General features: G+C 40.4%; 5 protein-coding genes across 6 annotated transcripts; 1 reads left to right on the top strand and 4 right to left on the bottom strand.

Annotated features, from left to right (window-relative positions):
- Nucleotides 1–9725: 9725 nt before the first annotated feature.
- On the bottom strand, nucleotides 9726–33671 carry LOC124147284 (mRNA (2'-O-methyladenosine-N(6)-)-methyltransferase-like). The gene is made up of 14 exons (XM_048380416.1): nucleotides 33488–33671; nucleotides 32067–32420; nucleotides 30014–30261; nucleotides 29322–29476; nucleotides 27742–27973; nucleotides 24927–25026; nucleotides 23652–23814; nucleotides 22601–22776; nucleotides 21946–22032; nucleotides 20495–20679; nucleotides 20050–20143; nucleotides 19193–19293; nucleotides 16496–16570; nucleotides 9726–15558 (listed from the first exon to the last, which is right to left on the bottom strand). Exons 2-14 carry the CDS (start codon nucleotides 32361–32363, stop codon nucleotides 15420–15422), a joined length of 2052 nt encoding a protein of 683 aa, XP_048236373.1. The 5' UTR covers nucleotides 32364–32420; nucleotides 33488–33671; the 3' UTR covers nucleotides 9726–15419.
- Nucleotides 33672–36112: 2441 nt separating this feature from the next.
- LOC124147283 (AN1-type zinc finger protein 1-like) lies at nucleotides 36113–57097 on the top strand. The gene is made up of 8 exons (XM_046517959.2): nucleotides 36113–36214; nucleotides 40537–40579; nucleotides 46606–46645; nucleotides 48606–48733; nucleotides 53251–53339; nucleotides 55042–55232; nucleotides 55853–55933; nucleotides 56888–57097. Exons 1-8 carry the CDS (start codon nucleotides 36157–36159, stop codon nucleotides 57044–57046), a joined length of 789 nt encoding a protein of 262 aa, XP_046373915.2. The 5' UTR covers nucleotides 36113–36156; the 3' UTR covers nucleotides 57047–57097.
- Nucleotides 57098–57919: 822 nt separating this feature from the next.
- On the bottom strand, nucleotides 57920–66724 carry LOC124147280 (gamma-glutamylcyclotransferase-like). Its single transcript, XM_046517956.2, has 3 exons — nucleotides 66570–66724; nucleotides 60498–60643; nucleotides 57920–59928 (listed from the first exon to the last, which is right to left on the bottom strand). Exons 1-3 carry the CDS (start codon nucleotides 66672–66674, stop codon nucleotides 59658–59660), a joined length of 522 nt encoding a protein of 173 aa, XP_046373912.2. The 5' UTR covers nucleotides 66675–66724; the 3' UTR covers nucleotides 57920–59657.
- A 3363-nt stretch (nucleotides 66725–70087) lies between these two features.
- On the bottom strand, nucleotides 70088–86819 carry LOC124147279 (gamma-glutamylcyclotransferase-like). Of its 2 annotated transcripts, none has more exons than XM_048380411.1 (3): nucleotides 86617–86819; nucleotides 74242–74387; nucleotides 70088–70959 (listed from the first exon to the last, which is right to left on the bottom strand). In XM_048380411.1, the coding sequence occupies exons 1-3, from the start codon at nucleotides 86716–86718 to the stop codon at nucleotides 70689–70691; spliced, it is 519 nt and encodes a 172-aa protein (XP_048236368.1). In that variant the 5' UTR covers nucleotides 86719–86819; the 3' UTR covers nucleotides 70088–70688. The 2 variants fall into 2 exon arrangements, with proteins under 2 accessions (XP_048236368.1, XP_048236367.1); XM_048380410.1 differs by lacking the exon at nucleotides 86617–86819 and adding an exon at nucleotides 76323–76507.
- A 19318-nt stretch (nucleotides 86820–106137) lies between these two features.
- LOC124147247 (gamma-glutamylcyclotransferase-like) lies at nucleotides 106138–109555 on the bottom strand. The gene is made up of 3 exons (XM_046517901.2): nucleotides 109372–109555; nucleotides 108403–108545; nucleotides 106138–107111 (listed from the first exon to the last, which is right to left on the bottom strand). The coding sequence occupies exons 1-3, from the start codon at nucleotides 109483–109485 to the stop codon at nucleotides 106844–106846; spliced, it is 525 nt and encodes a 174-aa protein (XP_046373857.2). The 5' UTR covers nucleotides 109486–109555; the 3' UTR covers nucleotides 106138–106843.
- Nucleotides 109556–118484: the final 8929 nt, after the last annotated feature.

Consider the following 118484-nt stretch of genomic DNA (forward strand, 5'->3'; position numbering starts at 1 on the left):
AATAGATTATCCCTTTGAAAACATGAAACTTTATCTCTTTTACTTCTCTCTTGTTCACTATTCATAGTCCAGTGACTACTTTCGCGCGATCGTTCCCAACCCTGCTTTTGACCCATGTTCTCATTCACAGCATCAGTAGGTTACAAATTAATATTTTCGCGATATCGGACATATACCGTAGGAAAGAAAGTCACCTGCCCATTTGAATTAGACACGTTGAGTAAGAGTTATGACTACAATACATTGGCTTAAGCCGGGGGCAAATACATGTACGAGGTAATCCACTTCCATTGATACTATCAAAACTATTACAACAATCTTAAGCTCACAGATAACAACTGAACTCCTACATTATCTAAACCTATTTAATCTATCACTTCAGACAATGGGTTTCCTACTCCGTGGAAGGACCCCTCTGGAATAACCATCTACTAGTATATGGGAAAAGTCCAGTATTGGTTTTGAAGTTGGTTAAACAAAACTACGAATATAGCACGGGTGCCACCATTATCTTTGTTTGATAGTGATTTATAATCACGTGCTTATATTTTAGGTGGAATCGTATTGTGAAGTTCGCATTGAGCATATATTTCTTATGATGATGGAGTGAGTATGGTTTTACTCCGCTTTGAGAAATATTCCAGCAACATCACGACCGAGGACACAAGAAATAAATTTCACACTTTGTAACAATGTAAGGAGTTGAACTCGGGTCTTTGTCGTGACGAGCGAATGCTCTAACCACTAGGCTACCCTTATGATGATGGAAGGGTACTGTCGCTTTTATTTTGGGGGTTCTTTAAATTTTGGTCCAAAGTGAACTTTTAAAGGTTTTACTTTGATGAATGTTCAAAAGTACTTATATCTAGTTTGTATAATTTTAATTGATAAGACAACTATATTAAACATTCGTTTTAAGAATTAACATGATATGTAACATTATGTTGCTTTATGTCGACGGCCGGCAATGCCTGGACCAAAGCAATCAGAGAATGACAACAAGAAAGGTTTGATGGCCAGGACTTTAGAAGATGTGTCTCCATTGTCAATACCCATTTAAAAAGGGGTTGGGAGGGTGGGGAGGGGCGTAATTTACACCGACTTTTAGACGCAAAAGAATATGTCCATTGGCAGTTCTATTCTTTCAGGATTCACGCCGTGATATGACTGGAATACTGTTAAAAGCGGCGTTAAACCCAACTCACTCACTCTGACAGGATTCCAGTTATACCATGGCGTATCAGCTTTATGTGGGAGGAAAGCCCGAAGTGATGCAGGTATCAGACGTTAACACTTGGTTTCACGATTACGAGTACTGTGCTGAAAAATCTACAAACATGATTGGCGCAAACCAGGATTCGAACACATGATCATAGATGTCTGGGGAGCCCAAGGGACGCAACTCTGCACAGCGAATTGCGGCGCTTTAGACGACTGGGCCAGTATCTGTTCTGACAAGAAATACACTCGGATGTCAGAGTTTGTTTCGTTTTGTTTGTTGCTTAACGTCGCACTCGGCAATATTCAAGCGGTCTGTTAATAATTGAGTCTGGACCAGGCATTCCGCGATTGATATCTTGAGCATCGACCTACGCAATTGGGATACGATGACATGCATCAGCCAAGTCAGCGAGCCTGACTACCCGATCCCGCATGTCGCCTCTTCAGACAAGCATGGGTTGCTGAAGACCTATTGTGACCCGGATCTTCACGGGTACTTTAACATTCACCATCTTTAAAAGGCTTCTGAGCATGCGCAGTTATATTATGCATAAACATATTGGGACTCAAGTGAAGCGTGACACATGACACACCTTCGAACTCCACGTTCTTGCCTTGGATGCCTTCAGTTTATTACAGGGATTCCACTGGACTGGTAAATTGATGGGTGATCATCCAGGTGATATATTGTGTCAAGCTTACACCCATCTCGTGGGTTCCAGCGGTGAATACTGACGACCCGTCAGCACAAAGCTCCCCACAGGGCTTGTTATGAAGAGTATGTCGAGAGCTCGCATGATCTGACAAGTTCAGCGGTGTGGAGAATGGCATGCAGGTGTCACGTGCCAACACTGTCGATTAATCCATTACAGATATACAATGTATTATTTTAGTTCAAGGCATGTGGAATGTTTGAAGGCGTCAAGAAGATTGAATATATGTGTAAGGTATGGTTCATCCTGCATTAGACCGCCTCTGTGGTCTAGTGGTAGAGCGTCCGCCCGACGTCTCCAAAGACATTTTAAGATGGTACTTGTTATAACCCCGTCTGGCGCTCGACTGGGGCTAAGCACGTTGCTATGTAAGAGCAATAATCTTAGACGCGACGTTAAACCACATTTCACCTCACCCTGCATTTTATTCATGATTGTCAATCCTGATTCCTCTGCTACAACTCATCTATATGTGTGAATCTCTGTGGAGGCCCCCTTTGGAGGTCGTGAACCCGGAACTTTGACCGCACAATCTAAATGAAGGATACATGGGTTCTTGACCCAATCAGATGCCATCTTTTTAAAATGCTTCGGTCACATTTCTTTGCCACATCGATTCGGATCTTACCAACAGCGCGGCGTTATTCTTTCGACCGTATTTTTCCGAATATATTCGTTTTCGAGATGTAGATATCAGATATCATTGTCTGAATGCTTTGCTCAAGAATTCAAAATACCGATCAAAGGCGGATCCAGAATTTTTAAAAGGGAGTGGTGCAAAGTTTCAAAATCCTTTCTCAAGTATAACATACTACATTTGGTTGTCAAAAGGTGTGTGTAGGGTGGTGTGGGGTGGGGTGGGGGTGAGGGGAGCCTCGATGCTGGTCGGCTAATTAGACAGTTCACCTGACACGACCCCCTATGGAGGTGTCGTCAGATCTTAACGCTCAGGTGTCGCTTCAGATATAAGATTTGATTTTTTTTAAATTTTGCTGCAAGGTGTGTGATATACATTTACAACTGGTGAGTTAAAATTAACTCAGTATCATATTGGAGACCAAAGTAACATTCCAATACATTAATTACACTTTCTGAAAGACGACTCAACGCGTCTCTCGTATATACAATAAAAACGACAAAAATCTTTAACATTCATTAGAAATCTCTGGCAAAAGAAAAGTGTCAGTAAGTGATTCAGGTAACACCAGGAAGAGATGCTTGTTGTTTGAGGTTGGAATTAGGGTCTCTCCAAAAATTATACTTTTTACCAGAGACCACATAATAGATATTATATGGTCTCTGTTTGTACTTAACATTTTGCTTTTATGTTTTGCAGACACATTACAAATAAATACTCATCAACGGAGACCGAGTTACCATGGTTATTTCAACTTAACGTCATGGTGCAAGGTCTAGGTTTTGAAAGTTCTCGTTTCTTTTAATGTAATTTTTCAGGGCAGATGAAATAGGGTTATTGCACTTGAAAAGCGGCCTGCATGAGGGACGCCGACGTACATGTAGGTGGCGTGCGTGTGTGGGGGCGTGTGCGAGTACGCACTTCTTCCGGTTTTATAGTGCTAGTCCACTGAGATACCGTGCCGCATTGATACCAGCTACTCCAGAGATACCATGCCGCATGGATACCAGCTACTCCACTGAGATACAATGCCGCATGGATACCAGCTACTCCAGAGATACCATGCCGCATGGATACCAGCTACTCCACTGAGATACAATGCTGCATGGATACCAGCTACTCCACTGAGATACAATGCCGCATGGATACCAGCTACTCCAGAGATACCATGCCGCATGGATACCAGCTACTCCACAGAGATACAATGCCGCATGGATACCAGCTACTCCAGAGATACAATGCCGCATGGATACCAGCTACTCCACTGAGATACAATGCCGCATGGATACCAGCTACTCCAGAGATACCATGCCGCATGGATACCAGCTACTCCAGAGATACAATGCCGCATGGATACCAGCTACTCCACTGAGATACAATGCCGCATGGATACCAGCTACTCCAGAGATACCATGCCGCATGGATACCAGCTACTCCACTGAGATACAATGCCGCATGGATACCAGCTACTCCAGAGATACCATGCCGCATGGATACCAGCTACTCCACTGAGATACAATGCCGCATGGATACCAGCTACTCCAGAGATACCATGCCGCATGGATACCAGCTACTCCACTGAGATACCATGCCGCATGGATACCAGCTACTCCACTGAGATACCATGCCGCATGGATACCAGCTACTCCAGAGATACAATGCCGCATGGATACCAGCTACTCCACTGAGATACAATGCCGCATGGATACCAGCTACTCCAGAGATACCATGCCGCATGGATACCAGCTACTCCACTGAGATACAATGCCGCATGGATACCAGCTACTGCACTGAGATACAATGCCGCATGGATACCAGCTACTCCAGAGATACAATGCCGCATGGGTACCAGCTACTCCACAGAGATACAATGCCGCATGGATACCAGCTACTCCACTGAGATACAATGCCGCATGGATACCAGCTACTCCACTGAGATACCATGCCGCATGGATACCAGCTACTCCACAGAGATACAATGCCGCATGGATACCAGCTACTCCACAGAGATACAATGCCGCATGGATACCAGCTACTCCACAGAGATACAATGCCGCATGGATACCAGCTACTCCACAGAGATACAATGCCGCATGGATACCAGCTACTCCACTGAGATACCATGCCGCATGGATACCAGCTACTCCACTGAGATACAATGCCGCATGGATACCAGCTACTCCACTGAGATACAATGCCGCATGGATACCAGCTACTCCACTGAGATACCATGCCGCATGGATACCAGCTACTCCAGAGATACCATGCCGCATGGATACCAGCTACTCCAGAGATACCATGCCGCATGGATACCAGCTACTCCAGAGATACAATGCCGCATGGATACCAGCTACTCCAGAGATACCATGCCGCATGGATACCAGCTACTCCACTGAGATACAATGCCGCATGGATACCAGCTACTCCAGAGATACCATGCCGCATGGATACCAGCTACTCCACTGAGATACCATGCCGCATGGATACCAGCTACTCCACTGAGATACCATGCCGCATGGATACCAGCTACTCCAGAGATACAATGCCGCATGGATACCAGCTACTCCACTGAGATACAATGCCGCATGGATACCAGCTACTCCAGAGATACCATGCCGCATGGATACCAGCTACTCCACTGAGATACAATGCCGCATGGATACCAGCTACTGCACTGAGATACAATGCCGCATGGATACCAGCTACTCCAGAGATACAATGCCGCATGGATACCAGCTACTCCACTGAGATACAATGCCGCATGGATACCAGCTACTCCACTGAGATACCATGCCGCATGGATACCAGCTACTCCACAGAGATACAATGCCGCATGGATACCAGCTACTCCACAGAGATACAATGCCGCATGGATACCAGCTACTCCACAGAGATACAATGCCGCATGGATACCAGCTACTCCACAGAGATACAATGCCGCATGGATACCAGCTACTCCACTGAGATACCATGCCGCATGGATACCAGCTACTCCACTGAGATACAATGCCGCATGGATACCAGCTACTCCACAGAGATACAATGCCGCATGGATACCAGCTACTCCACTGAGATACCATGCCGCATGGATACCAGCTACTCCACTGAGATACAATGCCGCATGGATACCAGCTACTCCACTGAGATACAATGCCGCATGGATACCAGCTACTCCACTGAGATACCATGCCGCATGGATACCAGCTACTCCAGAGATACCATGCCGCATGGATACCAGCTACTCCAGAGATACCATGCCGCATGGATACCACACTCGCACACAGTATTCTGCCTCCGAGCCCACTAGTCCTTGTTTCATCCCTATAAAACCGAGCGCCAGGCAGGGTGACAAGTTCCATAGTTTAACGACTATTGGCATGACAAGGCCAATATACATTTTGATGAGTGAAAGCTGATCCTAAATTTTGGCATCTCGTACCAAAGACAGAGTCTTTAATAGACATGAAATTTTCGCCGATAGCTGAATATTTTCTTCAGTATGGATAAGCAAGAATCTCTTTCCACAGCCACAAACGTCACGCATACAAGAACTCCATCGCACGCTTTACCTGACGGCTAGGAGGGAAATATGGATACGATTATATTGTGCGCCTTCAAACCCACTTAAATCTGTGTCAGACCCATGAAGTTCCGGGGTAGAACAGGTTTTCAGCATCCCATCCTTGCCGTAAAAGGCGACTGTGCTGGTCGTAAGAGGCGACTAACGGGATCGGGTCGTCAAGCTTGCTGGTTGATGCATGTTATCGATCCCAATTGCGTGGATCGATGCTCATGATATTAATCACTGGATTGTCTGGTCCAGACTCAATTATTTACAGACCGCCGTCATATATGTGGAATATTGCTGAGTGCGGCGAACAAACAACTCTGTCGTTTAGGACACACAACAAACTAAGGATATTTCTGAAAATGTTTATTTGAAGGCTCCGTTGATAACAAGCCTCACTGACTCTGGGCACAGAGACAAAAAGGACAAATAAAAAGCATTTGATAACCCATTGTAAGAGTTAATATGAATGGAATTCCGGGATTTTTCACATGATTAAGAAATATAAATGGTCCAGATTTCCTTAAATTTTACAGGATATAAAACGAGGAATATGATAATTTTATTTGAGAACTGACACTTTCATTCAGGTTCTCGGTGTAAAAAATAACAAGAAGATAAAAAAGGTTTGTGTAAAGTTAGATGAACTCTAATATGTGTATGAAACTGGCAACAAGAAACTGCCATTTTAGAATCTATGTCACACATGGCAATGTCAAGGACAACTGAGAACATGGCGATATCTAGTAATGCAAGACCTGTGCAAGAGACGGACACAGGGCTCAACTTGATACAAGAGAAAGGTTATAGAAAAGACAGTCATGAATAAAATGTTGCATAAATTTTACAAGATGTCTGTGTGTGCTGTGATGAGCAATTCAAGTGAACACACAAAAAACGAAGCCATTAACACACAAGACATCAACATGTACAAATAACAGTACTTCAGAGCGTACACACAAAGTAACTTCAAGATAAGAGCAATTTTCATCTCCAATTGAAGCAACCATTGTGGGGATGAAGTCCTACATAAGATGGCTCTGAAACTGCATTGATCTTCAGCAGCCCCTAAAACAACTGGAACCTATTCATCAAAAGTCACAAATGTAAGAATTCTCAAATGCTTCTAAAAGTAGGCAAGTATTAAAACTGTTGAAAATTAATTATCTTCAAAAGACTGATGTCACAGGTTTGTTTTGTTTGTTTGTTGTTTAACGCCGCAATCAGCAATATTCCAGCTATATGACAGTGGTCTGTAAATAATCGAGTCTGGACCAGACAAGCCAGTTATTGACATGGTGAGCATCGCTCCACGCAACTGGGATACAATGACATGCATCAACCAAGTCACTAAGCCTGACCACCCGATCCCGTTAATCGCCTCTTATGACAAGCATCGTCGCCTTTTACCGCAAGCATGGGTTGCTGAAGACCTATTCTAACCCGGATTTTCATGGGTCGATGTCACAGGCCTAACACAGTAAGAAAGGTAGTTTAAGGCCCCTATGAACAGCAATGTAACAGCCTGTGGCAGAAAACTCAAAATGACATGGGCACAGGAGGTGTCTACCAAAAGGGTACACTGAAACCAACAGACTATGGTGTTGACAGACTATGAATTATCAGCATGTTCAAACTGGGATTCAAACCCACACGGCACAGTCAGCAGATCCTGGCACAGCTAATTATCAGAGACAAAGACAAACAGGATGATTAATGTAATTGTAACATGAAGATAATGTGATACCTGTTACAAGGCTATATTCAGATTGGTGGAGTTGAACTTCTTGAGATACACTGTCCTGTTGACCTTGCAGATGATGGCTAGTCCGGAGGCTTGACCACAGCAGGTAGCGGTCAGATCATGGCAATGAATCTATCAGAATGCGTCTGTATATACATGCAACAGGTCTTGTAACATTTCTTGGAGAACCAGGGGTCCGTATCACAAAGTAATCAGAGCGGAACGATTGTCGACACTCTTATAGTCCAACATAAACTAACAACAGTTGTAGCGCTACGACTGTTATCAGTCTAGCTTAAAGTATTACGTGAACAATCCTAACACTAAATGGCTTCCCATGCTCAACCAGCACTGCCACAGCACTGTGCACTGCAGTACATCAATGCATTTTATTTCAACCACTTTTGGGCAGCTCATCAATGCAGCAAACTTGTCAATGATCAGAAAAAGACAAAATCAAATCACAGTTTTCTTTTCATCCGGATATGACATCATAAAAAGGGAATTCCCAAAGCATCTTTTTTTGCGAAAGATTTCTTACTGCTGTTGCTGTGCTGTGTTACTTAAGATCGACTATCTCAAAACAACCAGATCAATTTTTCGTGTTGGGAGGGGTTTGAACCACTATGAGACTGGCCCTTGTTACAGGAAGCATTTGTGTCATTGCTGAAACTGTCTTTCAAATCCACAGGCATCACAGTCAACCCAAATAAAGCACTAAACACCACATCTAACAAAAGCCTCTTGGTTGAGAATGGTAGGAAGTTCCATGGCAAAGAAGTTCATCATTGTTCCTCAGTAATGAATAATGCAATGTCAACATACATCTACAAAGCACCTTGAAATCACTGACATATACACACTAACAATGAGTTGATTAGGCGATTAGTGTATGCCATCATTTAGTACTCAAGAAACGTTGAGGACCACTTGAATCTTTCATATAACATGTACTTTAGTTAATCTGTCTTGGCATGACAGATAACTAGAGTAATCCGAAACATCAGTTGGTGCTTAACTTTTATAGAGTAGTATAGTATGAAGGTCATTCTGTGTGTGTTTTCTTTCAAGATATTCCAAGAACCCACTGATTAATCCTAACCATTACTCTACCATATTAAAACTACTCACACTATGCAGTACTAACATCATGATTAATAAATTAAATTATCAAAAACGACGAAATATATTACGCTGAAAAAACCTCTTTCGAGCATTACACTGACAAACAAACCCCTACCCAGCTTGAGTTCAACAATACAATTAAACATTTAAAAAAACAAAACATATCTTGTGAAGTTAAGTATGTCCTTGACAAGCAACAATTACAGATAACCTTTCTCACTAAAAAACAAATTGTCTCCTCAAATAAACAATACCACAAAATACACAGATGCTGCTCTAAAATTGATTCATCAGGTGGCAACAAAATAATTATTTGTTCTTCAGAGCATTGTTTCAAAAATTGAGAATACAGAATAAAATTGAATTAGATATTTTGAAACTAAAATATTTCTTTGAAGACAAAAGACTTTGCTATATCTTATGAGCATCTTTCCAGTTCATAAACAGAAAGAACATTAACGATGAAATAGCAGTGAATCTGCCATGACAGATTAGTGAGTGAGTGAGTGAGTTGGGTTTTATGCTGCTTTTAACAGTATTCCAGTTATATCACGGCGTGTCAGCTTAATGTGTGCAGGTCTCAGACGTTTACCACTTCGGTGAAACCCACGAGCACGGGTATGGTGCTGACAAACCTAGAAACATAATCGGGGCGAACCGGGATTCGAACCCACAATCATAGGTTTCTGGTGTGCCCAAGGGACCGACTCTGCACAGCGAATCGTGGCGCCTTAGACGACTGGGCCACTCGTGCCCCCCCATGACAGATTAACCATAGCAATATAAAATAATTGTGCGCTCTTTAACTTCTTTTGAGTAGTATATTTGACATCAACGGGTACCAAGCAATGGTATGTAAACAAATGGCCCTGTTCTAGGGTTTATGATTGATACCAAAACCAAAAATATAATTTTCCTACTGAAGAACAAATAGATTTGTTGTTGCCATGTAGCCTTTCTGTCAGGTCTTATCCACTAGTGTCAAAATACCATTGAGGGTATTCCTGTTCCAAGAATTTCAACTAATGACACAAATCAGATCCACTCTGAAGCTAATCATCAAAGTAGTGGTCATATATTCTCAGCAAAGCCTTATTTGCATAAAATTCAACGTGTAGATGCTTCCCTCTCTGTTTAGGAGGGATCCTGGATAAACAGGAGATCTGTGCCACAGGAAATAATCAAATCATTAGTGTAGTACACTGAAATGAGTAGTGTTAACCTTAAATGACTTCCGCCAATATTTCTCAATGTACGGAACCCACAAAACCCTACTTCTAAAGGTTGATCAGCACAGAAGGCATGGTTCCATAAAAGATACTCTTCACATATTCTTCATAATAGAAGGAGAATTCAACAGTGAAATCTGTATGTAAATATCATTAAAAATGTAAAATATCATTAAGAACATTCATATCAGAGCCCTGTTCCTCAAAGCCATCTTAGCACTAAGATGATGTTAACTATACAACAGAGCCGTCAAAGTTGCACGACTCCTATCACTTTTAGGAGCAAGAACCTCAACGTCTCGGAAACGTTACGTTACAATGCTGTTCTATAGCTGAGACAACTACTTCCAAACATTGTGTAGACTAAAACCAAACTCAGTGCTAAGATCGCCTTGCACATGTAGGCCTAGTGCTGTAACCATCATAAGAATACAAGATTTTTTAAGCCTGTGTTTAAAATTAAGAACGAAAATGGAAGGTTGATGGTCCTGATGTCTTCCTTGATGAGGCAGAGGATCTCTGATACACGCTGTAAATCTCAAGGACACACAGTAAATTCAAACACTAAAGCGTCAGACTTCTCTGTTCAAAAGTAAATTTAGTTAAAATAATAAGGCCACACAATTGTAATTTTTGTTTCACGGCCCCACCTCCCCTACTGAAATGAAGCTGAAAAAGAATTGAAAGAAACAAGTATTTATTTTTAATCTGTCTCCGGCAAGTAACATAGTCCCTCTTAGACAATAAAAAATGTTATAAATAAATTCCATGTCTACATCACTATCAGTGATTCAAGAAGTCACCTGCAGTTTGAAATCCACAGAAGAATGACTTTATAAATAAATAAATAAATGATTGACATAGCTATTTACATTTATTTTTATTTCGACCGACCTTGTGTGGAAAAGCTGGAATAAATCCGTGAAACATAAAATCCAAAAAGTGTGGCCTACATTCCATATAATTTGGTACACAGTGGGAAAGGTTTCAGAGCGTAACATGACTTAACCAGAACAAACACTAACAAATACATACATAATCTATATATGCTGCCCTTCCAGAACGTTGTGACAATGATATCAGCACAGAGGGGAGGATGAGTGACATACGTCGATAACATATCAATAAACCTCTCACACTGTACAAAGCGTAACCCAGTATGGTAACAAACATGAAACAGACACTATGTACATTAACGACTCTAATTTCATCACACTCTACAATTACAACCACATCAACAGCGTCCTACTGAAGTCAACATGACTACATTTCATCACGGACACGGAAATCATTATTTTCATTTCATACAGTTTATTCAAAATTGATGATGGCAGCATAATGTATTATTTTTCATTTTTCTTAAAATTCATGCTGCTGTCTTCCAAGTTGGTATGAAAATCTCTTAATCAACTCCTTCTGGTCTTGTGAGTTGGGTTTGTCAGTCCATGCCATGAATAACATGAATAACATATGAACAAAGTGAATCTGTCCCTCTGCTGGTGGGACAGAGAGTGCAGTGATCTATCTTACACAAGGAATATTTACAAATGAGAAACAAAATAGATTAATAATTTATCAGGTTAACAAAAGCCAGTTGTCATCCATACATTGCACTTTTACAGTGACACATGATCTCATCTCCTACCCCTCTACCTTGCAGTTGGAAATACTTAACAATCCATTTCATACATACATTATCAAAAAGATAAATGTTATCCTTATAAATGTTAACAGCATGAAACAAAATCGGCAGGTTTGAGGCTACTGCTAAGGTCAAGGCATGTTGGCAAATGAATTGAAGTATCTCTTAAATTCAAAACAAACTACATTCCTTAAAACTGACCTCTCTTCCCTTAATCCTGTCTTTTCTTGGCATAGTGGACCATGAAATATGTAAAGTTTGTTTGTTTGTTTGTTGTTTAATGCAACATTCAGCAATATTCCAGATATATGACGGCGGTCTGTAAATAATCGAGTCTGGACCAGACAATCCAGTGATTAATATCATGAGCACTGATCCACGCAATTGGGATAGATGACATGTATCCTCTTACGACAAGCATACCCCGGTAGTCGAATATGTAAAACCGAAAGTCAAATTGGACTCCATACAGTCAACCACTTTTCTTGTCAATATGTTTTGACATTCCTTGGGATGTAAACTCGACAGCCAATTTCTCAGTATGAACATGAGAAAATGTTTTGAACCTCTTTTCAAAAGTCATAAAAAAGAGGAATTATTTTAGCTACTGGAATGAGGTCAAATCGACTGAAAGAATTTAAATTGCAATGCAGTGGGAAAGGGAATACCACATCCACCCATAGCATGTCTTAAGATTAAGGAAGCAATTAGTAGCATGACAATGTTCACAAGGTCCATGTGTCACATAAACAGAGAGAATAGTTCTGCTATGGGAAGCTCAAGAACGCCTGGTAAACTTCATGATCTTCAAATGATAAATACAAAAATAATTAACCAATGTATGGGGAGTTAGCAAAGGAAACACGGATACATGGTTCAACATGTGTCGCTGGGGCACCTATTGTCTTTTCATAGAATATTGACAGAAGTACACAAATACTGACTATTGCAATCTCACCTACATCTACACTATGAAATCCACTGCCAACAGCAACAGAAACCACTAAAGCAGTAGATTTGGGCTGTCAAATGACATTCACTGACATTCTATAGACATCATTACAGTAGTATCAGCGTAATGTACTCGGTACGCTATATATATTACCAGACACTACCAGCTAAAACACTCTACTATCTGCTACCCACGCTCTACATCCGTGGGGTTGTACTGCATAAATAAATAACATTCCATCATATATATACTGGAAGAGTTCCCTGGTCTGTACAACAGAGGAACCAGCTTCAAACTGTAACATAAATACAGGAGGGTCCATTCTATTTACATTGTGTGTGCAGGGTTCTACACTGCGGATACTGTAGGATTATTATGAGTGAGTGAGTGACTGACTGACTGACTGAGTGGACTGAACATGACTTCCATCAGTTTTTCAGTTAGATCCTGGGTACAACTTAAAGGAAGGAAGAGCCAGTGCATGTCAGACACTAGAATTGTGCAACCCGTGACCACAGGCACCACACACACCAAGGATCATGTGGAATCTCATCCCATTAACACTGGATCCTGTCAACAAAGGGGTGCAACTCTGCACAGCAAGTTGTGATGACATAGGTCACTCGGTCTTCCATAACCTCATTATGCCAGAGATCACCATTAACACGCTTCAGTGTGCAAAGACGTGTCCTGGGATCCTTTCCACATAGCGATCGTACCACTAAGACGATCATAACTCCTTCACTTTAACACAAGACTTACGACAGTTGTGGTGCTACGATTGTCTTGTAGAACGGGGCAGTGGGATCATTGAGGTCTGCTCTAGTATTTGAATCTTGGGACCCTAAATCCTTAACTTTTACAAGGGCAATAAATGACCCGTTGACTTTCATGCTTTATTTAAGCACTGTACTATATGACTCCACTTTTGATAAGGATCTCCTTATCTTTCATTGATACACAAAACTGATGCTGTCAATAAGTCCAGTGTATGTTTAAAACAATGACACATCTGAATATCCCTATCCTGAATGAAGTAGTACGTTATCAACCTAACGATCAAATGATGTTTGGGAGACCTAAGCAAACATGTACACCACAAAGTGATTTTCAAAATAGACATAATAAATACTTAACCTAGTGAAGGGCAAAGCTAAACTCTAGTTCCAGCTTACTTTCACATGGAATGGACAGTGCTTGCCAACCCACAGCAACTCACAGACTGTCATTTAACCAGTTAAAAAGAGCCTATCACTTGCCTTATTCGCACAGCAGTCAGTTCAGGAGCAATTATTTTATAATTCTATAAATCACTCTACTTATCACTGCTATCAGACAAACGTGCTGAGCACAGGATGAGGGAGGGTGAGCTACTAGTCCGGTTGATCATAATTGTGATAAGCTAGATATTCACAAGGTCAAGTCAACAAAGGGACACGACTCTGTACAGCCAGTTGGACCAGCTGGGCCATGGTGGTGAGATACACATGTTATTGTATGTACCATTCATCGTGAGTGGAGGAGGAGTGAGTGGTGGGGTATAATGATGCTTTCAGCAATATTCCAGCAATACAATGGCAGGGGCACCAGAAATGGACTCCACACATGTGGGGAATCATACTTGATCTTCAGTGACGAGCAAATGCATTAACCACTAGGCTATCCATTGCCAGGCAAGATGTTGCTTCAGTGAAATACACCATTATAATCAGCAGTCTATGCAAGGACTAGCAAGCAGCATTGTGTCCATTCTTACAATATGTGAAATTACAAAATATCTAGTAAACCTAGAAACAAAACACACTCTCTATCCTTGTCAGGTATTTCAGTTGGCTGCACTCAAGGAGTACTAAAATATTAAAATTACATTAAAAATAAATCTAACTTCATCCATGCAAATATATTTTGCTTAAAAATGACATTATGAACAAAATATGCGAAAATGATGTCTGCTCTTGTCTTGATATTCTGAGTCATTATATTATTTATATTTATCTAAAACGCAAATGGATGAATGCTACACTTCTAAATAGCAATATTGCACTTTGACCACATAAAATTTACATCATTAAAATCAGATCATAATGCATCACAAAGGACAACCCAGCACACATGAATCTACACGACATGTTAAGATGATTACCAAAAAATAAACATATTCTCTCTTAAACTCAAAAGCTGCAACAACTAAAACATTTCCTAACAAGTACAGTGTATTCCAAAAACAAGTGAACATTAACAAATACATGTAGTTGTGGTTGATTTTGAATGATATTTTAAAAGGGATGACTTATGAACATACAGGCAACATGCTTGGTATTTACAATGACCTGATGAACAGATGAAATTACAAATGAATTTAAAATACTTGAATTCAAGGCGAAGCCAAGATGACCCTCTTCATGAAGTAATATATACACCTCCTGCAAGAACATGGGACACGCTACACACAAGCATGTTTCTCTGTGTGAAGTGTTCGCAGGTCCAGCAAAGATGGAGTACTCTGAATCTCCTATTTACTCCATCTGTGCGTCACGTTACTGGTCAAGGGAAACACTGGCACTGACAAGTGTCACAGGTCCACAATCTCATGCAGTGTCCCTTGGCTTCGATGACAGCATGAGCTCCTTGATTCTCTCGGGTGTTGGACCCCACTTGGCAAATCCAGCCTCATTTTGCAAGAATATTACTAATGTTCCATGGGCTGACTTGTAGTTCATATCTTGCCTGAAAAAAAATAAATGTCAGTTGAAAAAATAGGGTTAAATTTAGATATCTACAAACAGTGTTCGAAATTAAGTCAAGGGGTCGCCGTCATAACTCTAAAGTGTGGAGGATTGAACTTACATTGCCAGCTCGAAGATAAGTGATGCTAATGAGTTAATCTAATTAGCCAACACCCTACCACAGGACCATGGGCGCTATCACAAATGATTAGTGTTTGTTTACCAAGCCATCATAAAGGGGTGCTTGATTGGAAAGGGGATCCAAGGGCCAAGTATAGAGATGGGGTAACCCAACCTCACCCTAACACAACTAACCCTAAGGATTGAAGAGGCAAGTGAGATATGTGAAGGGAGAGTCACAGTTGTCACAGAGTCAATTAGCGCTGTCTTAGGCTGCTCCCAGTGCTACCTATGTTTAAAGCCAGAGACAGCAATCTTCTAGCTATGTCAAATGAGTGTGTACAGAATCAAGTGTGTCACTATGATGATTAATCGGCTATGAGTGAGTGAGTGAGTTGGGTTTAACGCCGCTTTTAACACTATTCCAGTCATATCACGGCGTGTCAGCTTAATGTGGGAGGAAAGCCCGAAGTGATGCAGGTCTCAGACGTTTACCACTTCGGTGAAACCCACGAGCACAGGTATGGTGCTGACAAACCTAGAAACATAATCAGGGCGAACCGGGATTCGAAACCCACAATCATAGGTTTCTGGCGTGCCCAAGGGACGCAACTCTGCACAGCGAATCGCGGCGCCTTAGATGACTGGGCCACCCGTGCCCCCTAATCGGCTATGAAAATGATACTGATTCAGCCTAATCACCGAATGTGACCAAGTCAAACTACAGAAAGTGTTGGCCGTTGGGCCCTAATGGGTTTGTTCAACAATGAATTTTCCTTCTTCGTACTGAAATCCGACTATGTTTGCTAATTCCCTACTTTGGACAAACATGCTGAAATCCATCTCTGTACTGATGCTCAAATGCAGGAAATGTAATCTGACGCCTCTTGAATCTGAAAATAGACAATATATGTCACGTTAATGTTGCAGGTTGAATGATGACACAGAAACTTGATAATGTTAAGCACATTTTGGAAGAACAACCAGTCAATGTCCTAGAATGTAAACAAATCTGAAACCCTAGTTGGACAGTTAAAACAAGTCAAGATGGATACTTCGGTTCAAGAAGATGACAACTCACTGCAGTTTAGTTTAGGTGCAACTCAACTGAACATGAGGGCCCCATTCAACAAAGTGATCGTAGCCCTATGATGATCGTTACTCCTATAGTTTAACATAGATTTAAGACAGTTGTATCACTACGACCGTTTTGGGTCACTGACCCTGAAAGAGAACATGGAGGAACATGGGTCCCCTATTTCTTAAACATGGCCCATCATTTACACAGATGGATAGTTGAGAGGTGGTGGAATAGTACTTTCATCACCTCCACTAAGGTAACAATAATGTATCAGGGATATATCAAAGATTTAAAACTACGTGTCCATGACAGGAAAATTGTGACAAAAAAAACACCAAAATTTGAAAACTAAAATGTTATTTCCAGACACACAGTGTTCGGGGCTCATACGTTTTCTGGGTCATGGCTATCAAAACATCACCACATACTGTTATATGGCAGTGTTTTTTCTTGTTAAACAATGATTATAGCTGTTACATTGTTTCTGTTGAGCTTCAGTAGATGCTCATTGCATTGTATTTGGACAATAATTAATAGTCAGGAACGTAGTACTATTTATACTATTTTAACAGTTGTCAGGAAGGAGTGAGTGAGTATGGTTTTACGCCGCTTTTGGCAATATTCCAGCAATATCACAGCAGGGGACACCAGAAATGGGCTTCACACATTGTACCCATGTCGGGAATCGAACCCAGGTCTTCGGTGTGACAAGCGAACCATTTAACCACTAGGCTACCCCACCGCTCCTGTCAGGAAGGAACTATGTTTAGATGCTAGTGTGATATGTAAACTGATATGTGACTCATGCAGAAGATTCTGCAATGTTCTAGTGCTGCTACTGGTGAGGGCACTGTGTAGAATTTTCTAGTAGTGATTTAGTGGGACAAGAGCATGTTTAGGTATCTCTCACACATTTTCATCTGAGAATACATCAAGACCAGCTTCGTATGAAGATCACCCCGGAATCCCTGCTTAGGCCCATCTCGGAAGCTTGACGACTATTACCACTCACTTTTGCTGTCACCACTGTATTTTTGTTCTTGATACAGACAACTGCCATCATATTATATATTGCCATTGAATATTGTACTACCACTCTATTGTGTATCGATGTACTGCCATTGTAATTGCTGTGCAGTAATTTCTATTCATTTGCAAACCCACTGAATTTTTTAATACATTTTTTGATTGTATACCACTTATTGGTTGTTTGTTGGCTTCAGACTCAATTCTTTTCAAACAGATTTCTGTACTTATTATGCCTCAAAGTGAGATTGACCAATCAGAGAGCAGAACTACTAACGCCACATAAACCTGTATACCGCCAGTAGAAAATTAAGATTGTTGTTACTGACCTAATATGAGACCGTATAGTGTCAGTAAGAGCCATTTTGGATTTTCCAACACCCACCTCACATATTTCACATGGAAATTCTGGTACAGAAATTTGTTATTCGACACTATTTTGAGTTTTAATATCATGAATTATGATGAGCAAAGACATTATTCACTAAAGAAACCTTTACAAATTTTAGAGAAAAAAACTTACAAAGGAGGTCACTGAGTTACAAAGAGCACCGTCATAGAGCAGTGAGTGAGTGAGTGAGTGAGTGAGTGAGTGAGTGAGTGAGTGAGTGAGTGAGTGAGTGAGTGAGTGAGTGAGTTGGGTTTAACGCCGCTTTTAACAGTATTCCAGTTACAACATGGCGTGTCAGCTTAATGTGGGAGAAAAACCCGAAGTGACGTTTACCACTTTGGTGAAACCCATGAGCACGGGTATGGTGCAGACAAACCTAGAAACATAATCGGTGAGAACCGGGATTCAAACCCACAATCACAGGTTTCTGGCGTGCCAAGGGGACGCAACTCTGCACAGCATATTGCGGTGCCTTAGATAACTAGGCCGCCCGTGCCCCGCACCGTCATAGAACATACTATAGGATGACATCACAAACAAGAAATCAAAAGAATAGACAGTAGCCTGTCGTTAGCGGAAAGCGGACTGCTGTCAAGTTTCAGTGGCCTTTAGATTTGTTTACATGCGGGCATTTCTATGATAATTCTAATCATTTTAGCTACAATACTTTCAACGTTAACATTTAGTGCTTTATTCCATTTATAACGTTTATATTTACGTTAAAGTGTTGTATATCGGTAACATATGTAATGGTCCTGCCATCATACCACTTGTATGTGTCAAGTTTTCATTTTTACACGCCATGTGCGACAATGATACTAAATAGTGTAAACACTTCGGCATATTAAATTTGTAATGGTGTTTTTAGTTGCCGTATACAGTGTCATATTAGGTTAGAAAAATATTTTTCTGCTAACCTAATATGACATCATATACGGCAACTAAAGACACCATAACTAATAATATTGTTTCAAATTGGGAATGAACACGCAACAACAGATCCTGTAGAGGTTTTACCTGCTAGACTCTAGCCTCATGAGGGCCTCTGTTGGGGGGTCTCTCCATTCGGGGATGAAAATGATGAAAGACAGAGGCTCGTGAGATTCCATCAGGAGATTCTGAAAGGAAGACAGGAAATAGTATCAATGAATTCTGTACAATTATGTACTGCTAATGTCCTACCTACTGACCAAGACATGAACCATGTCAAACGGTTGCTTCAGCAGACACCAGGACATATAAAGACATTGTACTAATACACTTTTTGCAAAATAAAATTCCAGGCTGGTAAATAAACATTTTCAACTTATCCAGAACTACTAACTGATTATGAATAATTCGACAACAAATCCTTTGCATGATAATGATTTGACAGAAACATCTTGTTAAATCTCCTTTAAACTAATAAGTATTATGACAAAAGGGTCTTTGTTTTGTTTGTTTATTGCCACACACAGCAATATTGCAGCTATAAAATGGTAAATATGGTCAGTAAATATAATGAATCATACGATCCAGTGATTGACATTGAGAGCATCAATCAAGGCCATTAGGATAAGAAGACATGAATCAACAAGTCAGCGAACCTGACCATCCGATCCCAAGTCGCCTCTTACGACAAGCGTGGGTTGCTGAAGACCTATTCTACCCTGAATCTTCACTGGACTGACAAGACACTGGGTGAGAGTAGGCTCTATATTGGACAAGGTCACCAATTCCATAACACCACAATTTCATATCACACAAGCCTTCAAGTGCCTGTAGAAGCCTGTTCTGACTATTCCAAGCAAAGCATTTGTACAGGTCATCATCACATCCACTACTTTGTACATGTAACAATAAACCTGAACACACTCATCCCATGTTCCACCAACCTCAAAATGATCCACCATGGCTTCCATCAGTTCTTCACTGAACGGTGGATTCGCCTCAAATGAACCACTCAGTGGGTAAAAATTCAACACTGGGCTAGAAACATAATGGAAAAGAAATTCAAATTGCAAATATGACACGTTCATTTTTGGTTTAACACTGCACTCAGCATTATTGCAACTTTTATGACAACAGAATATAATCAAATATTGACAATATGGACCTCAAGTGATTGATAAAATGAAGAACGACCCAAGCTGAGTAATCAGTCAAGTAGTTGAGCCTGATCATTCAATGCGTTAAGTCGCCTATTACGACAAACATCGTAGGCTGGCATAATCAGTATCGATATTCAACTCCATATTCTATTTCGGAACAAGCTTGAGATTGGAAGGCTTCAGCCTGCCCTTCAAGAAAACTACAAATAGTAAATAAATCTTGTCTTACCCTCTTGACCCAAAATAGCCATCCGTATCGTAAAATGCTGAGCAATACTGGCGAAAATAACAGTTCAAAGGTGAGGCAAAACACTCAAATGTGACCCCAAACACGCGATGCAAACACTCAAACACAGACACAGGCAGCGCCCCCTGGAGACAAGCCCCCTCTTGAGAATGCAGGCCGAAACATGTCTGTAAAAGAAGGAACATCATTAGCCCAGGCACGGCCAACAGGGGATCACACAACCACACTGCAGATGAAAGTTTACTGAGGTGTTCAAAGCAAATGCTTCTTATAAAAACAATAATCAACAATTTCTTCAACAAACTAATCAGGAAAACAAACAACAAATTAAGTTGCAGCGTAAAAAGGGAAGTATCTGGTGAGTCCAGTATTTACTTTCTCAGGTGATTTCGGAATACAAAACAAACCTCCTGTCAAACATGCGCTACCCTACATCCCTCTACTTGTCTCTCACCATCAGTATCATTCTGAAAAACTCGAGTTCCAAATTTCTCAAGAAAATCATTACTTCCTCAAGTTACTGACATCCATCACCAAAGTCAAGTCACTGACATTCATCACCAAAGTCAAGTCATGATCATTCATCACCAAAGTCAAGTCACTGACATTCATCACCAAAGTCAAGTCATGATCATTCATCACCAAAGTCAAGTCACTGACATTCATTACCAAAGTCAAGTCACTGACATTCATCACCCAAGTCAAGTCATGATCATTCATCACCAACGTCAAGTCACTGACATTCATCACCAAAGTCAAGTCACTGACATTCATCACCAAAGTCAAGTCACTGACATTCATCACCAAAGTCAAGTCACTGTCATTCATCACCAAAGTCAAGTCATGATCATTCATAACCAAAGTCAAGTCACTGACATTCATCACAAAAGTCAAGTCATGATCATTCATCACCAAAGTCAAGTCACTGACATTCATCACCAAAGTCAAGTCATGATCATACATCACAAAAGTCAAGTCATGATCATTCATCACCAAAGTCAAGTCACTGACATTCATCACCAAAGTCAAGTCATGATCATTCATCACCAAAGTCAAGTCACTGACATTCATCACCAAAGTCAAGTCACTGACATTCATCACCAAAGTCAAGTCATGATCATTCATCACCAAAGTCAAGTCACTGACATTCATCACCAAAGTCAAGTCACTGACATTCATCACCAAAGTCAAGTCATGATCATTCATCACCAAAGTCAAGTCACTGACATTCTACAAGTGGAATTTCAAAATGTAAAGTCCATTTTATAATAGAAAACATACATAACACTGGACAAAACATTCATCATGAATTTGAAATAACCTACGAAGACTGACCCTTTGAAAAGCCTAAATAACTCCCCAATCAGAAAGAAACTAAGCATCATTGGTAGGAATTTACTGTCTCAAGATAGGACATGGTAACTCTTAGGTACCTGGTATCTCTTTATCAAACACCAAACACGGCCCAGGAAGTTATCAAACCGTATGTCATCCCGGCAGTTCAACTTGTACAGCTGCTCCTAGGAACACGTCACATAAACAATAATTAATTGTCATGTTAAATACACAAATGTCAACAAACCGCATTCTAACATCAACAGTAATCAGCATATCTAACTGTGTACAGTCCTGTCCTACAGAGCCTTTACTACTATACCTGGATATTTCCATCACCATAAATCCAAGATCTCATTAAAATACACTGCTTTCTCTGCAAGTTATGAAATCTATTTTAAAATGTTGTTTTAAAACTTTTAATATAATGATTTAACCTTGGCTGAAATAGATTGTGAATTTAAACAAACTTGTTATTTGGGGGCACTATCATGATAAATTGTTGACTGCTTTCATTTGACAATTCTTTGATTTTTCGCAATTAATTCATGCTCACATCAGAGGTTTTGTAAGTAATCACAGCTTTGCTTCAAACATGCCTTTGAACTACTGGAAATGTAAGAAAATTATAACTGTATAAAATCATTAGAACTGGGGTCACAGATTACATCATTGCCACATGCTACAATTATTCCCAGGAGGAGGACACTATTGGGTGAGTTGCCCGGAAATACCATACAAACATACACCTACCAGTTTGTGAAAATGTGAGCTGTTCAAATTCATAGTTTCTCCTTTATATCGGATAAATGTCATCTCATTTTCAGTTTGATGCTCAATCGGCTGTATCCGTGGTGATGGAATTGCCATTTGCACAGAGTAGCAGGGGACCTTCCGTGGGACAGGCAGTTCAGGGAAAGGATCTTTTTCTGAAAATAAATGACAAATTCCATACTTGACTACTTTGTCTGCTTGCAATTTTACAAATGACAATGCTATTGCCCAAGGCTGCCATTGTACAAAGCGATCTTAGCACTAGGGTGATCGTAACTCCCATACCTTAACATAGACTTACGACAGTGGTAGCGTTAAGGTTGTTTTGTACAACGGCACCCTGATCTGTAGCAAATGTTATTAAATTTCCAAAATCATAACTTGTCAATTCAGGTTCAGGTTTTAGTATTGCAACAGTGACCTGAATTTCCATGACCAATAACGAGACAAATATTTCACCAGCTGTACATAACTTAAACTGCCGCATTGAATGCATTGCTAAAATACCTATGAATGCAAGAAAACAATGATTTCACAAATAATTCCAGATTCCAAATCTACCTGCCACTTTGATTTCTCCTTGCATCAAGTATGTATAGTATGAATAGTAACAGGGACACTTACTTCTCCCCAACAATTCACCAGAGAGGTAGGTGAAATTCCACGTTTGAACCTCGTATTGCGGATGACTATTGGGGCTGTTGTCACTATTGCGATTCTTAATTATTTTCAATCAATGTAATAGAAATGAATAAAGTATTTCTGACAATTTCGACACAGCCATTTCCCTCCCAGTCACTACTTAAACCAAGGGGAAGTAACTCTAATCTGAAGTTGTCATAATCCTTGTTAACCAACCAATCAGGGAGGTTTGAAATTCTCAGAAAATGTGTATTATTTATAACTAATTGCAACAATTGATTATTATGCGTACTATCGACGATACTATTAGCATTTTTACATTCCTATTGATAACGTACTATCGTAGGGCAAACAACTGCGACATTTCGATAAATGGTAAAACTCCTACCTTGTATATTATGCTCCTTCAGCACCTCCCAGTGCTTTTCATGTATCTTCTTCACAAACTCACAGGACATGTTGTAGATCTTGCTACAGATGCCCTCCACAGAACTTTTGGCTGCTTCCGTCAGATGGGGCTGGCACTGCCGCTTCAGGTGAGCCAGGCGTTCCTGCACCAATTGCATGCCGTGACCATCAAGTGAATGAGACATTCTAATTAACTGAGGCATATTAGGTCCTGTCAGCTTAACGCTGTGAGAGGAAAGCCTGAAGTGATTCAGCTCCTGGTACTGATCGACCACATTCACGGCACCGGTTTTCTACTTACGCCAAAATATGTCCATTTATGGAATTAGAACATTAAATCAGAATGTCCTCGAACAGCTGACACAATAACGACATAACAACACAACAATGACCTCATATAACACTGATATGATCAAGAATCAAACTGTCTAATTTAGTATTTAAAGTTTTAGCTCCGATCAGTACTCATAAGTTCTTAGCAGTTCATTGGACAGTTTCACAATTCCTGTTCCTGGTAATGAGCTGCATTGAGATATCTCTTTATATTTTTAAAAACCATTACATTAGAACCAATTCTTTTATTTTTTTAAGCCTAAAATTGAAAAGGAAAATATCCTAAAATCTTAATCTTATTTGTGAAATCTTAAATTTATATACATCAGAGGTCACTGATCGTGTACATTTTGTACCCTGTTGATTGATATTTTGTACCCAGCTGGTGATAATACTCAGTCAGTTTGAAGACCCAGTCAGACCTGTATTAATTAAGCCATGCCTCCTGTTTGCACTTTTAGTTCGTTTGGGTTGTTACAAATACAAAAACCTCAAAATACATCCTTTTAATTAAGCGAGACAGCTCTGTTTACGTTTTCACATATTGTTTCTCAGCCATCGTATTGTACATCATACTGGCTGCATAATGATGTAAGATTTGCTTGTTTGTTTGTTTTTTTGTTGTGTAACGTCTCACTCAGCAATATTCCAGCTATATGACGGTGGTCTGTAAGTAATCGAATCTGGACCAGACAATCCAGTGATTGCCACCATGAGCATCGTTCTCCGCAATTGGGATCGATGACATGCATCAATCAAGTAAGCGAGCCTGACCACCCAATCCCGTTAGTCACCTCTTACGACAAACATAGTCGCCTTTTACGGCAAGCATGGGTTGCTGAAGACCTATTAATGTAAGAACTATCTATTGCTATAATTCATGATACTTGCACTTAAACGTGGTGCCAGAAGATTTTCTCACCAAGAAATCCTCATAGGAGGCATTCTGCTGTTTCCTCAACCAGCCGAACGTGTCTTCCACATTCCACTTGACGATCTTCCGGCTTTCTGATATGGTGCCTCTGAAATATATACAAAGTCATGGAATACACCAATGTATTGATTACTTACACAGACAAATTAGGTCTTCCTTTCTTTATTGGTTTAAAGTGTTGCACGTTACACATTTATTATATAAACCTTTGGTTGTTATCTAAAATATCCCTTGTCCTGATTACATCCAACATCTAAATTCCTAGTGTCTGTTTAAGAAAGAAGTTGTCATCAATAATATTCCATGTCATGCTTTGGTTTTTGGATTAAATTATAAAACAATCAGATCCATCAATTAGTTTTCTTGTTTTGAAAGAATATAGGGTCAATATGAGAAACATATTCCAGTTCACAATTCCTGTTTTGGCATTTTAGCGAGAAGAATGTCAAAGTGTAGTGTTTACATGAGAAGTGAGCCATAGCAGGTAAGCCATGAAGAGTTGTGAGCAAACAATTACAGTTCATCAACCGTTCATAAAACGTGACTATCTTGCTCTAAGTTTTATGTTTTACTGGAATTTTAAGGTCTTTCATATTACTCATTTTAGGGTCAGTTTATCCATATCGTGCAAAAAGAAACAAAAACCCTGACAAGCTAGAGACAAGACACAAAGAGATGATAATCTATTCACCATACATAAATAGAGAATCTCACCTGAGTGTCTTTTGATATCAAATATATCAACACGAGTTGATAAAAGTGGGAAAACTCCGAGGCTTGCCGAGGATTCTTTTTCCACTTTTTATCAATGAGTGTTGATATATTTGATATCAAAAGACACGAGGGTGAGATTTTATTTATCATCCAACATCATTCTTCCAACTTTTTCAGTTTGTAGAAAGTAATAAGCAGTGTCTTAGTGTAAAAAGTACTTCTAACAGCTTCAGTTGCAGAGCCATTAGTGATGTCATTTGATTGTGACGTCATGGTAACCAATGACGTCACAATGGTCTGCAAAGCATTGTGATGCAATTTCATTGCAGCGATATCTTAAGAATAGGTATCGCCTCATCTCACCCAAGCGATATCTCCTGTGGGAGCCAGTTTTGGATGATAATATCCTTTATCAACATTGTCAAACATTAGGAACTTATTCATGTTAATCATGTACAAGTACATCTTTGTACATCAAGCCATGCATCTGATGTTCCATCACTATGGGCCAACAGCATAAACTTCAGGAATAAACAGACTCCGAACTTAATTATATGTCTTAATATCCAAAATGTCACTTCACCAAGGCTAGATAATAAGCCATGAGGAGCAGTAGTAGTTTCAATGTTTTCCCCCTTCCTTTTGATACTGAAAGACTCTTTTGATTTCAGAATACCAAATTCGACTTATGAATCGTACTGTGGCCAACTTCATCATGTTTGCTGACAAAGAGAACAACTCTGGCACATAGTGTTGTTGATCACATCAAACAATAGTACACATTTCATACCATACTTCGAATCAAGAAAACAGAAAGCTGCATCAAATTGAACTGCTGATATAACAGCATTACGTATATCGCCGTCTATAAAGAGACCCCACATATAAGGCGACCCCCCCCCCCCCCCCCTACCCCCCCCGTATAAGCCTTTAAAATCGATAAGTTATGTACCCTGTCTATAAAACGAATCGGAATGAAGGACATCACCACCGCATACACAATCCCTACATTTGCAAAAAATGTGTTTGTCTTCTGCAGAAAAAAATTACATTGTATCCCTTCAGCGATAAAATTTGAGATAAAAACCACTAGACATGATGATTTACCAATAAATTGTATTTCCTGTTCTGCTAGGCATTGTTTTATCTGCAGAGTTTAAGATTACCGTGTGTATTTTCTTGTAAACTAAGCCGGAAGTAGCAATCAGCTGTACCTAGGTTTCTCGGAATCTACCGGTGATTGGGTTAAAAATTACCCAATAAAATAGTTAAAGAATTTTGAATTTGACCAATCACCGTTGATGCTCCCGCTTGCGATAGTGAAATCTTTACGTTGACATATAATAGTCAAACTACAACAAATATGACTTTCAGCTAGTAAAATTATGGCATTTATGATATACTGTAAATCGTGAAATTAATGTGTCACCAAAGGAATGCGACCACTGGCCCCTAGCCAAAAATGCGACTCAATATGAATGCGTCACCTCCACAAAGCAATCTTAGCGCTAAGGTGATCATAACTCACCTTCTTTAACATAGGCTCATGACAGCTGTAGTGCTAAGATAACAGGCCCTGAGCCTTGCTCCACAAAGCAATCTTAGCGCCAAGGGGATCATAACTCACCTTCTTTAACATAGGCTTAAGACAGCTGTAGTGCTAAGATAACAGGCCCTGGGCCTTGCTCCACAAAGCAATCTTAGCGCTAAGGTGATCATAACTCACCTTCTTTAACATAGGCTTATGACAGCTGTAGTGCTAAGATAACAGGCCCTGCCTGGGCCTTGCTCCACAAAGCAATCTTAGCGCCAAGGTGATCATAACTCACCTTCTTTAACATAGGCTTATGACACCTGTAGTGCTAAGATAACAGGCCGTGGGCCTTGCTCCACAAAGCAATCTTAGCGCCAATGTGATCATAACTCAACTTCTTACGACAGCTGTAGCGCTAAGATAGCTTTTTGCAACAAGACACAGGTCATAAACAAAATAACACTATGAATGGTTCAACTAGATGAAGACAACATGCTGAGATATACCAGCAGCTGTAACGTTAAATTATGTGGATTATTCCAAAGGTCTGCATACCTTGACTCGATCATCACCTTGGCAGCCTCCGCATACTTGAACAACTGTTTGCGAGCATCTCCAGTATACTTGGGTTTGATCAACTTCACAGGAATATCATTCATGATCTCTCGGTACATTGACTGGGAGATCTCTGGCGTACATTTGGACGGCAACATTGAATCAATTCCTGTGTCAACAACTTTCCTCTCAAGTAACCAGCGGTTGAAAGATTCAACTGGTGCATCAATACCTGAAGTGAAAGGATATCACAAATGAGAACCGAACAGCCAAACAATATGTGTGTGTTGCGTGTGTGTCTGTTTGTGTGTGCATCTGTGTGTGACACACTGACACACACACACACATACGACGACAGCCTTTGATAATAATCAACACTGGACGACACAATGGAGTGATTCATATTATTGGTAACAATTCACAACACTGGGATACACGCAATCAACCATGAGGACCTATTCTAACCCGGACCCCCCCTCAGGTAATTTCTCACAAAAGACTGTAGTCTATTACTTTCACTGTATATCACCTACCCCCTGGGTTTTGCCTTCCCTGTGAAATATTACCTTCCCTGTGGTATATTACCTTCCCTGTGGAATATTACCTCCCCTGCAGTATATTTACCTTCCCTGTGGTATATTACCTTCCCTGCTGGTATATTGCCTTCCCTGCAGTATATTTACCTTCCCTGTAGGAAATTACCTTCCCTGCTGGTATATTGCCTTCCCTGCAGTATATTTACCTTCCCTGTGGGAAATTACCTTCCCTGCTAGTATATTACCTTCCCTGTGGAATATTACCTCCCCTGCAGTATATTTACCTTCCCTGTGGTATATTACCTTCCCTGCAGTATATTTACCTCCCCTGTGGTATATTACCTCCCCTGCAGTATATTTACCTTCCCTGTGGGAAATTACCTTCCCTGCTGGTATATTGCCTTCCCTGCAGTATATTTACCTTCCCTGTGGGAAATTACCTTCCCTGCTGGTATATTGCCTTCCCTGCAGCATATTTACCTTCCCTGCTGGTATATTGCCTTCCCTGCAGTATATTTACCTTCCCTGTGGTTTATTGCCTTCCCTGCAGTATATTTACCTCCCCTGTGGTATATTGCCTTCCCTGCAGTATATTTACCTTCCCTGTGGTATATTGCCTTCCCTGCAGTATATTTACCTCCCCTGTGGTATATTACCTTCTCTGCAGTATATTTACCTCCCCTGTGGTATATTGCCTTCCCTGCAGTATATTACCTTCCCTGTGGCATATTACCTTCTCTGTGGTATATTGCCTTCCCTGTGGTATATTGCCTTCCCTGCAGAATATTTACCTTCCCTGCAGCATATTTACCTTCCCCATGGTATATTGCCTTCCCTGCAGTATATTTACCTCCCCTGTGGTATATTGCCTTCTCTGCAGTATATTTACCTCCCTTGTGGTATATTGCCTTCCCTGCAGCATATTTACCTTCTCTGTGGTATATTACCTTTTCTGCAGTATATTACCTCCCCTGTGGTATATTACCTTCTCTGCAGTATATTTACCTCCCCTGTGGTATATTGCCTTCCCTGCAGTATATTTACCTTCTCTGGCATGACAAAGTTCCTGATAGACACGCCGCAACTTGACAACATTTTGATGTCGGAGGATCTCTAACTCAGGCAAAGGGGGTGGGGAGATGGATGGAGGGCGTTCATGAAAGAAGACATTTGTGGGGACATCAAAATTCCAGAATGGACTGAAACAAAAAGCATGGTTATAATATATCTTAACTGAATTCCGCTGACAGCATTCCACCTCTACAATACAGTTAACATTAAGACTTTGATGAATACATCTTAAAGGCCCCTACTATCTTTAAGTCACCTGAGCATCCCCATGCTTTCAGAGGTCAAAGTTGAGCAAGCAATTATGATATGCACAAAGGAGTGATAACTCCAAACATCTACTGGTAGCATGGGTAGCATAGAACCCTTAAACTTAGTCTAACATGGCTTATGTTTGTTCTTCTCTTCAGCCATGATATTGCAGGAATAATGCTTAAAGTTTCATAGTTTCATAAACATCACTCACTAGTTAAATTATGAAGGCTTGAACCAATGTTTAACACTAACAGGTTCATGGATCTTTGATGTTTTCTGATAAAGCTATATAAAACAGATTCAGACCCTTAAATGTTTAACTGTTAATGTCAGAGTTATGCTAACAGAACCTGGAGTTCATGCATAAAATCCAACAAGGCAAGTCATTATCAACATGGTAACACAGGATGTACCTATAGTTGAAAGCTGCTCTCTTGGCCGGGCTTCCCATCCCAAAGTCGGAGCTCGCCCTCCTCTTCTCTCCAACTGCAGCAGGTGGTATTTCTATGCTGGGGCGGCTCATTCGGGTGTCAGTGTTGGCAGGGATAGGAGCTGGAGCTGGAGCTGGAGCTGGAGCTGGAGCTGGAGCAGGAGCGACGCCCCCTCCGCCTACCCCACCAGGGCTGTTGATCCCAAGAGGGTCACTCAGGTCAGGTAATTGCTGTTGAACAGAAATAATAAAATCATCAACTCATCAACAATGCATCATAATACTTCAGCCAAGATACATGCCATCAGAGGTGAATTTAATTCCTTGTCCTTTTGCTCGTAGCCAACAAAAACAGCAGAGGGTCATTAATGCTATTATTTGGAATATAACACTGTTATTTATAATATATTCTGAGACTGTCAAAATACCAGTACAGTCATCCCTCGCGATAATGCTGACCCCACACATTATTCCTAATATGGAATGTAAGTCGGGTGATACCGTATTTTATAGTGTACACATGAGTATAAGTTCATGTATTGTGAACAATCAAAATATATATTGTATGGATTCAGGTGAAAGAAGGCGGTCACAAGACAGGATGATTTACCATTTCAGTTGTATTTCTTGTTATGCTTTACATTGTTCTACATGCAGGGATTAAGATTTTTTTGTGTATTTGTCTTGTAAACCAAGCCAGAAATAGCCATGAGCTGCACACTTCAAAAAGAATTTAGGTACAATGCAGCTTTTCATATATATATATATATATATATATATATATATATATATATATATATATATATATATATATATATGAAAAGCTGAAACTTAAATAACACAATATTTGAATATGTTATTCCTGGTAAAATAATATATATATATATGTAAAAATAACACATTAAGCAAAGCACTTTGGCATATCGCCAGGTACTTTTTGCATGTTTTTGTCTGTGGAACAGTTCATATTCATATCGAGTCATCATTGCTATTCATATCACGAAAAAATACAATATGTTGACATATGATGGTCAAACTACAACAAATATGACTTTTAACAATTCAAAGTACGGCATTTATGATATATTTAATTTACACAATCTCCGACCACTATCAATAGAGGTAATCTGATCATGGTTGCTGTAAGTAACAGTGAGTTGGAGCAATCAGCTGATCAGTTATTCAAACACGATTTCGCCAAAATTAATGCAAATAATTTTGAATGAAAATTTGAATAATATTAATACAAAAGTAAGTCTAGATAAACACTGTTTATTACCAGATATTGTTACAACAGGATTAATTCAGTACAGATTTGTTGATATATTTCCTATGACGTGGTGATATGTGTACATGGTGTATGTGGGGGAAATAATTAAATTTATGGGAGCCATTGATTACCCTGCGGTTTAACCGAATCTGTGATGTTGTGAAGGGTATTATAGCGAGCATGACTGAAGTTAGATATTCATTCTAGTTCATAGACATATCTCAGCATGTCCATCCAGTCCACAACTAAAACGCAAAGTCTACTGGTCTAACAACAGATACGAGGGCAAGTCCAGCAGGGCTATTTTCCACCCATGCAGTGACCAACACTATGAGTTGTATCAAACTGGTCAAAATCAATTCTGGTCTTGTGGTTGAAGCAACATAACTGTGTTTAGAGAGAAAACTGCAATTCCAGCAAATTTGTGGCCATGTCAATCCCTGCCCTTGACATGCAGGAAGACCAATGATTTTCTTGGAGTGACAGTCGTTTTTATCAGTAATAGCATCAGCTTGCCTGGGCCCAGGTTCACAAAGCAATCTCAACACTAAGATCATTGTAACTCCTGTACTTCAACATACTTGTAGGACAATCATACCACTAAAAAAGCTTTGTGGAATGGTGCCCTGGTGCCTACTGACCCGTACATTGGTCAGCCGATTACCATTTTTCACGGGTATGTCACAGTATTATTGCCCATCATCGGAGGATTCTGACAATATCTATCCATGGTATTCAGATAAACGAATAGACTCTTCCAGCTTACCTGTGAAGGAAGTGGAGGCATCTCCCAGAGTGATTGGTTGGTAAGTTTGTTGAAGTAATATGGACGGTTCTCCCGCTTACTCCAGAATTTACGCCAGCCAGCCTGCAACAACTCCATTGGCAAATCATGCACAGGGTCAGGTGACCCCGGGGAAGAAAAACCTCCAGAGGAGTTCTGGGAGTTCTGTCTTTCAAGTTCTGGATGACTGACTGCTTCAATTCCCTGATCCTCGCCTGTGTCTCCGTGGCCAATCACGGGAGCTGGAACAGCCTGGCCTGCTATTTCACTGGAAGCCATGATGGTACCACAAACTTGCTGACTGCACACTTGGGACTTATGGCGGCATTAAGGAACCTACAAATTACACAAAAATTAGAACAATGTTGATCTTTGTAGCTACATATAAATAAGGATAAATATGACATGAACATACAAACACTAAGACATAGTTATGAATTTGACAATCACATATCCAGAAGTTGAATAATCAACTGGTATTGTGCTTTCACAGAACTAACTTTTGGATCATTTCTCTTTCCAATCAGTATCACAAGTTGCAATAGTATGCTATTATCTCAAAAGACCATTACATGTAAAGGTTTTGATGTTTTGGAGAAAGTTTTATCACCAGTGTGAATCAATGACTTGCATCTACCTTCTTGAACAACAGAACTGACTGATGGTTAATTACTGCATTAATTTTGGTGTAGATATTCAGCTATCAGCATAAGTATGTTTGGTTAAAAAGAATGAAAATACAAACAAGATTACAATATTACCCATAAAACTCTACTTATGAATCATCTTGGTTCATATCAAATACATCCTACATATTCAAGTGAAATATTAATGCATCTTACCCTTTAGTTGCAACCTAGTAATAATTAATGACAGATAAGCATATTTCCACTAAATATCCTGGCATAAAGTCAACAGTATTTATAGGATACTGAAAGAATATATCAACATCAGAGTTTTATGATGTCCTATTTTTCAAGATGTAGATGAACATGAACTGTTGGTTCAAATTTCTAATATAAAAATATTGTTTAATTATTTAAGAAGAAAATAAATCAGGACAGACGTCACTGCAAGAGCAATAACATCTCATACAATTTGAAATATGATAGTAATAAGCACGGGGTGAAATCGAAAATGCATAAATATATATCATGATACTAGTATCTGTACCAGCGAATGTACGTGGCTTCCTTGTATTTCTAATTGAAGTTTTTTATGCTATAAACAGCAAAACGTGATTACAAATGTCATGACACTGGTCTCGGTGTGTCGTGTAACGGGTTTGTGTATATGCAGGCAAATGTATGCAATCAGAATATTTGAACACGGGACAAAATGCTGCAAATGTTATTATGCATTGAACTTGAAGCTTCCTCACAAGAGTAGCGAATCATAGGCACCTTTTGACTTTTGTCACTTTCCACGCCCAATCGGCGATTACACTGCATCCCAAATTAGGTGCAAACTATCAACTGGACCTTTCTAAACAATATATACTGAATGTCAGGTGGAAAACCGTTCAGAGTGAGGTTCCAGTGATGAAATGTTCTCAAAGAAATTGCGTAGCCTCCTTCTCGGCCGCCATTTGTGAGAACAACTCGTCTAATGTAAAAGTAGGATTCGATGACACACGATTAAACGTTCAAAGAGTCCAAAACAAGTGTCTATTTGTGCCATTTTACATAGTTACGCGTTACAATTGTACTAAGTATAGTTTTGTCAATCTTTAGATTTAAATAATGCACATACTTCTTAAACTGACTTAATGTTTTCACAATTAAATCCTAATATTCGTTTCGCTACAAGTATAGCTATTGTATTAACATTTGAAATGCATCCAAAACGCCCGGATGTTCTGCAGTGACGCTGGTGCGTCCATATATGCAATTGAGGCACTACAGAGGTTTGAAAATGTTTGTCTCATTTAAAATTAAAAAATACTAAAAATTTAAAAATACTAAAAGGATAAGAGAACACGGTGCTGTGTTACAATATCTACTTCTTCACCATGATATGGTCGGAAATTGATCAAAACAATTATGAGAATAACATAATGTTTTCACCAGTCCTTAATTGAACCCCTTAGTTGTATTTGACGAAACTTCTCCACAGAATTAAATTTGCTCTACGAAATTGATTACATGTTTTTTCGTTTTTGGGGTGTTTTTTTTCAATTAAATACACGCTGCAAACCCTTATGCCCATAAGAGAATAATGAGTCATATGCACCTCTATGAATAATGTAACATCACATAAAGAAACTATTTTGTACCATATTCTATGTATATATGAAGTGCTTGGGCATGACAAATGCTCTGGAAAATTCCATGCACAGGAATACATAGATGTACTAAAAGAAATTTAAAAAATGTATTAGACCTATGTATCCAAAGAGGCAATGTACGTCTTTCGTACAGATAAGTATTCCCGTGAGTGGCCACTGGTGTTAGCGAGTGAGTTGGGTTAAACGTAGACTAACATATAGTCTCTGAAATGAACATATCATACAGAAAAAAACAGTTGTTCAGTTATCTTAATAAAAATCTAATAAAATCTAGACTTGCCAAACATTATAGACTTGCATGGGCTGTAGTTGATATAAATGTATCAGGGTCTGTAAGACAGACTAGGTTAAACGCCGCTTTTAACACTATTACAGTTATATCACGGCGTGTCAGCTTAATGTGGGAGGTAAGCCTGAAGTGATGCAGGTCTCACACATTTACCACTTCGGTGAAACCCACGAGCACGGATATGGTGCTGACAAACCGAGAAACATAATCGGGGCGAACCGGGATTCGAACACACAATCATAGGTTTCTTGCGTGCCCAAGGGACGCAACTCTGCACAGCAATCTCATTAAAATCAGATCTCAGCGAATCGCGAATCGCGACTGGGCCACCCGTGCCCCCGATCGAGTGGCCAATGGAAGGTATATATATATATATATATATATATATATATATATATATATATATATCAATTGGGGGCAGAGCTGGGTCAATCGTCTCAGGCGCAGCAATTTGGTGTGCAGAGTTGCGTCCCTTGGGCGTGCTATAACCCTACAGTCGTGGATTCGATTCCCGGTTCACCATGATTTGTGTTTCTAGGTTTGTCAGCACGATACCTTGCTCGTGGGTTTCACCAAAGTGGTAAACGTCTGAGAGCTGCATCACTTCGGGCTTTCCCCTCACAATGTGATATAACAGCTCTTAGCGGCGTTAAACCCAACTCACCCACTCACTCATTCACTCACCCCTGTACGCCATTGTGATTGAGCTCGATGTTGGTAACTGAGAAAAAATGTTAAATCTAAATGTAAGCAATGATTAAAATCCATAACGTCCCATATAGTTTTGGTTGGTTGGTTTGTTGTTTAACGCCGCACTCATCAGTATTCCAGCTATATGACGGCGGTCTGTAAAATAATTAAGTGTGGCCCAGACAATCCAGTGATTGACATCATAAGCATCGATTCACGCAATTGGGATACGATGACATGCATCAATCAAGTCAACGAGCCTGACCACCCGATTCTGTTAGTCGCCTTTCACGACAAGCATAGTCGCCTTTTACGACAAGCATATGGGTTGCTCAATAGTTTGGTGAAACGTAATTCCAGTCGAAAGAGGCGACTAACGGGATCGGGTGGTTTGGCTCGCTGACTTGATTGATGCATATCATCGTATCCTAATTGTGTTGATTCATGCTCATGATTTCAATCACTGGACTCTTGTCCACATTCGTTTATTTTACAGACCGCCGTCATAAAGCTGGAATATTGCTGAGTGCGGCGTTAAACAACAAGCAAACAAAACCGTAAATGTATGTGCATGCGTATTTACACCCGATTACGCGTTATACACTGGGTTGACTAGTTAGTTAACTTGTGTGCCACGTTGTGTCTATCTAACATATGAATCAAGTGGTGATTATGGTCGATAAAGGTGCACCGAACATGTTACAAGAATTACTTATACTTGAATCTTATTTCGTTTTATTTGGACACGAGCTCCACACATCAGAGGGAGCGCCTCCACAGTGTGGGGAGTTTGAAAGACTGTAAACATGGCTGAGTTTCCTAACGTTGGAAAGCAATGCAGTGTTGAAACTTGTAAACAATTAGGTAATTGAATTCCACCATCCCTTAAAACTGTATATGAGTCAAATCAGGTGATAAATTATATTCATAGTTACGAAACCAGCGAGAAATACCACAAATGTTCCGCAGTCGGCTGTCGTGCAAAAAACAGACACAATGTTTGTGTCATCCCACAGGCCTCTGAAACAGCGTAGTGATATTATTGAAACACCAGACCCAAATATATTAATTTATATATATGTTTCAGGTGTTTCAGTAATATCACTATCCTGCTTTACGGGCCTGTGTGTCGTCCGTGAACACTATAGTGAAACGCAATGCCTTCTAAATTGACAAAGTGACATTAAATACTTGTCATGTACGTGTGTAGTTTTCATTTATTATTTTTATAAAGAGTATGGGCACATCTGCTTCATTACTGGCGATTCAAAACAGATAAAGGCAACAATGCAGTTTACCAGGCACAGCCCGAGCTCTACCATCCGCTCAATTACCGTGCTATATAGTGCCACCGCTTTCTCGTTATACCGTTACCGTGCCCACGCTGTGGTGACTCTCGTTTTACGATCCATTTTCGGCCTTAGGGAAACCTCCACATCTTTACAATCACACACCCGTTCTCGGTCTTAGGGAAACTTACACATCTTTACGATCAAACACCCGTTCTCGGTCTTAGGGAAACTTACACGTCTTTACGATCAAACACCCGTTCTCGGTCTTAGGGAAACTTACACGTCTTTACGATCAAACACCCGTTCTCGGTCTTAGGGAAACTTACACGTCTTTACGATCAAACACCCGTTCTCGGTCTTAGGGAAATTTACACGTCTTTACGATCAAACACCCGTTCTTGGTCTTAGGGAAACTTACACATCTTTACGATCAAACACCCGTTCTCGTTCTTGGGGAAACTTACACGTCTTTACGATCCAAAACCTGTTTTCGGTCTTAGGGAAACTTTCGCGTCCTTACGATCTAAAACCCCTTTTCGGTCCTTAGGGTTAGCTAGCTTATTCTTACCCTTTCAAGCATTAATCCTGTTAATCCCATTGGTAGGTCATGTTGACATAAACAATTGCGGGTGTGGTTTCTAATGACCCGTTAAATGAGCACTGATTACATGTGATAGTGCCAGTGGTCCAGCGATAGAGCGTCGGCTAATCAACACATTAATTAGCAGAGCCGGTGAGCCGGCGAAGTGCGTTCGAGCCCCCACAGCGCTAATTGGATCTGAAAAAGTGCGCCCGGTAAAGTGCACTACTCCCCAGATAAATATATGTTATGAAATGTTTAACTTTCATTTTGAAAATATTCTTAAAAATGAAAAATTATACATTTGTATATTCATCCTCCACGTCCAGTCATCGAAGCTCTACAGAGAGCTAGCAATATATAGTCACTTGATGTGTAATGCTAAATTGTCACACACCTCACTGTCTCTGTTGCAGTAGTACATCTATATAATTATGCTAAAAATATATACCACACCGAAAGGAAAGCATTAGGCCCGTCTGAATAAGGCGAGCAGACCCAAGTAAGCTCGGAGATTATCAGCTACTGTTTACACTCATTTTCTTGATATTGTGGTAAACCTGTATATCAACTTCAAATGCCTGTCAAGTCGGTAACGTTTAGAGAAGGACAGAAATGACAACTGTTTTGTCAATATTAGCTTACATTGTGATCAGGCTGTCAAATCTCAGGTTCAATCAGATTATTGTGATTCCAAATCCCTGTTTGACCAATCAGAATTGTGTATTTCCAAAGTCATGGTAGAATTATGAGTTATTGTTGCATTGGAAATATTTCAGCCATGTAAGTACAGTAAACTACGGTTACAACAAACTCAAGGGCGCCACTACTTTTAGTTTTTTATAACCGTAGTTTGTTATAAGCATATATACAAAATATGTACCGCAAATGGCTGTGACAAAGAAATGAGTTTGTAATTAATGGTCTTCAGCAACCCATGCTTGCCGTAAAAGGCGACTATGCTTGTCGTAAGAGGCGACTAGCGGGATTGGGTGGTTAGACTTGCTGACTTGGTTGATGCATGTCATGGTATTCCATTTGCGTGGATCAATACTCATGATGTCAATTACTGGATTGTCTGGTGCAGACTCGATTATTTACAGACCACCGTCATATGGCTGTCATATTGTTGAGTGAGACTTTAAACAACAAACATACAAACAGTTCGTTACAAATTTATTTTACTGTATTTGTAAATCTTGCTTTATATACTAATAAGGAATGAAAGTACTCTCACCAGTGCTGTGGGTTTAGTTTTTATGTTAATTTCACACCTTCCTGTCCAGTGAGTGAGTGAGTATTGTTTTACGCCGCTTTTAGCAATATTCCAGCAATATCCCTGCAGGGGACACCAAAAATGGGCTTCACACACTGTACCCATGTCAGGAATCGAACCTGTGTTTCAGCATGACAAGCGAACGTTTTAACCACAAGGCTACCCGACCGCCCCCCTTCCTGTCAAGATAACATCAATATCATCAAGTTATCTGTGTTACACTGAAAGAATTTAGAAAACTAATGGGTTTCATCGGTAACTGACAATGTGTGACCCATGACTGTGTAGCAAAGTAGCAGATATACTGAGTAATGGTTATAAAGTAAATCAAACTATCAAAGGACATCCTACGTTGTTTTTTTAAGAAGTTGTCTTGTTTGTTTATTTGTTGTTTAACTCCACACTCAGAAATGTTCCAGCTTTATGACGACGGTCTGTAAATGATCGAGTCTGGACCAGACAATCCAGTGATTGATGTCATGAGCAGTGATCCACACAAGTGGTATACAATGAATGACATGCATCAACCAAGTCAGCGAGTCTGACCACACAATCCAGTTAGTCGCCTCTTACGACAAGCATAGTCACCTTTCATGGCAAGAATGGGTTGGTGAAGACCTATTCTACCCACGGATCTTCTCGGGTCAGATTTAGCAGTAGTTTATCTTACAAAGTCAATGGATACTTAATGCAAACAAAACTTAATCTCCCTCTGTGGTCTTGTGGATAGAGTGCTGCCCAGAGAGTGGAAGGTTGGGGGTGAATCCCTAGCCGCATCATTCCAAAAGACTTTCAAAGATGGTATTTGTCATTACTTTGCCTAGCGCTCGGCATTAAGGGGAGGTAAATCAAGGACTGGTCGGCTTGGAGTCAGTATTTTGTGTATGAGTGGGACATCCAATTATCCACATTAACGCCACACTCAGCAATATTCCAGCTTTATGACGGCGGTCTGTAAATAATCGAGTCTGGATCACACAATCCAGTGGTTAATATCATGAGCATCAATCCACGCAATTGGGATCGATGACATGCATCAACCAAGTCAGCAAGCCTGACCACCCAATCCCTTTAGTCGCCTTTTACGACAAGCATAGCCACCTTTTACGGCAAGCATGGGTTGCTGAAGACCTATTCTACCCCGGAATCTTCACGGGTCTGTGCGGCGTGGTATCTCCTTGGGCTAGCACTATAAAACTGGCATTTAGTTCGGTCACATGCTCATTAGCTGAGACTTTCTTGGTCTCAAATAATGTATACACTAGGGCTGCAACGGATACACTATGAGGCAAATACGATTCATATTACGATTATAGGGAAATGAATATGAATATTGATACATGACTATAATAACAAGTCAGCAGTTGATGTATTATTTGCTATCTTCAGTGAAACAAAAACAACATGAATTATTTGACATGGTTTGTTAACTATTAATATATTATACATTTATAGTGAGTGAGTGAGTGAGTTGGGTTTAATGCCGCTTTTAACAGTATTCCAGTTATATCGCGGCGTGTCAGCTTAATGTGGGAGGAAAGCCCGAAGTGATGCCGGTCTCAGACGTTTACCACTTCGGTGAAACCCATGAGCACGGGTATGGTGCTGACAAACCTAGAAACATAATCGGGGCAAACCGGGATTTGAACCCACAATCATAGGTTTCTGTCGTGCCCACGTTATACATTTATATACTGCACTTATCCAGGTACTAGTACCTGCTCAAATGCAACAATGACCAGTGACCCCAATACTGTCAAATTAATTATTATAAGAGTGTTGTCTTTGAAAAAATCTATGCATATAATATGTTCTTATGGATATTTTTAGGTACAGGGTATGTAAATGCACATGATTGTATATTCATACATATTCGATTCTAGTGGCCACAAATAATGAATTCAATTCATGAATGGATACGGTTCAATTCACTGAATACACGAGTGAATCATAACAGCCATAGTGTACACAGTGGTCAATTATTTTATAATTTCAAAGGACCCTTTTCATAACCTTTGTTTCATATTTTTTTCCCCAGATTTTCTTCCATTTGAGTGTGATGGATGTGAAAAGATATATTGGTGAGTAACACATTCTCCATCTTTCCGAGGCAAGCGTGTCCTCTAGCCTATAGCAAAGCCTAGTATCTACCCCAGGCAAGCGTGTCCTCTAGCCTATAGCAAAGCCTAGTATCTACCCGAGGCAAGCGTGTCCTCTAGCCTATAGCAAAACCTAGTATCTACCCCAGGCAAGCGTGTCCTCTAGCCTATAGCAAAGCCTAGTATCTACCCGAGGCAAGCTTGTCCTCTAGCCTATAGCAAAGCCTAGTATCTACCCCAGGCAAGCGTGTCCTCTAGCCTATAGCAAAGCCTAGTATCTACCCGAGGCAAGCGTGTCCTCTAGCCTATAGCAAAGCCTAGTATCTACCCGAGGCAAGCGTGTCCTCTAGCCTATAGCAAAACCTAGTATCTACCCCAGGCAAGCTTGTCCTCTAGCCTATAGCAAAGCCTAGTATCTACCCGAGGCAAGCTTGTCCTCTAGCCTATAGCAAAGCCTAGTATCTACCCCAGGCAAGCGTGTCCTCTAGCCTATAGCAAAGCCTAGTATCTACCCGAGGCAAGCGTGTCCTCTAGCCTATAGCAAAACCTAGTATCTACCCGAGGCAAGCGTGTCCTCTAGCCTATAGCAAAGCCTAGTATCTACCCGAGGCAAGCTTGTCCTCTAGCCTATAGCAAAGCCTAGTATCTACCTGAGGCAAGCGTGTCCTCTAGCCTATAGCAAAGCCTAGTATCTACCCGAGGCAAGCGTGTCCTCTAGCCTATAGCAAAGCCTAGTATCTACCCGAGGCAAGCGTGTCCTCTAGCCTATAGCAAAGCCTAGTATCTACCCGAGGCAAGCGTGTCCTCTAGCCTATAGCAAAGCCTAGTATCTACCCGAGGAAAGCATGTCCTCTAGCCTATAGCAAAGCCTAGTATCTACCCCAGGCAAGTGTGTCCTCTAGCCTATAGCAAAGCCTAGTATCTACCCGAGGAAAGCGTGATCTCTAGCCTATAGCAAAGCCTAGTATCTACCCGAGGCAAGCGTGTCCTCAAGCCTATAGCAAAGCCTAGTATCTACCCGAGGCAAGCGTGTCCTCTAGCCTGTAGCAAAGCCTAGTATCTACCCGAGGCAAGCGTGTCCTCTAGCTTATAGCAAAGCCTAGTATCTACCCGAGGCAAGCGTGTCCTCTAGCCTATAGCAAAGCCTAGTATCTACCCGAGGCAAGTGTGTCCTCTAGCCTATAGCAAAGCCTAGTATCTACCCTTGCCACATCAAGGCATTTCCTTGGCTGGACCCTGGCGCCACTTTGTGGAGATGACAAGTTGTACCCCTTGTAATGAAAACGCGATATCAGATCGCTGTTCTTTCTCTGTATAGCTTCACAAAAATGGCGACTACCATAGGCGACAACCTAGTCGGTCAGATAAAGAAAAAAACAAAACAGTCGCGATTTCATCCCTGACACAAAAACGTAGGTAATCATTGGGTGTTTAAAAGATGAAAAAGACATATTCGTGTCCACAAAGACAGGTAGCGGTAAATTACTTTCATACGAAGATGTACCAGTCGTGGATGTTGATTTTGTGAAACGTTCTCTGATTGGGCTATCGATATGTGCGATAGTCCAATCATATTTAGCACAGGAAAGTGGGCTTGATGTGGCAAGGGTGAAATCGGACTTTGATAAAACGGCTAGTGGATGCTCCTGCCTCGGGATGATGCATGCCTTCCTGACACAGTAGAAGATACAAGGTGATGAATCTGTGTCAGTGTAGTCGAGACAGTGCAAGAGTGAGTGCATGGTGTAGGTGACCGGTGCCACAGACAGCAATATACCACTCAACTTTTGATAGGGATAATCAAATATGTCATTCTATTGAAACATACTCTTGACATATTATGGGAATCAGTTTTGTGTGTCAATGAAAGATAAAAAAAAGTCCCTTTCAAAACTGGTTGATAGCATGAGCAGAGGTCTCGCTGTTATTATTCAGTGACACACGTTGTAACCACCTGATCCTCCTCAGCTCCATCTCACTCACTCACTCACTCACTCACTCACTCACTCACTCACTCACTCACTCACTCACTCACCCAAACACCCATCCACTCACTCACTCACTCACTCACTCACTCACCCAAACACCCACCCACTCACCCACTCACTCACTCACTCACTCACTCACACATTCAGCACAAAGCAAGCTGCTTCATAAACATCATGACTATTCCAGGGAAATGTGGGGCACGGGTGGCCCAGTCGTCTAAGAGTTGCATCCCTTGGGCACACCAGAAACCCATGATTGTGGGTTTGAATCCCGGTTCACCCTGATTATGTTTCTAGGTTTGTCAGCACCGTACCCATGCTCAGGCTTTTCACCGAAGTGGTAAAGACCTGCATCACTTCGGGCTTTCCTCCAACATTAAGCTAAATAACTGGAATACTGTTAAAAGCGGTCTTAAACCCACTCACTCACTCACTCACTCACTCACTCACTCACCAACCCACTCATTCACACACTCACCCACCCACCCACCCACCCACCCACCCACTCACTCACTCACTCAATCACTCACTCACTCACTCACTCGACATGCTGGAGTATTCGGTTCCTATTCTATGCTGCACACTCCGCCCGGACTGCCTGCATTGAGGTTGGGAAGCAAATTATGTCGGTCATCATCAATTGTGTAGTTCTCATGATATATTCACCGGATCAGGAATGATATATATTTCCTGTTTTTGTTTACGATTTGTGGTGATGGTATGGTGATGGCAAAGCAAGGGTCATCACATTATGTGACTGGACTATTTATTACAGACTGTAGGGCCTAGGTTGTCAAAATAATCATCCTGACATTAAATAACATTTTTACATTTTATAAGGCATAGGTTGTCAAAATACTCATCTTGACATTAAATAACAGTTTTACATTTTATAAGGCATAGGTTGTCAAAATAATCATCCTGACATTAAATAACAGTTTTACATTTTATAAGGCGTAGGTTGTCAAAATAATCATCCTGACATTAAATAACAGTTTTACATTTTATAAGGCATAGGTTGTCAAAATACTCATCTTGACATTAAATAACAGTTTTACATTTTATAAGGCATAGGTTGTCAAAATAATCATCCTGACATTAAATAACAGTTTTACATTTTATAAGGCATAGGTTGTCAAAATAATCATCCTGACATTAAATAACAGTTTTACATTTTATAAGGCATAGGTTGTCAAAATACTCATCCTGACATTAAAAAACAGTTTTACATTTTATAAGGCATAGGTTGTCAAAATACTCATCCTGACATTAAATAACAGTTTTACATTTTATAAGGCATAGGTTGTCAAAATACTCATCCTGACATTAAATAACAGTTTTACATTTTATAAGGCCTAGGTTGTCAAAATAATCATCCAGACATTAAATAACAGTTTTACAGACTGTAGGGCCTAGGTTGTCAAAATACTGACATTACAGACTGTAGGATGCCATGTTGAGAGATGCGTACTTCGTGCATGTGTTTTGTTACATTAGACATCAATAACATCTCATGTGACAGTTAATTACAACTGGTTCTACTCTTTTACAAATCAACAATGTTGAACAATCACAGTTTGTTGATTTTGACAAGAACATATGGACTGTTGTCAGCTAAATTGTTTGAATGAAAGGTTTATTGACTTTGGCTTTGTAATGAGGCTCAAGTTCCAAACTGCAGTCATGACACACATTCAGCACAAAGCAAGCTGCTTCATAAACATCATGACTATTCCTGGGAAATGTGGGGGTACGGGTGGCCCAGTCGTCTAAAGCGCCACGATTCGCCGTGCAGAGATGCATCCCTTGGGCACGCCAGAAACCTATGATTGTGGGTTCGAATCCCGGTTCGCCCTGATTATGTTTCTAGGTTTGTCAGCACCATACCCGTGCTCGTTGGTTTCACCGAAGTGGTAAACGTCTGAGACCTGCATCACTTCGGGCTTTCCTCCCACATTAAGCTGAATAACTGGAATACTGTTAAAAGCGGTCTTAAACCAAACTCACTCACTCACTCCAGGGAAATGTCTCCCTATTTGAGGCTGATATCATTTCCTAAGATAAAATTGAAGTTAGTTATATTCACATTACTGGAAACTAGTGGTTGGCTGGTATGATGAGGTGCGGGTTTTCCTACCACACCAAGGTGACACTGACAGAATTATTACTGAGTACAATATTCAAAGCAGCGTTGACCGACTCCGTAGTCTACTGGTAGAGCGTCCCGCCCAGAGAGCGGAAGGTCAGGGGCTCGATACCCGGACGCGTCATACCAAGAGTCGTTAGGGTACTTGTTGTTACCCTGCCTGGAGCTCAGCATTAAGGGGCTAAGACAAGGACTGGTCGGTTCGGAGTCAGTATACTGTGTATGAGTGGGGTCTCCATGTTAAACTGCGGAATGGTATCTCAGTGGACTAGCACTATAAAATCGGCATTAGTCCGGACTAGTACAAGCAGCTATACATACACTCTCACACACGTGCATGCATGTCGCTATATAAGTGCAATAATCTTGGACGTGACGTTGAACCCCATTTCACCTCAAGCAGGTGCAAACTGAACTCATTCACTACTGTCAAACATTATCAATAGTTATCACTTGACCCAAGGTGATTGTTCAATACAAATTGCCAAGTGTTGACAAGCTTCACTAACACAAAATTTATTCATTTTAATTAATCCCTGAGCTACAACTTCAATCAGTGTCACTCACCTGTGGTGATTGATGTTGACTGATAGCGTCCAGTCATCCCTGCAAGTTGTGTCTGTGTAAGCAAGGATTATATCCTACCTAAATATTATCCTGGGGGAAGTTTTACTCTAGAGCATAGTATAGGATAGGATTAAACACACTGGTAGGGGTTCAAATTCACTAGGGAGAATCATCCTGACACTAGAGAATTTCATCCCAGGGATAAAATATAGGGTAGGATAATATTACCTATACACTAATCAACAACAAAATCACATATCAGTCTGGTTGCAGCTCTTTAATTTGTATCCTTTGTTATGATATCCAGTCACAGGTTGTTATGCCCTGCTAAGACTTTTTCGAAAATGCCCTGTTGGCAAAATTTTATAATGACTGCTTTCCACTGTTTCAAATCGGACATTTTGCAGCCACAATCAGACAAGTCCGACGCACAGACCAGTTTCCGGATCCCAGGATACTATTAGTTATGGTGTCTTTAGTTGCCGTATACAGTGTCATATTAGGTTAGCAGGAAAAAGACACCATAACGATTTTATTATGCCGAAAAATTTACACTATTTGGTATCTTTGTCGCATGTCATGTCAAAATGAAAACTTGACACTTACAACCGGTATAAATGACAGGACCAGTACATCTGTTACCCATACAATGGTTTAATGTAAACAGAAACGTCAACAATGGAATATATAATGCACTAAATGTTGACGTTTAAAGTGCTGTAGCTTAAATGGATAGAATTATCATAATAATGCCTGCATGTTTACAGAAATCTGCGGGCCAGTGTAACTTGATAGCAGTCTGTTTTCCCCTAACCACGGGCTGCTATCTATTCTATTGCTATGTGACGTCATTGGCGTCACGTTTCTCGTTTGTGACGTCATCCTATAGTATGTTCCATGACATTACTGTTTGTAACTCAGTGACCTCCGTTGTAAGCTTATTTTCTCTATAACTTTTTAAAATTAAAGTCACGAACATGGTTGCTTTAATAAATAATGTCTTTGCTCATCACAATTAATGATATTAAAACACAAAACAGTGTCGAATATCAAATTTCTGAACCAGAATTTCTATGTGAGGTGGGTGTTGGAAAATTCAAAATGACTGTTACTGAAGGTATACACTCTCATTAGGTCAGTAACAACCATCTTGGAATTTTACTGACGATATACGGGCTCATGTGGGGTCAGTAGTTCTGCTCTCTGATTTGTCAATCTCACTTTGAGGCATAATAAAATACCATATTATGTCAACCTTCACATTTTTTAAGATGATAATGTTCATGTGTACTTATTTTTTGTTACAGCTCGGATCACAGGACAAAGGATGGACACAACTGCTCCCGCGTAAGTGGAAGATTTCTACACTGAAACATTCTAGATGTTATGTTGTCATTTTGTTCAACGTCCATTCTTTCATTAATAAATTGCAAATGATCCTGTGGCATTTGATTGGCTCCATACCCTACCGTACCCCAGTTAGGCCACGCCCACTAACATACTACTGTTTCCTGATTGGCTGATAATAGGAAGGCGGGGCTTGGGTTTCATTGTTGTCACTGATTTTGTAATTTTGTGTACAGCTGCTTTGTGTTAATGATTCAATAAGTCTGTAAAGTTTTTTTTCTTTTTTACGTGTTTATGTATGAGAATTGACATCAATATGTTTGTGTGTTTACGGAGGTATAAGCGTTAAAACTGGTGTGCACACTTTGTAAATTCGTAATTATTGTTTGACTTCCAAAAATGCAAACAATACTTAAGTCAATTAGGAGATAAACCCACTGTTTGAAATTTGATGTACTCCCACTGTAGAGTAGAGAACTCTTATTTTAATGCCGAACTGAGCGCTTTATTACAGGCAAATTAAAGAGAAAGGTGTGATTCTTTCATACGGAGGATTTTAAAAATAATAATTGCCAGCTTTATTGGATTAGAAGCCAGTGTTTATCAAGGCCAAGATTACATGAAGCCTTGGAATCACTCACTCAGTTTTTGCAGTCAGCCGAATACCTCTGCCACGTTGCATTAAGAAAATATCCTGAAACTTGAAAAACTATTTCCATTTGCTTATTTTTCCTTTGTTAACATTGGTTGTACATTTTCTCCTTGATGTATAAAACTGTATTGTCATCCAAGTCACTGTCGCGGTTGTAGTAGCAGATCTACCTCATTACGAAAAGATTCTTTGCTGGTCAGGACATATTTATTGTGTTAATGGATTTTGTGTTCTCTTCTGCACTTTCAGTTGTAAACTGATCTGACTGACGTTCTCTATCAGTTGACATTTTAGTTTTGTCTTTATATAGGCAGGGTGAATGCTATTTTAAAAATAATAATATATAATGACTGCTTTCTTAATAAATCCTTCAAGTCTAATAATGCAGTCTATCTCACAGAATATTTAGTCAGATATTATTTCTTGTGCATGACTGTTTTATTTCATGGCAAGCGGCCTCAGGTCATGGCCTGTTTGTCTGTTCTGCATTTATCAAATACGTTGAAACAATTACAGAAGAAATGTTTAGTCCAAGACACTAAAACTGTCCTCAACCATGTTGCAGAACTGACATATTTCTTAAACGTTTTCTTCTTTATTTTAATCTCTGCACTTGTACGCAGCAGACTTGTTATTCAGTATTAACATGTTGTTTTTAGTTTCATCAAAATCAGTAAGTACACTGTCGTGTCACTGGATTTTCTGGTTCATCACCTGATTGTCTGGTTGGCTTACATGCCGCCTTCGCATGGCTGGAGTATATGCTGACCAGCGGCAGGCGACAAACACATACTTTTTTGTAAAATTGTGTGAGTGGCAGGGACTACCGACATGCTTACCCTGTTAGCGAACACTTTGGTGTCATCACCTACTTTCAGTGATCCATTCATGTCATTCATCACTGTTTTGCCAGTGATGCCCCATTGGGATCTGTTTTGGTGTACATTGACATTTTATGTCTTTCCATACAGGAAGTGAAGTCCTCAAACAGGAAGTGCATGTAACTTTCTTGTGGCCCTATTGTAGCTTGTGGCATTAAACTTTCTGATTTGAACTTCTTTGCATAACACCCATTCCCCAAACAGAAAGTGAGGTGAAAACCATTGGCAACATTCAAACTGTAAACACTAAACTCAGTGATCTCCAAAGTTAAAACAACATTTTTCATTGATTAATACATGCAGTTGAAGTGAAGTTGACAGTTGATTTTTGATATTTTTTTTCTTGGACCTCCAACATAGAATTTGGAGAAAATAGCGTGAACCAACTTTTGAAATATGAATCATATTGGTTCATTTTGTATTACAGATTTGTGTTAAAGGCAACACAGTGGAGTACACGGGGGAGAAGGGCTTCACATGTGCCCTGGAGGACTGCAGCAACCGGGAACTCACCCCTGTCGTGTGTCCACAGTGTCGCAGGAGCTTCTGTCTCAGGTAGCAGACGTCAGTGGTTGTAACCTTGTTTTTTTAATAAAGCAGGACCAAGTTTGTATCTTGTACAAAGAGTCTTTGGAGTAAATCGGATTGAGGAGGGAAAATATAAAATAGAATTACCCAGATCAATAAAAAATGCTTTTATTACAAATTTTTGGGCTAAATTGTTTGGATGATGGTGGGACAATCTAATTATAATCAGACCTTAGTTCTCGCTACCGCTAAACAAAGATCTGAAGACATCTCATTAGGGGTCACTTCAGAACGACCTTTCATCCGTCCAATCAGAGCGTCGCTTACCAGATCATGAAAGTGACAGTCGGAATGTGATTTCTAATCATACAACCTCGAAAACTTTAACACGGGAAATTCCGAACGATAGTTACAGGGTTAACGACTGAATCCATAACATCTAGACCATCTATTAGCCATTCCAGAATGTTCTTATGTACAGGTTTCAAATTTGTAATCGAGAATTTGTCAAAATATGTTTCGAAGCATAGTCGCCAATTTGAAATTTGTGCCATAAAGCACAAGAAAGCTGCCTTTTGATTGGTCATTCCATTGGTCAGTCAAAGTTAGGGCAAGGTCGGTCTGACGTGACCCATAATGGGATTTCCTCAGATCTTTATTTAGCGGTAGCGAGAACTAAGATCTGATTTTATTGACATTGGAGGTGGGAAAAACCAATGTTGAAAGTGTTAAACATTTCCTGACTTATGGAGTAACTACTAAGAAGCAAAACTTCCTAAAGTCGTAAATCCGACCCGTCACCAAATCACCAACTGTGTCAGTAAGCTGGATTTCAGCTGTTTTCTTAATTAGAACCTGTTTTCTGACTGTCAGGCTTCACTTTGTCGACACTAAATAGCGCATGATAAATGCCAACAATTACAAATTCACGATGGTCACAACTGAAGCCTGATTTGCTTTGTTAATAATAATGTCAAATTTTGCCGATCTCAAAGCTTTAACTTTAAGAAAAAATAATGGCAACATTCCCAGAAAGGGCCTCTGTTTGAAGCCTGAATGTAGGAATATATGGAGTTGTAGTTCTGGTGTCTGTGTTGTTTGAGGCCTGAATGTAGGAATATATGGTGTTGTAGTTCTGGTGTCTGTGTTGTTTGAAGCCTGAATGTAGGAATATATCGTGTTGTAGTTCTGGTGTCTGTGTTGTTTGAGGCCTGAATGTAGGAATATATCGTGTTGTAGTTCTGGTGTCTGTGTTGTTTGAGGCCTGAATGTAGGAATATATTGTGTTGTAGTTCTGGGGTCTGTGTTGTTTGAGGTCGAATGTAGGAATATATGGTGTTGTAGTTCTGATGTCTGTGTTGTTTGAGGCCTGAATGTAGGAATATATGGTGTTGTAGTTCTGGTGTCTGTGTTGTTTGAGGCCTGAATGTAGGAATATATGGTGTTGTAGTTCTGGTGTCTGTGTTGTTTGAGGCCTGAATGTAGGAATATATGGTGTTGTAGTTCTGGGGTCTGTGTTGTTTGAGGCCTGAATGTAGGAATATATGGTGTTGTAGTTCTGGGGTCTGTGTTGTTTGAGGCCTGAATGTAGGAATATATGGTGTTGTAGTTCTGGTGTCTGTGTTGTTTGAGGCCTGAATGTAGGAATATATGGTGTTGTAGTTCTGGTGTCTGTGTTGTTTGAGGCCTGAATGTAGGAATATATGGTGTTGTAGTTCTGGTGTCTGTGTTGTTTGAGGCCTGAATGTAGGAATATATGGTGTTGTAGTTCTGGTGTCTGTGTTGTTTGAGGCCTGAATGTAGGAATATATGGTGTTGTAGTTCTGGTGTCTGTGTTGTTTGAGGCCTGAATGTAGGAATATATGGTGTTGTAGTTCTGGTGTCTGTGTTGTTTGAGGCCTGAATGTAGGAATAAATCGTGTTGTAGTTCTGGTGTCTGTGTTGTTTGAGGCCTGAATGTAGGAATATATGGTGTTGTAGTTCTGGTGTCTGTGTTGTTTGAGGCCTGAATGTAGGAATATATGGTGTTGTAGTTCTGGTGTCTGTGTTGTTTGAGGCCTGAATGTAGGAATATATGGTGTTGTAGTTCTGGTGTCTGTGTTGTTTGAGGCCTGAATGTAGGAATATATGGTGTTGTAGTTCTGGTGTCTGTGTTGTTTGAGGCCTGAATGTAGGAATATATGGTGTTGTAGTTCTGGGGTCTGTGTTGTTTGAGGCCTGAATGTAGGAATATATGGTGTTGTAGTTCTGGGGTCTGTGTTGTTTGAGGCCTGAATGTAGGAATATATGGTGTTGTAGTGTTGGTGTCTGTGTTGTTTGAGGCCTGAATGTAGGAATATATGGTGTTGTAGTTCTGGTGTCTGTGTTGTTTGAGGCCTGAATGTAGGAATATATGGTGTTGTAGTGTTGGTGTCTGTGTTGTTTGAGGCCTGAATGTAGGAATATATGGTGTTGTAGTTCTGGTGTCTGTGTTGTTTGAGGCCTGAATGTAGGAATATATGGAGTTGTAGTTCTGGTGTCTGTGTTGTTTGAGGCCTGAATGTAGGAATATATGGTGTTGTAGTTCTGGTGTCTGTGTTGTTTGAGGCCTGAATGTAGGAATATATGGTGTTGTAGTTCTGGTGTGTGTGTTGTTTGAGGCCTGAATGTAGGAATATATGGTGTTGTAGTTCTGGTGTCTGTGTTGTTTGAGGCCTGAATGTAGGAATATATGGAGTTGTAGTTCTGGTGTCTGTGTTGTTTGAGGCCTGAATGTAGGAATATATGGTGTTGTAGTTCTGGTGTCTGTGTTGTTTGAGGCCTGAATGTAGGAATATATGGTGTTGTAGTTCTGGTGTCTGTGTTGTTTGAGGCCTGAATGTAGGAATATATGGTGTTGTAGTTCTGGTGTCTGTGTTGTTTGAGGCCTGAATGTAGGAATATATGGTGTTGTAGTGTTGGTGTCTGTGTTGTTTGAGGCCTGAATGTAGGAATATATGGAGTTGTAGTTCTGGTGTCTGTGTTGTTTGAGGCCTGAATGTAGGAATATATGGTGTTGTAGTTCTGGTGTGTGTGTTGTTTGAGGCCTGAATGTAGGAATATATGGTGTTGTAGTTCTGGTGTCTGTGTTGTTTGAGGCCTGAATGTAGGAATATATGGTGTTGTAGTTCTGGTGTGTGTGTTGTTTGAGGCCTGAATGTAGGAATATATGGTGTTGTAGTTCTGGGGTCTGTGTTGTTTGAGGCCTGAATGTAGGAATATATGGTGTTGTAGTTCTGGTGTGTGTGTTGTTTGAGGCCTGAATGTAGGAGTATATGGTGTTGTAGTTCTGGTGTCTGTGTTGTTTGAGGCCTGAATGTAGGAATATATGGTGTTGTAGTTCTGGTGTCTGTGTTGTCTGAGGCCTGAATGTAGGAATATATGGTGTTGTAGTTCTGGGGTCTGTGTTGTTTGAGGCCTGAATGTAGGAATATATGGTGTTGTAGTTCTGGTGTCTGTGTTGTTTGAGGCCTAAATGTAGGAATATATGGTGTTGTAGTTCTGGTGTCTGTGTTGTTTGAGGCCTGAATGTAGGAATATATGGTGTTGTAGTTCTGGTGTCTGTGTTGTTTGAGGCCTGAAAGTAGGAATATATGGTGTTGTAGTTCTGGTGTCTGTGTTGTTTGAGGCCTGAATGTAGGAATATATGGTGTTGTAGTTCTGGTGTGTGTGTTGTTTGAGGCCTGAATGTAGGAATATATGGTGTTGTAGTTCTGGTGTCTGTGTTGTTTGAGGCCTGAATGTAGGAATATATGGTGTTGTAGTTCTGGTGTCTGTGTTGTTTGAGGCCTGAATGTAGGAATATATGGTGTTGTAGTTCTGGTGTCTGTGTTGTTTGAGGCCTGAATGTAGGAATATATGGTGTTGTAGTTCTGGTGTCTGTGTTGTTTGAGGCCTGAATGTAGGAATATATGGAGTTGTAGTTCTGGTGTCTGTGTTGTTTGAGGCCTGAATGTAGGAATATATGGTGTTGTAGTTCTGGTGTGTGTGTTGTTTGAGGCCTGAATGTAGGAATATATGGTGTTGTAGTGTTGGTGTCTGTGTTGTTTGAGGCCTGAATGTAGGAATATATGGTGTTGTAGTTCTGGTGTGTGTGTTGTTTGAGGCCTGAATGTAGGAATATATGGTGTTGTAGTTCTGGGGTCTGTGTTGTTTGAGGCCTGAATGTAGGAATATATGGTGTTGTAGTTCTGGTGTGTGTGTTGTTTGAGGCCTGAATGTAGGAATATATGGTGTTGTAGTTCTGGTGTGTGTGTTGTTTGAGGCCTGAATGTAGGAATATATGGTGTTGTAGTTCTGGTGTCTGTGTTGTTTGAGGCCTGAATGTAGGAATATATGGTGTTGTAGTTCTGGTGTCTGTGTTGTTTGAGGCCTAAATGTAGGAATATATGGTGTTGTAGTTCTGGTGTCTGTGTTGTTTGAGGCCTGAATGTAGGAATATATCGTGTTGTAGTTCTGGTGTCTGTGTTGTTTGAGGCCTGAATGTAGGAATATATGGTGTTGTAGTTCTGGGGTCTGGGTTGCAGCCATCGGCACCAGCATGATCACCGATGTGAGAAACTGGATCTAACGGTGAAGGTGTCGAAGACAGCAGAACATGTCAAACAGATACTTGGTGAGATGAAATTTTGTTTTCCTTTTTTGTTTTATTATGCCCGATCATCAATATTCCACATGGTTGCATATAAATAATCAAATCTTGACCAGATAAACCAGTGATTGAATGAATGAGCAACATCACACACCATCAGGGCAGCAGGCAAGCAACTAGTCACCGAGTCCACCCAATTCATTAGTCATCTTTAACAAGCTTAAATTGCTTGGCACCTCGGTTCACTTGGTTGTCGTACTTATGTATTACTGGTGGGTAACCCAGGAAGATTTGGGTTAGATTGGTCTTCAGAAACCCATGGTTGTGAGAGGCAATTAACGGGATCAGGTGGTCAGGCTTGCTGAATTGGTGGACGCAGTCATCGTAACCCAATTGCGTAAATTGATTCTCAAGATGTCAAGCACTCATTTAGCTGGAATATTGCTGAGTAAGGTGTTAAACAACAAACAAACGAACATTAATGTGTGTGTTTGGGTTGGTAAGATGGAAGCAAAGATCTTGGCATTTGACACAATTGAAGAAAGAGGCCTCTACTAATATTTCTGAGAATTTGAAACAGACATGAACCTGTACAAAGCAGACTTCATCTCATGTAGGTGAAGTAACAATACCATATGAAAGCCTTTTTTTCAAATTTAATCAGTTGGTTGTCTAAAATGGGCTCTCTACAAAATGGGTAACATTGATGTTTTGACTTTGTTTCTAGTGAATGATCAGAAGGGTTGTTGTCAGGGTGAGTTGTCAGGGTGAGTTGTCAGGGTGAGTTGTCAGGCCAAGCAGCATTGCTGTGAAGATCAGAGGGAGAGGTTACCAGGGCAGAGTTATATGGCAGTGTATTGTATTGTTAAACAATGATTTTAACTGTGTTTCATTGTTTCTGTTGAGATTCGGTAGAGGCTCATTGCATTGTATTTGGGAAATGTAAGCAGTCGTCAGGAAGTTACTATTTTTAGACTTTAGTGTGCAAGCTCCTCACCGCGATAGCCCATTCGCGGAGAGTGTAACAAAGTTGTCATATGCAGGGAAAGAGTGTGGTGTGTAAACTTCTGGTCCATATACTGCGGAGAGTGAGAGTATGTTATAGAAATATAGGGGAATTTCAGTAATGTTCTATGATTTGAGTACTGTCTGGAACCGTCCAGTGGCATGGTAGGTTGTATATAAGGGGTCAGTGGCATGTTTGCAGGACACACATGCATTTTCATCATGTCAAGAGCAGCCTTCATGTGAGGATGGCTCATCATCCCTGATTCCCTGCCTAGCCCATCTCGGAAGCTTGACCACTGTCACCTTTGGGTGAACATATATATTATTATTACTGACTTTTGCTATCACCACTGTATTTTTGTATTTGATACTGACCACTGCCATGATATTATTCATTGCCACATAATTGCTGTGCAGTATTTTGTGCTGATTTGTAACCTTCGTGAATTTTGTAATACATTTGTTGATTGTGTACCACTTGTTGGTTGTTTGTTGGCTTCATACACAGTTTACATACAGATTTCTGGGTTAACATATTGTTTCAATTTGGGAATCGACACGGAACAAGACTTCCACAGTCTGATGTCAAGAATCCCAGATTCAACCTGACTGATCCTAGATTTGTCAATATTCACATGCTTATGGGTTAACATCCTCATGCTACCCCAGCATTGTGCTGACTTAATACTGAAGTACTGAGGAGACACCTTTGTTTCAGAATCAAAGAAAGGCACAATTGGTCCTCCGAAGCACCGGGGCTCGAAGAATCCGAAGATGGCCGCTAAAGTTGCCTTGATGAAGCTGAAGCAGCATGCGGTGGGTGAGAAGGGGATCCCGGAGTGTGAGAAGATCCACCTCGCCGTCCAGCTGCCGGCGTCACACACACACAAGGCCATGTATTTCTCAAAGGTCAGTTGCCCAACCACACAGGCTGTTCTAAGCTGATATACCATGCAAACCTGCTTTCCTCAGGACATATCACATTAAAATTCTTTGGAGACATTGAGGCTTTGGAGATATCGTATTACAATGCTCAAATGACATCACAAATCTCTCTGCTACTGATGGGGGTTAGCTGTCCCATTTCCGTGCAAGACACTGGTTATTACTATACAAACTGAAAAAGAATGATTATTGGTGATGAATAGAATCTCTCCCTCTGTCTCTCGATATCAAATATATCAACACTCTTGAGAAACGACCTGATATCAAAAGACACTCATGTCAGGTTCTCAATATATACTGAACAAAAACAATTAGTGATCATGAATATTTTTGGGGATATTTTTATGAAATTGTGTCTTTAGTCACTCCAAAACAATATCCCCCAAAATATCCATGATCCCTAACTTCTTTTGTTCAGTATATGTGGAACTGATGTGTTTGGTTTGCTGTATTCCAATATATCGGTGCTTGCACCATTGACTCTGGCAGGTTTCAGGACATTTTGTGGACTGCTGACAATGCCAATGAAGAAATTATAGCATGGTGTATTTCTGTTTATTGTGGGTTTTCTTTTGTCCTGACAGAAGTGGACAGTAGGCAGAATGATTGACTTCGCTGCATCAAAAGCTGGTTTCACAAATCTCAACAACACAGGAGCTGAGAAGGTGATAATACTTTTTAATTTTTTTTGTGTGTGTGCGGCACTCAGTAATAATCCAGCTATATGATGGTGGTCTGTAAATAATCGAGTCTGGACCAGACAAGCCAGTGATTAATATCATGAGCATCGATCCACGCAATTGGGATCGTTGACATGCATCAACCAGGTCAGTGAGCCTGACCACCCGATCCCGTTAGTCGCCTTTTACGACAAGCATAGTCGCCTTTTACGGCAAGCATGGGTTGCTGAAGACCTATTCTATCCCGGAATCTTCCCGGGTGCTCTTATGATAAGTATGGTTTGCTGAGGATCAATTCTAAACCAGAATCTCCATTGGGTGTGATTCTACTTAATGTCAGAACTTTCTGGGCAGGAGCAGGTTCTCTTGATTAAACAGTATACTTAACCATATTGTGGGGGAACAGGGGTAGCCCAGTGGTTGTAGTGTTGACCTGTCACACTCAAGACCAGTATTGATTCCCTACATGTGTACTAAGTCAGAAGAGCTTTAGTGGTGTCCCAGACAGAATTTGGCTGGAAGGCCTCTAATCAGGGCTTAAAGCCCTCTTTTTGAGCCACCTTAAGTTGGTAATGCTACCTTAGTTCTGTAATTTAGACTTTAGGGTGGGGTTAACCAACTCACTTACTCTGTTTCAGATTTTTTTTTTGGTTTGTTTGTTGTCTAAAGCTACACTCAGCAATATTACAGCTATATGACGGTAGTCGGCTGGTAAATAATTGAGTCTGGACCTGACAATCCAGTGATTGACATCATGAGCATCGATCCACTCAATTGGGATCGATGACATGCATCAGCCAAGTCAGTAGGCCTGACCAGGCGATCACGTTAGTCGATCATGTTAGTCGCCTCTTACGACAAGCATAGTCGCCATTTCCGGCAAGCATGGGTTGCTGAAGACATATTTTAACCCAGGTCTTTACGGGTCCTCTGTTTCAGAAGCTGCGCCTGTTCGTGTTGGACACTGGGGCGTTACTTCCGGTAGAGGTATCTCTGGAATCCCTCCTGGACGGGGAAGCTCAGCTGTACAATGGGTCGTCAGTTGTATTGGAGAATGTAGCCCCTGACTGTCACAATATACACGACCTACCCTCATAGCACTGCCATGTTGTTCATGTCAATACATTGTAAATAAATCATGCTGATGTTGGTGGACAGTTTGGTTGTGAATGGTTTATATTGCTGTGTGGTGTTAAATATAAAAGCAAACAAACAGAACATCTGAAATGGGAGGCGACAATTATGAGGAGCAAATAGCCACTTCAGGGGATACCTGACCTACATCCTCAATCACTGCAGACACTGCAAGTGTCATGTGGCATACACTTATTTATTATGTTTTGGAGTGAGTTGACTTTATCGCTGCTTTTAATAACATTCCAGCTTATCATGGCAGTACTCTATGCATTGTTGAGAATCAAACCCTTGGGAAGGCCGACGCTTTGACCACAAGGCCCTGTCCAGAGAAGCAACCATTAGCACAGAGAAACAAGATGGGGCGGTGAAATGAAATGGGTTTAAACGTGGCATCCAAGCTTATTGCACTTATAAAGCAACGTGTGCGTGCGTGCGTGCGTGCGTGCGTGCGTGCGTGCGCGCCACTCAGAAAGAATATACTGACTCCGAGCCGACCAGCACTTGTTTAAGTCCCTGAATGCCCAGCGCCAGGGAGGGTAACAGGTACAGTCTTTTAACGTCTTTTGGTATGACCTTCCATCTCCAGGCAAAAGCTCAACCCCCAGACCACGGTGGCTGTCTTTGAGGAACACTTTTATGGTCGACATTTTATTACAAACGCAAAATAACATGACAACTACGCCAATACACGAATTTCAAGATGTCTTGAAAAACGTGTGGCATCTCTCTTGTGAAAGTTGTAGCTCTCTATAATTTCATCCTTTAATTTATGAAAGTAAACTGGATAATATAAGTATGGCCCCGAACGGAAGTAAACGAAGAGTCATGATGTGGTCATTTTCTGTCATATTCATTTGTCATATTACAAGGCTCAGGAAGAAAACCATTGAAACATATAAGTGTCAACAAACAAACATCAAATGACAAATGGACCATGCATCACTTGTATGGACAGATAGAAGTATGGTTCAAGTTTCTTAAAATGGCACTTTAGACACCTGCTGGGAAAGAGAAAATACTGTTCTTATAAGACAATCAGCTTGGTTCAAGGACTGATGGTGAAACCATTAGAACAAGGGTTTCAAAAAGGACTTTTGCAGATGTGTAGCCATTAGTATTAGTATTGTTTTAACACAACATTGTTGACACCATGATCGCGGGTTTCGCCAAAATGGTAATCATCTAAGACGTGCGTCACTTCGGGCTTTCAACCCACAAGCTGACACGCTGTGATATAACTGAAACTGTTCGACTTGACTTTAAACCCCCACTCACTCAATACTAATACAACGTACGTTTTGTTGTTGAAAAGAACAATGGCTGACACAGCTTGTCATATGTCTCCACCATTATAAGCACAGATAATGTAAGCGGGCCCAATCTAATCCATGTGAACGCGTTTACTCATGTGTTTATATTTACACCAGGAGCAAATTTGCATCATGTCTGGAGCAAGTGCTAATATAAATGTAAATTTTCACTGTGTGTATATGTTGTAATGTCAACGTTTATGCCAACGTCAGAGGACGATCGAATTAATATACTCACGGCCAAAAGAAACGTGAACTAAAGAAACATATAGAGAAGTATGTATGTTAAGAAGAGATGTTTTTAATGTGTACCAATTAATGACAAAACTAACAATCATTCAAATGTAACCACAGAGTGTCTTCATTTTTATCACGATATACTGCACGTGTTTCCAAACTTTACACGCTAATCCTGCACAAGACGAATGGTGCATCGCAAGTAATGGATCTATGACGTCACATGTGATGCGTTCATGAGCGTCGGTTCACACAACATATCAGCATGTTCGTTTGTTCGTCGAACCCATATAATATCTCTTGAATATACATAATTCTTCATACATTAACCAACATGTGTAGTACTCCCGTTTCTGTTGTCGGTGAGTGTATATTTGTTGATTTGCCAACACCAAACAAATTGTCAACAGTTCGGTATTCTGAAGTTGCCAACTTTTATGAGTTGGGCGGACGGTGTTTTCTTTTGGTTTCAAGGAGTCAAACCTGTGTACAAATTAAATCAAACACATGTTGCTTCATGTGAAGATCTTCGGTAAAGTAACTCTCTTCTCAAACAACTTTGATTGGAAAACAACAATGTTTTAAGTCATGAACAAACTGACGAATATGTTTGCCTTACACAATTTACATACTTTATTTACACACCTAGGATGCTTTTCATGTGAACGCATGGTACATTTACATATACACACGTATGAAAAGTTCCACATGTGTAAAATTACTTACGTCTGTAAATGTGCATGTGGACGGGGTATAAGTGAGTCCAATCATTCTGTATCCTCAAGGCCCATTGTAACCCCAGCTTCACTTGTTAGTTCTCAGCTTTCCAGTTGACATATAAGAATGTTATAGACTAAAAGATCTCCGTCGTATCCATTGTCTTCTATTGCCTCCAGCTTGGAGATATAGATGATAGAGGATGATTCATGCGAATTGGCTCTTTTGTTTGAGAACAAATTCTCGAGTAAAATTTAATCATTATAGAAAGAAGATATAAAACGGCAAGGTTGATTGCTGAACTTGTGTCATTGATGTTGATTTTCCAATTGGCGTATGAGTCTGTTGTAGACTTTAACCTCTCCGTCGTATCCATTGTCTTCTACAGCCTCCAGCTGGGAGATGTAAGCTTGGGGTAAGCCGCTTTGTCTCGCCCCCCTCACAATCACATCCTTGTACTGCGGGGAGGGGGAATGTGCGATGTCATACTCCCCGTCCAGCTCGTACGTCCGACACGTGTGCGTTGTGCCGTCGGGTGTCGTTACTGTCACGGTCCGGCGCTGGTAGAAAGTCTCCTGACTGGCAAGCAAAGCAAATATGTTAATTCTCCATAACCATGTGGTTGTTGTTGATATTCATACCAGAACAGTGATATGTCCCAACACCACGCGTCTCCGTCCCCTGAACGTGATGTCTAATAGCTGGAATGTAAACTAAACAGTGGACCCGTGAAGATCCGGGGTAGAACAGGTCTTCAGCAACCCATGCTTGCCGTAAAAGGCGACTATGCTTGTCGTAAGAGGCGACTAACGGGATCGGGTGGTCAGGCTCACTGACTTGGTTGATGCATGTCATCGTTTCTCAATTGTGTGGATCGATGATCATGATGTCAATCACTGGATTGTCTGGTCCAGACTCGATTTTGTCAGACCGCCGTCATAAAGCTGGAATACTGCTGAGTGCGGCGTTAAACTGAACAGTGACATTAAAAGTGAATAACTATATTTATCACAGGTCATACCAGAACAATATGTTTTACATTTAACATTTAAATAAATATATCATTCTGAAAATTTGAACACGTATCCACCAGAATATGAAGGTAAACTGGAGTTATCTAACCATGAATGTCGACAATTGGTACCCACCTGTCCAGATTGTCGCTGTCGGCAATATCAAGCTGCCATATGATGCCCCAGACACTGGATCCAAGACGACTCCTGATGGTGGCGGGCGCACCCGCCCACAGCATCGTCTTGGTGTCACATGGTGCGTCAAACGTCAGGCGGTAGTCCTACAGTGTCAGACAAAATTAATGAAACATACTAAATTTATTATTAAATATATTAGTTACACACATTATATGCATACTAGACAGGAACTGGACAGTCAAAGATCAGATGAAAGTCTTGAGGTGGGATGTTTGTTTGTTTGTTGTTTAACGCCCTACTTAAGAAAATTCCAGCTAAATGACTACGGTCTGTAAATAATCTGGACCAGACAATCCAGTGATTGACATCATGAGCGTCGGTTTACTCAACTGGGATACGATGACATGCATCAAACAAGTCAGCGAGTCTGACCACCTGATCCCTTTAGTCGCCTCTTACAATAAGCATGGGTTGCTGAAGACCAATTCTTACCCGGGTCGTTAATTCATCTAAATTCAATGTTTAGCTAAGTTTGAAAATCAAGTGAGTTTATATAGTTTGTTTCAATTTTTTATTCATTTCAGAAGGATGTTACATTGCCACTTGTTTTCTCGTACAACTTCATGAAGAGTTTGACAGAGATGCAGTCAGACGGAAAACATATAATATACTGTAGTACAGTCATGTTTCTTGACATATGGACGAGGTCGTATATTAGTAAGTGCATGAATGTAAATGCATATATATATATCTATATCTATATCTATATATAGAGGGGGCGGTCGGGTAGCCTAGTGGTCAAAGCGTTCGCTCGTCACGCTGAAGACCCGGGTTCGATTCCCGACATGGGTACAATGTGTGAAGCCCATTTCTGGTGTCCCCCGCCGTGATATTGCTGGAATATTGCTAAAAGCGGCGTAAAACCATACTCGCTCACTCACTCACTATATATAGAGTTTATATTATTCCTTGTCAGTCGTAAACATCTCCTGAGATACCACTGAAACAATGAAGCTCAAACATCACACACACATATTCCCACCAGTGTCGAAATCCGTTACGAAGATCCGTGAAGATCTGCGGTGGAATAAGAGGCAACAGTGCTTGTCGTAAGAGGCAACTGCGTGGATCGATGCTCATGACATCAATCATTGGTTTGTCTGGTCCAGACTCGATTATTTACAGCCCGCCGTCATATAGCTGTAATATTGCTGAGTGCGGCGTAAAACAACCAACCAACCAAATCCGTTACGGCGGCCATATTGTCACTGTGTCCCGTTTGAGTATAATTTCGTACTTTAATTTGACCTCTACCCTGTGACCAAGATCCAAAATGAACCGATGAAGCTGTAACTTGACCTGCTTGCTCCCATGAATGTCTAAGAGGTTCAAATAAAATTTCCAATATGGCCGACACGGCAGAGGTATTAATACATATAGAATACTAAACGACCTCCCGTGTAATACCAATTTTATGAAACGAGTGAATAGTTGTGGTATCTGACTCGCTTTCGCTCGTCAGATACCACAACTATTCACTCGTTTCATAAAATGTGTTATACACGGGAGCGAGTTTAGTATTTTATTTATTACTTGCACTTTATAACGTTTTTAGAATTAAACTGTTGAGTGTGAATAGGCTGACACCTACACGATCCACGGCATAATCCAGTTGAGTTTAACACAATAAAACTTTAAACACGTCAAAAGTTGAAACGTATGAATTTAATACCATACAACGGCCCACCTTTAGAATTCAGGCGTCCGTTCCACAAAATTATAGTAGCGTTAAGGTTATCGTAAATCACATACTTTAACTTAGACCAACGACTGTCGTTGTGCTACCGTACGATCGCCTTGTGGAACGGGGCCTTGCACCTCAAAGTTTACAATGACGTCACAATACCCGATGACGGGTTTGTTTTTGTTCCACACGGTTATAACTACAATTACTATTGTTTAATTAATTAATATTGATTGATATTTAAGGATTGACTGTGTATTTTTTTCGGTTCATTGAGGTATGAATCGAAAAACCAATGTGCAAACTGTATGAATCCGCGTCGGTCAGTTACCGCCAGATTCAAACATTACTTCCCAGATTACGGTAAAACACAGTTTGAAAAATGTTAGTTAGAAAGGAAACCCGAAGACATGAAAGTTGTGGAACCGAGGCGAGCGGGGAAAAAACAGGCGAGCGAGCCTGCACGTTTGCTGTTTCATTCATTCTCGGCCTTCGGTTTCAAAAGGTAGTTTGGACAATGAATATGCATGAAAGTCGCTAAATGTCCTGTGCATGACGATACACGTGAGCAGAAAGGGAATTCCCTCGGCTGTAATCTATATTGGGATTCCCCGACATTCCGAAGTAATAAAAGTAGTGCGCCTCGGTGGGCGTGGCTTAATTTTTTACATTCATTGGGAAATGAATGCAATAACACGTGACCAATTCAGCTAATCAGAATACAGGAATTTCAATGAACACAACGAAAATTTAATTATTTATTATTACAACGAACGTGTATATAAACAAACAATAAACATGTATACAAACATTACTTGTTATGAATAACAATACATTAATATTTACAATAACAGGACACAAACTAATGCCTGTAAATTTGTGAAATTATTGATTTACAGTTACCTTAAAGATATCAAGCGTGACTTACTGTTTTAGAACATAAAAGAAACATGTTTATCCTCAGAGCTACTGAATATTTCAATACCATATATTCCCAAAACATGTTTCCATGTTTGTAAATCTTTTCTTTAAGGTACAAACGTTAACACCGGTGTGTAGAATGTGTGTCATCAGCTTTTACGTGTATGACTCGATAAACATTTATAAACATTAAAGTCACTTCTTATAAATATAGGGGGCATGGGTGGCCCAGTCGTCTAAGGCGCCGCGATTCGCCGTGCAGATTTGCGTCCCTTTGGCACGCCAGGAACCTATGATTGAGGGTTCGGATCCCGGTTCCCCCCGATTATGTTTCTAGGTTTGTCTGTACCATACCCGTGCTCGTGGGTTTCACCGAAGTGGTAAACGTCTGAGACCTGCATCACTTCGGGCTTTCCTCCCACATTAAGCTGACACGCCGTGATATAACTGGAATACTGTTTAAAGCGGCGTTAAGCCCAACTCACTCGTTTAAACCCAACCCACTCGTTTAAAACCCAAGTCATACTCTCACATAAATATACGTCAACAACTATGGCTTCACAGAAGGTTTATATAACCATAAACACGCACAAACATGTAGACAAGGATATTCATAAATCAGTCGCATATTCAGCGCTATCATGTTATACAAGCCCGCCCTTTCTGTCGACAAATCAGGAAACGGTAGTTTGCGTGGTCTAATTCTCTGTGGGTTTATGGAAGCATAAACGTAAAACATGTTTGGCTACAAAATCAAATACCATGGAATCATTTGCAGTTGCACAATAATTATTGACTTCATCAGTAATATTTTAACAGTCTCTCTCAGCCTCTGGGGCGGTCGGGTAACCTAGTGGTTAAAGCGTTCGCTCGTCACGCCGAAGACCCGGGTTCGATTCCCGACATGGGTTCAATGTGTGAAGCCCATTTCTGGTCTCCCCCGCCGTGATATTGCTGGAATATTGCTAAAAGCGGCGTAAAACCATACTCACTCACTCCCAGCCTCTGTTGAAATACATGTAATAATATTCAAACGTGTCAAATAAACGATTGACAATATGTCCAGAGACCTTGACAAATGTGAACCAAGACCCATGGGGTCATATGTGTTGGGCAGTACGGCTGTAAGACCCATTCAAGTATTACTGAATAAAGGTGAGCTCCTGAACCTCTGATACTCTGGTTTTGGCTTCCCATCGATGTTTAGCTCCGTTGTATCATACACCGGCTCCGTGGTCAAGTGGTAGAGCTCCGACCGGAGAGCGGAAGGTCCGGGGTTCTATCCCCGGCCGCGTCATACAAAAAGACGTTAAAAGATGGTACTTGTTGCCACCCTGTCTGCATGGCGCTCGGCATTTTACGGGCTAAAACAAGTGCTGGTCGGCTCGGAGTCAGTATACTGCGGCATGGTACTATAAATCGGCATCAGTCCGGACTAGAACAAGCCACACACACACACACTTATATAAGTGCAATAATCTCGGACGCGACGTTAAACCCAATTTCACCTCCGCTCACCGCTGTAACATACACAAGTAACTGTGAATATGTGAGATTGATGGTGGAACCACACACCGCCCTGTATTTGTTGTTAGTATGAATGGATATCGACCTCGTCAGCAATAAACAGAAGTTCAGACCGCTTGTCATTACAATCTAAGTCAATATCATGTTGACATCCAAGCGCGACCAAGCACTGTTTCTGCATGCCCTGTACAACCATCGTTGTCAGTTCCGATCAGCGATGGTTTAAGAGGGATGTGCCTTCCCTTTTCAACACTGTGATTCTGACTTGTCACCCGCCCGCGGAGGGTAGCTTCGCACCATGGGCACAAACACAAGGACCAACAGTCTGAACCTGCGGTTCCTCTCGTACTGAATAGCATTGCGACAATATTTCTTTATATTTTTGTGTTGGATGTCTGATCAAAATGTAAAATCGTAGTTGCAATCTATGCATGGACTACTTTCAATTATTAAATCAATACATGCACTCGATGTACCATGAAACATATGTTACACTTAAAATAATTGTCACTGTCAAGAATAATTGTGTTTTTCCACCGTGATGTCGTTGTATTCAACACAACACCTTTTTCACATTCTGACACATCGATGGAGGCCTTCATTTGATCCCAGCAGGGTTAAAATAAAACAGGGGATTCCTCATCAACACAGTAACTTGATGATATTGAGTATATTTTTTGCACTAAGCAGTACTCCAGTTCTATGACTGGGTCTCCAATCAACCTTATGCGGTACGATTTGGTTCATCATGGCGTCTGGGTTTGGTAAATTTAAACTACCAATATCTCAGAATCAGTTCCTTGTAGCTTGTTTCGATATGACTTCGAGTTATCAATGTAACGCACCATTAACAAAAGTGTACTCTCTTGGAATAGTGTTGCAACATCAAATGTATTTATTTATCTATCAATCGTAACATGATTGGTTGGTTGGTTGGTTGGTTGTTTTACGCCGCACTCAGCAATGTTACAGCTATATGACGGCGGCCTCTAAATAATCGAGTCTGGACCAGACAATCCAGTGATTGACATCACGAGCATCGATCCACACAATTGGGATCGATGACATGCTTCAACCAGGTCACCGAGCTTGACCACCCGATCCCGTTAGTCGCCTCTTACGACAAGCACAGTCGCCTTTTACAGTAAGCATGGGTTGCTGAAGACCTATTCTACCCCGGATCTTCACGGGTCTCGTAATATGAAGAAATGAACGATTGATGTACTTAAATTAGGAAGAAATAGTGAGACGACGCCTCATAGGCGTAACGCTAGTCAGTGACCGTACCGGAAGAAATAATTATAAGAGATTTTTTATAAGACTGCAGTGAGAATCTGCTTGACTTTCTGACGTCCTGCCTAAGAATGACAGCTTCTTATACGAAGCCATACTGTGCAGGCTTGTTGCATGTTTGTTGTTTGATACCGCAGTCAACAAGATTCCAGCTATATGACGGCGGACTATGAAGATTTTAAAGAAACATCCAAATAAATCAAATATCCACACACGGAGATCATACCACTAATATTATTGCACTATTCAATTAACTACGACCTCCTCCGTGGTCTAGCTGGGAGAGAAAGGTTATTTTTTATATGCCCGGTCGCTTCATAATCGATAACAGGTGTTACCCTTCTTGGTGCTCGGCATTTAAGAGATAAAACAAGGACAGGTCGACCCGGAGTCAGTGTAGTATACTGAGTGGGGTATTCATGTTAAACTGCGTCAAGGTATATATGTCAGTAGGCTAGCACTATAAGCCGGCGTTAGTCCGGACTAGTACATACACGCACGTCCCTAAGCTGAACCACGTGGTTCTTATCTCGTTGTCGAAGTGTTTGAAAATATACTGAACACTGATTGAGTCAAATACTCACATTCAGTCGGGCTCTGTGAATGAACTGCGCTGTGGGGTTATTTAACAATAGCCTCTCCGCCAGAAGGTTACTGCCGTATGCAAAGTACAGGAAGGTTCCAGCCATGTCACACGTACGACTCTCGTCGAGGAATGTGACCGTCACAGCAAGAGTTGTCTCCCTTATGTTGACTCCGTTTGACTCACAAATGAATAAAGCGCAAGTGATTTGAATTTGGCTAGCAAAGCAATTTTCTTGCGTTCATGTCTGCATAATAAGAATTAGACCACGCCCACTAGAGCATTGTTTCCTGAATGGTTGACGATAGAGTAGAGGGTTTGTGTTGCATTATTGTGCTGAGCGATACTTAACATAAGTGAGGACAAAATATATGGATGAACCCCTTCTTTGTTACCATAGGAGCGGCGTTTCGGTGTAGGTTCTAACACCGTTATCAAGTAATAAACTTGTTCATCCATATATTGTATCCTTACTTAGTACTCCAACTTCTAAATGCCTTTCAAAGAAGTTATTTAACATAGTGGTCGATGTTTGTGTCTACGAGCGTCTGTGATTATTATTGTTAATAAGTGTAAGAATTGACTTCAATATTTATTTGCGTTTATAAAATCGCTTTGCTGATTTACACAGCGTGCACGCCGGTATTCACGTTTATATCTCCACATACAGTAAACTACGGTTATAACGAACACGCTTATAACGAACTGACGTATATAACGAACTTACCTTTTTGGTCCCGACTATTTGCTGTACTTATGCTGTAAATATGCTTATAACGAACTACGGTTATAACGAACTGAAATTAGTAGTCCCTTTGAGTTCGTTATAACCGTACTTTACTGTCTCTCATTTCTTAAACCCCAATAGTCCATACAAGGCGCTGATGTAGAAACTGTTCGATGCCGAGAGTGTTCAAACAAACGGTAGCTCCAGGGCACGGAGAGGATTCTTAACACCTATTCAAGCGGGGAGATGATTGTATGGAGTCCACACACTTGATCTAGTTGTCTTGGGTTAAGGGTAACGAAACTTACTAGCCCAGGTAGGGAGTGTTCACTGTTATCTTTACTTTAGACTACGTGGGGGAGTGGGGGCGTCCACAGCTTAACGTTTACGGGGTATGAAAAAAACAACAATTTAGTTTATCAACAAGTTTGTTTATCATAACCATTAAAAAATATTATAGGATATTATACATGTATAGCCAAGTCCTGGTCAACTCATCTCTCAAGGGAGATGAGGTACACTGTCGATGTGGTCCAGCAGCCACTGGTCTCCCGTGATAAACTGGTCCTCAGCCCTCTTCAGTGGTGTCTAGCCGGGAGAGCCACATTTCAGAAATGGCTATTGCCGGTAGAGCCACATTTTCAGCTGAGAGCATTTCACCTATTCTAGCGGGTAATTAATTAATCCGATTACCGATACCTTTAAATGAGTGTCCCACATTTAAATTACATCCTCATCTTCACTACAGACAAGAACATTGAACATTTCCCGGGACATTAGTTAGAGGGTGTTTCTTTCACTTCACCCAATGTATCTGGAGGAGGGTGCAGAAAGAAGGTCTGGTGATGGACTATAAGGAAGATAAGGAGGTGAAGAAGCTGGCGAGAAGAGCTGCTGCCCTCCTTCTAGTACCTCGTGACAAAGTGGATGATGTATGGCTTGATGCCATTGCTGACTCTCCTGCTTGCCCTAAAGTGACTGCCTTCATGGACTACGTGACAACCAGTTGGGTTCAAGGAGGGGCCTTCATGCCAGAGATTTGGAACCATTTCAAAAACCAAGGCCACCGTACCAACAATCACCTGGAAGGGTGGCACAACAAGATAAAGAAACTTGCCAAGAAGTGCCACCCAACATCTACGAGGTAGTGAAGCTATTTAAGCGAGAGCAGTCACTCAAAGAGGTTGCAGTCCTGAGACTCTCTCACCAGTGGTCAGAACCTTCACGAAAAAAGAAGTACAAGGCAATCGATGCACGTATTGCGTCTCTCAAGATCCAGCTCCTGAACCAACACCTGAGTGAGATGGAATATGCTGACCACGTGGGCGACCTCCTTCATCTGCAGTAATGACATTAAATCCATTATGATATTCATATGCTATTCATATACAACAATGTAAAGTTTTGATGAATATGTTATCCTTGTTGAATAAAAAATGAGAAAACAAGACTTGTTTTGTTATATACGGTAACCTGATAGAATCACAAAGCATGTTTTGACAGCATAGCCGCGAGAGCCACATTATACACTCACGCAACCATAACCATTGCCGCGAGAGCCACATCAATTTGGGCTATCTATTTTCGAAATGTGGCTTTGCCGGCCTGTAACCTCTTCAGTCTCCGATCTACATCATCCCTTGTAACGTTGTGCCTGGCGACGCTGAGCTTATTGTTGAGCTTGTTCAACTGTGGACGTCCTGCTTGACCAGCAACTAGTGTTATACGTACAAATTCACCCGAGCGTGGTGACTGGTAAGACATAACGGAAAGGGGGAATCTCACATGGGACATGCGGCACAACTTTGTTTGTTCGTTCGATTGTTGTTTAACGCCGCGCTTAGCGATATTCCAGCTATATAATGGTGGGGTGTAAATAATCGTGTCTGGACCAGACAGTCCAATGGTTGACATCATGCGCATCGATCCACGTAATTGGGATAAGATGACATGCATCACCCAAGTCAGCGAGCCTGACCACCCGATCCCGTTAGTCGCCTCTTACGACAAGCAAAGGTTGCTGAAGACCAATTCTAACCCGGAATCTTCACGGGTCACACATCACATGAGTCATATGACACAACTAGTCAACCGGAAGAAATGTTCCAGGAAAATAGTTACAGATATTTTTTACAGATTTGGGTGGGAAAATACGTTACGGGAAAAAAAAGCTTCATACTCAAATTATATACTCGTAGCATTTATGACATTTTATTGGATGCACAGTGAGCTACATACACAGCATGAACAACAGTTTTTCATTTCAAGTCCAATGCTGCTTGTGAAGTCTGATATTCCACCTCCTTACTCCTCCAACTCCTTGCCAATTTGCACTACAGATTTTCAGTCTTCCACGATGTCGGAACACAGATTCCCGTGGTTCTTGCGCCCGCAAATTACCCGCCCTTGATTTGGATTAACATTTTACCGACCAATCAAACGTTGACATAATGAGAAGGGTAAGTGTAAGGGAGGTAACTCGTACAATTTCATCAAAATAACATCCTAGTTCTCGCTACCGCTAAACAAAGTTCTGAGGACATCCCATTACGGGTCACATCAGACCGACCAATGAAATGACAGACAAGAAGTCGACATTAGCCAAGCAGAAGGCAGCTTTCTCGTGCTTTACGGTACTAGTTTCAAACTGTCGACTACCCTTCGAAACATATTTTGACAAATTCTCGATTAAGAGTTTGAAATCTGAGCAAAAAAACATTCTGGAATGGCTAATAGATGGCCTAGATTGTGTGGATTCAGTCATAAAGCCCGTAACTGTTGTTCGGAATTTTTCTAGGTCCAGATCAGAAAACACACACAGACTGTCACTTTCTCGATCTAGTAAGCTACGCTTTGATTGGTCGGGATGAAAGGTCGCACTGACGTGAATGGACGTAATGGAATGTCCTCAGATTTTTGCTTATCAGTAGCGAGAAGTAAGATCTGATGTGATTGAAAACTCGTATTACCTAGAAACCAAAGACACCGCCAGTTTTAATGGACACGAATTCGAAGACATCGTTTCCATCAAAAAGATTTTTGAGGCCTTTTGCGCGTAAGTCAATGTTAAATTTCTCCCAAACTCGATCGTAATCAATGAGACTGGCCAACTCAACACTGCGTCTGGTTTGTAACTCGCATTCTCATTGGTCCGTTAGACCCAGTAGCATAGCCAATCAAATTGGCAGATGGAAATCAAAGGCGGGTAATTTCAGATAGCGAGAACCACGGGAATGAATGCAGGGGTTATTGTATGTTTATCGAAATGCCCTTGAGATATAGAGGATGATATTCATGCGAATTGGCACTTTTGTTTGAGACCAAATTCTTGAGTAAAGTTTAATCATTATAGAATGAAGATATAATACGGCAAGGTTGATTGCTGAACTTGTGTCATTGATGTTGATTTTCCAATTGGCGTATGAGTCTGTTGTAGACTTCAACCTCTCCGTCGTATCCATTGTCTTCTACAGCCTCCAGCTGGGAGATGTAAGCTTGGGGTAAGCCGCTTTGTCTCGCCCCCCTCACAATCACATCCTTGTACTGCGGGGAGGGGGAATGTGCGATGTCATACTCCCCGTCCAGCTCGTACGTCCGACACGTGTGCGTTGTGCCGTCGGGTGTCGTTACTGTCACGGTCCGGCGCTGGTATGTTTTTTCCTGTCTGCCATGTGATCCAAACATACACATTAGTTAAGTTTCATTTATCATAAATATAAACATATAAGTAATTTCAATCTACCGCGCTATTAACATGGTTGGTGTGTGAGTGAGTTAATGCTTTACGTCACATCGGCAATATTTCAGCCATATCGTGACGATAACATGGTTGGTAGTTTACACGCTCAGCAATATTCCAGCTACATAATGGCGGCTTGAAAGTGATGGAGTCTGAACCAGACAATCCAGTGATTGATATTATGAACAATGCCCCGCGTTGTCAGGGAACAATGTCGCATTATCAATGTCGCATTATCAACCAGGTCACCTAGCATGAAAACCGAATCCATGAACCGCCTCTTACAACAAGCAAATGCTACTGGGTATCCCAACAGGGTTGTATGGTATCTGACGTGAATGCAAAACACAAGACAAATAGAACGGTTCATAAGTTATACTCCGGAAACGCTCCCCACCCATATTACCCCCTAAGTCCAACTTGCTGCCCTGGAAACGCAAAACAATATTCCTGAAATGCAAAAGGCAGCAGTTCAGTGCTTTCCTGATGGATTATAAGAAAATGTGTATAACAAATTTCAGGGGAAGTTAACAAAGTATGAAATCATAAGAATGAGAAAAATGACAAAAAGATTCATAAATGATACCTAAATTGATTTCATAGATTCTATAATTTTTACAGTACACAACATGACATATTTCACTTTGGCTATGAAGGAATGGGTGGCAACTGTGAGCTGAACCCAACCCAAAAGGTTTGGAGATCGTGATATAACACGATACCCAAACCTTCAGATAATACGTTACCCAAACCTTTAGATAATACGATACCAAAACCTTTAGATATCGCGACACCAAAACCTTTAGATATCACGATGCCCAATACCTTTAGATATCACGATGCCCAATACCTTTAGATATCACGATGCCCAAACCTTTAGATATCACGATGCCCAAACCTTTAGATATCACGATGCCCAAACCTTTAGATATCACGATACCCAAACCTTTAGATATCACGATACCCAAATATTTAGATATCACGATGCCCAAACCTTTAGATATCACATTCCCATAACCTCTAGATATCACGATGCCCAAACCTTCAGATATCACGATACCGAAACCTTTAGATATCACGATACCCAAACGTTTGGATATCACGATACCAAAACCTTTAGATATCACGATACCCAAACCTTTAGATATCACCATACCCAAACCTTTAGATATCACGATGCCCAAACCTTTAGATATCACGATACCCAATTCCTTTAGATATCACGATGCCCAATGCCTTTAGATATCACGATGCCCCAACCTTTAGATATCACGATACCAAAATATTTAGATATCACGATGCCCAAACCTTTAGATATCACATTCCCATAACCTTTACATATCACGATGCCCAAACCTTCAGATATCACGATACCGAAACCTTTAGATATCACGATACCGAAACCTTTAGATATCACGATACCCAAACCTTTAGATATCACGATACCCAAATATTTAGATATCACGATACCCAAACCTTTAGATATCACGATACTCAAACCTTTAGATATCACGATACCCAAACCTTTAGATATCATGATGCCCAAACCTTTAGATATCATGATACCCAAACCGTTAGATATCACGATGCGCAATACCTTTAGATATCACGATGCCCAAACCTTTAGATATCACGATGCCCAAACCTTTAGATATCACGATACCCAAACCTTTAGATATCACGATGCCAAAACCTTTAGATATCACGATACCCAAACCTTTAGATATCACGATGCCCAAACCTTTAGATATCATGATGCCCAAACCTTTAGATATCATGATGCCAAAACTTTAGATATCACGATACCCAAACCTTCAGATATCACGATACCAAAACCTTTAGATATCATGATGCCCAAACCTTTAGATATCACGATACTCAAACCTTTAGATATCATGATGCCCAAACCTTTAGATATCACGATGCCCAAACCTTTAGATATCACGATGCCCAAACCTTTAGATATCATGATACCCAAACCTTTAGATATCATGATACCCAAACCTTTAGATATCACGATACTCAAACCTTTAGATATCACGATGCCCAAACCTTTAGATATCACGATGCCCAAACCTTTAGATATCACGATACCCAAACCTTCAGATATCACGATGCCCAAACCTTTAGATATCACGATGCCCAAACCTTTAGATATCACGATACCCAAACCTTCAGATATCACGATGCCCAAACCTTAGATATCACGATGCCCAAACCTTTAGATATCACGATACCCAAACCTTTAGATATCACGATGCCCAAACCTTTAGATATCACGATGCCCAAACCTTTAGATATCACGATACCCAAACCTTCAGATATCACGATGCCCAAACCTTTAGATATCACGATGCCGAAACCTTTAGATATCACGATACCCAAACCTTCAGATATCACGATGCCCAAACCTTAGATATCACGATGCCCAAACCTTTAGATATCACGATGCCAAAACCTTTAGATATCACGATACCCAAACCTTTAGATATCACGAAGCCCCAACCTTTAGATATCACGATGCCAAAACCTTTAGATATCACGATGCCCAAACCTTTTGGGGATACAAAATCTGATCCGGTCGTCAGAGAAAGACTACTAAGGGCAATTAAAAAACAAAACAACTAATGATTTCACGACCTCTCATTGAAGTATCTAAAATTAAGACTGACCCCTTCCCATGTGCACGGATGAATTGCATGGTCGACGTGCAACGTTTCGGGTGTGTTGGGGCGTTAGGTGTTGGTTCCGGCACCACTCTATCTCTGGCAGTCCTTTTCCACAGCATTCCTTTGTTCTGATGACCGATCATATGTTTAATGATCCCCTACTTTCTTTGAGCGAGTGAATGTGTGAAGCCCGCATTTAAAAGTCTTCCAGTTATATCTCGGCGTGTCAGCTTATTGGGGGAGGAAAGACCGAAGTGATGCAGGTCTCAGGCGTTTACCACTTCGGTGAAACCCATGCCACGTGCACGGGTATGGTGCTGACAAACCTAGAAACATAATCGGGGCAAACCAGGATTCGAACCCACGATCATAGGTTTCTGGCGTGCCCAAGGGACACAACACTGCACAGCGAATTGCGGTGCCTTCGACGACTGGGCCACTCGTGCCCCCTACTTTCTTTGAAGAGTAAATTTGGATCCATAAGTATTTAAAGCTAAGTGGTATTAACTTACCATGAAGGTCAACAATTGGTACCCACCTGTCCAGATTGTCGCTGTCGGCCATATCAAGCTGCCATATGACGCCCCAGACACTGGATCCAGGACAACTCCTGATGGTGGCGAGCGCACCCGCCCACAGCGTCTTGTTGATGTCACATGGTGCGTCAAACGTCAGGCGGTAGTCCTACAGTGTCAGACAAAATTAATAAAACATACTAAATTTATTACTAAATACATTAATTACTCACATCATATGCATACTTGACAGGAACTTGACAGTCAAAGGTGAGACGAAACTCCTGAGTTGTAATGTCTGTTTGTTTGTTGTTTAACTCTGTACTCAACAATATTCCAGCTATATGACGGCGGACTTTAAATAATCAAGTCTGGACCAGACAATCCAGTGATTGACATCATGAGCATCGATCTCAGAATAACCCACACTGTTACCCCCAATGTCATAGAATTTTCACAGACCAATACACGAAACTGTGGCAACAGGATCATTGACCCTTCCCGCCCAATCCGTTTAATGCCTCGTACGACCAACATTGGTCGCAGGGGACCTGTTCGTTCGAATCCGAATTATCCCCCGACTCACAACTATTGGCACGTCAATAGTGAAGTTCGGACATAACGATTTCAAAGGCGCTACGGTTGATTGAGCGCTCGGCTCACACCCATCTAACAGCAATGGGACGAACACATGTTGTAACCGGTAGTTTGCAAAATGGTTTTATGGCAGATTTGAGGAGGACATTTCTAAATTTGTGACCGAAATGGTGTAGTTCCCTATTGTGACTTGAACCATGTGATCCAGTGTTTATTGAGCTAACAATTGACTTGCCTTTGCAAGTGTTTGTGACGAGTGCCAACGGTGGGGCAGGATACGCTCACCGTTTCGCGAACATATGGTATCATCACAATTTGAAATGATTCATAAACATGCTTATGATATATTTTGAATCGTACAATGGCCTCTGCTTTCAAAAGAGATTTCCGATTATTATTGAAAGGTTTTGTTGCATATATTTACATGCATGACATTAGGGCGTGTCATATTGGTCTTGCTATCAATCACTAGTTTTTCTGGCACAGAATCGAATATTTACTGAGTATTATTCTGTGAAACTCAGTTGGATTACGCTGTGGATCGCGCAGATGTTGCCCTATGCAGACACGACAGTGGATCTTTCAGAAAATTATCAACGTCAAGTAATAAATAAGATACTAAACTCGCTCCCGTGTCATACCAATTTCACGAACCCATTCTTGCCGTAAAAGGCGACTAACGGGATCGGGTGGTCAGGCCCGTTGACTTGGTTGAAGCATGTCATCGATCCCAATTGCGCGGATCGATGCTCATGATATTAATCACTGGATTGTCTGGTCCAGACCTGATTATTTACAGGCCGCCGTCATATAGCTGGCATATTGTTGAGTGTGGCGTAAAACAACAAACCAATTTCACGAAACGCGTGAATTGTTCTGGTATCTGACTAGATTTCGCTTGTCAGATACAGGAACTATTCACTTTCATAAAATTGGTATTAAACGGAAACTCGTTAAGTGTTCTATATACAATACCTCTGCACGTGGTGTGAAATAACATTCAGTTAGTTATGGCCAAATAATATCAAAATGTCTTGTAGAATGTAGCGAGAGAGAGAGAGGACGTGATCCCAACGTCAACTGCGTGTAAAAGATTGTTCAAAACACGAGAGAGGGGACCAAATCCTATCAACTGCGTGTAAAATGATATTTCAAAGCACGAGGGACGGGGCCAGATCCCAACGTGAAAAGCGTGTAAACGGATTGTAGAACGAGTGGAGAAAATCCCTCCGTCAGTTGCATGTATATAATGATTGCAGCACGATGGTGGGAAACAAAACACTGCGGATTATTCATGACCTTTACTTACAGCTTTTTGTCAGATAATAATAAGATCATGATAGCTTTTCCCTCACGCCCTAAATACCTAACACCGGAAAACAATTCCCTGGAGGGCAAACACACGTAAACACGCCTTGATGTAGATACCTAAAGCAATGAACTGGTCCACTGGAGAGAAAAGACTTGTCAAGTTTGTTTGTGAACACTGTTTGAGTCTAATACTCACATTCAGTCGGGCTGTGTGAATGAACTGCGCTGTGGGGTTGTTTAACAGTATTCTCTCCCCTAGAATGTTACTGCCGTACGCAAAGTACAGGAAGCGTTTAGCCATGTTAGAGTACGACCCTCGACGAGGAATGTGATGGACCGACCCATACAAGAGATGTCTCGCTTATGTTGCACAAGCTTGACTCACCACATTCCTAGTGATCGAATACACTTAAATCACACATCACTGCATCACTTTATCGTGCTGCGAACATGATAGACTACATATCGTTGCCTTCATTACAATTATTCAAGCGGACAGATTGTGGAAGATCTCGACTTACCGTCCTAATGGTTTATTACATATACGTGTGTTCAAACGTAATGGTGGTAGAATAAGTTGGGTGAACAATGAACTTATATTACTGGAAATCTGTAATGAAATACGAATATTTGGATCGACTTGCGATCACATTCCATTATCTGTGGTTGATGATGAACAAGCTGTCAAGCTAAGGCAACAGTAGTGCCCTCGTTTATACACACATTTTGAGGTGAGGTGAGGTGAGGAGAAATTGGGTTTAACGTCGCGTCCAAGATTATTGCACTTATATAGCGACGTGCATGCACGTGTGTGTGTGTGTGTGTGTGTGTGTGTGTGTGTGTGTGTGGCTGCTTGTACTAGTCCGGACTGATGCTGATTTATAGTGGTAGCCCACTGTGATACCATGCCGCAGTTAAACATTAATACAGGGAAACACCTGATCAATTTATGGCAATGGAAGGAAAAATAAGAACAAGCTTTTGAACATCTCAAGACATTACTGGCTTCACCACTTGTCCTTGCACACCCGGATTACAGCCAGCCATTCGCGCTGCATACATATGCTAGTGGACGAGGACTTAGCGCAGAGTTGTATCTGAGTCAAGATGGAGCAAAGAGGGTTATCAGCAATGCGAGCATAGGACTTACCAAGTCAGAAACCAACTACCCAGCTTATCGACCAGATTTCCTTGTGCTGAAGTGGGCGGTCAGTGATCTGTTTCACGACTAAATCTTTGGAGTAAGGTTTACAGTGCTAACTGATAACAACCCTCTTACCCACGTCCTCACCAGTACCAGCTTAGTCACCGATGGCTAGGTACTCTCTCTGCTTTACTTTGCGACATTCACTACAGCAAGTCTCTCAGCAAGTTCAGTGGATGAGGATCTTCACACGGCGGCAAATGACCTACGTGGAATAACAGACAGGGAATGGCGTATGGCACAAGCTGCAGATACAACTTCACCTTCTTGGATACAGGCAGTACGTAACACGAAGAAACCAAGAGACGAGATTTCCCTCATACATCTTTATATCGGAGCTTCTATTCTCGTGTTGGGTTTGTGTTGTGTTGTGTTGTGTTGTGTTGTGTTGTGTATGATTGTGTGTATTTATATAATCTTACCATACAAAATCACTAGTATATATATATATATAATATTCTGCATATCTATTTCAGCATTATTATGTAGATTTGTGATTGCAACGCTTGCCGTGTGTGTATTTATTACAAGTTCAGGTTTCACCTATCTGGTATGTAATATCATCTCAGATATGTTATATGTATTCTATGTTCTATGTAATTGTAATACTTCCTAAAGTTACATACAGTATGTTCTTTATCACTTTACAATTGTATTACTATATTTTGTATCTCTGTACATTAATGCAATTTACAGACATGTGCAATACTAGATGGATGTTATATTAGTTATTAATTAATGAAAGCGATATGTATATTTTATCATTTCAAAGAGTTACTGTAACATATTGTATATATTCATCAGATTCTCTTTTATCTTTGCTTATGATTTAATTTCATTGTTTCAGGCTGGCGTAGGTACATGCTTCATACAATACATTCTCAATAAACGTCATCACCCCACACCCCAGAACTGTTGGTGGTCTTTTGGGACGCTATCCCTGCCGGCCCAAACTTAGCGATCGTACATAAACATTGAACATATGATGTTTTTGTAGATACACTGCTGTGATTGTAATATATAGATTCTGGAAGCTCGAGATTGTTTTAATAACGCAAATACAATATTTAGATTCAGGAGGCTCGATATTGTTTTAATATAGCAAATACAATTACAGCTGTTAGGGAGCTAATTTTTTAAAAATAAATATGAACGTAAATGATATTCCGACTTTACGACGATTGACGGTAAACAAATAACTTTCGTCCAGAAACAACCCAGGCCCTCATAACTATCATTCAAACTATGACACTGAAGAATGCTCATAAAGAGGTTTCCATTTTCTACTGAAACCTTTTTGAAACATATTAAGCTTTCCCACACCAAAACAGTGCGTATGAATACGTCGATAGCCTCAATATCGATCCATAAAAAAATGGTTGCAGATCACCCATAAGAATGCATACAGTATCAATATTTCCTCTGTTAGACACTGGTTCTCTAATGTAAGCCAGGTCTCGAATGAAGTCGGGTCAACGGCTCTCTCGAAATCAATGGATGCCCAAGCGTCTAATAGAGGAAATACGGTACAAAAGATGCAATCTATGATGAAATGCATTTTTGTTTCAATGTCCCAATTTGTCATGAGTGAAATCAGTTGCTACTAACTACTGTAAATATCCTACCACTGTTAAATTTTCAAATGTAATGTCTTGTGATTTCAAGCACTGACTAGTTAAACTGACAAACTATGTTTCAGAAATACGCATCCTTCATTATTCGTATGCTCATATATTCCTTTCTCTGTGAAGATCCGGGGTGAAAGGGGGCGGTCGGGTAGCCTTGTGGTTAAAGCGTTCGCTCGTCACGCCGAAGACCCGGGTTCGATTCCCGACATGGGCACAATGTGTGAAGCCCATTTCTGGTGTCCCCCGCCGTGATAGTGCTGGAATATTGCTAAAAGCGGCGTAAAACCATACTCACTCACTCACTCCGGGGTGAATGAGGTCTTCAGCAACGCTTGTCGTAAGAGGCGACTAACAGGATCGGGTGGTCAGATTCGCTGGCCTGCATTATACATATCATCGTATCCCAATTATGTGGATCGATGCTCATCATATCAATCACTGGATTGTCTGGTCAGACACGATTATTTACAGACCGCCGTCATATAGCTGGACTATTGCTGAGTGCGGCGTTAAATAACAATCAAACAAACTATATCACTGCTGTGATATATAAGCATAAATTGTCTTCTTCACACGTTCTCGAAAGCAGTACCTGGGTGTGTTGTTTTATATCTAAAGAAAACGAGTATTCATCTGACCCGTGTATACATCTTAACAGACGATATGTGATGTTATATGAACGACCTAGTACAAAACACGATGTAACCTACTAACTTCGATATCAGTATACAGGTCAAGGCTGGACATCTAAAGCATAGCTGACATGCCACGCCATGACCCTGGTATCAAGATGACACGGACCGCTTGCTTCTCCCTCATTGACCCTGACCAGGATTTAGTTTAACGCTGACCAGAATTGGGCACATTGCTTTTTCATGTTTGACCCTGTTTTTATTTTTTTAGGTATCAGCTTAAACCTTACAGTCGTGCATATTTAAACAATTTTACTTGATTAATTATAATCCTGGGTCGTCTGTCATTTGAACGCACTCTGATAAACTACAGATTTACGGTAAGTCGTAACGCTACGAACGCTTTGTGGACCAGGGTGTCGTTGTACAAAGCGATCTTAACCCTGAGATGATCGTAACTCCCATACTTTAACATAGACAGTCGTAGCTCTAAGGTTGTTTCTACAACGGCATCCTGGACCCAGAATTAGTCAGATCTAACCATCTTTAACCCTCTGGATGCCGAATTATTTTTCCGACGCACATTTTCAAAAGATCTGAAACGTGAATGTTGCGTTGCGCGGCACTGGTTCTACCACCGATTATAAAATTACACAAGGATGTAGAATAGTAGAATTAATGTCCTATTTGATGATGTGTACTTAACTGCAAACATTAAACCATTTTCAAAGAAACCCAGACACTGCTAAATAGTCGTCCGATATTTCGTTATACGTCAAAAACAAATTTTAAAGCAAATGTCGCCACTTTTTATCGTACGCCATACAGTTACACTACGACGAATTATTATGTTTAACATCTGGACAGAAATACATGTATACTGAACAACAAAAATTCCTGTGACATTAAATAAGATTTAATGCAAAGTTACATTTTTTACCCAATCTGAAACAATTTCGGTTTGCAACAGATAAATGACTCCTGTAAGTGTTCAAATGGTTTAATTTGCCATACTGACTTCAGAAAATGCGTGATTTCATAAAAAAAACACGAACATGCCAAAATGGCAATTTACAAATCAATAGCGTGTGTGTCCACCTCTGGTTGCGATGCAAGCAACAAATATTCGTCTCATGGAATGGACCAGGTGTCGCACAAAGTCCTGTGGGATATCTGTCCATATCTGCTGGAGCATTTTTCGAAGTTCCTGGAGTGTCTGTGTAACACGTGGTCTCATCCCACATGTTGTCCCCAATTAGTGAGAGATCAGGGGAGCGAGCTGGCCAGGGGATGACATTCACGTTGTTTTGTTGAAGAGAATCCTGAATAGAACAAGTCGAGGAATATGAGGCCGGGCGTTGTCATGTTGAAAGGTAATGCCTGGGCCACGACGACGCAAAAACGGTAGAACAACAGGGCCGATGATCTCGTCGCGGTAGCCCTGTCCATTGAGATTTCCCTCTACCAGTATGAAACGGGTCCTCTGTCTTGCTGTAATCCCACCCCATCCATAACGCTACCGCCCCGAACCGATCTTCTTCCATGACACAATGATTGACGTAACGTTCACCTCGACGTCGGTGCACTCGAATCCGTCCATCGCTGTGGCTGAGGTGAAAACGAGACTCGTCAGTGAATAGAACTTGTCCCCACTGCATGGCCGTCCAGCGTAGACGCTGTCTGCACCACTGTAGACGTGCTTGACGGTGGTTTCCTGTCAAAATGGGACATCTGGCGGGTCTTCTGGCGACAATCCCTGCACATCTGAGGCGACGACGTACGGTTTGTGAAGGTATTCGTCGAAGGCCAGGGATGCTTCTTGCAGTCACTGTTGCTGACTGGAATCGATTTCGTAGGTGTGTTGTTCGAATCCAGTTGTCTTGTCGATTATTGGTTACGCGTGGCCTGCCACTCCGAGGACGGTCTCTGACTGCATTCGTCTGTTGCCAACGTTGCCATAAACACCTTATGGTGTTTCTGTGGACGTTAAATTGTCTTGCAACATCACGTTGGCTCGATCCTGCTTCAAGCATACCAACGGCAGACGCTCATTTTCGGACAGGCGTGGCATTTCGTAATGTTGAATAATTGCGTAATTTTGTTGTTTTTTCTGAGTGGTTGTTGTCAGCACGATGCTAAACAATGCATATGGAATCCCGTTAACGCACATGTTTTTATAACCATTCTTGGGTAGTGAAATGCATGTGGCCGAAGTCGTCCAAGGCGCCGCAGTTCGCTGTGTAGGTTTGGGCACGCCAGGAACCCTGTGATCGTGGGTTTGAATCCCGATTTGCCCCCATTAGACCATGAGCCACATGTTCACTTTTCACATATTGGTACCATCTGGGGGGACCAAGAGGCATACTCATTTTGAGATTGCTATACGTATATACATTCCGAAAAGGTATGATGGACTTGTTGGAGTGGTAGCTTAGCCTTGGAATGACCATAAAACAATAAACTTCCTAAAAATAATTCCACAGAGGTCCCATTGGAAATCTACTACTCTTAAATGAATAAATGGTTTATTCATAATTATGTTGAATTATAAAAATTTGCTCCATTTATATATTTTCCACGAAATTACAAAGCTTGCAGGACCGTCATATATGTTTTATAACATGTTGTTAAATGTTCGGATTTTCTAAAGAATCCATTTATCCATAGGTTCAACAGAACTGTTTCCTTCAAGCAAAGTTCACAATCATCAATCAGGCTAACTTATCATTACTCGCTTGAATCTCTGGGTTCTCCTTATTCATGTTGTCACCTATCTGTAGCCCACACGTGGACATTCATGTTAGTCCATTGGCATGGCATTCATAACTGGGCAACTTACTTGCATCCGGGGTAGAATAGGTCTTCAGCAACACATGCTTGCCGTAAAAGGTGACTATGCTTGTCGTAAGAGGCGACTAACGGGATCGGGTGGTCAGGCTCGCTGACTTGGTTGATGCATGTCATCGATCCCGATTGCGTGGATCGATGCTCATGACGTCAATCACTGGATTGTCTGAACCAGACTCGATTATTAATCTTGAATTGAGTCATTCTGAGACGAATCTACTGCTCCGACAAATCCATCACTTTTTTTACATGTATAGTCAAACACGGTTGTGTCGAAGTTAAAGGGAACCGCGTAAAAACTTCGAGTTATCCGAGGTTAAAAACAAATGGGAATAATGAATAAAGAAAGAATACGCAGGGATTAAGTTTATACTTCGAGACAACCGTAAGTTGGACACATATCCTTTGACACGTGGCGGAAAACGCAACACGTAGGTTTGAAAGACATTTTCGCCCTGATCATGTTTCTGTGTTTGTTAGCATTAACCCGTGTTCGTTGGTTTCATAAAGTTAATTTTTAGAGTTTTTTTATTTTCATATATTCGTTGTCCTTCCGTGCGGACCTCACGAATCCCGCTGGTGACAAACGTTTTTCATAAAATTGTCCTGTCATCAAGATAAATGATAGGGGGAAAAAGTTCCGTCATTGCCAAGAGGTGTTTGGTATGTTATACCTCGGAAAAAAGAGCTATGGTTTAAGCTAAGTTAGAAGCTTAAATAACTGGAAAATGAATTACGTTTGCTAGTGATGTGATATACGAAGAGTGAGTGAGTGGATTTAGCGCGGCTTTTAACAATATTCCAGTTATATCACGGCGTGTCAGCTTATTGTGGGAGGAAAGCCCGAAGTGATGCAGGTCTCAGACGTTTACCACTTCGGTGAAACCCACGAGCACGGGTATGGTGTTTACAAACCAAGAAACATAATCGGGGCGAACCGGGAATCGCATCAACAATCATAGGTTTCTGCCCAAGGGACGCAACTCGGCACTGCGAATTGCGTCGCCATAGCCGACTTGGCCACACGTGCCACCGATAGACGAAGAACTGTTAATAGTGCGCTAGTGCTAAAGGTGAAAGACGTGACTCCCATTTGTCAAACCTGGAAAGTGAATGTGGTTACTTAAAGATCATTTACAGTGCAGCTTTGATAAACAGTACCCCTATGTGTAATATCGCCATAACGAACCTCCCTTGTCTGGACGAAGGGAGACCTGACTCAAATGTGACACGCACTGAAGTCACGTCCGTGATGTTCAAACTTTGGGAAAACCATGTCCCCGTGATAGAAGCGGACTTGTTTTAACCAGGACATGTGTTCACTGCTAAACGTGGACTGAGAAATAACAGGACCTACCAAAACGTGTACAGAGTACTGTTCATTTGAAAATATTTTATTTAATTTGAAGTTTACACGACGTTTATACAGTTTGGCCCTCACTCTATGAAGGTTCATACTCCAATGAACTCACACAAGTGAAAGTCAGTTCGTAAATAATGACATTTTGCGTTGTGTTCATTGTAATTCCTGCAAATTCCTGTCGTCACGCGTTTTTGGATCCATTTCCCAATGAATGTAAAAAAAGCCACGCCAACCGAAGCGGACCACTTTTATTACTACGGAAAGTCGGGGAATCCCAATATTATAGTCGAGGGAATTCTCTTTCTGCTTAAGAGTAACGTTATGCACAGGACATGCATATTCATTGTCAAAACAACCGTTAAGATCGAAGGCCGAGAAGGAATGAAACAGCAAACGTGCAGGCTCGCTCGCCTGTTTTTTCCCCGCTCGCCTCGGTCCCACAACTTTCATGTCTTCGGGTTTCATTTCTAACTAGAGATCTTGCATTTTTCCAACCTCGTATGTCTCCCCGTTCTCAAGGAACTAATGTTTGAATCTGGCGGTAACTGACCTTGTCAACTGAAACAGCCGCCTTCACATATTTGTTCCGGTTCGTTACAGTCTGACTGTTGCACTTCTCGCCTCTCACATGGTATTCCAGCCATATGACATCGGTCTGAAGTGATTCCCAACTGTGTCGACCAACATTTCAATTTTGAAAATCACTCTATGCCTTTACATTAAAGTTAGGATATTTCAGAGAGATAAAATCATCCAACTCATAGCTCTAAATGCAGTCGACTTTATAAATCGTTGGATTCGAATATTGTGTAGAGCAATACCATATGGGTGTAATGATATAATATATGACGTTGGCAGTCTTACCAACGAACTGCAAACGTCTGTGTATTGAGTCTGTTTGCGGTATCACAACGACACCACAAGAAAGGACGAAGGCCAAGTGATATTATTCATTTGGAAGATGTGTTGCCTCTCCTTCAGGAACCCTTGGGACTGCACAGGGTAAGAACCTGTGGCTGCCAAGACTACACACTGTTACCAATCACAGGTGACCTCTCTATTGTTGACAACAACAACCCTCGATTATTATTTATATATGGACCTAACTATGGTAAACAGCTTCCTGCTACGAATTAGGATCACATCTTTAGAGTGATTATCCATGATGTTAAGGTGTACGCTAAACAATGGCCATTAGAGACGATGAGCCCCTCCAATGTCTTCCAGAGTTGGTTAAGCTCTCACATATTGTCAGTTTAGTGACAAATGCCCCATGGATTAAGGAATGAACCCATGGATCAAGGAATAAAGCCATGAATCAAGGAATGAACCCATGGATCAAGGAATGAACCCATGGATCAAGGAATGAAGTTTTTCCCGAAGTTTGTCGTATGTGCCAGTGATGTACAACGTTGAAACATCAAATGTTTTGACTTCGTTCTGTTCTGAGATTTTTAAAAATCAACCAATCCCTTTGAATTATTGAGAATACAAATGCTGTTGATTTCACTTGTTTCAAATACTACCGTATTTAAAAAGGCCTTCTGTGATTGCCTGACAGATTATGGTTAACCTTTGAGACAGGGATTTGGATGTACATTTGCTGGACACTGCAATATATCTCTGCACGGATTTGTATTGAGCTTTGGAATTCAGTCCAAAAGAGGAATCGATGTGTCTTCAGGTTGTAGAGACGAGACAAAAGTTTATAATACTGATATACTCAACTGACATACTTACCGCCATGTGTTTGTGACGGATGCCATCGGTGGGGCAGGATACGCCCCCCCCCCCCCCCCCCCTTCGTGGAGACCTGGTATCATCACTATTTGTGAGTGGTTCTTAAACGCATGCTTATGCTATATTCGGAATCGTCCAGTGGACTCTGCCTTCGGCTGTTTTTTCTTATGTTAATGGAAAAGGATATGTTCTTTTTATTTATATCACGGTGTGTCAGCTGCTAAGTGTATAGTTAGTGGGGTATTCACGTTAAACTGCGGCTTGTATCTCAATTGGATTGCAATATAAAATTGGCATTAATCCGGACTAGTACAAGCAGCCATACACACACAAACACTTTAAGTGCAATATAAGTGCAATAATCGTGGACGCGACGTTAAACCCCATTTTATCTGACCTCATCTCACCTCAACTGAGAAGGTGCATGCTTTACGTGACTTTCAATATGGCTTTCCTGTACTGGTGTCGTTGTACGTGACGTCAGACAAGGTGGTCGGATCCATACATGTTGGATTCGTCTCACACTTGTCTGTTTTTAAGTCCTTCGTCATTACATAGTCCTATCTGTCACCACGTATACATTTTTGTATACACAGTATATTTTTGTGGCCAGTATATTTAGTTATATTCCTAAGTTAACAAATTGCCACAGTCAACCATCTTCGAGCTCTTTCACAGCAGAGTAAATAAGCAAGTATAGACAATAAAAACAAGTGATTCATTGACGGAGCAACGTGCTACGCCGGCGGGATTCTAAACAAGAATCCCCATGGAGTTTACCTTCGACAACGTTGCCGTTACAGCAGTAGAAACTAACATTTTTAGTCATCTAGTCCCTATAATGATAACACATAGCAAAACCCTAACTTGTCCTCGTGATACCTTAACTATGGGGCAGTTTGGCAAGGACTACAGGACTAGTGAAGAAGTTATTGGGTACCTATTCTGGTCGGAATCCCCACAGATGGTACCTTCAAGAAGCACGTGACGGTGCCGACATTCTATAATGTCATCGAGGATACCTGTCCCTTTCGTATTCATACAACCACATATCTATCACTTTATACTTTACTTACCTGCAGACAAGCTGTCGCGATGAAGACGGCAGTAGGGTTCTTCCTCAGTAGGCGCTGGGGTAGGAGGTTACTCCCGTAGGCGAAGTACCAGAAGTGGGCCATCTTCTGTTGAAGCGTGTGTGAAGTTGAATGTCTAACGTTCACACAGAATTAACGACGATCCTCTTCACCTGCATTGCGTCATCCCTTCCATGGATGTGGCTCGGCTACGCCCCGTCCCAGTACCACAGCTGCTGATAATTGGTTTATTCAAACATAGGATGTCGTAACAGAATTTATTACTTGCCCGTGAAGAGATCACCCGTTTAATAAACATACAGCTGTATTACACATTGTGTAATACCAAAACGCGTGCTTATGTACTCTCGGAACACGTTTCACAAATTTTGAAAGCTCTCAACATCCCTTGGCTTATTCAACGACATTGCGTGTGGAGATGATAGATCACTGAGAGGAGCTTATGCACACTCGATGACCCCAGCAACCTTGTTGCTAGGTTGACGTCACATGGCATTGTTTCGCCTAAAGGATCTTGCAACAAAATTCCACAAATTACGTCATCGGGTATTGTGACGTCATTGTAAACTTTGAGGTGCAAGGCCCCGTTCCACAAGGCGATCGTACGGTAGCGCGACGACAGTCGTTGGTCTAAGTTAAAGTATATGAGTTGCGATAACCTTAACGCTACGATAATTTTGTGGAACGGACGCCTGAATTCTAAAGGTGGACTGTTGTCTGGTATTAAATTCATACGTTTCAACTTTTGACGTGTTTGAAGTATTACTGTGTTAAACTCAATTGGATTATGCCGTGGATCGTGTAGGTGTCAGCCTATTCACACTCAAATGTATAATTCTAAAAAACGTTATAAATGGCCAGTAATAAATAAAATACTAAACTCGCTCCCGTGTAAAACCAATTTTATGAAACTCGTTAATAGTTATGGTATCTGACTCGCTTTCGCTCGTCAGATACCACAACTATTAACTCGTTTCATAAAATTGGTATTACACGGGAGCTCGTTTAGTATTCTATATATATTGACAGCTGTGTCAGTCACCAATGGCAACTTGCCATTAAGTCTACACATTTATGCATGAATCCTCTGAAACAACCGGCTGTTGTAAACGTAGTGGCCATAAAGTTCCGACTCCCGTGATGGGATTCGAACCACGGATCAGTGGTCGGACGCCTTGTCCACATGACCAAAGAGGTTAACCCCGTCAGCAAGCTGACAAGGTAAGGATGTCATCTGTGGGATGACTCCACGCACTGCTACATAAACATGACGTCATTCTGTTCATCTTCCCGAGGCAAGGGAGTTAACTGACTACAGAAGTCCAATTTCCCCCCTTGCCGAACTAGGCTTGTATTTTGGAGCTACATTTTGGCTGGACTAACGAGTTTGTGAATAGTCCAATCAAAATCCCATTACGAAATCGACATCCGGTTCGCAAAAACCGGTTCAAGCCAGGACATTCCAGCCTAGTTCGGCAAGGGTGGAAACTAATTTTTCGTCATCTACATCAACAAAACCACATACAGTTTTTAATTAAAACTAATATTTTAAATAGTCTAAATAAAGCCTTTAACAAAAAACACCTCGCAAGAATGTATTATTTGTGTCAGACAAGCTAATTTCTTTTCAACAGACTGAAGCATAACATTGTTTTCAAAGTATTTCCTGGGATAATTTCTGGAGTTTAATTCATAATAATTAGCGTATTCCATATTATTGTGAAACATTGCATGAAATGAACTGAATATAATCATAACGTCAACGCCAGAGAATAACCAGTCTCGATTCCCCGACGAAACAGATTCCACTGGACGTAAATGGTAAAAAAGCGGTTAAAATGATATTATTGGATCACTAAAAATCAGTGTTCACGAAAAGGGTAAGCTCGTCCTGCTCTACCGGAAGCACCAGCCACTCACACAATTTGCATAAACAATATCGATGAAAGTATGAGCTGTTGCGTTTTGTTACTTATAATATTTTTTCTTTTGATGTTTTGCGTATCCAAGACAAACATGTAAAACAAATTAGCTTATACCTTCACCTTTTGGGTGGGTAGGTATAGAATAGAGCTCTCGCCACTGATTTGGTTTTGTAGAGATTTGCACAAATATCAAGCGTATTTGCCTCGTATATATAAATCATGCTATTTCTCTTTGGGTATGTTGTCTGGCGCTATATTTGTCTGCAGACTTTAGACGAAGGACCTCGTTGGATTTCGGCCCAATATCGTTGGAGGAACAATGTATAAAGGAGGGTATTTTCACTATTTTGTGTCATAATCCTTATTCCCAAAACAATAACCATGGATACAAGGTTTGTAGATATTCAGCTATTTGGAATCGTATGGTATACAGTATACTCCGTACAATTAATAATTTTCACTCTTGTTGATGTAAATATGCGCCAATAGAGTTAATATTGTCGATAATATTCTACACGAAGCGCACGTACAATATACATTTCCCGCCCCAAGCCGCATATCGTATCGTCAATACAATAGTTGACACAATGTTGTTGACGGGCGGTCGATTCGCTGTGCAGAGTTGCGTCCCTTGGGCACGCCAGAAATCTATGATTGTTGGTTCGAATCCCGGTTCGCCCCGATTATGTTTCTAGGTTTGTCAGCACCATACCCGTGCTCTTGGGTTTCACCGAAGTGGTAAACGTCTGACACCTGCATCATTTCGGGCTTTCCTACCACATTATGCTGACACGCCGTGATATAACTCGAATACTGTTAAAAGCGGCGTTAAACCCAACTCACTCACTCACTGTCCGACAGACTAAGCGCTGACCTTGTGACGTGAAACTGGTATAATAAGGAGCACATTCCCAGAAAACGTGCAATGTTTAGGTATTGTTTGTGAGAGATGAGAATACTGTTTCAGACGACAGAAATTTAGAATGACGCTTGTGTATTTTAGGGTGGTAAATATCCTGTATTCGGAATGAACATTTATTTAGCGAGTCTTCGAACCATATTTACCATTTCCAAACACACAAGCGTGATCATCTCTATGTGTTTTCAAAGCAGAGCTAGACAGCTTGGGTTGTATACTTCCCAGGGAGGTGAGAATGAAAATCAAGTTAACACTTTTTCATTGACGGGCTAATAACGCAAGGCTTTGAGCATTCTTGTGTGGATTTGGCGCATTATGAACATCACAATGTTATCATTATTGATGGTAGTAGTAGTAGTAGTAGTAGTAGTTGTAGTCGTCGTACTAGTAGTAGTAGTAGTAGTAGTAGTGTAGTAGTAGTAGCAGTAGTAGTAGTGTAGTAGTAGTAGCAGTAGTAGTAGTAGTAGTATAGTAGTAGTAGCAGTAGTAGTAGTAGTAGTAGTTGTAGTCGTCGTACTAGTAGTAGTAGTAGTTGTAGTCGTCGTACTAATAGTAGTAGTGGTGTAGTAGCAGTAGTAGTAGTAGTAGTAGTAGTAGTAGTAGTAGTAGTAGTAGTGTAGTAGTAGTAGCAGTAGCAGTAGTAGTAGTAGTAGTAGTAGTAGTAGTAGTAGTAGTAGTAGTGTAGTAGTAGTAGCAGTAGTAGTAGTAGCAGTAGCAGTAGTAGTAGTAGTAGTAGTAGTAGTAGTAGTAGTAGTAGTAGTGACACTGTTGTTCTTGTTCTTAACCGCACTAACTTAGATTTGGACAGTATTGTGTTTGTGACTGAAGGAGGGGTAAAAGTCATTCAAGCCTAGCTGCATGTCCCTTCTTTGTACCCGGTCAATAAACCATGTGGTTGTGACGTCTATTGGCACGCACCGGTAACCAGGATGTGTCACTGTGCACGGCATGTTTTACACGTGCAATATGCAAAGTTTGAGCGAGTTTACTATATTTGTGATTGAGTGAAATAATGTTGTTCTACGCCGCCCTGAATCAGTATAATTAAAAAACATTGCCAGGACCAGTTGTTTGATAGGCATTGCAGAAGTTGGCGGATGACAAAGTAGACACAATTTATGGATAACAACTTCTTTAATACTGTAAAAAGCGACGTTTCCGTATAGATCCTTTTACCGTTGTCAAGCAAGACTGAATGAGGGACATTGTACAGAATATATATAGTAGGAGGAGGATTGACAGTAACAACACTTGCATACATTAGTGGGATAACATGAGTAAATAATGACAACAGAAGGATAATGCTGTCACAACATGATTATCCTTCTGTTGTTATCCATAAATTGTGTCTACTTTATTGTCAGGACCATCGGTAGGTTGGCCCTGCCGCGTCATGCTAAAAGACGTTAAAAGGTGGGACACAAGTGGTGCGACCTTAGGCTCGACCTTAGTATATTGTGTCTGAATGGGGCATCAATGAATCAGACTTGTACAAGCACACACAAACACACACGCACGCACGCACGCGCGCGAAAACACAACATAAAGAAAACGCGCATGCACATTTCTACACTGTAAAAAATGTGTTTAGAATATTAACACATACACGACATGTTTGGCTCTGAACATGCCTAAGAATATGTTTAAATCCTAAACGGAATACACATTTTGTGTGTTATATCTGAACACGTTTATGGCACACATGAAATGAACTATCGGTTCACAGCCTAAACACCACCTAAACACAACATCCCTATGATCTAAAGATGTTCACGACAAAGTAAGAATTCTAACATGTGTAAATGAAATGCATATGCCACTGGACATTAAGCCAATATGAATATAGGGTATCATATATGCATAAGAACGCTGTGCAAATTGAGGTCAAGGTCATCTGGTCTGTTCATTCATTTATATGGCCAGCTATCCATCAGAAGGGCTGAAGGGATTGTGTTAGACAGGAACACGTTTATGGAGACCCACAGCTCAATATATAGAGTAAACAATTTCATATGCACCATGCAGCATGATCAATGAGACTTGATGTATGAAGTATGAAACATGATGAATGAAGCATTGTGTATGGAGCTTAAATCATAATGAATGAGACGTGATGTATGAAGCATTACATATGACGTACGAAGCATGATGAATGAAACTTAATGTGTGAAGTATGAAGCGTTGCGTATGAAGCATAACGTATGAAGCATGATGAATGAAGCATTGCGTATGAAGCATGAAACATGATGAATGAAACTTCATTATGAAGAATGAAGCATGGTGAGTGAAGCATTATGTATTAAGTGTGAAGCATGATGAATGAAACTTGATGTATGAAGAATGATGAATGAAGCATTAGGTATGAAGTATGAAGCATGATGGATGAAAATTCATTATGAAGTATGAAGCATGATGAATGAAACTTCATTATGAAGTATGAAGCATGATGAACAAAGCATTACGTATGAAGTGTGAAGCATGATGAATGAAACTTCATTATGAAGTATGAAGCATGATGAACAAAGCATTACGTATGAAGTGTGAAGCATGATGAATGAAACTTCATTATGAAGTGTGAAGCATGATGAATGAAACTTGATGTATGAAGAATGATGAATGAAGCATTACGTATGAAGTATGAAGCATGATGAATGAAACTTCATTATGAAGTATGAAGCATGATGAACGAAACTTCATTATGAAGTATGAAGCATGATGAACAAAGCATTACGTATGAAGTGTGAAGCATGATGAATGAAACTTCATTATGAAGTATGAAGCATGATGAACAAAGCATTGCGTATGAAGTATGAAGCATGATGAATGAAACTTCATTATGAAGTATGAAGCATGATGAACAAAGCATTACGTATGAAGTGTGAAGCATGATGAATGAAACTTCATTATGAAGTATGAAGCATGATGAACAAAGCATTACGTATGAAGTGTGAAGCATGATGAATGAAACTTGATGTATGAAGAATGATGAATGAAGCATTACGTATGAAGTATGAAGCATGATGAATGAAACTTCATTATGAAGTATGAAGCATGATGAACAAAGCATTGCGTATGAAGTAAGAAGCATGATGAATGAAACTTCATTATGAAGTATGAAGCATGATGAACAAAGCATTACGTATGAAGTGTGAAGCATGATGAATGAAACTTGATGTATGAAGAATGATGAATGAAGCATTACGTATGAAGTATGAAGCATGATGAATGAAACTTCATTATGAAGTATGAAGCATGATGAATGAAACTTCATTATGAAGTATGAAGCATGATGAACAAAGCATTACGTATGAAGTGTGAAGCATGATGAATGAAACTTCATTATGAAGTGTGAAGCATGATGAATGAAGTATGAAGCAAGATGAATGAAACTTGATGAATGAAGCATTGCATATGAAGTATGAAGCATGAGAACGAAGCATTATGTATTAAGCATGAAGAAGGAAGGTTAACATAAGAATTATGCAATATGATCTATGAATCATGAAGCATGGTGTATGAATCATGAAGCGTGATTTATTGAGAACAAAGCAAAGGGCTTGATGTTTGATGTATGAAGCATTATGTAGGGCTGTATGAATCATTATGTATTATGTATGAAGCATTATGTATTATGTATGAAGCATTATGTATTATGTATGGAGCATTATCCTTGATGTATGTAGAATGGAGCATGAAACATGATACCTGATGTCTGAAGCATGGAACATGATATATAGTGTATGAAGCATGATCTATTATGTATGGTGCTTGATGTATGATGTATTTAGAATGATACCGGATGTATGATGTAATTATGATGTAGAATGAAACATTATCTATTATGTATTTAGGATGGAACGTAAAGCACGATGCATGATGTATGAAGCATGATGTATGACGTACTTAGGATGAAGCATGAAACATGATGTATGAAGCATGGTGTATGATGTACTTAGGATGAAGCATGATACATGATGTATGAAGCATGATGTATGATGTACTTAGGATGAAGCATGATACATGATGTATGATGTACTTAGGATGAAGCATGATACATGATGTATGAAGCATGCTGTATGATGTACTTAGGATGAAACATGAAACATGATGTATGAAGCATGATGTATGATGTACTTAGGATGAAGCATGAAACATGATGTATGAAGCATGATGTATGATGTACTTAGGATGAAGCATGATACATGATGTATGAAGCATGATGTATGATGTACTTAGGATGAAACATGATACATGATGTATGAAGCACGATGTATGATGTACTTAGGATGGAGCATGATACATGATGTATGAAGCATGATCTATGATATACTTAGGATGAAGCATGATACATGATGTATGAAGCATGATGTATGATGTACTTAGGATGAAGCATGATACATGATGTATGAAGCATGATGTATGATGTACTTAGGATGAAGCATGATACATGATGTATGAAGCATGATGTATGATGTACTTAGGATGAAGCATGATACATGATGTATGATGTACTTAGGATGAAGCATGATACATGATGTATGAAGCATGATGTATGATGTACTTAGGATGAAGCATGATACATGATGTATGAAGCATGATGTATGATGTACTTAGGATGGAGCATGATACATGATGTATGATGTACTTAGGATGAAGCATGATACATGATGTATGAAGCATGATGTATGATGTACTTAGGATGAAGCATGATACATGATGTATGAAGCATGATGTATGATGTACTTAGGATGAAGCATGAAACATGATGTATGAAGCATGATGTATGATGTACTTAGGATGAAACAGGATACATGATGTATGAAGCATGATGTATGATGTACTTAGGATGAAGCATGATACATGATGTATGATGTACTTAGGATGAAGCATGATACATGATGTATGAAGCATGATGTATGATGTACTTAGGATGAAGCATGAAACATGATGTATGAAGCATGATGTATGATGTACTTAGGATGAAACATGATACATGATGTATGAAGCATGATACATGATGTATGAAGCATGATGTATGATGTACTTAGGATGAAGCATGAAACATGATGTATGAAGCATGATGTATGATGTACTTAGGATGAAACATGATACATGATGTATGATGTATGAAGCATGATGTATGATGTACTTAGGATGAAGCATGATACATGATGTATGAAGCATGATGTATGATGTACTTAGGATGAAGCATGATACATGATGTATGAAGCATGATGTATGATGTACTTAGGATGAAGCATGAAACATGATGTATGAAGCATGATGTATGATGTACTTAGGATGAAACAGGATACATGATGTATGAAGCATGATGTATGATGTACTTAGGATGAAGCATGATACATGATGTATGATGTACTTAGGATGAAGCATGATACATGATGTATGAAGCATGATGTATGATGTACTTAGGATGAAGCATGATACATGATGTATGAAGCATGATGTATGATGTACTTAGGATGAAGCATGAAACATGATGTATGAAGCATGATGTATGATGTACTTAGGATGAAACATGATACATGATGTATGAAGCATGATACATGATGTATGAAGCATGATGTATGATGTACTTAGGATGAAGCATGAAACATGATGTATGAAGCATGATGTATGATGTACTTAGGATGAAACATGATACATGATGTATGATGTATGAAGCATGATGTATGATGTACTTAGGATGAAGCATGATACATGATGTATGAAGCATGATGTATGATGTACTTAGGATGAAGCATGATACATGATGTATGAAGCATGATGTATGATGTACTTAGGATGAAGCATGAAACATGATGTATGAAGCATGATGTATGATGTACTTAGGATGAAACAGGATACATGATGTATGAAGCATGATGTATGATGTACTTAGGATGAAGCATGATACATGATGTATGATGTACTTAGGATGAAGCATGATACATGATGTATGAAGCATGATGTATGATGTACTTAGGATGAAGCATGAAACATGATGTATGAAGCATGATGTATGATGTACTTAGGATGAAACATGATACATGATGTATGAAGCATGATGTATGATGTACTTAGGATGAAACATGATACATGATGTATGATGTACTTAGGATGAAGCATGATACATGATGTATGAAGCATGATGTATGATGTACTTAGGATGAAGCATGATACATGATGTATGATGTACTTAGGGTGAAGCATGATACATGATGTATGAAGCATGCTGTATGATGTACTTAGGATGAAACATGATACATGATGTATGAAGCACGATGTATGATGTACTTAGGATGAAACATGATACATGATGTATGATATACTTAGGATGAAGCATGATACATGATGTATGAAGCATGATGTATGATGTACTTAGGATGAAACATGATACATGATGTATGATGTACTTAGGATGAAGCATGATACATGATGTATGAAGCATGATGTATGATGTACTTAGGATGAAGCATGATACATGATGTATGATGTACTTAGGGTGAAGCATGATACATGATGTATGAAGCATGCTGTATGATGTACTTAGGATGGAGCATGATACATGATGTATGAAGCACGATGTATGATGTACTTAGGGTGAAGCATGATACATGATGTATGATGTACTTAGGATGAAGCATGATACATGATGTATGAAGCATGATACATGATGTATGAAGCACGATGTATGATGTACTTAGGATGAAGCATGATGCATGATGTATGAAGCATGATCTATGATATACTTAGGATGAAGCATGATACATGAAGCATGATACATGATGTATGATGTACTTAGGATGAAGCATGATACATGATGTATGATGAACTTAGGATGAAGCATGATACATGATGTATGATGTACTTAGGATGAAGCATGATGCATGATGCATGAAGCATGATGTATGATGTATTTAGGATGAAGCATGATACATGATGTATGAAGCATGATGTATGATGTACTTAGGATGAAGCATGATACATGATGTATGATGTACTTAGGATGAAGCATGATGCATGATGCATGAAGCATGATGTATGATGTATTTAGGATGAAGCATGATACATGATGTATGAAGTATGATGTATGATGTATTTAGGATGAAGCATGATACATGATGTATGATGTACTTAGGATGAAGCATGATACATGATGTATGAAGCATGATGTATGATGTATTTAGGATGAAGCATGATACATGATGTATGAAGTATGATGTATGATGTACTTAGGGTGAAGCATGATACATGATGTATGAAGCATGATGTATGATATACTTAGGATGAAGCATGATACATGATGTATGAAGCATGATGTATGATGTACTTAGGATGAAACATGATACATGATGTATGATGTACTTAGGATGAAGCATGATACATGATGTATGAAGCATGATGTATGATGTACTTAGGATGAAGCATGATACATGATGTATGAAGCATGATGTATGATGTACTTAGGATGAAGCATGATACATGATGTATGAAGCACGATGTATGATGTACTTAGGATGAAGCATGAAACATGATGTATGATGTATGAAGCATGATGTATGATGTACTTAGGATGAAGCATGATACATGATGTATGATACATGATTTATGATGTACTTAGGATGAAGCATGATACATGATGTATGATGTACTTAGGATGAAGGATGATACATGATGTAGGAAGAATGAAGCATGATCTATGATATACTTAGGATGAAGCATGATACATGATGTATGATACATGATTTATGATGTACTTAGGATGAAGCATGATACATGATTTATGATGTACTTAGGATGAAGCATGATACATGATGTATGATGTACTTAGGATGAAGGATGATACATGATGTAGGAAGAATGAAGCATGGTGTATGAAGCGTTATATGAGGTGAAATTGCATGTGTGGCTGCTTGTACTAGTCCGGACTAATACCGAGTTTATAGTGCTAGCCCACTGAGTGAGTGAGTGAGTATGGTTTTACGCCGCTTTTAGCAATATTCCAGCAATATCACGGCGGGGGACACCAGAAATGACTAGCCCACTGAGATACCATACCAGAGTTTAACATGAATACCCCACTCAGACACAGTATACTGATTCCGAGGCAACCAGTCATTGTATTAGCCCCTTAATGTCGAGCGCCAGGCAGGGTAACAACTATTATCATCTTTTAATGTATCTTGGTATAAAACCCACGATCTTACGCTGCCCAGGCAGACGCTCTATCCACTTGACCACGGAAGCGGTACGTAATATATGAAGCGCGATATATCAAGCATGAAGAAAGAAGTATGAAGTAAGAAGAAAGAAGAATGAAACATGAAGCAAGAAGTATGAGGTAAGAAGTAAGAAGAATGAAACATGAAGCAAGAAGTATGAAGCAAGAAGTATGAAGTAAGAAGCATGAAGTAAGACGTATGAGGCATGAGATAAGAAGTTTCAAACATGAAGTTAGAAGTATCAAACATGAAGTAATAAGTGTCAAACATGAAGTAAGAAGTATGAAACATGAAGTAAGAAGTATTAAACATTAGTAAGAAGTATCAAATATGAAGTAAGAACTATGAAACATGAAGCATGAGTAAGAAGTGTGAAACATGAAGTAAGAAATATGAAGCATGAAGCAAGAAGCATGAAGTATGACGCATCAAACATGAAGTAAAAAGTATGAAGAATGAAGCAAGAAGTATGAAGTAAGAAGCATGAAGTATGAAGCATGAAGTAAGACGTATCAAACATGAAATAAGAAGTATGAAGCATGGGCTAAGAAGTATCAAACATGAAGTAAGAAGTATGCAACATGAAGTAAAAAGTATTAAACATGAGTAAGAAGTATTAAGTATGAAGTAAGAAGTATTAAATATGAAGTAAGAATTATCAAATATGAAGTAAGAAGTATGAAACATGAGTAAGAAGTGTGAAACATGAAGTAAGAAGTATGAAGCATGAAGTATGACGCATCAAACATGAAGTAAGAAGTATGAAGAATGAAGCAAGAAGTATGAAGTAAGGAGCATGAAGTATGAAGCATGAAGTAAGACGTATCAAACATGAAGTAAGAAGTATGAAGCATGGGCTAAGAAGTATGAAACATGAAGTAAGAAGTATGAAACATGAAGTAAGAAGTATTAAACATAAGTAAGAAGTATTAAATATGAAGTAAGAAGTATTAAATATGAAGTAAGAATTATTAAATATGAAATAAGAAGTATCAAACATGAAGTAAGAAGTAATGAGAATGGGGTAAGAAGAATAAAAAAAGATAAGAAGTAGGAAACATGAAGTAAGAAGTATCAAACATGAAGTAAGAAGTATCAAACTTGAAGTAAGAAGTATTAACCATGAGTAAAAAGTATTAAACATGGAGTAAGAAGTATGAAACATGAAGGAAGAAGTATCAAACATGAAGTAAGAAGTATCAAACTTGAAGTAAGAAGTGTTAAACATGAAGTAAGAAGTATGAAACATGAAGCAAGAAGTATCAAAAATGAAGTAAAAAGTATGGAACATGATGTGTGGCGTCTGGAGCATGGTGAATGACGTGTGGAGCATGGTGTATGACGTATGGAGCATGGTGTATGACGTATGGAGCATGAAGTATGAAGTATGGAGCAAGATGTATGACGTATGGAGCATGGTGTACGACGTATGGAGCATGGTGTATGACGTATGGAGCATGGTGTATGACGTATGGAGCATGGTGTATGACGTATGAAGCATGATGTATGACGTATGAAGCATGGTGTAAGATGTATGGAGCATGATGTGTGACGTATGAAGTATGATGTATGACGTTTGAAGCATGTCGTATGAAGTATGGTCTATGACGTATAAAGTATGATGTATGACGTATGAAGCATGATGTATGACGTATGAAGCATGATGTATGACGTATGAAGCATGGTGTATGACGTATGAAGTATGATGTATGACGTTTGAAGCATGTCGTATGAAGCATGGTGTATGACGTATAAAGCATGATGTATGACGTATGAAGCATGATGTATGACGTATGAAGCATGATGTATGACGTATAAAGCATGGTGTATGACGTATGAAGCATGGTGTATGACGTATGAAGCATGGTGTATGACGTATGAAGCATGATGTATGACGTATGAAGTATGATGTATGACGTATGCAGCATGGTGTATGACGTATGAAGCATGGTGTATGACGTATGAAGTATGATGTATGACGTTTGAAGCATATCGTATGAAGCATGGTGTATGACGTATGAAGCATGATGTATGACGTATGAAGCATGATGTATGACGTATGAAGCATGATGTATGACGTATAAAGCATGGTGTATGACGTATGAAGCATGGTGTATGACGTATGAAGCATGGTGTATGACGTATGAAGCATGATGTATGACGTATGAAGCATGGTGTATGACGTATGGAGCATGGTGTATGACGTATGAAGCATGGTGTATGACGTATGAAGCATGGTGTATAACGTATGAAGCATGATGTATGACGTATGAAGCATGATGTATGACGTATGAAGCATGGTGTATGATGTATGGAGCATGATGTATGACGTTCAAAGCATGTCGTATGAAGCATGATGTATGACGTATAAAGCACGATGTATGACGTAAGAAGCATGATGTATGACGTATGAAGCATGATGTATGACGTATGAAGCATGGTGTATGACGTATGAAGCATGGTGTATGACGTATAAAGCATGATGTATGACGTATGAAGCATGGTGTATGACGTATGAAGCATGGTGTATGACGTATGAATCATGATGGATGGCGTATGAAGCATGATGTATGACGTATGAAGCATGATGTATGAAGCATTGTGTATGACGTATGTAGTATGATGTATGACCTGTGAAGCATGATGTATGACGTATGAAGCATGATATATGACGTATGAAGCATCGTGTATGACGTATAATGCATGATGTATGACGTATGAAGCATGATGTATGATGTATGGAGCATGATGTGTGACGTATGAAGCATGGTGTATGACGTATGGAGCATGATGTGTGACGTATGAAGTATGATGTATGACGTTTGAAGCATGTCGTATGAAGCATGATGTATGACGTATAAAGCATGATGTATGACGTATGAATCATGATGTATGACGTATGGAGCATGATGTGTGACGTATGAAGTATGATGTATGACGTTTGACGCATGTCATATGAAGCATGGTGCATGACGTAAAAAGCTTGATGTATTACGTATGGAGCATGATGTGTGACGTATGAAGGATGGTGTATGATGTATGAAGCATGACGTATGACGTATGAAGCATGATGTATGACGTATGAAGCATGATGTATGATGTATGGAGCATGATGTATGACGTATGAAGCATGGTGTATGACGTATGGAGCATGATGTATGACATATGAACCGTGATGTATGACGTATGAAGCATGGTGTAAGACGTATGGAGAATGATGTATGACGTAAGAAGTATGATGTATGACGTTTGAAGCATGTCGTATGAAGCATGGTGTATGACGTATAAAGCATGGTGTATGACGTATGAAGCATGGTGTATGACGTATGAATCATGATGGATGACGTATGAAGCATGATGTATGACGTATGAAGCATGATGTTTGAAGCATTGTGTATGACGTATGTAGTATGATGTATGACCTATGAAGCATGATGTATGACGTATGAAGCATGATATATGACGTATGAAGCATTGTGTATGACGTATGTAGTATGATGTATGACGTATGAAGCATGATATATGAGGTATGAAGCATGGTGTATGACGTATGATGCATGATGTATGACGTATGAAGCATGATGTATGATGTATGGAGCATGATGTGTGACGTATGAAGCATTGTGTATGACGTATTTAGCATGATGTATGACGTATGAAGCATGATGTATGAAGTATGAAGCATGATGTTTGACGTATGGAGCATGATGTGTGACGTATGAAGTATGATGTATGACGTTTGAAGCATATCGTATGAAGCATGGTGTATGACGTAAAAAGCATGATGTATGACGTATGAATCATGATATATGACGTTTGAAGCATGTCGTATGAAGCATGGTGTATGACGTATAAAGCATGATGTATGACGTATGAATCATGATGTATGACGCACGGAGCATGATGTGTGACGTATGAAGTATGATGTATCACGTTTGACACATGTCATATGAAGCATGGTGTATGACGTAAAAAGCATGATGTATGACGTATGGAGCATGATGTGTGACGTATGAAGGATGGTGAATGATGTATGAAGCATGACGTATGACGTATGAAGCATGATGTATGACGTATGAAGCATGATGTATGATGTATGGAGCATGATGTGTGACGTATGAAGCATTGTGTATGACGTATGGAGCATGATGTATGACATATGAACCATGATGTATGACGTATGAAGCATGGTGTAAGACGTATGGAGAATGATGTGTGACGTATGAAGTATGATGTATGACGTTTGAAGCATGTCGTATGAAGCATGGTGTATGACGTATGAAGCATGATGTATGACGTATGAATCATGATGTATGACGTATGGAGCATGATGTGTGACGTATGAAGTATGATGTATGACGTTTGAAGCATGTCATATGAAGCATGGTGTATGACGTAAAAAGCATGATGTATGACGTATGAAGCATGATGTATGACGTATTGAGCATGATGTGTGACGTATGAAGGATGGTGTATGATTTATAAAGGATGTAGTATGACGTATGAAGCATGATGTATGACGTATGAAGCATGATGTATGATGTATGGAGCATGACGTATGAAGCATGGAGTATGACGTATGGAGCATGATGTATGACGTGTGAACCATGATGTATGACGTATGAAACATGGTGTATGACTTATGGAGGATGATGTGTGACGTATGAAGGATGGTGTATGATATATGAAGCATGATGTATGACGTATGAAGCATTGTGTATGACGTATTTAGCATGATGTATGACGTATGAAGCATGATGTATGACGTATGAAGCATTATGTATGACGTACGTAGCATGATGTATGACGTATGAAGCATGATGTATGACGTATGAAGCATGATGTATGACGTATGGAGCATGATGTGTGACGTATGAAGGATAGTATATGATGTATGAAGTATGGCTGATGACGTATGAAGCATTGTGTATGACGGATGTAGCATGATGTATGACGTATGAAGCATGATGTATGACGCATGAAGCATGATGTGTGACGTATGAAGCATGATGTAAGACGCATGAAGCATGATGTATGACGTATGAACCATGATGTATGAAGCATGATGTATGACGTATGGAGCATGATGTGTGACGTATGAAGGATGGTGTACGATGTATGAAGCATGACGTATGACGTATGAAGCATGATGTATGAGGTATGAAGCATGGTGTATGACATATGAAGTATGATGTATGACGTATGAAGAATGATGTTTGATGTATGGAGCATGATGTGTGACGTATGAAACATGGTGTATGACGTATGGAGCATGATGTATGACGTATGAAGCATGATGTATGACGTATGGAGCATGATGTGTGACGTATGAAGGATGGTGTATGACGTATGAAGCATGGCGTATGAAGCATGATGTATGACGTATGAAGCATGATGTATGACGTATGAAGCATGGTGTAAGACGTATGATGCATGATGTATGACGTATGAAGCATGATGTATGATGTATGGAGCATGATGCGTGACGTATGAAGCATGATGTATGACGTATGGAGCATTATGTATGACGTATGAACCATGATGTATGACGTATAAAGCATGATGTTTGACGTATGGAGCATGATGTGTGACGTATGAAGCATGGTGTATGATGTATGAAGCATGATGATGAAGCATTATGTATGACGTATGAAGCATGATGTATGACGTATGAAGCATGAGGTATGAAGCATGGTGTATGACGTATGGAGCATGATGTATGATGTATGAAGCATGATGTATGAAATATAAAGCATGATGTATGAAATATAAAGCAAATGATTGTCCTTTATACATGTAAACTGGAGGAAAAGAAAGTAGACACTTCAAAGTGCATTTGACCAAACAATTACCAACGTTAGCAAAAGTTACCAAATGTTACTAAACGTTATTAGGTTCAGAACTGTCGCGGAGACCCCACACTCATTAAGCCCAAGATATAACCATGGAACCCGTCTCAAATACATTCCAACTGAATAACCATTTCTTGTTTGTTTTATTTTCAGCAACGTTCAAATAAGGGTGAAGACTTTCTTTTGGTCGACAGTTGCGGGGGACATCAGAAATGGGCTTCACACATTGTACCTGTGTGGGGAATCGATCCCAGGTCTTCGGGGTGACGAGCGAACACTATAACCACCAGGCTAACCCACCCACTCCTTCACCTATTTGACCTTCATCTAGATTTTTACTCCTATTTTTCAAAATCTCCTATCTATATCGGTCATAGATATAACGTAATCATAAACACGTTGGAACATGACTTAATAACAGAGAGTATTGACATCGAGAACATATACCATGTTGTAAGGGTTCTGTTACGATCATGGTTTCATGCCTGGTATAACAGATCAAGCAATCAACACCTTCCCCTAATATAGCATGAAACTTGGTATGTTCCTAAAAGTATCTCTAAAACCGATCCGTGATGTATGCATAGTTGTATAACAGCATAGCTTCGTGATAAATTGATAATATATTAATAGCAGCAAAATATATTAACTTATGACTACTACCGCAGTACCAAATGGAATGTACTAGCGCACAAGGACGTGGCAATAACAAATTTGTTGCTACATAAGAAGTGGTGTTGACTGTTCCTGAGACTGAACAGTAACATGGACAAACCTATTATGTTTAACACCCAGTACAGTATACGTATCATTACAAATACATAGTTCATGAAACATAGATATAACACTCTGTGTTGAGCACTACTTGTAGACGGAGACTTTAGCCCGGTTTGTGTAGATGTGTTCTATGGAATAACGGTGTGCTTTAACTTATAACCATAGTTTCGCTTATCACCAAAATGTGATATTAACCTAACCGTTTTGCTTTCCTTCAACGAGGACAGATTTATTTTGCATGGTGTAATCTTGTCTGGTTACCTTGTGTTAATACAGGTCAATAGACCTTGATATCCTAAGTAATACACAACTTTCTTAGGCATGCAAATTTATAAATTTTCTTCGCCCAAGGAAATTTACATAAATATATTTCAAACTCTTGTAGTGAAGTATTCAATTCGGTAATAATGCTTTCACATTTCTGCAAATACAGTTAGTGTGGAATCCGTTAATACTCCAATCTGTGTACAATATAGCCCACTTCACTGATAACATCTCACCATGGGGGGATGTCACGAGAGCGACCTTTGCTTCGCTTGGGTACAAAATCATGGGGAAAAGGCTGCTCTGGTGGGGCCGTAAGTCGTTGTGACCGATTTATTTTTGTTAGGAGAGAACGGTAGGCAGACAAGGGGGGCGTCTCAAAACTAATTCAGAAGCATCCTTTTATACCGCCATATCCATTCGATCCACTTCCGCAACAGGTTCGTTAAGGCGACGCCAACGGCTGCAACGGCGTTGGGCCACCCCATTATTCGACGTCAACGCGGTGCTGGTGTCAGAGCCCATCGTCCCTTCCGTAGAACGGTACCTTCCGTAAGACATGGAGTGCAATGGGCACGACCTGTATGACGTTGGCAGCGACGTCACTGGCATAGGGCATACTCTACACGGTCGAGCGTCGCTTCCTCTGCATCGGGTTCATGAAAGAGCCAGTGTGTATGGAGGGAGGGTGGCACGTAGATGCGCCCAAGAGGTCAACCCATATGGAGGAGTTGGTGGATAGTTTGGTGGGGGGCGGGGGGGGGGGGGGGGGGGGACATTTGCGACGACAAGAAAACACGCCTCGTGATCGTAAATGACAACTTGAACACTCGGGGATACAAAAATCAGGTTCATTTGGTAATTTATATCTTAAAGTAGACATAATGTATGTATTACAACTTCTTTAATACTGTATAGGCGACGTTTAGGTATAGATCCTTGACAACGGTATAAGGATCTATACCGAAGCGTTGCCTTTACAGTATTAAAGAAGTTGTTATCCAAAAATTGTGTCTACTTTGTCATCGGTGAACTTCTAAGTGATGCCTATCAAAAAATATATATGTTGTAACCAAACAATATACAACGATGTTACAGTAAAGCGATATGGGCATACGTACGTTCATGACACCTCACCTATTGAGGAACATATTTATTCTAAAATTGTGTATACACCTTTCGAGGTATAAAATAGGGATATAAGTAATTATAAAAATGACATTTACTTTGTATGAGTTCCAAGTCGCATGTTCCGACGATCATACAGTTTAGCCTACATACTCTGAAGGTTCATTCAGCAATGGCCTCACACACGGTGGATGTGAGTTGTTAATTGTGTTCCTTTCACCGACTTTCAAACACAGTTAGAAGTTTTGTCTATGCACATCACTTTTAACTCATTCGATATACGCCTGAATGAACACATTAACATTATTACATTCACTTGACTGATCCTGCTAGTTTCTGACATGGAATGTATTTTTTACTAATTCTTGTCATTATGCAGGATTCATATTCCTGTTAGCCTGTGGGAGACCTGTATATAAATGCAGGTAAGTAGAGCAAGCCGCCACCAGTTACTGCAGACATCGCGTACTTGTTCCCGGTGCTCTGTATTCAGACTTTTTAAAAAAAAAAATAGATTATTAGACGAGTGTTTTCGTAGAGTAGATGTCCTTTATTAAGTATCCATACTGAGGAAACGCACACCAAAGGCTAAAAGATGCAATGTGTGAATGAAGCGAAAACAAAGGCTAGTAGTAATGCCGTTAAAATACATGTCATTCGTACTAAGTTTCAGAAACAAAAATAAACAAAATTTACTAAATAACCGCGTTTAGCAGTGCCTGAGAGAAGCGACCCAGTTGTGATATAGAGTCTAGTAATTCTAAGTCCCGGTTCTTCATATACACACTCACACAGTGGAATACCGCTTTCAAGTCTCCTAACATGTGTCTATAACAGAATACAAGAAGCAGTATACTTACTGTTGTAATTGTATTGTAAAATACAAGGCAACTTTAGAACAACACTTGGAAATTATTGGGCTTGAGATAATGTGACATATATCTATAATAATATACAATATATATTGATCTGAAAAATTAGGTGAATTAACTTTATATAGTATCCGTCAATCCTAGTAACAAGCTGTGCCCAATATAGTCCATTTCACTGTTACCATCTAAATATGACCTCGACGGGAATATATGCCACAGTAACACTGTGTCGACTTCCACGTTATTGTCAAGGCTGCCTTTTCAGTATCGCCAGGACGTCTTCATACACGGCAACACGACCGCTAAAGCCGTTGTCTTGCAGACCCTTCAGAGTTTGAATGTACTCCTCCGGAACGTTGCTCTGTTGAGCTCCACGCACTATTACGTCCTTATACTGCGGTGAAGGGAGCTCCTCCTGACCTTGACCTTCACGCATAGCAAAGCCGTAGCATATGAACTTGTTACCCTGAAGGTCAGTCACCTCCAGGTCGAGTCCTTGGTGAGTATTTTCTTGACTGCAGCGATAATACGAAAAAGCCAACATGTGAGAAAGTTACAAACACACGTTTCAGGATGAGCTCTTGCGACAGTTATCATATTAAGTTTATAAAAAAGAGTATATGTTTTCTGTGATATACGGTGCTCATCAATAATGATGAATCTCGAATACTATCTAATGTTTCCCTCAGAGTCTCATTGCTCACCATGAATCCTGAATACTAATAAATATAATATTCAATAGCATTGAGAAAAGTGATTTGAAGTCCCCCCCCCCCCCCCCCCCCCCCCCCCCCCACACACACACACACGCATGGTATCGAAAAAATCAAATGTTACAAAGGAAACGTTGAGACGGTTGTGTACACCATTAATTTGCTTTAAATGTTGATTCTGCGGACTAAATACAATTATATGTGTGTCCCGCGTACCACCCTGCTCAGTCCTGAATAGACCCCCGAATCCTGCGTTTGCATAAAGATACAGTTTCCACCCTTGCCGAACTAGGCTGTGCTTCCGGAATTACACTTTGGCTGGACTAACGAGTCTATGCATAATCCAATCAAAATCGCGTAACGAAATCGACATCCGGTTCGTGAACAACATGGCTTTCAACGATTTTCATGGGTTTGTTTATGAAGGTGCTCAGATGAGTTTAGGCACTATGCGAGGAAAGACTCGTTTTATTACAAAAGAGGTCTTGACTATCGATCAGATCGTCTTGGCCGGGCGCCGCCATGTTGTTTGAAGCAAAGGCAGGTGATATGAAAGGTGGAATCTGATAGGTCAATAGGAGGGACATAACTCGTAATAGCCACTGCTTCCACTACGATCGAGCCATGAGGCGGAAACTGGACTTTTATTGTCAGTCAAAGCCCTTGCCACGGGAAACTGCAAAGAATGACGTCATGTTTACAACAGCCGGTTGTTTAAGAGGACACATTCATAAATGTGTAGACTTTATGGCAATAGTTGCCATTGGTGACTGACACAGATGTCAATATATTCTGTAACAACATCCTATGTTTGAATTAACCAATTAGCAGCAGCTGTGGTACTGGGACGGGCGTTGCCGAGCCACCTTTGAGCCCGTCCATGATTGTTTCAAACCATCTTCCTGTATCGTCACAGTACCCTCCATGTGTTATACAAGTGAACATTTCTGTTTCAAAAGTCTGGCTAGTTTAATTGTCGTGAAGATTTACGGTGATGAAAAATAAACATATACAGTAGATCCTATTTTATTACGGAATGTCACCCAATAGAAGTTCAAGGAATATTCAATGAAACTTCAGACGTCCAGATTACCTATCCAATTCGGCCTTCACATTGTCTTCCAGTTCCCAGATCACCCCCCAAACATGGCTGCCTGGTGACTTCCGGAGATTAGCTGTTGGTCCTTGCCAGACTCCTGGTAACGGCCAATCACGGCAAAATGCCAGACGGTAATTCTGGAATCACGGGAACTTATAAAATGTGGGCTCGGATCATTTTATCAAAACAAAATAGATAGTCCCCGAAAATGCTTGAACAAAATATGCTTAAGACTGTTTCAAAGAAATTGTCAGCCACAAACAATGCATTGATGTCCAATGCAAAAAAACAATTTAGACTCATAAATTTATAATAATCAAATGAAATATCTGGTTTTGCAGCTGTTGCTGAATAAATATCAAGTCTCCATACAAAATCAAAGCCTCTCCCCTCCCCACAAAAACCAAAAAAGCCCCCCAAAACATAACAAAACATCAACAAACAAAACAAAACAAAACACAAAAACAAACAAACAAACAAAAAACCCACAAAGTGAGTCTAGTCATTCAATAACTCAGTTATTCTTTCAGTGGGAAAGCGGGTACACCAATGATCACAGGCGCTGTAATTCTTTGGAGCAGAGTTCGGTCCAAGAATCGCACTGTTTATGTTTCTTGGTTTGTCACAACCATACCCATGCTCGTGGGTTTCATCAAAGTGGTATATTTACCGTTTGAGACCTGTATCACTTCAAGCTTTCCTACCAAGATGACACGACCTGGTATAACTGGAATACTGTTCAAAGCGGCGTTAAACCAAATTTACTCACCCAGTATTTCGTAAATTATCCAAGCTTTACAAGTTGTTCTTTCTAGGAGTTAATATTAAAACATATATGTTATACAAAACAAGTTTCAATGTTTCTTAAACAAGCAAAAAGCATCCCCCTCGCAAAACACGCATAGTTTTATGTATGTCGTAACATACAACGTATCATCTGATTTCATAGACCTCTGTTCTTACCTCCAACTTGGCAGGACCCCTAAATATCTTTAACGCCATAGGGTTGTAGCAGAGCATGCGTTCCTTCAGCATGTTGCTGGCATAGGCGAAGTGGAGGAATCTTCCGGTAGACATGATGGCGTCAGTCACAGACCCTGCCCCAGTGACACTGCACGGGACGGATCTTCTGGCCTTGACACTGCGGCATATGCTGTGTGCCCACGCCCCTACCCATAACGAGGCCGGTATACCCGAATAGAGGCTGACTGATGCAATTGACTTGTCCTCTCCTAATATTGGCCAAGATTATTAATGGAAACGCGTAGGAAAGTAGTGGATGGGGAGCTGCTTTTTTTTAATTTATGAAGGAAATTTGGTACTGGGCGGGGAGGATCTGACCGAAATACATGTTTTGTGCTTGTGTAAATAATGAAAAAAATTAATTGAATAAATTGCAAATGAATAAAACTTTTTCATAATGGAATATCGTTAACATCGATTGTTTAGAGGCCGTCGTGATATAGCTGGACACATTCACCGTTGGTTTCACGTTTTAGTACGTAATAGGCATTGTGCTATTTCTCCAAATATTAAATAGTCTCATTTTCGGATAACATTCACAACGTCCGATGAGGCCAGTTGGTGTATATTTGGAAAAGGGGCTAACGAACCACACTCATGACGGGATTATAGTTTGAATTCAGAGCACGGATTTACAACTATAGAATTATAGCTGTGTGTGACTTGACCTACATAGGAAACGTGGTCAGTGTTCGTTTAATGACCCAGCAACCCGTGTTGTGCCGAGTCATTTTATGATGCTATCACACAAACGTAGGGTGGTAACTGTGTTGAACAAAATGACACATGTTCAACTTGAACCTCGAGGACAACAAACTGATATGACCCCTACCCGAACACGTCTAGAGGGATCGGGGGTCGCGTGTGTGTGTGTGTGTGTGTGTGTGTGGTGCTAACAAGGGCGGGTGTCTACCAGTCGTGGAGTCCACTACAGTTTGATAAACAGTCTCCGACAAGGGCGGGTGTCTACCAGTCGTGGAGTCTACTACAGTTTGATGAACAGTCTCCGACAAGGGCGGGTGTCTACCAGTCGTGGTGTCTACTACAGTTTGATAAACAGTCTCCGACAAGGGCGGGTGTCTACCCGTCTTGGAGTCTACTACAGTTCGATAAACAGTCTCCGACAAGGGCGGGTGTCTACCAGTCGTGGAGTCTACTACAGTTTGATGAACAGTCTCCGACAAGGGCGGATGTCTACCCGTCGTGGAGTCTACTACAGTTTGATAAACAGTCTCCGACAAGGGCGGGTGTCTACCCGTCGTGGAGTCTACTACAGTTTGTTGAACAGTCTCCGACAAGGGCGGGTGTCTACCAGTCGTGGGCGGGTGTCCACCCGAATCTGGTTCACGGTCTGAGACCTGTGGCGGGGGGTGTCAACCCGGGGTTGGGATGTGCGACGTCGATCCGTTCTCGACGTTGAGGAGCAGGTTTTGAAACGTGGCAGGGTCTACCCGAGTTTGGTCTCCGATCAGTGACGGCTATCTACCCGAGTTAAGGGTATAGAATTCGACCCGTGGCGGTGTCTATCCGAGGGGGTCGGGGTGGAGGAGAGTCACAGCATGGGCGCTATAGAGATTCCCCGTGAGCGGAATATCTGACAGTCACAACATAAACACGTTATGAGATTTGATGTTCATCGTAACACCATATGTCACTCTGGGGTCCGTACCCCAAAACTGGCGACACGTTCGGGACACCCACGAGTGACGTCAAACTGCAACTCTCCGCCATCCCTGTCTTACGTCTGATAAGTGCAAGGACTGAGGGGAATCGAGGACGAGAGCGTAACACCCGACCACGACGTCCAGTTGTACATCAATTTACATTGCCAAGACAACATCTGAGGTTCAAGCTACAGGAGGCTTGTCCCCTTTACAGATGCAGTGATGGCCGTCAACGTGGTTATCGTTACGTCAGATGGAACGTTACGTTTACGCGTGCGTTGTTCAACGTTCTGCATTCGGTGATGGGAGCGTAATGGGGTAGGGAGGCATCATTGCTCATCACGGGAGCCTCCAATATTCAGTTATGCACAGGAATTTGTTTCTCATTCTCTGGCCCAAAACTCTCACAATGACGTCATGAAACACTTCTGCTTCCAGTCGGGCCCATTTTATACTTTCATTGTGTGACTTCAATGTGCCAACGATGCTAGATGATAAGGTTTTACTTTAATTATTCATAAAAAATATCTGTATGGCATTAGCATCAGCATTTGTTAAAGAGCTTCAGGCTGTATATATGGTCACCATGGCAAATACAGTAAGCTACGTTTATAACGAACACCTTCATTACGAACTGGCGGATATAACGAACTGTTTTTGTCCCGGCCATTTCCTGAGTATATGCTGTGCATATGAGTATAACGAACAACGGTTATAACGAACTAAAATAAGTGGTCCCTTTGAGTTCGTTATAAGCATATTGAAAAACAACTTAAATGGCGTTTGGCGACCATTGGTTTGTTTGTGACGGGTGCTACCGGTGAGGCAGGACACGCTTTTCGCGAACATCTGGTATGATCACTTTTTGATAGTGATTCAAAAACACATGCCTATGATATAGTCGGAATCGTGAAAGAGTCTCCTCTTTTAACAGACATTTCTCATGATGTGTAAATGGTTTTGTCCCTTCTTTTGCAAACTATTGTTTGTTATATAACAGGGCTAAAACTCTTTTGGACGATGTCTGGATCGCGGCCAATCTCATTTAAATCAGACCTTAGTTCTCGCTACCGCTAAACAAAGATCTGAGGACATCCCATTAGGGGTCACGTCAGACCGACCTTTCATCCGACCAATCAGTGCGTCGCCTACCAGATTATGAAAGTGACAGTCGGAATGTGATTTCTAATCATGCAATCTCGAAAATTTTAACATGGGGTATTCCGAACGATAGTTACGGGTTTAATAACTGAATCCTTACAATCTAGACCATCTATTAGCCATTCCAGAATGTTTGTTTGTTCCAAATTTGTAATCGAGAATTTGTCAAAATATGTTTCGAAGCGTAGTCGCCAATTTGCAATTTGTGCCGTAAAGCACGAGAAAGCTGCCTTCTGATTGGTCATTCCATTGGTCGGTCAAAGTTCGCGCAAGGTCGGTCTGACGTGACCCGTAATGGGATGTCCTCAGATCTTTGTTTAGCGGTAGCGAGAACTTAGATCTGATTTTAATCAGATTGGATCGCGGCAGAAGCCCAAAACCTCTAAACGTAGTTAAAACGATCGCTCGTCACGCCGAAGGGCCGGGTTCGATTCCCCACATGGGTTCAATGTGTGAAACCAATTTCTGGTGACCCCCGCCGTGATAGTGCTGGAATAGTGCTAATAGTGGCGTAAAATCATACATACTCACCCTCACCCACTTGCTTATGCCTCAATACTACACCCCCTCGAGCGACTGCTTGCAACGTCAGTGTTCACACAAAAACCATAGCGAGACAGAGGCACGGGCAAAAAGTTAGAAAGTTGCCGGTCCAGATTTTGTAAATTGAACGGACCAACTCTTTGCAAATGATAATAAAAACTTTTAAAACTCGTCAAACTTTTACTTACGAAAAATGATGTCAGGTAGATTACGCAAAGTTGATGAAATATCTCATAATATGGTCCGATGAATAAATCGTTAAGAACTACATCAGTTTTGTTAACTAAATACACACTGCAGCATACTGTACATGATTTAAGACAATTAAGACTGTTCTGGTATATGTTAAAGTACATTGTGTGTAGTCACGTGGATTACACTCTGATAAACAACTGTACAACGTTGAACATATCAGACTATCGTTTGATATCTGAAAGTAATCACAGCATACACCAGACGCTCTGCCTTCCAGATAATGTTTGAGAAAATATATTACATGTGTTATTGCTCTTCTACATATAACGATACAAATTGATTTGATTGATTACACGAATTGTGCGACAATAACATCAAACATTTCTTTCATTAATGACACGTTATTATTGTCGATATTTTGTATAGTAGACAAGACCAATGTCTTAGGTAAATGGTGAAATGTGTTGTGATGTTCTCGAGTCAAGTATCTCTCTTCATTCATTCCTTGAACTGACATACCCTCAAATGCGACATATTATTTTTGACATTTTCAGATGAAAAAGAAATCATATAAGTGACATATGCCATACACCATGAAACGTTTAATGTTTTGTTATTACTTTGGTTAATAGAAGTGCCATATGTTACATTATATATGCGCATAAGCTAAAGAATATATGATTTAATGAGGAGACAAGCCAAAAATGCAAATGGTGCACATTTTCTATTTACTTTTATTTAGTTACAAGCACCCTACAGTAGGCTCGGATTATTCATATTAAAAACAAGTATACATTTGTTACAAGTATGTTTCTATTATAACCTACGCACGATAACAAACTATTATCAAAATACATTAATGAATGATTGTTTCAGAAACTTATACCCTGGAGATTTATTTCAGATACCACTCGGAGTTCTACAAAAAATGAAAAATACAATGACCAGTTGACCGACATAAAAGAATGTCTTCACCAGTTCGTTCCTGGCCACAGTTAGGACCTCACCAAACGTTCTCCATCACAGAATATACTCAGTGGAGGGGACTACCACACCTTTGAGAGGCAGAAACAAGTCAATCATGCACTAGGAGATGGATCTACGCTAAGGTCCAGATTACAAGGAATAGTCCCGAAGATGGAAGAGTTCCATTACCGAGTTGAATTTCTGAAGGTATAACAATAACTTTATTTCCTGTATTTGCAATTCAACAACCGATGGTTAAAGTGTGTTTTTAATGTTTTTGCTTTGTTGCAAAAGGGCTCAACTGGTCATTGTGTAAGAACCAACTACCTGGTACCAGTGAACGCATTTGTTTTTCAGGTTATATGGAAGCACTTGTACTCGTCCTCCCTCCTCGAACAAGTCTTACTCGTCCTCCTCGAACAAGTCTGTTAGCGCACTGCATGCTGCAAGGAGCGCAATCAATGCGGTGAATGGTACTCAGGATCCTCACGACAACTTTTACCCATGCTCTGAATTCATCGCACTGAAGGCACTCCTCACAGGGATCCGAACACACGCACTGCAGGCACTTCTCACAGGGATCCGAAAACGTGCACTGCAGGCACTTCTCACAGGGATCCGAACACATGCACTGCAGGCACTTCTCACAAGGATCCGAACACATGCACTGCAGGTACTTCTCACAGGGATCCGAACACATGCACTGCAGGCACTTCTCACAGGGATCCGAACACGTGCACTGCAGGCACTCCTCACAGAGATCCGAACACGTGCACTGCAGGCACTTTTCACCTGAAATGTTTCGTAACCGGTAACTTCAGAAGCAGTTGACTTTAGCTGAAAGTAGCCGATGACATTAGTTGTGGGTCAAATTAACAAGCTTCCTGTCGTATGCGATGGTTTGATGCCGTTTATTGAATTATTTGAAATTGTGTAACGCCGCTCTAGGCAATATGACGGCTGTCTGTTAAAAATCGAGTCTAGCCCAGAGAATCCAGTGAATAATATCATGAACATCAATCCTTGACGTGACGTAGGACCCGTGAAGATCCGGGGTAGAATAGGTCTCCAGCAATCCATGCTTGCAATAAAGGGCGACTATGCTTGTCAAGAGGCGACGGGATCAGGTCTTCAGGCTCGCTGACTTGGCTGATGCATGTCATCGTATCCCAATTGCGTGGATCGATGCTCATGATGTCGATCACTGGATTGTCTGGTCCAGATTCGATTATATACAGACCGCCGTCATATAGCTGGAATACGGCTGAGTGCGGCAAACAAACAAACAAACAAACAACGACCTGTATTGGTTGCTGGGGACCAGTAAATACAAACTTAACTTAAATTGTGTATTGTATGACTCAAAAGCAGAAAATGCAACAACTACGTCACTAATTGGACAACCTCATTTTGAACCTTCATCGTGATAGATGGTTCTTTGGCCGAGTTGAAAATGTATGTTTTTGTTGTTCGTTCATTTTGTCCGATTAGTCCATCACGTGCTGCACCTAAACATCACTCATCTCTATAAATAGACAAACTTTTTTATGATTCATTGGTGATGTATTATTTCCGTGTATAATTCTAAACATGACGTGTGGTATTTCCCCACTGCTCCTGGGTATAGTCCATTGTCAGGCAATAACAATTATAGTTGCACGTTAACAGAACAAATAGCCTGCCTAATTACGAAGAACCTCATTGTGCAACTGATAGACGAGGAATGTCGGGGGTTCTTATTGGTCTACTGGAAATGTTAAATTTTGAAGTTATCACTAAAAAACTTACATTATAGTTATGAAAATTATCGGGCATTTTCAAATGACTTACATTTTTTCCTAGTTGTCCTTTGATCAAGACATGATCAAGAATTGAATTATTGCAATCTAACAATGCGCAAGTTCGGAACAGAATTATTAACCTTATGTTTGTACTATTATATGGCAGTGTATTTTATTGTTGAACAATGATTGTATTTTTTTATAACTGACATTGTTTCTTTTGAGATTTGAAGCTCATTGCATTGTATTTGGGCAGTGATTAGTTGTCAGGAGTGTATTACTGTTTAGTGTAGGCAGTTTTGAGGCAGTTACTATATTTAGATGCTAGTGTAATGTGTAAACTTCCAGGACACCGTGGACTGTGATAGTGTTTTAAGGAAACATGTAGTTTATTCTGTGTTGTGATGGAACTGTGTGGAAATTTCCAGTAGCTAGTTAGACTTATATAAGGGAACAAGGGTGTGTCTCTCGTATCTCTCACATTATTCATACATCAAGACCAGCTTTCGTGTGAGGATCATTCATCATCCCGGATTCCCTGTTAAGGTCATCTTGGAAGCTTTACCCCAGTTGTCGCTTGGTGAATGTACTATTATCACTGACTTTTGCTATAAACACTGTATTTTTGTATTTGATACTGACCACTGTCACCATATTTAATACTGCCATTGAATATTGTACTACCACTCTATCGTTTACGTCCATAGTAATTGCTGAACAGTAATTTGTATTGATTTGTAAACCCAGTGAAACTGTATTACATTTGTTGAGTGTATACCATTTGTTGGTTGTTTGTTGGTTTCACACAAATTTCCTTTACGTACAAAATTCTGGATTAAAATGTTGTTTCAGTTTGGGAATTGACACGTAACAATACTGTGTATAGCCACATTTCCTGAGAAAATCAGCCAAGGCCAGGGACGTGTTCATATCTAGATATTGGGGAGAAAGTTATCCGAAAACTTCTACAATTAGCTACTGTGACACATTTTGTTATATCTATGCATTTAGTGTCCGAAAGTACAAATTGAAAAGTATCAAATCCTTTTTCATTCATATGTAAATATCTTTCATAATGACTCTCCAATGTTTTTCAAACGTTTAAAACAATATAGATCTCGGGGGCTCAAAGGGGACTTCATCATAGATTCATATGTTGGTATTTTCTTGGCTGGAATTATCTTTTACTATACGTTCAATGAAGCGTTATTGACTATTCGGCTTGTGTGACGTGTTCGTCTCATCTTAAGATATCACAACCGGGTGACAGGTGGTACGGTGATCTAAGACATGCTCCGCTTACCGTGGGTTCGAATCCCATATTGACGATCGGTTTGTCATCACCACACCCGTGCATGTCTATGATATGCTCCGTATCATTATCTGTATTCATTTCCAGAGCATAGCTTACTCCAAAACTTAAGGAATCTAGATTGATATCCGACATAGAGTGAGTGAGTATGGTTTTACGCCGCTATTAGCAATATTCCAGCAATAGGACGGCGGGGGACACCAGAAACGGGCTTCACACATTGTACCCATGTGGGGAATCGAACCCGGGTCTTCGGCGTGACGAGCGAACACTTTAACCCCTAGGTTACCCGACCGTTCCATATCCGACATGGAACTGTTGAACAGCTTCCTGAACTATTAGTCATGACGTCACCCTCGTGTGGTCCACGGGGTATTTTGAAGAGAGAAGGGGGGAACCCTTGCTTGTCGTACAAGGCGACTTAGTGGATCGGGTGGTCAGGCCCAGACAATTGGTTGATTGTGTGTCATCATGACGACATGGGACGAATACTGCTAAGTGAGGCGTTCTAAACAACACACAATTTCGCCCCGATTATGTTTCTAGGTTTGTCAGCACCATACCCGTGATCGTTAGTTTCACCGAAGTGGTAAACGTGTGAGACCTGCATCACTTCGGGCTTTCCTCCCACATTAAGCTGACACGCCGTGATATAACTGGAATACTGTTAAAGGCGGCGTTAAACCCAAGTCACTCACTCACTCACTCCAAACAACACACACTACAAAGTAAAACTTCAAAATGTTATTCGTGAACATTCGTATTGTTATAAATTCTGAATAATATCAATCAGCTATATAAGACCAATCAATAATTGACATCAAATGCTTGGAATAAAAATCACTTTATTTCTCCCAACCACCAACGGTGGTCCATGAGCACGACACCCATGAACAGCTGGAATACTAGAATATTGCCGAGGTCAGCGTTACATAACAACTAAACAGAACAAGAATATCATTGTATATTATATACGTTTGTTCTCAAAACACCCTTTCGTGTTTCTGTGGGGTTCCAAATAAACTGCCAAAACCAACATACGCTCAACCGTAACTTCTTTGATAGGCATTTAGAAGTTGGAGTATTAAGTAAGAATAAGAATTATGAATGAACAACTTCTTTATTACAATTAAGAGCGACGTTTCGGTGTGGGTTTTAACTTGCTTGATAACGGTGTTAGAACCTACATCGAAACGTCGCTCTTATAATTGTAATAAAGAAGTTGTTCATCTGTAAATCTTATCCTTACTTACTCTCAACCGACTGGTCGCAATACAACTAATAAAACAAAACTACGTTCAAAACAAACACATGTACACAAAGACATACAGCATTGTGAGCATAACAGCCACGAACTTTTCCAAGTATGTATAACAGATTATATCACAGTCACGAATAAATAGCATATTACACATAGATATTCAACATAAA

The sequence above is a fragment of the Haliotis rufescens genome, unplaced genomic scaffold (assembly GCF_023055435.1).
Source record: "Haliotis rufescens isolate VD_foot unplaced genomic scaffold, xgHalRufe1.0.p SCAF_30, whole genome shotgun sequence".
Classification (NCBI taxonomy): Eukaryota; Metazoa; Mollusca; class Gastropoda; order Lepetellida; family Haliotidae; genus Haliotis; species Haliotis rufescens.

Excerpts from the sequence above, each read along its gene's own strand:
- LOC124147284 (XM_048380416.1), bottom strand. The coding sequence starts at position 32,363 with ATGGCTTCCAGTGAAATAGCAGGCCAGGCTGTTCCAGCTCCCGTGATT. Across the intron at positions 29,477-30,013 it reads AGAGCAGCTTTCAACTATAG|TCCATTCTGGAATTTTGATG; the intron begins GTACATCCTGTG and ends TTTTTGTTTCAG. Across the intron at positions 20,680-21,945 it reads GTTTGATAAAGAGATACCAG|ACATGTTTCGGCCTGCATTC; the intron begins GTACCTAAGAGT and ends CTTCTTTTACAG.
- LOC124147283 (XM_046517959.2), top strand. The coding sequence starts at position 36,157 with ATGGCTGAGTTTCCTAACGTTGGAAAGCAATGCAGTGTTGAAACTTGT. Across the intron at positions 46,646-48,605 it reads ATGGACACAACTGCTCCCGC|ATTTGTGTTAAAGGCAACAC; the intron begins GTAAGTGGAAGA and ends TTTGTATTACAG. Across the intron at positions 48,734-53,250 it reads CGCAGGAGCTTCTGTCTCAG|CCATCGGCACCAGCATGATC; the intron begins GTAGCAGACGTC and ends TCTGGGTTGCAG.
- LOC124147280 (XM_046517956.2), bottom strand. The coding sequence starts at position 66,674 with ATGGCTGGAACCTTCCTGTACTTTGCATACGGCAGTAACCTTCTGGCG. Across the intron at positions 60,644-66,569 it reads TTCACAGAGCCCGACTGAAT|GACTACCGCCTGACGTTTGA; the intron begins GTGAGTATTTGA and ends CTGACACTGTAG. Across the intron at positions 59,929-60,497 it reads GACAGCGACAATCTGGACAG|TCAGGAGACTTTCTACCAGC; the intron begins GTGGGTACCAAT and ends TTTGCTTGCCAG.
- LOC124147279 (XM_048380410.1), bottom strand. The coding sequence starts at position 76,427 with ATGGCTAAACGCTTCCTGTACTTTGCGTACGGCAGTAACATTCTAGGG. Across the intron at positions 74,388-76,322 it reads TTCACACAGCCCGACTGAAT|GACTACCGCCTGACGTTTGA; the intron begins GTGAGTATTAGA and ends CTGACACTGTAG. Across the intron at positions 70,960-74,241 it reads GACAGCGACAATCTGGACAG|ACAGGAAAAAACATACCAGC; the intron begins GTGGGTACCAAT and ends ATCACATGGCAG.
- LOC124147247 (XM_046517901.2), bottom strand. The coding sequence starts at position 109,485 with ATGTCTACCGGAAGATTCCTCCACTTCGCCTATGCCAGCAACATGCTG. Across the intron at positions 108,546-109,371 it reads GGGGTCCTGCCAAGTTGGAG|AATTACCGTCTGGCATTTTG; the intron begins GTAAGAACAGAG and ends CCGTGATTCCAG. Across the intron at positions 107,112-108,402 it reads GTGAAGGCCGAATTGGATAG|TCAAGAAAATACTCACCAAG; the intron begins GTAATCTGGACG and ends TTATCGCTGCAG.